Consider the following 137,420-nt stretch of genomic DNA (forward strand, 5'->3'; position numbering starts at 1 on the left):
GGAAAGAAAAGTGAAAAGAGATACTCTCAAATTCAAAAGCTGTTTGGAGATCTGTAGCTCGAAGCGAGGTAAGCTCACGTTTGTGTCACGTAGTCTGCCTGTCACCCAGTGGGGCTGCACCACGTGCCAGCGAGCTTTGAACTTGCAGCTTTTAAAGAATTTACCAACCTAACAAACAGAGCTGTTTGTCCCTATAATTTCGAATATATCAGTTTTGCTTTTTTCCCTCTGTTATTTTCTCTTCCTTCAGAAGACATTTAAAGGACGGGCAGACTACTTGTCTCTCTTCCAGACAAAGTCTGCTCTCTCATGGTATAAATAGTAGTTGTCTCTCCCACTGGGTGTTCCTGTTGCTATTCTCTCTTAGTTAATCCTTTTTCTTTTCTTTCTGTTTAATTATGTTAAGCTTCAAAACAAATAAGACTTTCTCTGACCTCCAGAGTTAGAGGTCACAGCACTGAAATGTTAAAATAAAATCTTTTCTAGAGCTTGGGCATTCAGAACTTCAGTAGAGTACCAGGAAGGCATGTCTAGCACAGCAGCAAGAGAGAACACAAAGTAAGGTGATTTGTTATTGCCTGCATGAAATACTACGCGTTTTGCACGACTGCCGCGTCCCTTTTTTAACATCCCAGCCCTTGCATTATCCCCCGTGTTTCTTAGCACAGACAAGAAAGGGTTGTTGAAGGAGCTGTCGGCCACAGTGCAGGCTGCAGGCATGGCATGTGGCACACCAATGGCTCTATTGTCCGTAGGCCCAAGGCCATGCAGCAAAGAAACCTTCCAACTTCAACTGAATAGTGGTCTTGGCTAATGAGAAGGAATGCAGTGTAATTTATTCTCTCTTCCTGGGGAGGTGGGGAGGGAAACAAACCACAAAACCCAAAGAACTATTACATATGCTTTTTTAACCGCTGCAGAATAAGAAAGAAAAATTGGCTGTTTGATATTGATTCTATAACATAAAGTAGAATAATACTCTAGAGTTTTTAGAGCCATAATGGTACAACTAATTTAGATTCTGGTTCTTTTTCATACAGTAAGAAAGATTAGGTGTCAGCTCAACTAGCATTTAAACTAACTGTTGTAGTCAATATAGCAGGATTAACTGCAAATTACAATCTTCAGTTCACTTTTTCGTTATAATTCGTCCATTGTGAGATTTTGCCCAGTCCAACAGATGTTTTGTTTAATACAAATAAGATCCTTTTCATCTAGAATACAGCTAAATTCTGCTGTAAGAGACATGGTTAGCTGGTAACAGCGAAATCCATGCTTGAATGTATATAACAGAGACTTAAAATACATTGGAGTGTATGCTTCAGCTGGAATAACTAGACATAATTCTAATAATGTTATTTTGACACACATCAGTTGTACTGCTTTAGTTTTTTAGAGCACTGTATTTCATTTTGTGATTTGTGTCTGGAAGACATTAAAAGTGTCCAGTGAAACGTGCTTAAATGCACTTACATGCTCTCCTAAATACAATTAAGAACAATAGAGGAAGAAGAGTCAACAATTATTGAACACTGCGTGAGGATCCTTCTTTTTTTTTTTTTAAAGAAAGTTAGATAGTCTTTGGTTTATAAAAGACTGAGAAACTATACTAAAACATATGACTGCAGCTGCTCTTTCCCATCACTAGGTCGAGCTGTTACCTCAAAATGAGAAACCACCACCCTGCTTCTATTGTTGGTATCGGAAATAGGGGTGTAGAACAACTACAACAAAGGTCTGCAATGAAATAACTAGACTGTCAAATGTAACACTTCGCAGTGCGGAAAATAAACAACTGCACTATCACATACACTAAGCCAATTATTTTCTGTAAAAGAAAAAAACTTAATAGTGAAAGTAATTTCCCCCCATTTTCTCACAGAAGCACACTCTAAAATACAGCTCACTTCACAGTATGTGCTGGCTTCTTACTAATTCTGTTAAATCAAGCAGTACTGAACACTTGAAACGATCACTTTGTTTCTTCATTATAGCTACTTACTCTGCTTTTTTCCTAGGAATTAATCTGGAATTCTGTACAGAGGTAAACTTTTGTTGTTACTGCTACCATATAAACAGTAAAATGGAATGTCTCTTCTCCTTATTCTTCCCTAGCTAGAAACTCTGACAATATACTTTGTAAAAATAGTTTTGTCCCTTTGCACATAAAGAGAAGAAAGATAATTCTAATTAGAAAAAGAGAAGAAAACCTAAAGAAAAGAAAAACAATTATAAAGGAACTCAAAATGCAGTATCAATTCAGAAGGATTGAAAGAATTAAACAATTAATGATTGCAAAGTAGAATAATAGTTCTGCATTCTAATCCTTACTGAACGACACCTCATCTTTTATCACAGATACTAGATAATAATGTAGGTATTTTCTACCAGTTAAACAGGATAATTACTAATATTAATTCCAACATTTTTTATGAAGTTTTTTGGAGTGTTTGTTTTGGTGTTTGTTTGTTTGTTTGTTTTTTCCCCAAAGAAAAGTAAAGAAATATGAGCCAACTAAAATCTTCTATCAACTCTCATAGAAATAAAATTATACAGGAATGATACTTTATAGCAGCATTACTCTGAATCTCAGTTTAGCTGACAACAATCCCCTGAACCTCTCTGCTTTTGCCAGGAACAGGTATAAGACAGGCAAACAAAGAATGTATCCACAAGTGTTGGCTACACCTCAAGCTGTTCTGAAATGAATATCTTTTATTAGATATTTTATTATTAGAGAACTTGTTATTTTATTATTATTGTAGGATTTGACAGAGAAAATATTTGCACTTGCCCTGGCTAACTTTTAAGCTGCATGTATGTGTAAAATAAACGGAAATATACTTATCTATACAGAAATATATCAGCAACAAGAATAAAGAGAGAGATGTATTTTTCTTAAGTGCTTAAAGTAGGTTTTGTGATGCCATTTCTATAAATAAATAAGGGCCAGAAGTAAATTCAAGTACGGGAGGCTGACTAATTATTAGTGCACTCGTCGGTGTGGTTTATGTCCGTGCCAAGTAGCATTCCTTGAGAAAATCTCTGGGCAAGGTTTACAGAGCAACACTTGCCAAGAGCAATATCTAAAGAGCAATATGGAGAAGACTGAGGTTTCAGTCCATCCACAGTGCAGCCCTCCAAGGGGATCACAGCAGAATTCCTAACCCTCTGGTGCTCCTGCATGCCTTCCCACCCTGTTCCACAGCACTGGAAATGAGTGTCAACATCTCAGTTTCATGATACAAAAATCTCATTTTGGTGGGTTGCAGCACAGCCCTCTACTTACTTTGAACTGAAAAATAGTAAAATAATTATGCCAAAGAATGGTCCCTGGCACTGTTTCATCCGTGGGAATATGGATGTAGCCCTGAGCATTCTGCAGTAGGCTTTTGGGCAGGTCTGTAAGCAGGATAGAAACCTTGTGAGAAGGGCTTTTCTTGCAGAATTTCCAGAATGAGAGCTTCTTACATTTGGTCTGATATTTCCAATCAAAATACAAAGACATTTAATATTCTTTGATTTTGATAATGAACAAACCCTTTTTACTTCCAACTATTTTGAAGTGTTCTTTAAAGTTTCACATTTTTAACAAGATCCAGTGATTAATTCCTTATTCTGCCACTCAAAATGCATTGCTCAAGTTTTTGGCATGCGCTGAATTCTAATCTGTAAATTCACAATGGCTTGTCAGGTCTGGTTAACACGAATAACAGTGTAGAGATTGTACATTGTTTAAATGCAGAGAGTATTTCTAACTTCACAGATCGCTAATGTGTATTATTACATGGCGATTCCACTATTGTTTGCGCAAGAAATACAGTGAGTAAAGTTCCGCATCATAACAGGATGTCAGACTTTCAGCCAGCTCGTGTTCTTACAGGTAAAAGGAAGGTGGAGTGATAAGCTTCAGCATGGAGAACACTCTTACTTCTTTGTTGTAATCTGCTTCATCTCACACAGTAATCAGATTACAGTAAATAAGATGAATTAGTTTTACAGCTCCTATATGGTTCCAACTGTTCCAGGATACCACAGCACCAAATTAGCGTGTCCCGTCCCAAGTCAAGTGGGCAAAGGTGTGGCAGTAAATTGAAACTCTGTTCACTTTCCTAAAAGCCTTTGTTCTGCTCTAGGAATTAGGGTAGGCATGGGTAATACTCGTACTGGATCTGGTCCAGTGTGCCTCCAACTACAATTTGTGGGTTCACAAGTTGACAGTTAATGGGTAATAGGTTCTTTAGAGAAGAACAGCCTCACTGAATCTGAATGGTCAAGTTAGTGGAATTTTTTTATAAATAATGTTAAGCAAATAAGGCGTTACATTTAATCTGGTTGTCCGTTTGACCAAATAGGAGTGAACAAAGAATTCAATAGTAGCTTTCAGTCAAAATACATGGAAATTACTCATTAATATACATTTTCATGGTCTTGCTGATGATCCATAAAAGCAATGGCATAAACAGAGTCAAGATAAGACTATTTATAATTGAACAAACTGTTAAGAAAGCAAAATGGTTATGAATGGAAGTATGCAGAATTTGATCTGGTAAAGCTGGTTCCTTGTCAGCCATTAGCATGTAGAAAGCTGCTTACAGAAGGAAATCACCGTTTCACCGCAGATATTTATTATATATCTAGTTAAATATTTAGATGATGTGTGTAGTCAACGACTTGCCAAATCACACAGCCTCACAACAGCTGCAGCATTTTGCCTTCCACCTTAACTTTATGTCAGCTTTCCTATTTAGGAACCTGTATTCTCAGACTCCTGCGTATGGAAACGAAGAGAGTTGAGCAGTAGCTGATCTGAGTGGGCTTTTATGGTAGGTACGTACTCCGGAGTGCTCTCCAGAGGGCTTAGGAGTGAAGATGCCCAGCCGGGTAGCTCAAGAAGACCTACCTAGTGATGAGTAATGGGATTAGGGACCTGCTACCCTGCTTTGGCCCTGCACCTTTTGGAAGCATGCAGGAAACAGTCTTTATGTTGAATATGGCTAGCCCCCCTAGGTAGGGAAAGAGCTCATTCTTTTGTATATACTGACATGAAGACCAAAGTGATTTATTTCCCTTTGAATTAAATTACTAAAAATTTAATTTCCCTCTCATTTGTTCCCAGCCACGCATGCCAGAAGGTAAGTGATGTGAATCTCATTGCCATATTACCATGATACCAGTGTGTTCCCCATTGCTGCTGAGCTTTCTCAGTAGCAGAGAAGAGTGTCCCATAGAAGTGGCACATTTATATAAGAAAGCGACTGTGGTCAAGATCTGCAGGCCCTGCATGCAAAAGAGCACCAGGCCTGCTCCCCCTTTCCGACCCAGAGCAAGAGAATGGCTTTTCCCTCTACTTAGCCACTGAGAGACAGTTTGTCATCCAAAGCAGTGCTGCACAGCAGAAGGTGCAGAAGGGTGTTTGCTAGCACAGCACACACAGGGCAGCCCCTTCAAGGGGCACGTTCCCTTACTCTGCACTTGCTCACCTATCCCTGAGTAAAAAAAACACCTGCTTGTATATGTGGTATGTAAATCTCTCCATAAAATGTTTAACAGCCATTACATGGCCAAACCAGTCACATTTGTTAAACTTTATGTACACCAATATTAATATGCACACAGTGATTGACTTCTGTTAAAGTACAGTACCTTCCACCTTCTCTTTGAAATTGTCCTTTCAGGCTAGCCTAACAAAGAGTGAAATGTCTCAATGAACATGTCGGTAGGAAGTGTAGCACTTCATGCGTACATAAGACACAGACACGTATGTAACATACATGGGCCACAATCCTTGACAGTAGAATTCCCATGATGCAAGTGCAGGCTTTAGAATTTGCCAAGCAAAACAAAGTCTTACATTCAACTCAATCATACTGCAATATCTGTAATACGAGACGTTTTGAAAACCTCACTTAGTCTACTTCAGAATTTTAAGGCATGCTCTGGACATGGGTATAGACAGCACTCCTATCAAAATTTGGGGGGGGAAATTTGGGAAAGGAAATGAAAAAACAGACACCTCTATTTTTTCAGCAGCCTTTGCAGTTTCCATTGTCTTTGTTATTGCTTAGAGTTGAATTTTTTAATGCCAAACACTCAAATTTTCCCCCTGCAAGTGTGCTCACCTCACTTCTGCCCTTTCTTCTATGGTGAAACTAGCTCAAGGAGACACCGTTCACCACATTGCTTGTAATTTCTATTTTAAGGAGGCTGCAAACTGTGGAACAGAGCAGGAATGAGAAACTATGACCTGAAGCCATGTGGGACCTGGGAGCTTCTTAAACCAGTAGAAAAGCCAGCATCTCCTGAATGATCAGTCGTTCAGAGACAAATAACTAAAAACAGAGGAGGAAAGCGCACACCCCCAAGACAAATAACTAAAAACAGAGGAGGAAAGGGCACACCCCCAAGGGGGTAATTGCGTTGGAGAGAGAGGAGGCAGAAAGCAAACACACAGCTCTATAGCCATGAAGAGGCAAAGCTATGGTTTGGACTGAACCTCTGGACAGGCTGGAGGAAGGACTGAGAGAACCATGGGGAGGGAGGAGATACGGTGAGATGTCAGGAGCAGTGCGTGCAGTGACTTCCATTTACAGAGACACTAGCGGCCCTCAGCATGCACCAGTTCTTGTTTTCACATACCTGCACCCAGCCCTTTTTTTTTTTTTAAAAAAAAAAAAAAAAAAACAAACCAAAAAACGTCTACCTACTAACTGCAGAGCTCCATTAACTACTCACTGTTTGCAAAATGCTGTCCTTCGGTTACATTTTAACGTAAATCACCTTTTAAATCTATAATCCCTCTTCATATTTAACAGATTTTTCCTAAGGAAAGATACCAAGAAAGAAACATGACAGATGTTAAAAAGGTAAGCAACATTAGCACAGGGAGATAAGGAATGATTTCAGAGGGTTCAGTTACCTAGCAACGTCCCTTGCAGTTGCCTAATGGTATTTTGGAAGTGCAGAGGCTCCAGACCGGCTGAAGTGAAGGGAATGAGGGACTGGAAAGCAGCGGAGCTCCGCGGCCCAGCCTGAGCACACGGCACAGCCGCTTCCAGGCAAGATCAGGCAGCCAGGAGCAAGGTAACGAGATACCGGGGTGGGGGGACACCCTGCCCGGGGCATTTCTTTCCTAAGCGTGTCTGAAGAGGCAGAGAAGGAGGCACTACCGCCAAAGGACCCCACCGCTTACGAGCCTTTAAGCGGTCAAGGGGAGGCGATGCTCTTCGCTCTCCCTTGCTCTCCCCTTTCCGCCCTGTGCCATTTTTTCACCCAAAAGCCCCGGCCCAGCGACCAAGCCCGGCAGGCGGGCGGGCCCCCGCCCTCCCGCCGCAGCTCCGACCCGCCTTCTCCTGCCGCCGCAGCGCCGGCAGCCTCCCCGCGCGGGAGCCACGGGCTTCACTCGCCGCCCGGCCCGCGGACGTGGCCGCGCTCCTGGGAGGCACACGGAGGGGGAAGGGACGGGCGGATTCCCGTCCCCCCGCACGATTCCCGCGCCGGGGACAGAGCGGTCAGGGGAAGCCGCGAGCCCTCCGCGCTCCCCGGCGGCGGCCGTGCGCGCGCAACAACGCGCAGACACGAGCGACCTGCCATGCGGCGCAGCCCGCGCGGCGGGCAAGGGTTAAATGCGCATGCCGGGACCAGCCCCGCCCCCTGGCCCTCGCCACCCAATCAGCAGGCGGCGGGGTGGTGCCGCTGCCCCTCCGCTCCGGGGTGCGCAGCGCGCGGCGGCGGGATGGTGCCGGCGGTACCGGGCGGCGGGTTTGGCCGCGGCCTCCCCTGCGCGTGGCCAGCGGCTGCCTACGGGCCGCGCGGCTGAGCGCGCGCCAGGCCCCCGCCGGCCGGCGAGGTAAGGGGGGGGGCGGTGGCGGCGGGGAGCAGGCGGGCCGGCGGCGCCGAGGGAGATCGGCGGCAGCGGGCCCCGCGCTGGGCCGTCGCTGGGGGGAGGCCGGCGGGCAGGTCCCCGGAGGCAGCGCGCCGCCTGGGGCGGCGGCGGGAAGGAAGGCACGGAGGGTGCCTCCCTGCGGTGGCGGGACGGGAGGAGGTGGCCGCGGCGATGCGTGCCACCGCGGCGAGAAGAGTGCCCGCAGGATCCGCGGTTGCGGGAGCAGCAGGTGCCTGGCTGCCCGCCCGGGAAGGAGCGGGTCCGAAGGAGCGGTCTGCGGGGAAGAGAGCGAGTCTCTCGGAGCCCCGGCGGAGGGAGCGGGGTGCCGTCGGGGCGGTGGTGGGGAAATTGCCCGCCGCTCCACACTCATCCGCCCTCTGCTCCTCGTAACGGGGACTTCCTGGACTGGCGTCGCAGTTCCCTTTAGGAGAGCTGGGTTACTGGAGGTCTGGAAAGCCACGCGTTGGGCACGGTCACTTGTTGCTGAAAGAGGGTGGCAGCGTTTGGAATGAGGAAGGAGATTACCGGGTTCTTTCCTCCCTCTCGTCTGTGCTGTGGATTGTTACACGTCTCGTTTCAGTGCTGTTGTTGTCCACCTGTACCAAAGTACCTCGCTCTTCTCGTCCGTGTTTTCGGATAGAGCAACCAAGAGCCTTTGATGGAAAAAGTTCCTCTCCAAAGAAATGCTTGTAAAATTAGATTTTTTTGAAACAAAACCAAAATGATTTTGAAAGTGAAAATATAATCTGTGCTTGGTTGATAGGAAACTGCAGCAGTTCACGGTACTCCTTGGCGCAGGCACCATTAGCGGATACACAACTGTTTCGCATGTAGCTTCATTTTAGAAGCGCATGAATATGCATCTATAAAGCTTCTAGAAATAATGGGACTCGGCGAGCAGAAGACCTTTCTTGGACATTGGACAGCTAACTGCGTTTTCTACATTTTGACTTATAATTATTCTGATGTGTTGCTCAACACTTAAGGACATGGTAGTGGAGATCAATTTCGTTGCTAATTATGCAGCCTGCAACGGATGTTTACATTCCGTTTTGTGCTGGGGCTTCAGAGCTTCCCCCTCACTTCGTAAGCAAGGGATACATGGAAGAGCCAGCTGTGCGTGTAGGCTAGCCATATTTTCATTGTCTTAAAGTGATTATGGTGGGATGAAACGTGCAAAAATATCTAGAGTTATGTCCTGCATTCTGCAGATTTCAAAATCCCAGATTTTTTTTTTTGTTGTTGAATGTGTTTCCTCTTGAAACAAGTTCAAAAAGTTATATGGCTTGAGTTTGCTTAAAAGTATTAATTTTAAAGGTAGTTGGGTTGGGTTTTTTTGAGAAACGAGGCAAGCTTCAGTATCAGGTATTCCTATTGCATGATGATTCCCTAAATTTGCTTTGGATTAGAAAGGTTAACCCTTGATTGGAACAGATAGCAGAGGGAGAACAGTGTTTTAGGTTAATGCGTTAAAAGGCTTATCACTAGGACCACACAGGTGCAGTGGGGGTGGGGACCCCATTAATCTCGTCAGAGAAGCAGCCCCATGTTCCGCCACTGGAGAGCCATCAGCCCTCTTACGCAGGCGTGACACGCATCAGGATAAGTCAACTGGAAGGCTCCATGGGACAGCTTGCAAGATTGAGGCGGGTAACTGCCTGCAGAATGTGGGACGTATTATAGGATGCAGGAGGAGAGCATCTTGTGACTGTACAAAACTTATTATGGGATGCTTAGGGGAGTGACTAAAGGGAGGGAACAGGGTGGTTTTAGGAGGAACAAGTATGCGAAAATAGAAGGCTAAGAGGATAAAGGGCCTGGTCGGTTGTAAACAAGTGGCTGGTCGGTGTGTTTGACCATGCCCTGTGCCAGATTACCACAGCCTGTCCTCTTTTCTCATTAAGCTCCATTTCTGTTTTCCTGGATGAGAGGACTCAGTGCTATATTCATTGCACACACTGAGATGTCTATGTGCCAACAACTGAAGTGGTACCATAAGTTATAGGCATCTCTGTGTCTGGTGTGCCAGCAACTGGAGAAAAACGCAGGGGACGTCTTTAGGTAGATCAGGTTGCTCAAAACTCCGTCCAGCCTGACCTTGAACACTTAAATGCTTTGCGTGTCTTGCCCCTGAATGAATCTCTGTATAGAAAAGAATGTCAAGGAAGAGTCTGAGTGGGGATGCTTATCACGATAAGAACTGACCTTCCTTTTAGACATTTTCTGGTTCCAGTCTAATGCTGTAGCATTCAGTTGTTTTTGCTGGGAAGTTAAAAGACTCTACTTACATCAAAAAAATATTAAAAAAATGAAGATTTCTGTCCCATTTACTGATGGCGTTTATTATAAACATATGGATACAGATACATGTATATAGTGGTCCAGTCTGTTGGTATAAAATTGATAGAACAATGAGCAGATAATTTTAGATTGAAAACTGTAACTAGAGGCATTTCATGTCAAATACGAAGTACAGCTTCAGCATCTGTCCCTACGTGTTCCCGGAAATCCTCTTTGCTTGTGGAATACTGCCAAATCAACTTCTGATTTCTAAATGTGTTGAGTGCACTTTTTTTAACATTTCCAATACACTTAAACTTTTTTCCTAAAGAGTCTAATTTAGCATAATTCCATAGTTTAATAAGCAGCAGTTATTTTCAAGTGATTTTTTTTTTCGTCTCTGAGCAAGAGTAATTTTAACAGCTGTTAGAGCAGATAACTGAAATTATATGGCAAAGAGACACCTAATATTGAAAAGTGGAACAATGAGGACTTTTTCTTCTAGAATGTGCTGGAGCTATGCTGTGTGCATGCATGGATTTTTGTATTTTTCCACTTTTAATATATTGAAGGAAGACATTGTTTTTATCCTGACCCTCTCGTTTTGTGTATTACAAATTTTGAGGGGACTTTGTGGTGATAGATGGGAAAAGTGAAAACAAAAAAATAGTAATTTCAGTACAGTGGATACTTTTCAGTGTCATAGGCTGCTTGTTCATATCGGCTTTTCTTAAATGTTTTGTTTTTTTCTTTTTGGAAGGCATCTAATCTGAGTCCTCATCTTTGCTTCCCAGGTTAGTGGCATGTGAGACGATAGAAATAAAGCTGGAAGCAAAGTAGTTTTTTTCAAGGCCTGGGTCAGAAATGATAGTACAGTCAATTTTATACTTTAAGATGTGATGTCTAAAGGCAATTGTTAGTCTCCACCAAGACATAGTACTGAGTTGAGGGAAAACAATATATGAATTCTATAATGTGCTTTTTCATATTAAAGAACTACAGCTTGTTATCAGCCACAGTTAGAATTACGTGGATTTGATAAAACCTTTAAGTTTCTTGGTTTTTATTTTGTGCTTCAAGTTGTGTTTCCAGTTTTCTTTCCTCTTTCTATCAGTGTGGAAAGAAAAGCATATCACAAGTTAGAGCTGCTTTGCTCTCCAATGATCTAGATCTGTACGTATGCAGTAAATCTGGTGACTTCTGAAGGTGCCAAGCGAACAATATGCACACCTGCTTTCTGTCCTCTCCGCTTCCCGTTCGGGAGAGTGCTCAGGCAGACAGAAAGATGACATTTGAAGTGCATGTTGCTGCAAAGTGATTCATGCAGCTTGCTCAGGGACAGGCTTTTTCCAATAAACTCTGCACAGCCAGTGGGAGAAGTGGGTGCAGGCTAAATGAGTTGTTTCAGTGGCTGCAGCTCTTTTCTGATCGATGGTTTTCATCGATGCTCTGTACATGGCGTAATTTTCTTTCTTTGGCTCCCTAAGTAACTAAATTGGGTTCTGCCCGTTGACGTTAAGAATGATCCTAACGGAGAGAACATCATCAACTTGTTTGTAAGGCTCTGGCTTGAATCCAGTATATATTTAACAGTCAATGTTTTTGTACTTTAGTCATGAATTATTAGAAAACATCTCAACTCTTTGCAAAGATGGAAAGGCCTCAGGCCTCAACAGCTTGAAATTGGTTTGCAAGTGTTTAATATCTAAAAATTCACACTTGTTTTGGATGTATAAAGCTTGCTTTACGCAGGTGTAGGTGCCTGTTTTGTATAATTTTGTATATACGGTCAGCCAAGTCCTTTAGTTTTTGAGGAGCAGGGGTGTGGCTGAAATGAAAGCTTTTTTTATTACTGGAATACCAGGTTTTTGATTTGTAGAAGAGGCCTTGAGGCTGACGTGTTTTCTTCTCCTCTTCCTCCAAATGCCTTTTAAAAATGGGTGCTTCTTTGTGAAAATTCAGATGTTGTCTTACTCTTTCTTCTGAAAGTCTATCCTCAGTACTTCCTACAAGTGGAAGGAAAATTGCCCTACTTTGAGAGTAGATTTGCTTTTATAACTCTTTAAAATCTGTTTGTGTTTGACATGTGTTAAAGAATTCCTGTAACATACTTACTGCTGGAGTTTAAGTACATCTCATGGCCATATTGTATCTTGACCTGTAGATTGCCTTTGAGCATAATCTTTTAGCTTCATAACAGACTTATGTGTTACATATTAAAGTGCGGATTTCTTCGGACGAAGAAAACAAAGAAGTGAACATATATTACAATTTTATAATTAAGATATTGAACTATAAATGTATACATTCTTGTATAAATATAATGAATGTTTTTTGTATGTACAGTCAGTATTGTGATTTATGACTGTCCTTTATAATTTTAAGCTAAAGAATATGTGGTAGGCCTTTTGCACTGAATTTATCAGTAGTTGTACAATACAAATATTTGCATTGCTCCTGTACTTAAAACTTCCATGCAAGCCCAGGGGAGCTGAATCTGAGCTGGAACAGAGATCACCGCTTCCAGATATTTAGTCCTTGGTTTCTTTCTGTAGTTTTAGATTTGATTTCTGTGTTAAGCGGCTTTAAACGTAATGTAGGTTTTATTTGTTTTTTACAGTGTACTACCTTCAGGAGATGGCCTCTTCTAAGTCTTTGATGAACCTTCTAACCTTCATCTTTGGATCAGCAATAGGGTTTTTCGTATGCTATCTTCTGTTTAGCATTATACTAGAAGAACAGGTTAAGATCCAACCTCATATCCTTCACAATGATCCACATGGTCAACACTCAGCAGATACTGATAACAATCAGCTGCAAGGACAAATGAATTTCAATGCAGACTCTGGACAGCATAAAGGTATTTTGTTATGCCTGAATAATTATATAATATGCTCCTTTTTCATGTGTTGCAAAATGTTGCTTTCTTCACTGCCAAGAATTTGTATGAATCCTTTTCTGTCACTTTCCCCATGTTCAGGTTACATCTAAATAACTTTGTTCTCCTTAGGTCTACTGAATGAGGCTTTTCTTTGTTTATGTTTTTATTGCAGGAGTGATTTTTTTTTTTTTTCCTTAGAGCCCAGCTGTTTGTCCGCCTTTCATATCCAGACTTGTTTGAAGCAGGAACTTCTCAAATGAACTATTGACATCAAATGGTGGTTTTGCTAAGCAGATATATTTCCTCGCATTGTCGATGTGACTGAATTGCTTTTTAGCTTTAAGAAGCTAATTTTAGACCACTTCTAACTTTTGATCTAGCCTCTTAATAAAGCTAAAAAAAAATTTCGCTTTTTGACACAATTAGTAAAACTTGGAATTGGGGTAGGGGGACAGAGGACTCCCACTGTGGGTGTTGTTTGCCAAACTGATCATGCAGTAGTCCAAACACAGATTGCTGTTTGGAGTCAAAACCAGAGAAAATCTGTTGCATTCTGATTTTTTTTTTTGTGCATGTGTGTTTTTTTGTTTTTTTTTTTTAAACGCGATAGACCTTTCTAATATTTCAGGTGTACTTTTACATTTGACACATCTCGTTAAATGAGTTCATTCTAAATCCTAAATACAGATAGTGTCCAAGTTGGGACAGTTTGGATGAGAAAAAAATGCACCATAATGCATTTGCTGAAGATGTAAATAAATAATTTGCTATTAAAACACACTGCAAACTTTGTAAAAGAGGTTTGTGAGTGTTTCACATGTGATTTAGAACCTTGTTACAAAGAAATCTCATTTGTTGTGGCATAAAGTTTAAGCAGGAATGTTTTAGGACCGGTTATGCAGATCTTACTCTCCATGGAATGTTCTTTTACATGAGTTAAAATCACTATGTATCAAGTGAAAATGTTTCTTTGAGGGAAATGAATGCTTTGACAGCTTGGAAAACTTTATATTAGACACCTCAGATAACTGTGTCTATTTATTCTCTTGGATTGTCTGCAAATAAAAACATTTTAGCACAACAATAATACTAGTTTCATCATATCCTAACTTTTTAAATCTGATTTTTCCCAAATAAGATTTAACTTGATTTGATGGTAAATTCTTTCTTTCTGGCTTACCATCTGCTTTTTCTGTCAAAAACATGTTGCTGTTTTAGAAATATTTATTAGGTTTTGTTACTTAACATGAATATATATAACAGAGCTTTTTAGCTTTTTGACCTTTCTGTGTTGTAATCGTTAGGTTGTGTTCATTGTGAATGGCAAACATTTTCAGCTTTTGAATTTTCGTTAGTCCGCTGACACCATAAAGAGGTTGCCTCTGAACGGTTTTTATGTACAAATCAAGGTTTCCTAAAGCTGCAGTTCCGTGAACAGATACCAGTTTTGATATGGCTCTTATGCTGTCCTTTATTCTGTGAAATTGAAGTAGTTTTAAGAATTTTAATTTCTTGGCTTTGGGAGTCTTTGTTTTCTTCCTAAATCAAACATTAATTTCATTAACCAGTACATTTGGAAGCAAACACCTCTCTCTGCATGTCTTTTCTGGTCTAGAAACAGAATGTCTAGGGGGAGGTTGTTCTTAGTTTGCTTTGAAATCAAGTCTAATATTGTTTTGGAACTTTCCTTTTTTTTTCAGATGAGAATAAAAATGTTGCAGAGGGACTGTATCAGAAGGTGAAAATACTGTGTTGGGTCATGACTGGACCTCAAAATCTAGAAAAGAAAGCCAAACATGTTAAGGCCACTTGGGCCCAACGTTGTAATAAAATACTTTTTATGAGCTCTGAGGAAAATAAAGACTTCCCAACTGTGGGCCTAGAAACCAAAGAAGGCAGGGACCAACTGTACTGGAAGACTATTAAAGCTTTTCAATATGTGTATGAGCATTACTTTGATGATGCTGATTGGTTTATGAAAGCAGATGATGACACATATGTTATATTGGACAATTTGAGATGGCTTCTTTCAAAGTACAGTCCTGAACAACCAATATACTTTGGAAGAAGGTTTAAGCCTTATGTGAAACAGGGCTACATGAGTGGAGGAGCAGGATATGTTCTAAGCAAAGAAGCGCTGAAGAGATTTGTTACTGCGTTTAAAACGAACAAATGCTCTCACAGTTCCTCTATTGAAGACCTAGCACTAGGAAAATGCATGGAAATCATTAATGTGGAAGCAGGAGATTCAAGGGATACAAGTGGTAGAGAAACCTTTCATCCCTTTGTTCCAGAACATCACTTAATCAGAGGATACTTACCAAAAACATTCTGGTACTGGAATTACAATTATTATCCTACTGTAGAGGTAAGTCCTTAGGAACCTGGTGCCCATTTTATGAAGTACATCTTGTGATGTGTGAATTAGCAGTTTAATAGTAGCCCAATATATTTTAGAAAAGATTTTGTTGTGATCCTGTGATACACCTGTGTGTAGATGTGTTAAATACACTAGTCATGAACTAAAAATTGTTGCTAGGAATGTAACCTTCCAGAAGAGCTAGTGAATCTTAAATTATTGCTATTTCACTGTGCTTTGTGGACAGCAAAAAATGATGAAACCTTTCTGACACGTTCGTCTAGTGTCACCGCTACTACCTTCCTTGCAAAGTTACTGTTCTGTTTTGTTCCCTCATATCTCACACGTAGCATCCCTAGCTTCTCCTCCAGCCACCCAACTCCCAGTGTGCAGTGAGAAGCGAGGCCTGTGTGGCTCAGTCCAAGCTCTGTGTGCTGCCTGCACAGAGCCAGCTCAAACAGTACGGCTTAGTTACATTAAAGCCTACTGAAAGGGAAGGTGGCACTGATACACCTTTATCTTCTACCCAACAGAAAACTTGGCATAAAACCTGTAGAAACAGAAGTAATTTTGAGACTTGCTCATGATTGTAGTGGGTTGAGGTTGGCTAAGAGGTTGCCAAGTTACTGGAGGGGCTGGTGGGTAATGGTATATGTGTGCCTGCACTGCCTGCTAGTCGCCTTCCTTTCAAATGGAGATGTGCTGCAGTACACTTCTGTCAGGGATAACTGTGTGCAGTGTTACCGGTCTTGAATGCTCATAGCTGCCCTGCCCTCATTTTTTTATTGAAGGTTGTTAAAATGTCCGTGTAAGTGAATTCCCTTGAAAAGATTTCAGAAGAATGAACGTTGCCTAGAAGTGAAATAAAAGCATGACTCAAACAAGAAAAGATTATTAGATTTCCTTGTGTAGTTTTATTGGACTCTTGTCTACCTTTTGTGGGAGTGGAGGCAAGCGTGAAAGCTGGCAAAGCTATTTTTTTTTTTAAATTCTTTTGTTGTAGCAACAAAAGTAGCGTTTACAAGTGGAAAGCGGAAACATTCTTACTGCAGGAACTTCAGATTGTCTTTTGTGTTCCACATTTGAAATCTCCAGGTTGGAAAAAAAAAAAAAGAGCAGGATGCTACTTGAAATTAAAGCACTCTGAAAGTATTCTGCATTGCAGACTTCTATGATGATGTAATCTGTGATGTGGCTTCTTTTTTAGGATTATAATCTTACTTTTAAAGATATTATTTTTCAGCAAGCCTTGAGGTCATCATAAGTGGCCAAAATCAAGGATGGGATGTGGGATTTTTTTTTTTTACACAGTAAAGCTGGGAAAAAAAGAGTCTAGTTCTTCAGTATACTCTTGTCATTGTAAAGCATCTGTTTTTATACTTGAATTCAGCAGGTGGAGCGTTTCTGTAGCTTGAGACAGTTACGATACTGTATTTAGAGTGTCAGGATGCAGCAGCTTTAGCTGTGGCTGCAGTTCTAGGGTGGCTCAGCTGCAGACAGTTACATCTGTAAACGATGCAGTGGTGGTGGGGGTCCATAATGGAAATCCCATGTTTGATCCTGTCTTATCATACTTGTGTTTGCATAGAGACTACTTCAGCTGGTATCAAAACCAAGCTATACTGATCAAATTTAGTAAGTATTGAAAGAATAACAATTATATAACAATCGTTCTCTCCATGTCTTTAAATATTTAATCTTAATTCCAATTAGAGTTGTAATATTAGCAGCTCTGCAATCAAATCTGATGAAAAAAACCCCTCAGAAAACTATCTTCCAGAAAAGCATTCTCAAAGCTGAATTTGAGCTAGAAAATACAGGTTGTAACAAATGCGATAACAATGATCTTTTAGCTCTTAAAAATGCTCATGAAATTGTCAATGAAATTAATAAACCTTAAAAACAAGTTCCAAAATGATGTTACAGCTTTCTATATGCAGGAAGTTAGATATTGACCATTTTGCCAAACTATATAATGTGTGAACACACACACGCAGGTGTGTGTGCACACACATTTGGCCTATGTACTCTGGATGGATGCTGTCATGAATAACAGGAATGAATTGCTTCATATATAAATACAATGCATTTAGACTTGCTTGCTGCTTCTTGGTTTTGTTTAAACACCAACATAAAAAAAGAGGTATGGAAAAGCAAAAATCCCTGACATTAATGAAGACAGGTAGTTTTTTCACTGGCTTGATTACAGAAGCAAAAGACTTTGTCCAATTTCCTTTTGGAAAGATGCTTTGGCAGATATGTCTGATACATTTTCCTTGCCTAATATTAAGTTTTGAAGTATATTAATGACTGATGATTGTGAATTTCTCACCATGAAGTCGAGTATGCATTTGAATTCTTCCTGGATCTTTAATCCAGGGCATGCTTTGCAATTCTTGCTGATTATTTTGACTTGTTTTGTATTTTAGGGTCCTGGATGTTGCTCCGATCTAGCAGTTTCATTCCACTACGTTGATTCTGTGACTATGTATCATTTGGAATATTTGATTTATCATCTCCGACCATATGGGTATTTGTATCGGTACAATCCTGATTCAGCAAAGAATCCAGAAGAGCAGAGCAAAAATGAAGCACTGGAGGACAATCAAAAGCTAAAGCAAAAAATTTCTGAGAATTAATTGGACTTTAAAGAAAACTAAAATAAGACAGTACAATGAATAAGAGTCTCCTCAAACTCCTGCATGAAGCTTGTGGATTGAAATTACTCATGGTGATTCTTATTTCAAAAATCACATTGACAGTACTTCCTGTAGCTGTCTGTGTGCAACAGAGACCAGTGCTGACTCTGACTGTTTGGGATAGTGTGACCTTGCAGCCCTCCTCATGAAAATTTGGGGCCCTAAAGCTGTGAAATAGGAGTTTTTTCTGGTATACTGATATCTGGAAGAGTTTGTATAAAAACATAGTGGATGAGTTCAAAGATAATCATACGGTATTTCTGTTCCTTTTACTGTTCTCCTCTGCTTCCTTTCAGATGTTCTGTTAGGTCAGTTCTAATATTAGAAACTGGATGCTGCACAGTCAAATGCTTCATAATGGCTTTCTCTAGTATTCTCAATATCTCGAAGTTACTTTGTGTACCTTGCCCTAAAAGGAAAGGAAAGGTGTGAAAATAGAGTCTCAAGTCTGCTTTGCCTTAATGACAGACTGGTTATTATGAATAGGCAGAAATCCACCCAAAAGATTAATCTGAATTGTTTCAGAAATAGAATTCACTGCTCTAAATTATTTTTAAAATTTTTACGTGTCTATTGTACAAAACAATGTAAGTTGGATCACTACTGTTTTAGGTAGAAACTCAGAAATAGTTATTATTGTTTAAATTGCTGAGGTGATGCAAGCTGCTTACGGATTTGCCTGTGGCTTTTTTTTTTTTTTAGTTATCCTATTGGTTGAATGGATATAAAAATTCATCTCAGAATTTCTCAGCATAAAATAAGGTAGATGGTTTTTGAAACAGAAGTCTCTTGTTCATCACACCTTCCATGCAAACCAGAAAGGCTAGTATCTTAGCGAAGTTACAGTGGCATTCTAACAACTTGGTTTCAGCCAGTATAATAATTAGTTTGTTTCCATTTTATTTTCAGATCACTATACTTTGAGATTGTGGAGTTATCTTATTAATTAAAATTTTACGGATACAAACAAGTCCTATTTTAAAACTGCAGCAAAGCTGATTTGACTGCTTCCCTACACCTCAAGTTTATTTGGCTTAATTTCACTTTTCTGAACATGTTTTTTTTCCTCCACTTTTAAAATTTCCTTCTGTATCTGCTTCTTGTTACCTTTTTTAGAACAAAGTGTTAAATGATCCTTATTTCACTCTTTTTGAAGCTGGAGTATGTAGTTGTTCAGGTAAGCCAGCCTGAAGGCAGTAATCTTTCAAAGTGCATTAATTCTCTTCGCTACTTTGAGTATCTCTGCCTCTTAACTGAAAACACTTTCTTGTGTGGGACAAAATAGGTGTTTTAATTACTGAAAAATTTTCAGAGGCGAAGCCTATGTTTTATGTAGTTAACATAAAACTTTCTGTTTTTCTCTTTTTCAAATTGAGTGAATAGTAGTATGGGGGATGGGATTGAGCTTGACATGTAGCGTGTCTTTATTCCACACTTGAACAAAAGTTTCTTCATCTTTTTATCACTTTTCACCTTCATCATATTGATGAATTTGGACATAACCTGATTACCTCCAGTCATTGTGTTGGAAAGGGCACATACTGGTAGCAGACAGCCTTATTTACTACTGCTGTCCTTCAGGATGTTCCTGAAAGAGAATGTTACCGTGAAGTACTGGAATCTTTTTTCCAAAGATAGTTCTTGTGCAGATTGGGGTTCTGTTGTCCGACAGTAGAGAGTTATGACTTCCTTTCTGACCATTGCTCTGCGGCATGATGAGGATTACTGAAATATCTCATGGAGTTGAAATACTACATACATCTTCTCTGCCTGGATATAGGCTGGGTTCATATATCAAGTAATAGTTTAAATGAATAGTTCCTGCAGAGTTAAATCTGTTGGTCTTTTATGAGCAAGACTGCCTCTGAAGTACTGAAAGGGTCACAAGCTTTATTTTATCTTAAGTGGCTTAAGCAGAAAATTATAACTGCATTTGTTCAAAAAAGGAAAAAGTCTCTAGTTTGCTTTAATCAGAGGGATGCTTGTCCAGAGGAGAACGGATGGTGCCATGCTGAGAGGTGCTTCCTTCTGTGAGTTAAACGTTTATCCCATGTGCAGCACAAACGAATAATATTGTGAAATCCATATGGTATTGATAACTCCCGTGGCATGATTGAAAGATGAAATTAAAATTTTTGGAAATACTTAAGGAAGTTATAAAATGAAATCAAGATCTCAACTTAATCTCTTTGTAAATTCAGCCCATGTAGAAGATCTACTGAGCAACTGTACTGTTCCTTTATTACTGCTTTCTTCCTCAGTTCATCCATGAGGATTTAAAGATTTTATACCACAACAGGCAGAACTAATCTTGTGTATTTTCTGCAGATTTGGGTCTGATGTTTGACCTGTGCTGCTTTGTGAAGTATCATAATTTTCTTTTCATGTTCCTTACTGTCCTGACTATCCTGTCTTTGGATTTTCAGTTTCATCACACGTAAGCCTCGAGTGGACAAGAGGAGGCAGGTAGAGAGATGTTTGAGCTCCGCACAGGTTGGTTGCCGAGACGGCAAGTTAAACCAGCTGCTGCTGAGCTCATGAGGAAGCCTTTTCTCAGCAGCAGTTCTAATTCTTGCCTGCTGCCCAGTCAGGGCTTGTGGGTTTAGCAGAGTGAGGTTGGAATATCCCCTTCCACACAACATGCAGGACCTTGGAGTGGAGAAATGAAGAAGTTCCATTTCTTGAGGGAATAAGGCTAAGGACATACTACCTTGTGATAAATAGGTGGCCTGTCTGGAGAAGTAAGAGTAGCCTTTTCCTCAAATGTCCGTTCTTGCTTTGGTTTAAAGTGTCCTTGTGCTTAGGCCTCTGAATCTCTTTCTTTTGCCTTTCTAACAGCATTGCAAAGAATTATTTTTTTTTCCTTCCAGACAAGTGAGAAAAGTATCAGTTTTTACATTCTGTGATTGTAACAGAGGACTGTTGTTCTCTGTTGAATTGTATTGCCGTAACAATGAGCTGATACCTCTGAAAGAATTGTTTTGTATCTCACTACCTTCAGAAACTTCAGTAGACAAGGCTGGAATGTGAACCATTAGTATAATTTCCATGTACAATATTACACTACTGTTAGTAGTTTGTTGTTTCACTCTCAGGTCTTTGTGCTTTGAGAAAGTATTTATTGAGTTTGAGTATTTCTGCAGCCCAAGGAGGCTACTGTATTTCAGGTAGATAGCCCTTTCTGAAGCACAGCAACATAGGCTGTCTTAAGCTATACAGATTATTGCTCTGTGGTTTTGTTTCGTTTCTAAAAGACGTTTCTTAATTTTGTAAAACCTAAAAGCTTCCATTGGCACTGTGGTGATTTAAATGACCTGTTAGAATCTTTTTAACTAGTCTTCTTGAAATTACTGGGCAGCAGTTGTTTGCACTTGGATGTGGGAATGTCACTCAGTGTAACAGAGTAACATTTTAACCTTGTGTTAAGTGTTTTTTAGTTCAGAAAGAATGAGAATGCCAAGAACTTACCTTCTGATCACTGTTCTTAATCAGAGAATGGTATTAATCTTTGCAGAAAAAGACCAATTTTAATCTTCTTTCACTCCCAATTCATTTTTGCAGTCTATGCTCATCTTATTTAAGAGGTTGAACGCTGGTGATGTTAGCACCATCTCTCATTTTGGGGAAGCTAATTTCCCAGTACCTTTTGCCTTTAAGGATACTTTCTTTGTTTTGCTTTGGTGAGGGTATATATTAAAAATCACTTTCTCTTCATATGTTGCCATTTGTTCTGTTACGTTTCTAGAAGTATAAATTTAGTAAGTAGCAGATAGACCTCGTATAAACAGTTTGTTATCTGAGCAGGGTGTTTTGTCTTTGTACGACAGAAAAGTGCGGGTTGTTTCTCTGATATACCTGCTACTGATGTTGAGAGTGCACGCACAGATGAAAATAGACCCCTCAATACAGGACCACTTGGAAAGGCAATTTTGTCTTTTTTTCTGTCAAGAAAAGCTTCTGTGGAACTCCAAAAGTGTAATTTGCTTTGTTTTGCCATATTGTATTTAAAATACTCCACAAATGTTATTAATGCTCCAAAAGGATTGAATATTGCTGCTGGACAGTATGCTCCACTTAAAACCTGTGAATGTTTCACTTTGCAATTGTAGGTAGTTGTGTCCCTAATGGCAGATTTAAGTTGGTGAGTTGTCTGGAATGATCACCATAAGGATTTGTTTCTTAAATACCTTTTTTGAAGTGCCTTTGACCAATTTTTAGCATCGAAATTAAGTTGAGAATTGAATAAATAAAGTAAGTTATCTCATACACAGTTCATGTCTGTCTTCATTTACCCCTCCTGTATGCTAGTAGTGTAGCACAGCAGCACAATTTAGTCTAATAAAAACATTCTTACTTTTTTCCTTGGGTGGGTACAGGAAAGCCAAAAAGCTTCTCACACTAGCTATATTTTCTGTTATGGTACTTATGCTATTAACAAATAGCCAGCTACTTGACAGAAAAGATGGTATTTTCTTTAAGTGTAAAATTAATCATAAGTGCTTGTACTATATTGACATAAGCTGGCTGTTGTTTCTGTGTTGTCCTGATTTTTTCAGTGTCTCCACGTTGTTAGAGTCCTGAGTGAAATGACTATAGCTGATACCTCAAAGATAAAGCAAACCTGTTCAAAATTTACCACCTTTTTTAAAAAGGATTTATTCTTTCAGTGAACCTCTTACTTCTACAAAAAATACTGTTAAGGTTTAAATGTGCTTTCTAACCTAGCTTTCTGCTATTCATGCAGAATAATATTCAGGAGTAAAGAATATTCCACTTACACAGAGGGGAGGTGTCTTTACGTGTGAAATGTTGGTTGTTGAATTTGGTAGGCACAAGCACAGTACAGCTTTGTTTCATTACCTTAAGTACTGTAATAGACCCTAGTACTATTAACCTGGATTAATTAACTATTTGATTTCAAAGAACAGGAAATGTGTGACAACCAATTTAACTGTGCTCAAAAGCTAGAATATTTTAGCTAAGGAACAGCAGTGTGAGTTTGCTTTGCTCACTGTTTTTTAATATGTAACAGACTGTGTATTTGATTACCAGAAGCTGTAGACACAAGTGAAATATCTTTAAATGACGGTAAGCTCTCGTAACCTGCTCACTTACAGAAAGCTTCACTGGCTCAAGGGAATTTTCCTAGAGGAGTTCTCTCTGCAGTAGTGAGAACTAAAAAGAAATTTCAGTAAATATCTTACACCCAGGGGCTGCTGAGTTTGGTCTAAGCTGTGGGGAAGAAAAGCTGGTTCCAGCTCTCGCTGCAAAACTTGTAGTAGTCTTTCCTCTTTTTGACGATATTTCACCTTAATGAGGCCCTTCTATGGGTTCCAGAAATTTGGTAGTGAGGGACTTTTTCTGACAACTATATGAGGAATAAGTGAGAAAATCAGAGCCCTGCAGTGAAAGTTTTTATTATTCCACATGTAAAGTAATTTAACATAGACTTGGGAAAACAGCTGGATCTCACTTCTAGGCGTTAGAGGGTGTTTGGTGGTTATAAAGGAAAAGTTGTTATTTCAGAAATGTAGCCTGAGCTCTCCATTTTTTCAGCTTTCTAATATATATTCCTGCAAGACTGCTTGAAATTCCAATAAAATAAATTGTAGAGATGCTCTCTACTTATAAGTGCAATTTTGTGAACACTGGAATTCAGATCTGATGTGGTTTTGAGCTGTGACTCACGTGCTTTCCTTTTAACTCTTAACTCAGCCCCCTGTTCCATTGTATGTAACACTCCTCTTTCGTGGTGAAACTACGAGCCATGAAGTACAGTCTCTTCTTGCTTTCCTCTCCCCAAACACTTTTCAGTAAACTTTGTTTTATTTAGGGAGGTTGAAGCCTCGGGTGCTGGAGTCTGCATTGGTACTGACCAAAACTGCATACACCAGTGTCCCAGTTCTACCTGGGGCTTCTCTGATGTGTTGGACAGCTGTGGGAATGAGAAAGTGTCAATTCTCTTGCAAATTCAAAGTGTTACCTTCTTTGGAGGTGTGATTTGTCTTTTGAATGCATTCCCATCTCCAACCGCCCCCCCCCCCCCCTCCCCCCCCGCCACTTTTTTCCTTTCCTTTTCCTGTCAATAGTTTCAGCTTCTGCTCTGCAAAGTGATACCAGATGGATCGCTGTCGTTTTCACATTCCCAAGTGGCTGCGGCTCCCTTCAGGTCTGTATGTGAAATCGTACGCTGCCTGCTGTAAAGTTACTAACTTACAACGTATTTTAAAATCGGCCTAAATGAGTCACTACCAGAGCAAGAGTTGGAACCATATTTTATCATTTGGTGCTTAAGATACTTCTCAGTTTGCTAGGGTGGACGACTGGAAAGGCTCCAAACTCTAGCAGCCAGTTGTGCTAAAGAACCATGAAAAATGTATTACTTAAAGAAGAGAGAATACTTTGTACCAATGTTCTAAAAGGAACATGAATTCTCCAGCTGTCCCCTAAGTGTTGCTACAGTCACCATCTTATTTTTCACTTTCACACAAAGAGCTGAGCAGTCTTTTGCAGAGCTGAGTTGCAATAGAGTTTCAAATTTAGATCTGAATAGAGATGGGAGTTTCTCAGGAATGTTTGTTAAATAAAAAGTTGAAGTGAGCAGCTTGCTTATTCCCTTCCATTTAAACTCTGAAATGTTGCTTGAGCAGGTACATAAATTTGCAGTACCGTTCTTCAGTTGTACAAAACCAAACTATGGTGCGTGTGAACCCATCACTTTGTCAGCTTGAAGTCAAAAAGGCTGGTTTTTTTTGGGAGTCAGATGTGGATTTCATGCACTTTGGTTTTCAGTAGTGCTTTTTAAAAGATGCATATGTACTAGTGGCAGGCCTCCACTCTGAATGTTCCATCCTCATGAGCCTCAAGAAATGGAAAGAGCGTGAGTTACTCTTACATGTAGCATCTGGGACTTTTACTTATGGCATGACTAAAAAGAGGAAACTGTTACAAATGTTTAACAGCGTGAAAAAACATGAAAGCATGTTTGGAAAAAGGACACATTTGCTGTGCCCTGTTAGCTGAATATATTTGTGGGCTAGATGTCTAGGCACAGGAGAGAGTGACAAAACTATTGCAGCATATAAATGAACCAAAAATGTTGGCTAGTCCTATGGCTTTTACAGTTAAATGAAGGTTAATTACCTACAGTCAGCTGGACCACCCACTATTTTGACTTCTAAACGTGTAATTGTGTACTGTAGAAGTAGCATCTAAGATGAGCGTAAGGAAAGAAAATGTTAGTATGAGGAATGTGGATGTCCCATAGTAATCTATCAATCAGTAGTAGTAGAGACATTCTAACATGACTGAAGAGAGGACAAACCCTTTTGATTTGACACTTTTGTATTGTGCTGCTGCCTGGATCACTGAGCTGCAACATCTGTTTCAGCTGGAGCATCTCATCAAGGGAACACTTTCAGGATGGGTTTTCTGTGTACAGCTGCAACGCTTCGTACGTCCTTCTGCTGGCTGGTGCGTTGCCTGTTTAATACCTGCCTGAACCTTTCTGTCTGACTGCCCTCAGGACCTTTAAGCTGTTCAAGATGGTCAGGTTTGAGGATGAGGCTCACTTTCATAAAATATTTGCCTGTATGTAGGAGTGTAGAGGCTTCAGTAACCCAACCTGACCTTGTAGTTGACCCTTCTTTGAGCTGGAATCCTGGATGGACTAGATAACTTCTGTGGTCTTTTCCTATCTGAGTTATCCTACAATCCTAAAATGTTTTGTCAGCTTTGCAGGGAGCTGTTTTGGCACCTGCATGTTTTTCCTTCGGCTCCTCCAGGTCCTGTTGGTCCCTGCTGCTGGTTTGCAGTCAGCTCGCTTCCGCAGTCCGGAGAGCCCCTGCCTGACCATGGGCAGGGCTGTGTTGTGCCCGTCTCATCTTTCATGTGTTTTCAGTTTCTCCCTTTCCTTTCAGAGGAACAGCAGTATTGTGAAAGTTCTGCCTATCGTTCTGAATAGTACTACACAAAACTTCTCCTTTATACTCCATTTTATAGAAGGGTAGTTAGATTATTCCATCTTGTCTCAATGCTAACGTGTGCTGTTTCCGTCACGTGGGGAAGGGACTGTTCTGCTGCTTTGTATAAGTGGATAACTCTAGGTTGAGTTTGCTCTCCTTCCAATGTTGTAGCCTGCTTAACACACACTGGGTTTTGTGGGTGTAAAGGTTCCCTTCTCTCTCCGTTCCTGTACAACAGTTGTGCCTATTGCTTGCTGAGCTTGGAGATCACGTTTCCTTGGTATGCAGAGTTAGAAGGTTAACTCTGGTATTGGCACAGTTCCTTTCTCTGTTACAAAAGCTTCTAATCTCCGATAGCCAGCAGGTAGCTGCTATTAAAAACACCATAAAAAAATGATTATAAGCAATGTGAGAACAAGATCCAAAATGGATTTTCCCCACGTGGAAGTAATAAAGGGTGGCTTGCGCTGCCTGCAGCACCTGTGCCTAACTTAAGCCCAGTGCATGAGAATTACTTGTAATTCTTAAAAAGCAAATACATAAAGAACAGGAAACAAATGCAACAAGGCAGGAAACACTTTCCCTTGATGTTCAGTTCAGCATTATGCTGATATTTAGTGTTTCACTGCTGTTTCACAAATACATCTGTTCCGTGTTAGAGGAGGAAGCAAGCTGGTTAAAGAAAGTGCAGTTAAAGAAACACAGCCAGTATCTAAAAACTTTATACTGAGACACAGAGGAGGAAATGTCCAAACAAACACTTCCTACCCTATGATAACCAGCTGGCAAGTAGAGCATCTGAGAACAGGGGGAGATGGAGACCAAGGTGTGCTACTAGCATGTCATGTGAAAGGTCAACATACACCTGAGAGTGATAATGATCCGGATGTGATGATTGGAATGAGTTTTATATCACAGATGACTTGGCCCCTCAGTTCAAGAAGGACAAGGAACTGCTTGAGAGAGTCCAGCACAGGGCCACAAAGATGATTAAGGGAGTGGAGCATCTCCCTTATGAGGAAAGGCTGAGGGAGCTGGGTCTCTTTAGCTTGGAGAAGAGGAGACTGAGGGGGGACCTCATTAATGTTTGTAAATATGTAAAGGGTGACTGTCATGAGGATGGAGTCAGGCTCTTCTCAGTGGCATTCAATGATAGGACAAGGGGAAATGGATATAAGCTGGAACATAGGAGGTTCCGTTTAAACATGAGGAAGAACTTCTTCCCAGTAAGGGTAACAGAACACTGGAACAGGCTGCCCAGAGAGGTTGTAGAGTCTCCTTCTCTGGAGATGTTCAAAACCCGCCTGGATGCGTTCTTGTGTGATCTGATCTAGGTGGTCCTGCTCTGGCAGGGGGATTGGACTAGATGATCCTTTGAGGTCCCTTCCAATCCCTAACGTTCTGTGACTTCTAGATCTGATGTTAATGCTGCCCTCTCCCATTGCTGCTCTTTCATTAATAGACGCTGCTCTTTTGAAAGCTGGAAGGGGTTTTTGTTACAGCACAGGATGCTACAGAAAACAGCGTAAGATATATAAAAGTAAAAATATTTCCCTGTGTAAAGTATGCTAATTAAAAAAAAAAGGGGAATTTTGTGCAATGATGTTCCCAGAATAAGCCTTGTTCTCCGGGCTGTAACATGAAAAAGCTTTACAGAGAATGGGTGTGTTGGTGCATTGCTAGTTTGAGCTGACTGGAGGGGTATGGAGGCAGCTGAGCTTGTCTCCCAGGGGTCATGCTGGGCGCATTGAGGCACCATCTGAAAGCAGAGGCCAGAGTCTTTGTTCCTGTCTCAGATCTCTTGCACCTCCCTGCACTCAGCTCATGAGCTCTGGAGCCCTTAACCTCAGATCACCAGGATAAGTAATTTGGCTCAGTGTAAAGGCCACTTCTGTGTAATGGCTTCATTTCCAGCATGACATGCTCTCCACCTGGCATTGTACTGGAGATACAGCTTGGGGCCAGAGACTCATTTACTGCCGCTGCTGTTACGCTGAGCCCTGCCTTCCCTGGGTGCTTGGGTTTCCAGAAAGTGCTCCTGGGCCTGCCCTTTATTGCTGGATGTAAATTTGCTAGATTCAGCAGTATTGCAATGGCTATAGATGAAGTGGGGTGCTGCAAGGGGATCCATGATGTGATTATGGGATATGTTGCTTTCGTACTATGGTATAGTGCATAAGGGCCTTTTTTATAGCTATGTTCCTGCTTCAGTGTAAATACCTGGGAAGACTTGTCCCAGCAATGCTCAACATCTGGTTTGCTGAACCATTGTTTACACAATGTCCAGTTCAAATGTCAGCTGTAAGACAACTTATAAATTGTTAATAAAAATTGTTAAATTTATAAATTATAAATCAAAGAGTCTGAGGAGCGTGAAGTAGCTATGGTGGACAGCAGAAAATGTAATTTTGTGAGATGAATCAAGAGGTGATTTAAGTGTCCTCAACCATCTACTGCTGCTGAGCTGAGTTTCGGAAGTTGTTACTTCAATATGATTTGTAAAAACCTGTTGATGTCTTCATTTGTTTTATAGAGGTGTTTTGTTGTTTTCCTCCTGGTGGCACTGTCAGATAAAGCTGTGGTCACTGGGGCCCTGTACTGCAGCTGCATCATTTAAGATGCTGGGATTTCTTTTCACTGACATGAGAAGTTCTGAAAAGCTTGATGTGAGGACCAGAACAACATCCTTACTCCATGTTAACCTGAATTACTGATGTGAACTTCAACTTATTTAAGGGAACTTTTCTTGGTGATTTTCTTCTTTTAAAAAGCAAAGTTTCAACCAGCTTATGAACTTTAAACAAATCCAATGCATCACTGAGCATGTCAAAAAATCTAAAAAAAGCCTGACGTATGACTACTAAATTCTCAATCATCCTGCTCAAAGAATGGTTTTCATTCACACAAGTTCACCTGTATGCTCTAAAACACCCAGTGAGTACGGTGACTTTTAGTTGACTGTATTGCACAGTTCATCCAGAACAAAAACTGAAGGTTTCTATTTGCAAATGCAATATTGCCTTCGGGCAGAGCACAGTTCTGCCTCCAGAACCACCCTCCTCAGTACGCTTCCCGCTTATTACAGCGGCTTGTGTATTTTGGCAGCCTGTGCCTCAAGTAACTTATGATCCGCACAGTTACGCAGCGTGCAGCCTGCTGGAGCCCCAGTCGTAGTTCTCTGAGGGTCATTGTAATGAAAATATTAATTTTCAAAGCCAGATTTTACATGTGAATCTCATTATGCTGGAATTAATTAGAAAATACAGCCTTTCTGGTCAGCACAAGTATATTTTACCTATTAATTTATGATGTAGTTAAAACTGATAGAAGATATCCTTTGAGAAAACATGATGCACTAGGGAGTTGCCCTGAATGAAATAAGTAGATGAAATTGCCAATTATGTCATGATGGTAATTCAAAAGAATTACTAGCTATGGAAAAATGGAATCATCCAACCATCCCCAGCCTGCCTCCCCTGCCCTGTTCTCCACACCCATGTCTGTGCTCAGCGGGCCCAGGGCACCCCTGGGACACAAAATCCCTGAAACCCTTCTCCAGATTGATGCTTTCTGTGCACTGACCGTCTCTCCCCTGCAGCCCTCCTTTCCCAGCCCAGCTATTGAAGGGAAGTACCCAGGCACATCCTGGGCCTGGGGGCTTTTTTGAGTTGTTGCTCATTTATTTACTGCTCTGGCAGGTATTTTTTAAGCCTCCTGAAAGCTTTAAGCTGCTGAGAGAGGAGAACCAGCCCAAACACTGCCAGCAGCACCTGGAATTAGCTGTGTTTGTGACAATTTTAAAGCTAATCCAAAACTCTCTTGAGGGGTTTACTCACGTGTTGAGCGTTGTGGTTGCCAGATTTATTCTTGTCAAAACTCTTATCTACTGTTATTTTTACAATAAGAAATGGTTTTCTTTGTGTCTCAGGGTCAACAGTAGCAGATATTGGAGAGACCCCTTTTGCCATGCCAATAAAATTAAAAAATCTCCCTTCTCCCTCTCTGTCCACACATGAGGAGGTTACAGCAGGAAAACCTAAGTGTTCTTCCTTTGATCTTAGAAATTGCTCTAAAATAGCTCTTATGTACTGTTAGAAAGCCAAAATAGAAAGTCTTTCTGGATCATATTTTACAGTCTTACCTATTTGGCTGAAATTCTACATATTCCTGGTTAGGAAAACAAAAAAAAAAAGAAAAGAAAAGCAAAGCCAAGCCTAAGTAGAATTTGGCTCAAAATCTGAGTTTTGTTTATCCCTGAAGCTTAGACCTGATTCTGTCCCTACTAAAAGACTGATAATGCTTCTGAAGATAAAGACACTTATATTTAAGGCCATCTCAAGTAAAAATCTAGTAACTAAATATCCTTTATATTTCTTTGTCTAGCTACCAAGTATGATAGCTGAGATGTCTGCTTACGCTTGCTTGTGCGATTTTAAAACGTTAATCTGCTGCAGATTCAGCTTCAACTGGGCAAGTAAAAAGTAAGTCTGAGGAGACTGAAATGATTATAAAGATGATTGAGAAGAAGCTGTAGGAGGACTAACAGTAGATAATGGAGATGTCAAAGATCCCAGTGCTGGACCTACAGTATCTCATGTGTCAGGAGACCTCAAAAAAGTCTCAATACTCGCAGGTAGAGCTGAGATGTCCCAATCCACACACCTGCCCATGATGACTTTGGCTCTTTAACTGAGAGGTGGGGGAAGTGGGGTTATTTTTGTTTATAGTAAAAGACCTTTTTAAAAAAATTCTTAAGTGACTCATGACAATGTGCTTTAAACTATGTGCTGTGAGCTGGATGCCTTTGCAAGCTTTGAGAAGGGTGTGCTGTATGTACGGATGGCACCAAAAGAACTAAGAAAGCAGCTAAGCAAGAAAAATGCAGGAATGCTGTGATAAATCTATACTGTCCATAAAGCTTTCTTTAAAAAAAGCGAATGCTGGTGTCAGCCATGCTATTGGTAAAGACTTTTTTTTCTTTTTCTCTGCTCCTCCTCCCAAGGGATGCCTTTGACAGCAACTTCCAAACGAGGAAACATGGTAATCAGTTTTCCGAGGATGTTCGAAACTGCAGTGCAGGAAATGTTGCATATCTTCAGTCAATTTAGGGTAACAGAGAGGAAATTTGAAGATGTAGAAGAAATGGAGGAGTGCAGACAGCAGGACGGTCAATGAACAGGCAGCGTTATTAAACAGTCTGAATAGGCCCTAGGGACAGACAACGACTGGACTGGGTTAAGGCAAAAGATGAATTCAACTGGATAAGTTAGCAAGAGGCTAGTAGAGTTTCTCAAAGTGAAAAGCTGCTGCTGTTCTGTGGTGAGCAGACAGGGTACTGTTTTCTTGTTAATTTTCCGAGTTTTTTTCTGAATTGTCAGAAGCAAGGATGTCAGAAAAAGAATTCACCTTATAATGATCAGTTCTATAGAAAAGAAAAGCCTCTGTTATTCTTGACCATTTTTAGCTTTTATGGTTTGTAGCATTTGGCCTGGTCTAGTAGAAGACTTAAGGATTCCACGATTAAACTATTCCTGCTTTTAAAATTTGCCTGTGATGGAAAGAAAGGGTTGGTTTGTTTATCAGTGGAAACCGCAATAGTAATAGTGTTTTACAGTTTTATACAACTCGAGAATAGAGCAGCGGACGTTCGGCAAGAGGTGCCCTCTCCTGGTTTACTGACCCATGGCACCCTCGAGGGTGCAGAGCCAGGTAAGGAGACCCGGGAGCCAACACTGCCAGTCAGTGCTGATCCAGATTTAGAGAAGAGTTGTTCTTTCAGCAGGGTCTTACGTGCTTTTTCATGGTTTACTAAATATCAGAGCGTACATTCAAAGTTTGCAGTCTGGGGATTCACAGAAAGACCTGAATAGAAAAGGATGCTTCTTTCAGGATAATCTGATTTGAACAGCATACAACTTTAAAGAAACCTTTATAGCCTTCACTTTTGTTTCTTTGCTATAAAAGGTTTAGTCAACTCTACAGGAAAGTGGAAAAGAAAGCAGTGACCTTCTGGATCAAATTGGTTTAACTGCATTCAGGACATTCCTTGTATGCATGTTAAAGAGTAACTGCCGCTTTTTTTTTTTTTTTTTAGCATTGTTACATAGCAAACGGTGCCACTATTCGTACTTAATAAAGCTTGTCAGCTTTATCAGAAAGGGATGCACTAAATGTTATAGAAGATATTATTGCAATCCTGTTAACTTACATCTTCGCATTTATTCCCAAATTCCCTGAAGCAAGTGCCCCGGCATAGGGGATTAAAACAGATCTGAAAGTTCCTGCAAGTTCCTAGACTTCCTTGCAATTCCAGTGGGCTTTGCTGCTGTGGCTTTCCAGGAGCAGCTAAACCTAAAATATTCCTGACAGATGTGAAATGAAGTGGATCTTGAAACCTGTTACACTCAGAGGTATGCTCTCCATAAGGTACTCTACAGTAGAGCTTAATTGTGCAAATTTTTCATCTTTTCTGGATGAAAAGATCTTTTCTGTATATCTTCATCTGGATATGTATCTCTATGTATCCATCTACCTATCGATCTCTCTAGTTATCTATAGCTGTCTGTGTCTCCAACTTAAGTAACTTGCTTGCCTCTATCAGTGCAATGAATCATTCCTGCTGAATTGTAGGATGTCGCACTCACTGTGACCGACTCCAGGCTGCTGTGGGGTGAGGGCCCTTTTGCGATGGAGGGGATGCTGGTGATTTTTTTTTTTTCTTTTGAAGGTCATATTTTGTGCTAATATTTTTCTTTAAAATGTTTGCACTGCCTCCTTGTTTTAATATTTCTTACATTGCCTTTGTCATTTAACTGAAATAAATTCTGAACACTGGATTTGAGACCTAGCCTAGAAATAAAGTATCTCAATATATCTTTCAAGTTTGACAGCATGTTAACATTATGTTTTAAGTTTTGAATCCACTGTTTCCAGCCGATTTGAAAGCATCATTGTGTCTATCCTCTTGCTCTTCTTTTTCCCTAAACTTTGTGTATATTCCTGTCCTGTTTTGGAGGTCTCCAGCGCATTGATATTCTTGGTATGATGGCACTGGCTTTACTACTGAACAGTAGTTTGACTCTTTCCATGATCTTTTTACACCACTAATAGGCAGGTTTTTTTGCTTGAGACCTTTTATTTGACCTTTTATTTGCTGCTTATGTCCAGCTTTACATGCAACTGATTTTATTTATCACAAGAGTCCATCTATGTAATTTGTTGTATACTTTGAAGCAATTTATTTTTCTGATTGAAAAAACCCCTAACAGACTTATTGAAAGTTGTGTCAAATTGTACTTTCTGATTTTTCTTTCTATGAAAGGAAACTAGTTCTTGATTTCAATAGCTTGACTTTTGTTCAACACCATTCAGTCCCTTCATTTTCAGGATATCACAGGATACATAGTACAAGGTAATGCCCTTGAGTTTTACTTTTCCATGTCACACAGAAATTAATTGTGCCCTGAGGTTTTTCTTGACTGATCATTGTATTAGTATAACAAGAGCAGGATGTGTTTTTGGGGCTGCTGTCAGTTTTTTCTTTTCTACTTTGACACTCACTAACAAGGCTGGGCTTTTGGAAAAAAAAAAAAATAAAACTTTTAAACTGTACTTCAAGAACATCACTCCACAGAATTAGGTTTGCATCCTATCTGCTGCAAACAAGTTCATTTTGTGTGGTACATGGTACCATTTGGTTGCATGGAGGGGAAAAATTGTGCAAGAGATTGTTGAAACATATCAAGAATTGTCCATACTGCATGTGTAGACACTAGTCTTTTGTTTGCAAAGAAATAACAATGCATGACTCTTTATCAGGTTTGCCTTCCATTTTAATCACATGATCATTATTTTCAGTTTTGACAATAAGTTCATATGGGATTATGGATAAAAGTAGAAAGAATATATGTAAACATTTATATATATCTTTTGGTGCTTTTCCCAGTTTTAATTTAACAGAATATATTAGCTTGAAATAACTTTTTTTTTTTTTAAACACAGAGGCCCTGAGAAATTGAAATGTACTGACTAGCCTAAAGGACATGAGGAATCCTGTTTTTAATGAAATTCTGAATGAAAGTCCTACCTTTATAATTGAAAAAAATACATGTATGTTAATCTGAATGTGCTTTGATAAGGGGTAAAAAAACACCTCTAATTACCTATAGCTGTGGTATTTACATTCCAAAGAGGTACTCTAATTAATGGAAATCTAAATTTATGTCTCTAAGTGCTCTATTAAGAGTGCTAATTTGTTTAAAACTAGAGCATATTTTATTTTTCCACTAGACCGAGATGTCTGTCGTTAAACGCTAAGTGTAAACACTTTTGACATTTTAATCCTAAAAATAGAATCTCATCATTCATGTAGTGGTAACAAGTTAATATAAATTTAGAGGGAAAAGGTATGTTTGTGTGTGTATGTGTGATTGTAAGTTATTGCTATGGTGTTGCAGATAACATATGTTATACAGGAATCTATTTAATGTGAATACCATAGTGGGGATAGCAGTAGAGTAGAGCAAGGTAGTAATATATTCATGTTAACGCATCATTTTGGATTCTTCTCAGTCAGTTCTTCCTCAATATACATGAACTTCCAGCTTTAAAAACTCCAAACGGCAGTCATTTCTAGAAGAAGTAAGAAATTGTTTAATTCTCCTCAAACGTTTAAAAAAACATGCACTGCAGTTCAGTAGGATTCTCCTGTACTGAGAGAGGAAATAAGAGTATTTAATACAATTTATCGTGGATGAGCTATATGGCTTTTGTAAAGGAAGTTACGCACTACTGATAAGCAAGCTCTTTGAAGTCCATGCCTCACTTACTAAGCATATGGACCTAAGGCAGTTAGTATATTCTGCTTGGATTTTCAAAATGTAAGGTCCCTCCCCAAAGGAAAGTTATACTGGTTTGAGAGGGACAGTCTTCTAATTTGTAAGTCGTGAAAAGAATAAAACAAAGGAAAGGGGAAGAATAGTCAGTGGAGAGAAGTCACTGGAGGGTGTATGCTATGGTCTATCCTACTCAATATAGTTCTAAGTGATTGAGAGAAGGGAGTAAAAAGCGAGATGACGAAGTTGGTGACAATACTGTGTTAACTCTGAAGTGGTAAAAAAAGGTGACTGCAAGAAATTGGAGAAGGACCTTGTGATATTCACTGCATAGGCTGTGAGTGGAAAAGGAAAACTGAGTTTCGATAAATGAAGTAATACGCAAGGGGAAAATGATCATAAATTCACATATAATATGATGAGTTCTCAGCTTATCCTATAGATGAAGTCTTGGAATTCTGAACTATGAAAATATCACCTCCAATCTCAGTAATGTTCAAAAAATCAAATACAATGTTAGAAATTCTAAGATAAGCAATAGAGAACAAAGTAGAAAACCTCACTGTGTTATTGTATAAATCCATGACTGTCAAGTGAACTTTCAGTCCCACTGTTTCAAAAAGGTTCAGACAAACATATCAAGGTTGACCAAAGGTATAAAACATGATATAATATGTATGTATAGTCTGGGAGACATTTAAATAGACTAAATCTTTTTAGCCTGGAAAAGAGGTGACTGAAGGAGAACCTGATGGAGACAAGTTACTTACTCATCGATCAATGCAGGTTTCTCGACATTCTTTTTCTGTTTCAAATCTGTTGTTGGTACCATCACAGCCTCCGTACCAGAACTGGCCACAAGAATTGCCATTCTTGTCATAATACCATTTCACCACGTAGTCCCGACAATCCCCTGGTTTCAAAGGTTCCAAGCACCTTGGATCTGAAAGCGTATCAGTAAAAGTTAGCTTGGATTCTGGAGATAAGTTACATTATCCCAGAAGTGTCTCCTTCAGTAAGAGCAGCACCCTTTTTTTTTCTTTCTTGTAGTGCCTGTGAGTCTATATGCCTCTCTCAAATTGGTAGCCAAATTCCATTTCTATTAATGAGTTACCTGAACAGGCCTAAACAAATACAGGATCAGTTTGAAACGAGACTGCCTAAATCCTGATGCAAGAACCAAGCTGCTAGTTAATACCTAAGCGCTCAGTTGGTACGTAAGGATTGTTTGTCATCTATGTCTGAAAACATGGCTCTCGCTGTGTGTGATGTCTGCAGCCAGAGCACCCAGAAAAAAAAAGTGATAAAATCTAGTAACTGTACTGGGGGAGGGAGTGAGTTTTGCTTGGTTTTTTTTTGGTACAGACTTGCTACCTGATATCTGAGGACAGTATTTAGTACTTACCTTTTTGGGTTGTTGCTACCTGTGTTTGCCATACAGTTAGGTGGTGATTTTCAGTGGCAGTTACATTGAACAAAGGGTTGACAACTGGACTCTGAGGTCTGATTTCAGCTATGTCATAAAGCGGGGGAAATCTTGATTCTCTGTGAGCAGAGGTGGTTGCAGTGTGATCCTGAGCAGATGGCAGCGGCTCAGTATCTCTGGTCCGTGGTGGACTAAGCTGAAAAACGAGTCAAAATCTTATAACTTAAGATTCTGTCTGGGCTCAGATGCTAAGAGAAAAAATTGAATTACGTAGGAAACTTTTGCTAAATAACGTGTGAAAAACCACCATTAACAGCAGGTGGATTTGGACCTCCTTGGAATGACTATTCAGTATGTGACCATAATTTTCTGACACTGAGAACTGAAAGAAAAGTAATGCCTTCAATTTAGTCACTAGGCTGAATTTGTTCAACTGAAACAAAATTTCAGTCACCACTTAGACTTTCATTAAATAAAACAAAAAATGGAAGGAATTCTGGGGTAAATCAGTGCTTCTTAATATTTAGTACACTCACTGGGAATGATCTGACAACTTTAATCTGTCAAGAAATGGAAAGTGGCAGGCAAGAGGAACAGGGTACTCATTATTGACAGAAAAACACATGTATGTTATGCTCCTCCAAAGATCTTTTTAGATATGAAAGTACAGCAAAAATTTCCAAAATTTGTGTTACGGGAACCACATCATATTAATAAGATTGTCTCATAGATGTGTCCTTGCCTGTATAAAGCCAAGTGATAAATCACCCATTTTCCTGTTTCTAGCTAACTGCCAGTTGCTCATCATTAGAGTTTACCTTGATAGAAACATTAAGAAGCCAACCCTGCTCTCTAAATTAAGACTGTTACATAAAAAATCGCCTCTCTAGTGTTTTCATAGAATCATAGAATGGTTAGGGTTGGAAGGGACCTCAAAGATCATCTAGTTCCAACCCCCCTGCCATGGGCAGGGAAATCCTCCACTACACCAGGTTGCCCAAAGCCTCATCCAACCTGGCCTTGAACACCTCCAGGGATGGGGCATCCACAACTTCTCTGGGCAACCTGTTCCAGTACCTCACCACCCTCAATGCAAAGAATTTCTTTCTTATATCTAACCTAAATCTGCCCTCTTTCAGTTTAAATCCATTGCCTCTTGTCCTATCACTACACGCCCTTGTAAAAAGTCCCTCTCCAGCTTTCCTGTAGGCCCCCTTGAGGTACTGGTAATTTTAGTATATTCAAGAAGATTTGCAAGGATCTTGGTACTGTGTAGTACAAATGACTGCATTAGTCCCACACGTTGATTACTTACTGAGAACAGGGAGGAGTTTGATACTATTCAGTATCTTCCATTTACAGGCCACTACTGACACACTCAGTCAGTTTAAGAAAATTCTTCGGAGTCGTTGGGACTCTGAAAATTGAAGTCTAGGTGAAATGTAAATGTGCAGACAATTCATCTAATCTTTTCCATATTGCATTTCTTCTCCAAGTCTATAAAAGGGCTGTGTTTATTTCTGATAGTAATTCAACAGTTTTGAAGATTTAACTATAACCATGGCCAGCCAGAACCAAGTGTGTGAGCATCTAATCACTTAGAGCTAATCCTATCATCTGCGATCCTTATCACACTCTTTATAAAATCAGCTTCTATAAAGCCAGGTTTATATTTATTTTTCTTAATGATACAAAATGTCAGAATTGACCCTCAGTGTCACAAAGATCTGTCTGGTGGTATTACAGGCTCCAAACCTAAATCAATTACACCTACTGAGGGAGCACTTATTCAAAGAAATTACACTGAATTTTGAAAATGAACTATTTAATTGTGAATGATACTGCATAAACAATAATCCAAAGGATTAATATTGGCTAATCCACTGACTCCTCCACAGTGAGACAGTAATATTTAATTAGCTTCAATTTGTATTCAAGTCACTTAATATTTAAATACCAGTATCGTGGTACCCTATATCCATTCCATGCAGCTATAGAGGTTTATGCATCAAATATTTCAATAGTTTATTCAACAGGTTATAGGGGCAAGCAATGCTCAATTTTTATCATTGGCTATTTTTAGGTAAAGCAATAAAAACACCCTAGAGAGTTAGTGCTGATGTACTGTAAAGGTGACCAGTATCCTACTCTGATACTAAGACAGTGGCTAAAAAATACCAAAGACTTTATAAGGGAACTAAGGTGATAACACACCTGCAGAAATTATTTATCTATTGCATTAAAACTCCACCTGTCCTGTCTATCTGTGCAGCAGCACGGTGTTGGAGGGCAGAACCCCAATGCAGGGCAGGAAGAATTTAAAGCTGGAGAATGAAGAATAACATGAACGAGGAGTCCTAGAAGTACAGCCCAATGTGGAAGGCAAAACAATACTGAAGGCTTAATAACACCTGGAAAGTGCATGACTGCTACAAGAAGTATTGTACTAACAATCAGCTTGCACATAAATAAATGCCTCCATACTCAGTATCTGCCTCAGTGGAGGTGTATTGGTAAGATTTCTGACTCCTAAGATGAATAAGAACTACAAAAAATATGAGGACTGTTGGCATTTATTGCAACTAAGAAACAGTATCACATTTTTTATTCTGTAAGCTTCTGTTCTCAACAAATATGTTCACTAACTTTAAAAGTTTAGTTCAAATATTTTGGTCTAGCCAAATGACACATTATTTACATATTAAAAGATTGGTGAACAATGAAATAAAGAGTATTTGAATTCAAATAAAGACATACATTTTTAAAAAACATTTGATAACTTACTTCTTTACTTACTGGGTAACCAATTCCTTCTGTAGGGACCTTACGAATCTCTGAAGTAGTGATTTTAGGTAACTGGCTATTAGTACCTTCACCAGCAATTTCAGTTTCTGGACTTTGAGGCTGAGATACAAAATTATCTTTTCTGCTGTAGACTTCAGATACGTTCTCACAGATTTTTGTGATCAGTTTATTTTCAAGAACTGAAAAGATTAACAAAATGATGAGATTTATTAAGGGTAATCAAGAAAAATCATATTGATTCACCACAAGCTTTTAGTGCAGTATTAACCCTAAATGCTTAATGATAGTGACTTGTGAAAGACCATCTTCTAAAGTTATATCAAAATGCAAACGAGAAGTAATAAAGTAGTACACTCTGAATTATTTGATTTTAAGGCCCTTTGTTCTTCTAAGAAGAAACACATAGAAATACCAAGTCCACTTTTAAAGCAGAAGTCATAGCTCAACAGTGAAGGAATAAAAGAAAACAAAGTGAAGGAAAGAAAGTGTTTATGTTTAAGAATGAAAAATTAAAACTGGGTGACACATTCTACTTATTTGCACAAAAAAAATCAGTATCTGGGAATACTTTTATGTTGAATGCTGGAACCTGAGTCAAAGCCCTAAATTTAATCCCAGCTGGGACCAGAACCTTAGTTTGGACTCTTCTCACTGTTAAAGCCTGAAATCCAGACTTAACTCCATCCATAGGCTCAGCATAGCAAAATAAGTTTATGCTCAGGGAAAATGTACTTTATAGGGCTTATCTGCAGTCAGTCTAGATCAGTGTACTTTTATTTTTTCATGGGTCATTATAGGTTTCCTCTGGATTTTCGCCTGATTTCAGCTGTTGCCACAGGATTTTTTCAAGCCACAGTATGAAATATACAACATACTGCCAGACCCCATTCCCTTGTGTGTTGCTCCACCACTTTTCCCCAAGAATCAGGACAAAAGCGTAGGTATCCCTATCGCTTTCAGAAAAAAAAAAATCAAACAAGAGAGTGCTTGCAAGAGATGGTGGAGGGACTCCCAAGACTGACAAGAGCCATATGAAATAGGAAGAAAGAGATGTTGCATTCAAGGTGGAAAGAAATCTGTACCTCTCTGGAATGAAACCATGGCCAAGCAAAAAAGGACTGTGAGGGAAGGCTAAGGCAAGCTCTCACAAAAGAGGAGTGCCCCAAAGAAGGCCTTGGCTCAGAAAACTGATATTCATTGTGCTTTATTGTTTCTGCAAGAGGTAAAAATTTGGCAAAGGTTTCATTTGGCCAAAGAAGAAGAGAAACAGAAGAAAGAGCTGCACCCGAAAGAGAAATATAAGTGCCATTCAGGCCAAACTGCCTTATATGCATATTTCAAGTTTCCTCTTACTAAAATAGTTTCTTTTACCTGAAAGCGTCATGAAGTCATCTATCTGGTAAACATGTTCTTCATCGGGGTCTGTTGCAATGAGCTGCGTTTCTTTCAGAAAATCATTATAATGAAGATCAGTCCTTTGAAAAATCCCAATGACAAATATCTCAATATTCATAGCATGGGCCTCTCTTACTACGGTATCCAGTTGTACTTTATCACGATCATCCGCTTGTCCATCTGTTATTACAACAGCCACTTTTCTGACTGCCGGGCGTGCTGCCTGAAATAGCTTAATGGCTGCTTGGATAGCAGAGGCCGTGTACGTGCCTTCTCCTAAGTAGGGCATTTTATCAACATCTGATTTCAGGTTTTCTTTGGTTGTGTATTGCTTCAGAGAAGACACCAACTCCACTTCACGGCTGAAGTTGATAACGCCAAAGCGGGTTGTAGCATGGTTGGCTGCTACCTTGTCAATGACTGTTTTCATAAAAGTTTTGATGATTTTGAAGTTTTCCGGTCCAACGCTTTCTGAACTGTCAATGACAAATACTAGTTCCAGTGGTGTTACTCTACATCTGATACCACAACCTAGAAGAAAAACCGTTTAAGACATTTTATGAGAAACCGCCTCCATAAAAACAAAGTGAACTCATATATCAGATTTACAGCCAGTTAAAGCTCAATTAATGAATTAATTTATAGTTACTGATACTGATAAACAGAAACAGAACTGGATCAAATTGCTTCCACTATAGCTCTGGCAACATAGTGAGCATCATTTTCGCATCAATGGTATCCTTACACACGAACATGCACAGGGCAAATCCATTCAGTCAATATAAATTCACTGTGTTTTAATAGAACTATTTTTTTTTCCATACTGGAATGCTTACCACATATTTCATTGATAAGTCTGATAACTTCTTCTCTCTGAAAAAGAGTATTAATTAATTTTCTGTGTGTTGTAGTTTTAGAAATGCTGAAATCTAATTATTTATTTGCAAAAATGAAGGCAATGCAACACCTCATAAACAACCTTGTGTAACATCACATAACCTCTAAATATTTTCCCAAAATAAACTCTTATCTTTTAAATTAATTCATGTATATACTTACTGAAAGACCAGGTTCTCCTTTTTTTCCCCAACTTCCCTGAAAATGTGTAGAGTGAGATAATTAACAAAAGCCAAATTTATCTAATTTCTGTTGTGTAAAATTAAGTAATATGAAAATGTGTTTTACCTTTGGTCCTGGAGGTCCTGGATCTCCAATCTCTCCTTTGGCACCTTTGCTCCCTGGATCACCTTTATCTCCATAGTCTCCCTAATTTAAAACAACTATATTAAACACAGTCAGTAAATCCAGTTTTGTTGATAGTCAGAGCTGGAGTTATGGTTCAATGAGCTTTTAAGTTAAATTTTCTGACTTTTTGTGTGTGTGTGTGTGTGGCTAGTTTATCTTGTATGTATTATGAAGAGAACATCTGAAAGCAAACTTTCAGAGAAAGCAAGATGGGCAGTAAAAACATCTTTAAGAAATGTCTATGAAAAATTACCTTAATTCAGGAGTGAGGGGTAAAGACATCTTTATGCAAATGTCAAGAATATGTAATTTTCTACTCTTTGATTTTCGTGAACTCTAAAACAATGTTCATACTGAATCTATGTTAATTCAGACCTATGGAGAGACATAACTGCCTCTGATCAGTCAACGTACTGAAACTCACACCAGCTTTGTACAGAACCCACAGAAAAACTGGCAGCTTGTGAAGTACAGAGGAAAAGGCATGCTTGGGCTGTTATATCCATTGGAAAATACGTAGTTTCACATTTAGAAGTAATTCTGCACTTTTTTCCTCAAGTGACTAGGCATTTTGATATCCAAAACGAGAAAGGGTTCAACACTGTGGTATTTCAAGAGACAGTTTTCATATAATGCAGGTATGAACATACTATCAAAAGATTCAGGTTCTAAATTAGATGTTGCTTCAAGAAGAGACTGTGCAGGACAGTTTTTTACTTCTCTCTGGTAGTTACTGGCCACCTTACATTTCACTTGAAACTTCAAAGCTTAGAAATTTATCTAGATTACTGTCTATTTTAGTATTATTCCTTATTATTACCCAGCCAATGGAATCACATAGATACCACCTGTGTTACAGTGTTTGCCATGATCATTGTTATCAATTTTAAGAAACCCTTTTGACTCTCTCAGTCTAATTCTGATCTTATTCAAACTGGTATATTATATAAAATATATATTCAACCTGAAAATTGTACAGCTGGCCCAGGTATATGCTGTGAATTAAAGGTGGTGTACTGCATCATGCATTTACATCAACGCTCACTCTGCCTGGGCACACTGTTCTCACTTGTGTATGCACATAGTTGGTCTGCACATCCACATTGACTATCAGCCCTGGTTTCCTTCGGCTAGCCTGCTCCCATCAGAAGCTGCACATCTGAGAATCACTAAGAAATAGCCAAAGTATTTAAATTCTCTTTGCGCAAAATTTGCTAAATGAAATAAGTATGTGTAAAAAATTCTTAGAATTTTTATACCAACCAGGAAAGTGTTCAGTAAGGACAGATTCAAGCTTGGGCTCCAATCATTGTAAAAAAAAAAAATGAGTCAAATAAAATAAAGCTGTTAAAAGACATTAGTTAAAAAGAAATTTTTTTTCAAAGTCTGGTAAATAAAAGGATGTTTTATAATATCTGAAAAATATCTAAGATAACTGAATACATAATTCGACTAATATTATTCTCCTGCTAACGGGTATGACCTCATTCTAGATCCTACTTCAGAGCCCAGTCTCCAATGACAATTAGGATTTTCACAGACTCCAAAGCTGACGATAAGTAATAAACACTTACTTACCTTGTTAGCAATATGAGGCAATGTCTTTGCCTTTTATTTATCTTCAAAGACCTATCACACCAAATAATCATTAAAGGAAGAAAAAATTACCTTTTTTTCCTTATTGCAAACCTAGGGTTTACCTTTGGTCCAGGAAGGCCAATTCCTATTGATCCCTTTGGTCCAACAAAACCTTGATTTCCTTTTTCTCCCTGAATAGAATATGGAAAGTAAGTTTAACAGAAAATTAAAGTAAAATCTGTGCTTTATAACATTCCACATCATAGAGAAAGACAAATATTTGTATTATGCAATGAAGCACATAATTTGCAACACCAAAGTGGTCTGAAGCTGGAGAAATAAGCAATTGGGTATGATGCAGAACACACACAAAGCCTTTATAAAGTATATAATGAAGAAGTTATTCCTGAATAATTAAATGAAATATTGTCATTTCACTGAAACAGATGAAAGACAAAAGTAACCTCATGGAGGCTCAGTTATTCTTCAAGTCTACAAGCAGTAAAACGAGGTCCAACACAAGGTTTTTCTAGAAATACACATCCAGAATCTCTGCAAGGTTGACTTAGTTTTTCTGAACTTAAATAAATAAAAAGACATCTCTGCTTTCCCACAATGTGGAAAGCAGAACACCTTTCTGCTGATACTTCAAAAGCCAGTAGCAGTCCAGCTACAAAATTGAAATTTGTTTATAATGACTGTTATAAATGCCCTGCTGCATGCACACAGCATATATACAGCATGCACACACACTTGAAAGTATGTTCCTGCTAGCAGTGCGGGCTTACAACAAGTTATAAAACACAGCTGTTACCAAATACGTACAGAAAATCCTTCACAGCGTCTGGCTTCCAAAAACTTTCCTGCTTTACTTAACAGGGTAACAGAAATATTTTTTTTTCAGATCAACTGCTGTATACATTTTAAACACAGCTAGAGGTGATTATATTCCCCGGTACATAAATTTATTTTCTGGAAAAGAAACAGTGATGCACCAAATTACATAGTTGTTTCACTAGGAAGAAAAACAAAAGGAATTTCCTGCAAATAGGAAACATTCCTAAGGCAATGGGATGCAAAAGGCAATTTATTATGCACTGTTGTAGGAATGCACAGCGACTATTTAATCTAATTTACTTTAAGTCACTTTTTAGCAGGATTGTGCTTCCTGGGTCTTTCATGTAGGTTATTAATCCAAATGGCTTTTAAACATAGTGAAACAGTATGCCAGCTTGTTTCCGTGCTTGCTGTCCAGCACTGGGACTGACTATCCGTCCTGCCTAGGTCATCACGTAGCTTCCTGATTAACACCTTTGCAGATCTGCAGAGCATGTACATATGAATCACAATCAGGATATGCTGTGTATTCCAGTGATCCTTCACTAATAATAAATGTCAGATCCGACAAAACTATAGATTCATTGCTGCCATTTGTTACAGCCCATCTGACATTTTTAGGATAGTGTTCAGGCAATGAAAACTGAATGAAATCTACTGTTCTAAAAAAAATTCATACCTGTACAGCTGACATTTCTCACAGGCAGACATGCAAGTTTTATTCTTTAAAATGTCAACTGCAGAACGAAATCCTGCTTTCTCTACTTGTGCAATCAACCAACATTAAGAAGGATTTATCATAGATACCATAACTGAACATTTAGTAAAACCCAAGTATGCTGTAGTAATTTAAAAATATTTATTGCTTTGCCAGTTCAATCCATGTACATAATTAAATTCAAACTCGACCATCAGTCTTACCCTAAAAAACAAAGTGGCATGCATGTAAAATGCAGACCCTCGGATCCTTAACCCTAATATCTTGCTAGATTACAGATCAATAAGCAGAATTCTATGTAAAAATGTCATTCTATGAAGTGAGTGCAGATCTGAGAATGTCTAGACTGTGGTTTTGAAAGGAAACCAAGCATAAAAAAAGAAGACCTGTGAATATAGCTATCAACATAAAGTTACTCGAAAACCATCTAATTTTTGACATTCCGTTCTTACCATACACAGACTGAGCTCTATGTATATATATATAAAAATACTTGGAGTGATATTGATAGTTCAAATGCAGGAGTATCGTAGATTTAAGCTGATGAAGAGTGCCCAAAGAGAATGAAGCTTGGTATAGCTGTGAAAAGAAGGACAAGAGAGACAGATAGAAGCTCAACAAGCATCAATGTATGGAGGAAACAGGTACTATAAGAGCAAGACGGTTGCCAAAGTTGTTCATAAAAAAGTCATTCCTAAGAATTATATAAAAATAATTTTAAAAAGCGATTGTTAAGGGAAAAAAATTTAAACGACAAGACTGTACCTACACAACTCGTAGAATGCTATACAAACAATACCAGCTGAGTTTGATCCACTACATTGTTACAGTTTTGATTTCAAACCCAAAGACAAAGATCTTGCACAGCCAGAGCACATTTTACTTTCCCACATCCCTAAATTCCACATCCTTACATTACAAATATGCCTTTGTCGGACAGTGTGTGTCAGTGGACCATGTTTCATAGATTCATAGATTTCTAGGTTGGAAAAGACCTTAGAGATCATCCAGTCCAACCATCCCTAATCCCCATTAAACCATATCCCTAAGTAGTTCATCCACCCTATTCTTAAACACATCCAGGGATGGGGACTCAACCACCTCCCTGGGCAGCCTATTCCAGTGGCTGACAACCCTTTCAGAGAAAAAATACTTTCTAACATCCAACCTGAATTACCCCTGACTAAGCTTATATCCATTTCCTCTTGTTCTATCACCCATCACTAATGTAAAGAGCCCTTTCCCTACCTCCACCCCATCCCTTCTCAAGTATTTGTAGGCCGTAATCAGGTCTCCCCTCAGCCTCCTCTTCTCCAGGCTAAACAGCCCCAACTCCCTCAGCCGCTCCCCATAAGTTTTATTTTCCAGCCCCTTGACCAGTTTAGTCGCCCTTCTTTGGACTCGCTCCAGGAGCTCAATATCTCTCTTAAAGCGAGGGGCCCAAAACTGGACGCAATATTCCAGGTGCAGCCTCACCAGTGCCGAGTACAGGGGCAGGATCACTTCCCTGTTCCTGCTGGTTACACTATTCTTGATATATGCCAGTATCCCATTGGCCTGGGCAAAATGTTCTTCCAATGGAATTCCAATGTTCTTCCATTGGACACCTTCTGTGATGAAACTGAGTTCTCCACATTTTTAAAATATGCTTTAGATATTTATTCATAGCAGTGCCAACAGAACATCCAAAACTCGTATCTATATAGAGATAGATAGATAGATAGATAGATAGATAGATAGATAGATAGATAGATAGATAGATGGATGGATATCATAGAATCGTAGAATCATAGAATGGCATAGGCTGGAAGGGACCTCAGAGATCATCTAATCCAACCTCCCTGTCATGGGCAGGGACGCCTCTCAACTAGACCAGGCTACTCAAGGCTCTGTCCAACCTGGCCTTGAACATCTCCAGGGAGGGGGCATCCACAACTTCTCTGGGCAATTTATTCCAAAGTCTTACCACCCTCGGACTGAAGAATTTCTTCCTAAGATCTAATCTATATCTGTTCTCCTTCAACTTAAACCCATTTCCCCTTGTCCTATCAGTGGACACTCTTGTAAAAAGTCCCTCCCCAGCCTTCCTGTAAGTTCCCTTCAGGTATTGGAAGGCAGCTATTAGGTCCCTCCAAAGTCGTCTCTTTTCAGGGCTGAACAACCCCAGCTCCTGTAACTTGTCCTCATAGCAGAGGTGCTCCAGCCCCTGGATCATCTTTGTGGCCCTCCTCTGAACACGCTCCAACAAATCTATGTCTCTCTTATGGTGGGGACACCAGAACTGGACACAGTATTCGAGGTGGGGTCTCACAAGAGCAGAGTAGAGGGGGAGAATCACCTTTCTCGACCTGCTGACCATGCTTCTCTTGATACATCCCAGGATGCGGTTGGCCTTCTGGGCTGCATGAGTGCACTGCCGGCTCATGTTGAGCTTCTCATCTATAAACACCCCCACCCAAATGTGTATATGTACACATTGAGCATATTTTGACTAACCTTTATCTTTTTTTCATGAACAGAAACAAATATTAAATAATCTGTATATTTTTTCATGTATCTTCAGATGCATTTGATTGCTGAAACATTTCTGTTCAGAATGGCGATCGCACTTTTGTAAAAAAACCTCACATATCCATAGAGTTAACAAAGATATATACCAAGTATTAGATTCTGGAAACACATTAGAAATGCCTATTAAAGCCAGGCAGGAAATAGGTTTTCTGTACCATAAAGCTGCACAGGGATGGCAGAAATTCTTCCATTTTCCACAAGAATAGAGCAAAGAGCCTTCATAGATTCAGCAAATAGAGGAAGAAGAGAAAAGAATTTCCTTATGCCCTCACTTAAAAATACATAATAGCTTTGTGGTTACTGATAACAATATAGAAGAAAAGGCAAACAGATTGAGATCAAAGGTCTAGACAGTCATGACTAACTGTGTAGAGATCTCTGCCTAGGAAAAATCTGAGATGAGATAAACCAGAATCTCTTAAAGAAAGTTATACAATAAGGAGAAAAGAACAAACACAGTAAAGTATGTTTTTATGCTATAAAACATCTCACAGTGAAAAAGGAAGGGCTCTCTGCAGTATAAAACAAGGAAATGATTGAACATGAATGTAAAAATAGAACACATTGAAGCTGGAATCAGAGCAAGTACTGATCAAAACAAATTCAGAAGGAATCAGTGCTTTTCTGCTAAAGCTTGTATGAAGTAACTCCACGCTGAACCAAAGAAAGGTTCTCCTCTGAAATGTTTTGCCAACAGGGTACATTTTAATGATTTTGTTTGTTTCTTTCAACATGTCACTGTTTTCCAGTGAAAACCTATTTTGTCAATTAATTCCCTGGTGGTTTTAGCGTCTACAGCCAAACACAGTATAGAGAGGCATCTTTCCTAATGCAACTAAAACAGTGCCTCTCTTACTGAATCACTGGTGGTTTGATAACCTAGAGTTGGAGAGCTGAGCATAATCCTCCTGATCCAGGAAAATATTCAATCATATGCTCAACTTTAAGCACAATGATTTAAGAGAAATAGGAGAAACTTGGGTTGTTCTCCACTAGAGCCTCCAGTTTTATTAATTTTCTTCCAGACGTGTACAAGACAATTTATTAACTTTGAATATTCAGAATATGTTACTATGTTTGTGTTTCTTCTTATAAGGAGAGAAATCATTATGGTTGGAACTGAGTGAACAAAAACCTGATGAGTATGTGGGAGACTGGCTAATTTCTTTTATATTCTTATATGTAACGTTTGACTGACTTTGACATGATAGATCTCTGTTACTGTCTTTTACAAGGGCATCCAGAGAAAGCCCTGGATGTTTTCTTTGGAGTGTCCTTTAAATCTAAGTAAATCAGTAAGATGTGGCAGATGTCAGACTTTTTTTTCAGGTTAAAAATATTTGTAATGACAAGAATAATAGGAGAGCAATCGGGTGCCACCAATATTGAAAACTCAACAGTAAAGTAAATACGACATACCTTAGGAACAAGAAACTTAAATATACAATTAATATTTGCAGGAGTTCACTGACTCAGTGGCAGAGGAAAAACAGATAATGGATCTCTTTAAGAGACAGTTTTGAGAAGAAACTGGACAGATACCGCATTAAACTGGATTACCTTGCTTCCTTGTATGCTGTCGCCTTGGGGGCCACGTAGACCAGGCAAGCCTCTCTGTCCCATAATACCCTATAACAGTCAGTGGGGCAAAAAAAGAAGAATTTGGAGGTAAACTCTTATTCCTGGCAACAGGAAGTAATCTCAAATTCACTGCAAGCAAAAAGTAAAACCATGTCAAAGACTCTACTTCTGATTCTTCTTTGGTTTATGGCGTCTCACTGTGGGCCTTAGTAATTATCCTTGGCAAATTCCCAGGAAAGCAAAGGAACAATTAAGCTGAAAATAATTAAAGAATAAAATTTGCCCACGACACAGTGTGATACTTTCCCTGTTTTTTCCTACGTAGAAACCAACAGAAACCATCTTTACAGAACAGCTTTGCGCAATGGTTGCACACAAGGGAGGCACAGCAGTAGAGGCACAAAGGACTGGAGCAATAAAACCCAGCGTGAGTAAATCTGCCAGGCGTGTTAGCTAGTTCTTGTGCACCATGTCTGTATGCCAAGCCCCTGCGGTGCCACAGGCTTTGGGAGCACCAGTCATTCAGAAAATCATACGTGGGAGGGGAAGAGAGAAAAGCCAAAGTAGCACCTGCTGATTTGTGTCCATACAGTCAAAGCCAGGTAAAACTCTTGTGCTTCAGAGGCAGGCTAATCCAACATTTCAAAGTGACAAAGCGAAGCATATTCCTTTGATTGCATCGAAATTGAATGTTTGGTGTTTGGTTTTCCTTTTTTTTTTAGAAAAAAAAAAGCTTTTGAAATTTGACCAAGCTTCACAAAACTTTCTGTAGAGTTCAGGTTGGATTTTTGATTACTGTCTTACCATAAACAATCATCGTGCTCCAATACAGTGAATGGAATTCATTCAGTGGTATGTAAATTACCTACATTCTGCATATGTTGACTGTTTAGGCAGAAATACGTCGAAACTCGATCATCATTAAATAGAAATATATAGTTCTAAATATTTAACTTGCAGATGTTAGTGATGTTTGAAAAGTCATTATTCTCATCTGTGTAGACAGAAAACTTGCCATAAACTTTGACATAATCTCTTGTGAAAAATACTGTTACTCTAAACATTTATAATCAGGGATTCACACAAAATGTTATGCTAAATAGCTTAGCTTAGGAACTAGAGGCTACAAGCAGGTCCTCACCTTTGAAAACAAAATATTCTTTCCCACAGAGAACACATTTTTCATTCTCAAAGGCTTTGTAGAAGCAGCACATGGTGTCACACATTTGTAGGATTCTGACACTCAGTCCAAACTTAATTTTTAAACAGACTGCATCTGGATGATTTACCAAGGTATTGAAATTGCTGCAGCTTTCAGAAAGCAAGGCAAAGTCAGACATACATTGTGAGAAAATATTAATACACTGTCGCTCGTTGCATTTGTGTAACAGGTTGGTAATAGCAAAGTTTCTCCATTCAAATACTAGTTTATTCAAAATGTCAGTGGAGACTTCTGTTAAGGAAATCACAGAAAAAGTTACAAAGGCATATCTATTTTAAGTTAAAGTGGAGAAATATACACAATGTTTCTCCTCATTGCCTTTGTAAAAATAATTGATGGATGCATCTATAAAAAACAACAACAGGCATGCATTGAATTTCTTATCAGTTGCAATTGCAAATGCAATTTTCATCCAGTTAGTATTCCTTCCTAATCTGGTTGGTAGAAGTGCATGGTCAGTGCCCATGTTTTTATGCTTAATTTCTCCTGCAGTTGTGCCAATGTAAATCAAGAACTGATGAAGATATTTTGGTGTCTGAGAGATCAGAGTCTGGCAGCCAGCATCACAAAAGAGCACAAAAGCTTCACCATGGCATCACACCAACCTTGGGACCAATGATTCCAATTCCGCGTGGCCCTGGGGGCCCAGGATAGCCTCTTATTCCACGGTCTCCCTGAAATTAGTCACAGAAATGTCAGTAATTTATCACCTATTAACTGTTACATCTTTCATCCACTTATGAAGCAGTCAATCAAACTACTGAGTTTAAAACCCAAAACAAACGTTACACATATAAACAGTTGCTTTATAGATATATATAAAAAATGCTTCCACATTATTTAAGCTCTAGGTGAAGAACATTATTCCCCAGGCAAAGGTCCACGTGATCGAAATCACCTACAGAATTAGGACTCTACTTTGCAAACTCATCAGCTACAGAAGAAAAAGAAAAAAGCAAACTTATCTGAAACGCCACTAGTTTTCCATCGCATTCTGCAGGGGCTTACCAAGATGGACAGGGACCTTACAAGTGGGACACAACAGTGATCATGCCCTTTACTGATACTATGCTTCTGAAACTAGAGCCATTTAATTTCCAGAACTGTCAAACTAATGTGTTTATGAAAACTAAATTAATTTTAACAGCATTGACATAGAAGAACAAAAAGAACAGCCCTTTCTTTGTGTGCTTAAAAAGCCTAAATGCATATATGTTTAGCTTGATTTCTTAAGAAAATGAGGCTTAAGTGACACACTGCCTGCATTTCTGCTTGTCTGTGTTAGTCCTCTTTTTTTCTCCCACTACATTTTGAATTCATCAGTTGATTTCAGCCAAATTCATCAGAAATGTAGAGGCCTTGAGCATATTCGTTTTCATCAGTTTTGGTGATAACTGGATGCTGGGTAAAGGACAGAGATTCATTTTATGCTTTTATTGGGGAAAAAAACAGCAGAGGGGGCTCAGCCCTTAACCAGGAGGCAGACAGAAGGCAGCAGCCAGCTGGCCAGGGGGAACGAGGGGAATGCTGAGCCTGGTGCTGCCCCTCGTGCTGCAGACGAGCCCAGCGAAGGAGATGGGGGTCAGGGGACATTACTGGTAAGAGAAGGCATGGGGATATAAAAGGCAGTTTTGTTTTCCTCAGTCCATAATTGTACAAATGAGGGAATAGGCACACATTCAGCACATGATCACTAGAAAACTCCTATCAGTTTGAAAAGAAAAAAGAAATCTATAACTGATAAGTTATAGATGCAGAAAATTAAGAATCAGGTTTAGCAAATGTTCCTAAACCTATGCCTGTGCAGGCAGTGCAAAGAAAGAAATATTCTGATCAGCTATTGATCATCCAATATATTAACAACAGAGACAAGAATAAACTGTATTTCTTTACAAAATAAAAAAAAAAATAATTGCAAGAACTCTTCATTGTACTTATTTTTGCACTTGTACAAGCTGTAGAAACGGCTGTGCCTGCAGAGGGAGCATTCCAACTAGGAGAGGGGTGCAAACATGAATCACACAAATGACAGATGACACTTGAGTTGTGGTAGGTGAAAAGAAACAACGTATCAAACTGCTTAAAAAGGAAGGGAATGAAAGTACAGAATCTTTACTAACTTCTTTACTCCCTGGGAGGAATGTGTGCAGTTATTACGCCGACTGCTTTTAGGTAAAATAAATACTTGAGGTTCAATCTCTAGCGAGAGATCATTCTAATTTTTATATGTGGCTATGATACTCTCATGCTAAGTCACAACATATGTGCTATTTATGTAAATACATTAAGGCCCAAACTATGCTCAGGTCTGATGGATTTGGAGAGGTGAGAACTCTGAATCCAAAGGCTAAGGCTTAGATTGAATTCATAATGCTTTCCCTCTTGATGCAACATTTGGCTTCTGGATTTATTTTCAATTCCTCTTCCTTCCAAAGCACTGGAGATGGGCCGATTAGAGTCAGCACACAGGCATGGTACAAGGATGCTCTTAGCTTTAAGCTAGTGTGTCAAGCTGATTGGGTTAAACTAATTGCTATGTTCAGTCAGAAGAAAATTTCTCCCTCAGATTTGATCAGAGAGGGGAGTTTGTTGTCTTCATCTAGTCTGGTTTGGAAAAGGGAACTAAAGAGAGAGCTACTTTCTTTCGTAGTGGTGTTCTTCAGATGACCTGAGGCTTTTATATCACATCTTCCCTGCTAATGCAAAAAGCCAAGATATTGGCAATGCCCTTGAACTTTTTGCCCCTTTTTTTTTTTATAATTATAGCTATAAACTCTTTAAGATTAGAATCATAAGTACTTAAAGATTGCAGCACTTGGGTCTCGTACATTGTGCTAGGAAATGCCCCTCTTCAGTGGGATGAATGGTAGATATTCCTTTTAAAACATGCCTGGTTTCTCAGTTCCTCCTACAATGCATCTTCCTACAATTAGCTTGAGATCGTCATGTTACTAGGAAATACTGAGAGTCTAGGCAAACGTAGTCATCTTCCTGTTAGTACCATCTGTTATCAAAGGAACAATTATTGGTCCTCAATGTCCCCACAAAGCATAATACAACCTTAAGCTGTTTGTAAGAGAGCTCTTCATGAGCAAAAGCTGTGCTGAGCAGCCAAAGCTTTCCGTGGCCAAGCCTCCCTCTGAAACCTGCCAGAGCCAAGAGGTGGATGTACGGATAAGACTTTGCATGATAAATTTTTTTTAGGAGATCCTGGGCTGCTGTGGCCTGTGAAACAGCCTGTAAGTCACTGTGATGGAAGCTGAATGGGAGGTTATCAAACATGTAAATGATTCCTTATGGTCCAGTATCCAATATACCTACAACCTGCTCTTAGACCAGTCCTGACCAAAAAGAGCGTAAGGGTGACTTGAAGCCATTCGCCTCTTCCTCCCATGGGTAACACGTTCTTACACAGGGTCGTTGCAGGTGAAGGCCTGAATTTTAGTCCCACATGCTTAGTTAATACTAGATGTCTCACTGAAAAGCTCTTTTGTAGAGCTTCAGATAATCCTCAAAGTTTCTGTATTTCTTGGCTTAGAGAAAAAGACTTTTATTTCGCTTACGAACTGCGAAGTGGAGCAGTTATTTTTTCTAAGGTGTGACACTAAACTGTCCTCCAGGGAATTTATTTCAAGAAGGATTAGTACTGTTCTTTGATGAGGTCTAATTTATTTCCTGTATTGTGTTTGTAGACAAGTTTGTCACCATCAGCACAACAGTGAACTAGAAAAACACCACTGAAACAAGGAATAAAGAGCTGAGTCAAAATAGTGTAAAGTATGGGATTCCAATGTCTATTCCGTACCATTTGTTCAAGAAAATTCATTAAATGACCTAATGGTCACCCGAAAAACAAATCTTGGCTTCCAAATATATACACCTCATTTACTGTGACACATGCGTATCCGATACTGAAATATAACAACAGACACCACAATTCTGTCTTTAGCAAGAGCTAGTGGATGTAACAGTATTTGTAAGAAGAATATATTGAAAAAAAAAAAGACATTGCATCTCTACTTTCCACATTTTAGTGCAAACAGACAGGGCTCAAACTGCAAAAGTTATTTATATTGCAACTGGATCCAGCGCAAATGTCCATGCACGAGGGACTAGGCTAGGGGTTTTAATAATCCTTCTGCTACCCAGTTACTGAGAATGAAGCTTGCTTTATTTCTAGCGCTGGGCTCTGTAACCCATCTCCTAGTTGGCAACAGCGCTTTTAAATCAATTTTTTATTATATTCTGACATTATGTGCTTCTGTTTTAATGCTACAGAAAACAGGGTGCTGCCAGGATTGAATGCATTCCACATGTTCCAATTTTGTTTTCATGTGAATTTGACCTCTGATACATAAAATTCCTATCTAGCAGTGTGCACATATGTGAGCCATTTCTGAAAGTGGGGAGAACAGAGCTCTGATTCAGCTTAGTGGAACATTCCTATATAATGATACTCAAAGGAATTTCAAATTAACAAGTGTGTAAATTTATGAGTATCTTTTATCAAATAAATGTTCTTTTTTATATGCAGAGGTTGTTGCTGTTCTTCTTACATGTATTTTTTTTTTTATGTGGAAGGGATGAGAGGTAGCCAGTGCACTTACATTTTATTTGAAAAAACAGAAGATTGTCCATTTTATGACCTAAGTTCTGGAGGATTTCTTGCAATTCAAGTAAATTGTTTTTCCTTGTGGCACCTTTCCTACCAGGAAGTTATGTAGAGACTTCAAAACTTTACATAAGCAAACAGGAGCAAAAAATTAGAGAGGGAAAAGAGATGTTTATATACTTTGTTTTTTTTTCCAGTGTACTTCACAACATGTCTAGTGCAGATGCACAGAACTAAATCACAGATGTGACTATCTATGCAAATAATGCATGCATGCTTTGGTGCAGCACTGACACACTGCAAAAGCTGCAGCTGCTCGCCGTTGATAGAAGCAATATGCATTTTCCCCATAGGATTAATGCACCTATCTAGGTGCATCATAAAAAAGAAACTTACCTACTTTAAAGTAAAAAATACAAACTTGATTTTTATCAGATGTTTTTAACTCTTGACTTTTTTAAAATTTTCTGATACACTGTTAGATAAGCACTACTCTGAGCAGTCAGATTTGATGGGCAATTATCACACTGCAACACAATCAAACCTGTAGATTCACGCAAAACCTTTCATACAAAAATTGATGTGAGCATGATTTGCCCTAATTGTGTTGTGTTACTTGCAAAGATAGCTGCTTTATAGGGTTCTTTGTAACACAAGTCCTACTGGAACAAGATGCCACTGCTCCATAGCCCATGGATATGCTGCATTCTGAATCTACCCCATGACTGGCTACTATAAGTAGAACCCTCTGCTTGATAGGCAGTTTCTAACTCTACGTGTCTATCAACAAATAGTGCCACAGGCCCAACAGGAGTGGATTTGCAGCATGATGTTTACACTGTACGCAATGGGAGGAGACGTGCCTGATCTGCTCCTGTGGACTGATCACCCGCTGTGGGCAGAAGTACATTAGGAGCACTTCCAGATCAGATCATCTAGTTCAGCTTCATCTGAAGGAAATCCATCTCCTAGGTCGTGGGACAGCTCAGACCTCTTTTTGGTCCGGAACCCAAAGCACAGTAAATGGGTCCGCTGGGAGATTCACTTCAACAGCACATTTCCAATCCAGCCTAAAACATCCATGCGGATCACCCGAGAAGACCCTGAGTCTGTATGTGTGGCTGACTGCACACGCTGAGGTCCCGCTCTTCACGCTGTATCACACACAGCTCCCACAACCACAGCAGGCTCTGTTCTATTAACTTGAAAACACAGCTTCCTTGCAACCATGTTTTTCAACAATTTGGTTATTGGAATCAAGCTACCTAATTCTGACAATTTTTGTGACAATGGAGATGACTTGATGGAAATGAGGAAGATACTTTTAATTTACATAACAATGCTGATCTGATCTGAAATTGTCAGAAAATACATGAGAATAGTGATAACAATTTATTAAGTTTGCCTTAGCCTAATCTTTTGCTGACTTCTTTACAGATAATGAGCTAGGATAAGAGTTTATATTACTAGATATTTCATTATACTATTGCCTGTTTTAATTAAATACTATTAAATTCTAAGAGCCTCACCTCTTGGTCACAGCTGTTTCACTTTGCTCAGTCAAATTCAGGTTGAAATAATGGGCCTATTGCCAAATTTATTATTAATTGGTAATGTTCAACTAAGACAACACAGGTCATATTCCTCCACAAAAAATACTACCAATAAACCTCCTTTACTCATACCATGAATGTACTTTAGCCCACAGATCTGGAGGGATGGTAATACTTCTTATGGTGTTAATGGGTGGAGAAGAGACTAACAAGTAAGGATTTGATGTCTTTATAAAGGAATATGAACAACTCACTTCAACTGGTAATGATTTACACCACTTAGAGCTAAAAGTGAAAACTGCTAAATACTATAATAGCTAATCTATGATTTCATTAAATATATGTTATTATATCACAAGATTTACAGTGGTGTAAGAATAACTGTGATAAAAAGACTAGTTGTCCACTGCAAAAAATGGATAGATTTTCTTTTACTTTACAGCTTTTGTCTCCTCTCCTCTAATGCATTTTATGACACCATATTGTGCTTCCACCATTCATGATGTGGGTTGGAACTTTTTTAATAATTATACAGCTGAAGAATTGCTTGTCCCAGCGATTACATGAACTTGTGATTATAAGAACAAAAGGGACTTGTGACTCACTTTTTCATCTCTCATATAAGCCAGGCACTATGATTTTCCTAAGCACATTTATGTATACCTTGTATATTTCTGATATTTTTCAGAAACACCACCACAAATGCTGATTTTAAAAATTCCAGTTGTGAGAAATTTCACTGCAATTATTCTAATGGTCTCCTTTCACTTAAAAAAAACCAACAATCCTTTATTTCCATTTTGGATTTAACTCAAATTTCTTTATATTAAAACCCTATATTCCCACTAAAATGCTGATTTATATCTCTAGGGTTTGTATAATCTTTCAACCAGGGCATCACAGTGGGAGATCATCTTATTTGATTATGTGCCACGACCTTCCAACTCCTTTTCTTTGGGAAACATTACTTTCCAGAATTATGCATTTAGGAAGCGAGGAAGAATTCCAGACATAATGATGTTCCTAGACACTGTAGTCATATGTTATATTTTTACCAATATCTGCCTTAGTAATTTCATACAAGATTGTAGGATTTTAATGAAATGTTCTTCTGTAGACACTGTAGTCATATGTTATATTTTTACCAATATCTGCCTTAGTAATTTCATACAAGATTGTAGGATTTTAATGAAATGTTCTTCTGTAGTACCAAGAAAAATGTCTTAGAAGACTGTATTACATCAAGTCTGATCTCTCTATTTGGAAAATATACAATCTCATATAAAAAAAAATTAATTAGTTTAGCCGTATGTATTTTCTGTAAGTCTATATTGAATAACATAATTGAAATTATTTTTAGTTCTTTAGGAGTTTGTGTCATGGGCCAGACCTCGCATACTGTTATGCGAAATGTCTTGAATTGATAAGTGGTAATTTAGAACAGGAGCACAAAGCCAGGTTTCCCAGATCCTGTTGTCAGGCCATTCTGTGGTCATTCTAAGGATGAAGGTCCTTCAGTTTTTCCTTTATTGTGGATATTTTTTAAGAGGTTATTGTTGCTGTTTATTTTAAATGGGAATTCTCATGTTCTGGGAACCGAAGTTGAAAGTTCCTTCTGTTTGGGAATAAAACTTTTTTGGGCGATATTTATTTTGCTTTCTCCTGCAACAGGCGTCCTGTTTCCTATTTCACATATGTAACAAGGAAATAATTAATAAAACCACTCTGTGGGATATTTTAAGCAATTTCTTGTATGATTTTAGTCTTAAGTCTCTTTTTTCCAACTTTTTATAATATAGTAGTTACAATGTGAGTTTTCAGGTGAATTACCTACTGCTTAGAACTTTGTAACACCTTAGCTATTCTGTGTTTTATGAAAAAACTTGGAAGTGATTTAGTATTGTATTTCTAATCCCTCTACTAGTTTTGTTTTGTTTTCTGCTGAGTTTTGTCTCTAAACTAGTATTAATTTTAGACGAAGGCTTATAGTCTTCTCTTACGAATCCATTTCTAGGAACTTAAAAAATATCTCATTAGTTCCACATAACCAACGTTTCCCCTGACTCCTTTGGAGCCTCATCTCTTGCAATTCGTGGGAGAAAGTAAGTGAGTAATTATTAGGCAATACTCTGCTTGTGTTGGATTCTGACTTCCACATGGAAACTCCAGCATCTAGAAACATCCTGGGTGTTTGGATGTCTTTAAAACCTGCAGATTTGCATCAAATCTAGGGACAAAGCAAGAACTTGTTTGTATCTACCTTGGCAGAAAAGTCTATTGCAAGCTTTTCGTCTAACTGAAATGGAAAGTGGGAAATGAGATTGCAGCATTTTGTCATATATATGCCATTCTAATGTAATGCATTTTACGGAAGACGTTTGTCTACCTTGTCTACTAATCAGATGCATGTACTACCATTGTACAAGTACCTTTTGTCCAGCATCTCCCACGCCTTTTGGGCCTGCTGGTCCTGGGGGGCCTGCTGGTCCTGGAGGTCCCTGGTACAGCAGAGGAATAAAGCATGTCAGAAGTTGTCCTAAAGGAAGTGTACTTGTCTTCTTCAATAAAGAAGAGAAATTCAGTAACAGTTACTAATCTATTTGGTTTTGCTGTATTTTGTAAAATTCTTCCCATTTCTGAGGTGTACTGAGCAACAGTCATCCTCAGTCCCATGTGGAAACCTGAAAAGACTACCAGAGTGGTGGAAAAAAGTCCAGCTCTTGACTTAAAAACATTGGAGTTGTTCTCAGCTCAGAGAAACCAGTGAGAAAGCAGACTTTGCTCCATGATTCCTACACTGCAGACGTTATATATCTGGAATACCAGAGCTAACCCATCTAAATTTGGGGGCTGGACAACCCTAACCTACTTTGGTGTACTTGTGTTCAATAGTCTGTTCTCCTGAACTCCTCACTCAACCTGTCACAGCCCCTTCTGCTGCCTTTCCTACTGCTGGAGGCATCCCCAGCCTCACTATCCTCAGCATTCACAGGGCAGATGTCTTTGCCCCACCATGCTACAGAGACTTAGCTACATAAATCTTGTTCACGTCTGCCAGCAGTTTACGAAGTTGCTCTTTCCAGATCATGGGGCATGGAAAGGTGGCCCGAGAAGGGGAAAGATGCATGCTACAGCACAACACAACCTTCACACATTTCAAGGATGTGTACTCATGTGGCAGGGAGAAACACAACCAGCTTTTACTGAAGCCTGAGATTGAGTTGCAGACAACCATGACTCTTACAGCAGTTGCAGATCGGAATCCTAAAATAGACATGATTTTAGGAATACTACTACAGAGCAAAGCACTTTTTTTATTATCTAGTCGGAAATAGAAATGCAGGAAGCGCATACATGTAAGTTTGTCATCCTGTGACTGGGCAGATTACAACCAGCATTTGTATGTTTTTTTAATCAATGGTTACTAAACCAAGTTAATGAGAAATTAAAAGTTTTCAGCTTCTCACTGACCTCTTTGATTCTGTATCTACCAATACTTCTTTTTCATATAGTTTAAATAGATATCTTAACTTGTAAAGCTTAAAACTTCAGTTCCTATGAGGCATTTTAAGGCCTACTAAAAGTTTGTCAGTCATCTATTTGCATCACTGCCTTCTTCATGATTACCTTTGGATTTGCTTTTCATTTTTATTTGAGATGACAGTGGAATTTTTTCATGTTTGCATGTCCTCTTTTTAATGGGTCTGGGTCCGTTACTCGCACTCCTTGACCTTCCAAGGAGTCTGGAGATGGTCTAGTGTCCCTCTATGCTGTGAAATGTGTCAGGTACATGGCATTACACCAGGAATTCTGAGTGAATACCCTCTGAACTAATTCTGATCCCAAAGGATTTTCCCAGGATCAGTGTGAATGATAGGAAATAGAAGGTGAGTCGTGACTTACTTAGAAGTACTCAGGTCACACCTCAGTGTATTTGGGATTGCCTTTGTCGTCGTAGTTTGAAATAAAGTTGGATTACAGACATAAAGAAAATAGTGCTAATGGAAGTTTGACATGTGGTGGTTGAAGGATGGCAACAGTATTTTCACTTCCTAGTGAAAGGTTGGTCAAACATGTCTATGTGGCTTTGGATGACTGAAATTTAGGATGATACACACTTGTAACAGAATGTGCCAGCTGGAGTACTCAGGCATTAACCCCTCTGGAGCTAACCATCAGAAAAGCAAGAGAGCAGGGAGAGGGTCGGGAAATCTTCAAAAAAGAGGATTTAATGCCCTGTTATGAAAAGCAGCTGAAAAACCAAGGAATTAAAGGCTGCAAGATTTGGCCAAGCAGATGTTATAAGAGATCTTCAAAAAAGAATAGTACAGGAAAGGAAGAGAGAGAAGAAGGGAAGCAAAAGAATTCAAAGCAGTGATTATATTAAACATGTATGTGCAGCCATGAAGATTTTTATGGAATTACAAGGTACCCCTTTCATGATGCTGAAATGAGAACAGCTTATATCCGTTTCAGACTGCCTGTGGAAGAGGCACTGTATCTATGACTGGAAAGGACTTCAAAATATGTATGAAATATTTAAGTTAGCTGAAGGGTGAAAGAGATTACTTGCACTTAGTTAAATAACTAAATATTGAGTCATCATACAACATTTTTTTTTTTGTAGAACACAAAGTACAGAATTAAAATTGTACTTACAACTTCACCTTTGTGGCTATCGCCTTTTGCTCCAGGGGGTCCAGGAGGTCCAGGTAGTCCTCGGTTACCCTAAATACAAAATAGGAAATCAGGCATCGTGTCAGTAACTGAATCATCACGATGTAACAAATATTACAAAATACATAAGGAAACTATTTAATGGCCTTTTGGAAATATAGACGTTACCAGCTCTTGCAATTTGTTCACAAATTTCAGAAATTTTTGTGCTTTTTTTATTGTTGTTTCAGTTGATCAAATTAAGATTTCAGAAGAATAGGAGTTCTCATTAGGAAATTATTAATTTCTAGATTTGTAGTTCCAGAGAGAAATCTTCAGAACACTGACTTTATCTTCAGCCAATACAAAGTTAAATTTATTTTTAAAAAGGTAAACTTCTATGACTTTGGGGGTAAGACATTTGAACAGTGAATTTAACAATACTGAAACATAATATGCCAGCCTTAAGTTATCATACGTTGCACGTTTTGCACTTCCAGGTAATCACATTGGTTCTTTCATACAGTAAAGCAAAACTGCATTCTACAAGGGAAAGAGGTAAAAGAACGAAATACAACCAGTTACAAGAAATACATAATTTCTCTTAGTTTAGCCTAAAATGCTCTGTATCAGGAGACAACCACTCCTCTGTTGTATCTTCCACTGACTCCCACTAAAGATTGGTGCATTTACAAAACCTCAGTGCTTCCTTTCACGACAAGAAGAGAAGCAAACAGCAATCTTTTCCTCTTCTCTTGTTCCAGTGATTGTTTTCCTGACGTTTAATGAGAAAATTAAGTGAGCTTGCAACAGATTGTTCTTCACAGAACCAACCAAGATTTGAGGTATCCCTCAAAATACGCTGGCAGTCTGTACTGTAGATATCCACGACAGCATCACCAACTGGAAATCCTTATTGATACTTGTAGGTCACATATCCACCCCACTCCTAAACATGGTATGTATATGGCCATACAATGAGAAGTGTACACTCTTCATTCAGCCCCACAGAACCAAGAAATGTAAGTAGACTCTCCTGTAGAGTTTTGGAGGGTCAGTTGTTAATATACATATAGATCACACATCCTAAAGAATAATTACATACATATAGCAAATATTTCCCTATCTATTTCAGTAAAAACAAATAACTAGAAAAAAAAGAAACAACAAATGACTGAAAACTGCTGGTTTATCAGTGCATTGTGCCTGGAAATTTCTGCAATAACATAATGCTTCAAGAAGCCATGAATGGAGTCCTGATAGCAGCTCAGATCTCAGCAGCTGGTCTGTCTGAATACAGTGCCCATGACTAGGGAACAAACTGACTCAGATTCCAGTTAGATATCCAACAAAACCAGATTTTGGGTCCAAACTTCCTGTCCCATGAACATCTCTACCATAGACACAAGCAATCAGATCTTCTTAAACAATTTAGGTCTGTCAAGTTAAAATGAAAGAGCTGCTTTGGATCTCCTAAAGATATACATCACAGGTTTAGGTTAGGAGGTAAGTGAATGAATAAAGACAAGGCAGACTCAATGTTCTGATCAAGATGAAACCCTGAAACCCCTTTAAGATGGAATTTGGGATAGGGACGCAAGCATGCCTTATGCTTAAAGAAAATTGTACATGGTAGGTTACTCCTGTATGAATCTCTCCTATTCTCCAGTCCAAATGGATAGTTTCACTGGAAGACTTCAAACACAACCTGACCACCAGATTCAAACCGCATCAGCCCTAGAAGATGTTTCATGTTTCCTAATTTCCAAATGATGGAATTCTGATCCAGTTCTGTGAAAATTTAACCAACGAGCTTTATAATGGAAAGCCAATTTTACCTTTACCTCACTCTTAATATCCATAGTTCTTAAATTGTGGATAAAATGAGAAATGTTTTAGAAATATTTAATAACTTTTTTTTTTTTTAGCAAGAAAGGAAACGATGGATCATGAGTTCATCTCTATTTTTACTTCTAATTCCACTACAGTAAAAACCAGCCAAACAGATGTTTTCATTTAACCTCAACGGACCACTGTAAATACCAAATAGACATTAACATATTCTCTTCTGTAAGAACTGAGATTTTGTCAAGTGGCTGGTTTTGCCATTAGCAACACAGCTATAAATCTACTTAAGTCAAATTTATAACAAAATTTGCTATAAGAAACAATTCTCTAGTCCAGATTATGTAATTTTTTTTTTTTTTTTAATAGCTGCATGAAAAATACACAAGAGATGGCCCAGGTGCAATTCTGTGATTACTGCATCCCACAGTTTTGTGGGGGTCTGGAAAAAAATTACCACAGTGACTCACTCTAAGTCAGTGCACTGGCAACAAGGCAAGTGCCGTTGATGTCACAGATGGCATGCTGAATTAATTCATCTCCTTTGCCAACCTTTTCAGAGCAGGTTTTAATGGCATTTTCTGAAGCAGTAATATAGAGATAGTTGCTTCTACACCCTTTCAAAGGGAGGAGAAAAAAAAACATAAACATAATATAAACAAAAGTCTTGTGTCTATGGTCATTCATTGTTAAGCAAAAAAATAACTGCCATCATCAAAACCTAAATGATTTAAGTATATGTCTGGACAATTAAGTCATGTTCATCACTTCTATTTATAAGAAAAACAGAGTGAAGTAACATTCTAGATTAGAGACAAAGTAAATAAATTTAGTTTTTGAAAATTCAAAAATATAAGCTAACAAATGCATGTGGATCAATGTGTTATCCAGCATCTTCTGGTACATGTACTGACAGAAGTCTGTCAAGCCAGGATTAAGGCATTATTGGTATTCCTAAGATGTTATCACACAAAAGTTTTCGCATTAAGTTGTTTTATTTTGAACTACATTGTATTAGGTACACATAAACTAATTGGTTTCTGAATTTGGGTCTATCAATCAACTGTATTCTCAAGAAAAGGAACAGCAGAACTGAGTGGAACATTTTATGTGCAGACATGGTAAATGTTAAAAAAAAAGAGGTTTACTAAGAAAATTCTTGATTTCAGTCTGGGAAGGAGATCACAAGAATGGTACCCTTCTCAAACACTGAAGGAAGCCTTCCTGAACTATTAAGTGGCAGAAGGCTTATAAAAAGTTTCAACCCAGATCATGACTGATAGTCTTCCTTTTATCACTGACATACCTATAGAAGCTTTTGTTATTGCCCTTGATGTCCCTGGCCAGATTTAATTCTATCAGGACTTTAGCTTTCCTAACCTGATCTCTGGCTGCTCGGACAATTTCTCTGTATTCCTCCCAGGCAACCTGTCTTTGCTTCCACCCTCTGTAGGCTTCCTTTTTGTGCCTGAGTTTGTCCAGGAGCTCCTTGTTTCATCCATGCAGGCCTCCTGGCATTTTTGCCCAACTTGCTCTTTGTTGGGATGCATTGCTCCTGAGCTTGGAAGAGGTGATCCTTGAATATTAACCAGCTTTCTTGGGCCCCTCTTCCCTCTGGGGCTTTATCCCTTGGTACTCTACCAAGCAGATCCCTGAAGAGACCAAAGTCTGCTCTCCTGAAGTTCCGATTACTGAGCTTGCTGTGCGCCCTGCTCACCGCCCTAAGTATCTTGAACTCCACCATTTCATGGTCACTGCAGTCAAGGCTGCCCTTGAGCTTCACGTTCCCCCACCAGCCCATCCTTGTTGGTGAGAACAAGGCCCAGTACAGCACCTCTCCTCATTGGTTCCTCTATCGCTCGGAGACAGAAGTTGTCATCAACACATTCCATGATCTCCTGGATTGCCTATGCCCTGCTGTATTGTCCCTCCAGCAGATATCAGGATGGTTGAAGTCCCCCATGAAGACCAGGGTTCATGAATGTGAGGCTGCTCCTATTTGTCTATAGAGGGCCTCAACCGCTCGGTCTTCCTGGTCAGGTGGCCTGCAGCAGACCCACACTATAATGTCATCTTTTCCTACCCTCCCTTTAATCCAGACCCATAAGCTCTCTCCTCATCCATCTGAAGCTCCATGCACTTCAGCTGGTCTTTGACATAGAGGGTAACACCTCCTTGTTGTCTTCCCTGCCCCCTTCCCAAATTGCTTCCCAGCCAGGCAGATCCCAGCATGTGCTGCACTCCTTGATTATGTTTTCACATGTGTATGACCTTACACTTGTCCTTGTTGAACTTCAGAAGGTTCTTGTTAGCCCACTTTTCCAGCTTATCCAGGTCTTCCTGCAGGATGGCTCTCCCTTCTGAAGTGTCCACTCCCCGCTCGGTTTGCTATCATCAATAAACTTCACCAGGGTACCCTTGATCCCATCATCCAGGTCACTTATGAAGATATTAAACAGCGTTGGGCCCAATATTGGTCCTTGGGGGACCTCACTTGTGACAGGTTGCCCGTTTGAAAAGGAGCTATTTACTCCTCTGGGAGTATTTACCCTCTGGGTGCGGCCAGTCAGTTACTTTCCTGAAAAAGTTGTTCAAGTGGATTCTACATTTTCACAAGAGTTTTCCATATGTCTCAAGTTTCTTTATTTTCCATCTTTTGTCTAAGAACTCTTACCGTTGGTCCCATTATTGAATTTCCAGGAATTCCATCATCTCCTGGTGGCCCCTTGGGTCCTGGATCCCCCTATCAAAAAAGAAAAAAATCCCAAAACATATTCATTATTTTCAGTTTTAATTTCTGAAGTTTTACAGAAAAGAACAAGTACACAATTCTTTCTGACAGTGACAATTATTGAGCTAGGTAATATGAAATCAATATTTCTAGATGAAGCTTTTACTACCTTGATTCTGTCCTCTCTTGTATTTTTTGCCTCTCCACGACTGTGTCAAAGAGTTTGTTCTGCCTTGACAAATAACTTGATGGCTTTAGTTTTCAACTGAAGGTTGAATATCATAATTCCTGTGGCTTCCACCTGCCTTTGCCCACACAAGAAAGGCTGCATAATCTTGTTTCTGCCAGAGCATATAGAGAACAGCGAAGAAATTCAGAGACAAGTGCTGTCACAGAGTATGTTTAGAAAGGCTACAGATGCAATGGCACAGCACTTCAAAACTGCAAACTCCACAGTCTGAAGACCCAGGAAGAAACTTGAGTTTTTCCTCAAATAATACCCAGTACAACTCTTCGGTAACTGTAGCTCTGTCAGTGGCTTTCCTTGAAAGCAATCAGTCTGAGAATTCAAGTTCCTCAGGTTATTCCTTCACAGAGCAAAATATGGCTCCTTCTAGTGTTTGATCTACAGCAACAGCTGTTTTATGTTACACTACGGATCTTAAAAAGAAAATTTCAATTTTCAGCGAAACTTTTGCAATTTTTAACACTAGTGAGAAGGACAGGCAGTATTTCAGGAAACATTCACTAGGGAATGCAGATCAAATGTTCTATCAAAACCACCGACCACCTGTAATCATGAGAAAGGAATATGAAAAAAAACAGCTACCTAATATTACTATCTCCATATTAGTAACAGCATAATGGTTGTCAAGGGAAATAAAACTCTAGTCCCCAAATGTGGTTGTAGTCTAAAATAAATAAATTTCCAGTGGACACAAACATGACTGTCCAGGAGTTAAGACCTCTAGCAATCACCCACTACTACATCAAATACTTAGAGATGTACTAAAAAGACCTCAGACCATGGTAACTTCCAGCTTTGAAAAACATGCAGATTCCCTGCATCAGAAATTTATAATGCCTGGCTTCACTATTGCGGATACCAGGATGTTCCAAGAACACAATTACTAGTAATCATTGTACTTTCCGCAGTGGAGAGATAAAATGGACCTGTGTAGCCTGATATGCTATTGAGCAATTGTCAGAAACATAACAGATATTTGTTTAAACAAAGAAGTTGTTATGGAGCTAAAGAGACAAAGTTTTGTACATTTTCTAAAAACCAAGTTGCACTTTAAAATTACCCAAAATACTTGTTTTCTCGCATCAGCCACTGCATGTAAAAGCTCTGACCTAAAATTTAGTAAAGAGTTTGGAAAAACTCCTATAGATTCCAGCACATTTTGGATCATGGCCAGTCTGCTATGAAAGTGATATGAACTGTACTGAACAGAATGAAATCAGAATGAAAAAGGCAGTGAAGTATACAAAGTTCTTATTTTTCAGCATGAATTTTATCAGTAAACAATCTTGACTCACTTACTGATCTATTAAAAAATGTTACAGTAACCAGGAAAATGTGAAGAAGTGAGACCGCTGTAGTGAAACCTGTCTTCATACAAGTAGCACGCCACTTACATCTTCCTGACGTAACGTGTGGCACATTATTATGGTTTTAAACCAATATAAGAGATATGAGCACCCCATAATCCTCTCCTTTCTTTCTTCTCTGTGGTTGCATTTTTACTCCAGGTGTACCCTTGAGCTTCTTGCATTCCCTTCTTCCTTCCTCCTCCATGCACAAACAAGTCCAAACCACATGCTAGCCCTCTGTGATGTCGTGTTGCCAGGCTGATGAGTACATTGTATGTACAACACCTACATGTGCTTGTATGCGGGGTACATATGTTTTTAAGGAAGTAGAAAAAGGGAATGAAATTACTTCAGAGCAATAGGATATACATTAGTGATTTCTGTACCCTAAAAGCTATCACCAAAGCTGAAAAGCATCAACTAAAGTTGAAGGTAACTGAGATATTATAAAAACAGCAACTATTTTATTCTTAAAATAAAAATAGGGTGGTAGTGAATTTTCATATGTTTTTAAAACCTTCAACATTAGCTTTACTGTTGCTGAGACCGCTCATTTAACGCAGCAGGACAAGTCCCACTGATTTCAGGTACCTTTTCCTCAAAGAGAAAACGAGGCGGATGTAGCTCTAGCTATCTCATATATGACATTTCATTTAAAGTAGTATCTACAGGCCAGTTGTTCACTTGGAAGTGACATACAAACTCTCATCTCCAAAAAATCTAGTACAGCATTTAACTCCCTAGAACTATACATAGACACATTCCTGCCGGGATTTACTGACACATTCAGGAAACCTTTAATCTAAGAAACAAAATGCACAGTAATTTTTTTTTTTTTAAAAAAAAGACCTCAAAGTGATTATTTTCACAGGAGAGGACAAAACATAACAGAAATGTAATAAGGATTTTTTTAACAAACAGCTTCAGGAAGCAATAACACTAAGTTCAGCATCCTGTTAAAGGGCCCCCAAACACTCTCTATTAATTTTTAGTACTTTTCAGTCCTTATTTTTAAAATTCAGTCATCTTTGTTAGTAGAAAGAAGAATTTTAACTTCGTTAACATATATTCTTTTAATTTTGATAGAAATGTGCGTTAGAAATTTTCCAGTCTCTGGTCTCCAGCAAACACATATCAGATAATCACCTTTGGTCCAGCAGGTCCTTGAATAGATGATCCAGCAATACCAGGTGGTCCTCTCTCTCCCGGTTCACCCTGTTACAAAATGGTATCATCCACATTTAAACAGACAGCTTCATTTCTTGCACAAATAGCAAAAAGTTTTTTCAACTCTTTATATTATTAAAATATTTACAATATAGATCTACCTACAAAATAGACAATATTTGGGAAAAAACATAAATCAGCTTATTACGCTTGTGAAAGCTGATCCAAGTTTAATGTTTTAAATAACTACTGGTTTAACTGTGTATTTGATTTTTTAACTTTAATTCATTTTTGTGTCCAGCTTACAAAGCCAATGGAATAACCAGAACACTTGTATTATTTTAATTTCCTTATAATTCAGAGTGACACTTACTCACAAAATATTATAATAGAAAGTTAATGTTTCGAAGCAAAAATTTGCAAAACTCTCATGGTTAGAATCACTTGGACAACTTTAATTTAGCTTCTCAGTGCTCATGCATAACTGTAAGGTCTGTAGCTATACGTCTACCTATTCTTTTTCTCCTTGTGACTTTTGTGTCACTCAGGACAGAGGATGCAAATATTTCTGCTTTTTCTTTGTTTTGTTAAGTCTCCAAGCATCAGATGCTTGAGAAATTTGCACGTTACATAAATTCCATAGATTCTTTTATAAAATACAAAGAGAAGGGTTACCCTGGAGGAGCAACCTTACTTTCGGTCCAGCTGGGCCTTGTACTCCTTTATAACCAATCAGACCTTGGGATCCTTTTTCTCCGGGGTCACCCTGACAAAAACAAACCTTTTTTTTCAATCACAGTAAAGATTCACACAACTGAGAGATACACAAATAACCAAAACCACAACGATAATGATGCCCATAATTAGAAAGGTACTTAGATGCTCCACTCCAGCAGAAAACCCACTGAGTTCTAGAACATGCCCCAAATGTCCTAAATTTAAGCAGGTGGGAGATAGAAGCTATCTGTCTACTAATACATCTTTCCAGGCTTTTAATTTCATATTTAGATATCTAACTAGTCACCTAATTTCTCTTAGCTGCTTCTCTCTCCCTGTCAGCAAACTGAGACAATTTGCCTTTTTCTAACTTTAATGAAAACTCTGTACTCAATCTTGAGGAAATCTCTACTGCCTAACTAACTTTAGCGTTTATGGTTACAGTCTGATTTTGCTGCACTTGTTCAGGCTAAGGAACACATTGCTCTCTCTGAAATTCTTTTAAATCATCCCTTAAACTGTAATTGCTACTTAAGATACAATGAATGAAAAAAACAGGCCAGAATCTGAACTCTTATAAAAGAGGTCCTTCTGAAGTTTGCAATATTTCTCCAGTGTGTCAAGCCATACCTTTTGGCCTACATGTCCTTTGCCAGGGGGTCCTTCTGGGCCTCTTGGACCTTGATCTCCCTTTTCCCCCTAACAGAGATTAGATGGTTAATTAATTTTCATGTAGCTAATTTTATTGAATCAACAGACTTATGAGAAACAATGCTTGCATAAACACTTTTCCCCAAAATGTCAGTAAATATCTGATTTTTTTTTCTGAAAAAAATATTCTGTCTTCTTAAACCCCTTCCACCCTCCTGCATTCATATTCTTTATTTTCACAGACATTTGTAATAGTGCCATTTGCAATTGCATCAATGTTTTTTAAGAAGGATTGTACTCATGTACTCATATGAGGAAGAGAAATGCTTGCCAAGTTATCAGAAAAGGTATCGGTTGACCAGTTCTAAGAAAAACAACTTTAAAGAAGCAGTAATTTTAGGTAACTCCATGGCCAAAGGCCAGTCCAGGCTGCAAATATTTGTATATCGGCATGCCTGTAGATAATTCAGAACGTGAAAAGTAAATTAAAATGAAGTCTAAAAATCCATTTCTGATTTGAACTGTTGACGGAAATGGCATTATAAAGCCTGCTATGGATAGGCATCAGTCTGGATCCCACTTCTGTGAGACAGCTTCATACCTGCAAGTAACTGCTGTAACATCACTGTGCTACTCACTGCAGGCATCAAGTTGTTCTTTGCACTGTCCTGAATATCCAAGGTAGCTGCTCAGTACTAGTATTTTCACCCGACAGTGGAGGTGACAGCATCAAGTTGATCATCAGAATAAAGGCAAAATGCAAGAGAAAAAAATCCCAGCATTCCCAAATACAAAAGTTGGGTAACTTTAACCCAACATTTACTCTTAATTCTGATGTTTCACTTCTGACACATTGGGATCTTCATTTCTGAACACTTACCTAGTGGGCGATTTTAGAATTTTAAAAAATAATTAAGCAGCAACAGAAATGCTACATATTTTTCCACAGTGGAAGGCGTACTGCCTCAGGCCGCTGCTTATCCAACTGGTATTTGCATTGCTCTTGTAGATTAAAAAAAGGTGAAGCTGCATATTTAATAGATGTTTATTACAGCTATTCAGATATTTTCTGATTAAAGACCTGCAGTCAAAAAATGCTGATTTGCTTACTCTGAATCATGTTCAGCTCATCAATTCTACACATTGGCCAGCTGCTACCCTCATTTAAGAGCTGCACACTAGCAAAGTTTGGAGGTGCCTGGATTCTCAGTAGCAATTCAACAATCAGCCAAAGCACTGAGTTTTGCTCACTCAGCAGCTCACTGTATTCAGAAAGAGTAAAATTAAAACCCTCCATTTAACTAACTCTAAATTGACTGTTCTGGGCACTCTGCCTTGCATCCCTCTAAATTCCTTTCCATCATCTTGAATTTATGCTTCTTTTTCCCAGCGTGGTGGAGTTTCTCTTAACATCTCAGAATTACCCTTGGATACAAGCAGCCCTGGTTTCAGCTGTTCCTGATGGTTTCTGTACCAGGCTGACAGGTTTCAGCCACTACTCACCACTCTGCTAGATGCCCTAAGTCACATCAATTTGATCATGACTTCTTGCTGTCAGGAAAAACCTGAACAGGCTGTAAGGAACAGGCTAAAGACACAGGTTATTTGTTCTTCAAAAAGACCGTTAAATTTAACAGTAGTCAATAGCCCACAAAAGGCAGGGCAGCTAAATCAGATGCAGATTCAGACAGTAGCCACTGCTAATAAGGTTTGTTGGAAAAAACTCAACTAGCCTAGTCCCTTTTCCCTGGCAGGAATATTGGCACATGCCCTCCTCCAGGATGACCTCCTTGCCATTGCATACCTGCTAATAATAGTTTGTTCTTCTCTCATCTGCACCTTTTGCATGCCGTAAAATATATTTCCTTACCTTTTTCCCTGAATTCCCAGGATCTCCTTTCACTCCTCTCTCTCCTGGGAGTCCCGATGGACCTATATCTCCCTTAAAGATGAAAAATAATTCTACCTGTATATTTTAATAAGTTCTTTATTCTGTAAAATGGATCTAACAGTGTTAAAATATTAATAAATGATATACAGTATTTTTGCTCAAATAAAAGTACTTATTCCCAGTAAGTTAAATACTCTATAGAGTCAGTAATTCTTTCTACTCATACAATCTAAAATAAGTATTTTAAATTTCTTTCCAAGCTCCCCACCTATTTCTTAAATCTTGGTTGTGTATTAAATAAGTTTATATTTATTCAGTGAGTAAAAACATGATTAAATGCTGTTTGTTATTATGTGCACAAGAAAAATATGATATGAATGTAATTTACTTGCAAAGTCAAACATCTGGGTCTTAAGGAATGGTCAGCCAAAAACGCCCTAAATGGAGTTGTTGACTGGAGACTAACACCTTGCTGGCTGTACAAACTGGTCTAGGCAGTACTTTTAAGACTTGCCACAAAAAGTTGAAACTATCCATAGGAACTAGTCCTGCCAAGCACTTAGTCCATGATCGTGGGAAAAATCACCCAAAACAAGATGTCTATGTCATCTTACCCAAGATTTTGGAAGCCCTACTTAAATCATTAAGGACATGGTATATACAGTCTTGAAAATGGAAGCTGAAGTCAAAGCTTTAAGTGTTCAACAAGTCTCCTAACATGTGGGCAGCATGACTACCACTGTCACACAGACTGTTTTATTTTTTTTTCAAATCATTGCGGAGGAACAGAGGTAGTAATGTTTCTATCAGGCCTTGGAAATACCTCACTAGCTTAGAAAAGATGGAGGAAAACTCTGTTCCAGTTATGGCTGCAGTAACGATTTTAGGAGCAAGGGTGGGAGCTCCAGCACAGCATGTTGACTTTAAAAGTTAAAACTGTGAAGTTAACTGAATGCCTGTCACTGAAATTCCTTCTTATTTTGATCATACTCAATTTATACTAAAAAATCTTCTACTTAGTTTATCAGCAACTAGTGAAAGAATTAGAAGACTCTGTAAGGAGCAGTTAAAAATAAAAAACAGGCTCACTTTAAGTCCTCGTACGCCAATTCCTGGAAGTCCCAGTTCTCCTTTTTGTCCAGGTTCACCTGGTTGACCCTAGTAACAAAAAGTCTTTTGCTTAACAGAGGAACACAATTTACCATCATTCATTACTTGCACTACTTCACTAACTTCACTAACTCCTTTACACATAGAAGTGGACTTGATGATCCTTATGGGTCTCTTCCAACTTGAGATATTCTATGATTCTAAGACGTCAAGTTTTCAGCCAAGCAGTTTTCAACTGGAAAATTCTGTTCTTTAAAAACCCAGGAACTTGTAGGACTGCATCTATTTTATTTAAGCTTGCAGTGGGCAGAAAGTTTAAGTGAATAATTCCAACTTTCTCCTTTTTGTTTTAATACATTTTATTTTTCACTTTATACCACTGTACCAAAACCTCTTTGGTCACTGAATGAAAAGTGAGTCCAAATAAAGAAAAATCAGAACTTCTGTTTAAGAGGAAGTTTTACTCTCATGATTCTTCCTTCCAGTAGTTCTAAAACAGTTAAAGAAAAAGGAATTCCATTTTTCAATTTTGATTTTCAAAATACTTTTTCACAATAGGAAAATTGTCCTCATACATAACTTGTTTCACAACTGCTTATTTTTCCCTACATTAATATTAAACATGGCTGCTGTAACTGTTGCTTACACACCAAAGTAATGGCAAGAAGAAAATGATTGCACTTCTCTCTGCTTTTGCTACAGTGACTAATGTTTTCTAATCCACATCCAGAAAGATTAAGGGCTGGATACTAAGCAGAAGCCATATGATCCATTTGGGGAACACCTTGATAGCATGGGTAGTTTCCCCCAAAGATTCAAAAGTGAATTGTTATCTCCAGTGAAGAGTTACGTTTTCATCTCATCAAACACACTCTTGAAAAGTCTGGTAAAGATATGTTCCTTCTTGTTTCTTGCTGGTGCTATTTTTTAAAAATAATGTCTGAATCATTACCTTTGGACCTGGCAGACCAAGACCTTTAGATCCTTTTGCCCCAGGATTTCCTTGTGGACCCTGTATACCCTACAAAGCAAAATAAATGAGTTAGTGCATTACATTAATCTGAAATTCACCACGTGTCCATCTTTCAGTTAATAATGATTTTATCTTATTTTTGAAAGAAAACAATTTGCTTGCCTGTCCTCAGGCTTAGTTTCAAGATCTTTATTTTATTTTTCCTTTATCGCTATCCTGTGGATTTCACTGATGTATGCAAGTGTAATGACAGTTACTGTTTAAGGAGAAAACCAATGGGAAGCATCTCAGCATCTGCATCCAAGCCCTGAGTCATTGGGACAGCATGGTGGAAGCATGAACTCTTCTTTCAAAAAAAAACCCAAGACCAAAAGATCTTTTGGGATGTTTCAGTTTTTCTGTATCCAGCTATTAAAGGCTGTGTTCAAGCTTCAAAGGCCTTGAAATTCAGAAGTGGTGGATTCTTACCTTGTGAAACTCTTATCTATATTATGTCATCATCCAAGCAATGCATCTGATTTATCTCCTATGCAAATTATTATGGAGATTAGATCAATTTTCTGTTTGCTTGATTCTAAGACCATTCAGATCAGTTGGAATCACTTACATTTACAAGTTTTGCCTAAAAACTAGTTGGATACTTTTTAAAATGAAAAATCACTGTAAGATTTTTAATGTCTTCACATCAAAATTAGAGCTTTGTTAAAGTATAAAATGAAAAGTACATGCAAATGCTCATTACATGTCCAAAATGTAGACTTACCTGGCTTCCTGGATTGCCTATTCCTGGTGGTCCTGCTGGGCCCCGTGGTCCTACTTGGCCTTGTTCACCCTATACAAAAAATTTTCCTAAGAGCTAAATTGCAATAGTCCATGCTAGCTGATTAACATATTTAAACTAAACACAGAGCAACAGTCCCCAATCTGTGTTTTCTTGGTTTGCTGCTTCTGTTTGAGTTAAATATGTCTGAAGTACCTAAAAGTCTGCCTATGGCAATTGGTCTAATAAAAATAATACCCCTTCCTACCTACAAACTCTATCTCATGTATAATGTTAGATGATCACAACTACAATTCTATTATTAGAAGGATTCATAGCTTATCTTTACATACTGGGACTAATTTTAAAGATTTCCTTGTATGGAAATATACACAGTTTCTTGCATAACACTCAGAATTAAAACTTGCAAGTGTAAACAGAGTGGCTAGAGAGTATTTTTGAAAAATCTTTGTCATATGGTATTCTAATAGTATTGTACAGCACTTGGAGAAGGAACAGAGGAATTATGGCAGAGGGAATTATGGAAATAGAGGAATATGGAGAGGTCATGTGGCTATTGGAAGTGGCACAGATCCATGAAGGTGCCAAGGATGTGTGACACCAGTCCCTAGAAAACAAAAATAATTAGTTTCATTTATGCCAGAAACACTTATTTACTGAAATGGTTCCAAATGCTTACTGTCCTGTCCATCGCTGTGTTTTTCCTATACAGAAATGGGAATAAGATGGCTCATTCCTGTACACATAACAATCTTCCTCTAAGGCCTCGAGTAAGATGGTCTGGCAGGTGCTCACTGAGCACATATCTCACAGACAGGCCAAATCAGACCACATCACACCACCTAAGTTGCTCTGAAGATCTTGGAGAGCTATTTGACTGGACAGTGAGATGAGCAAGTGCAAATTAAATTTCCCACATCCGTGGAGCACTCCCTGCTGACTAAGCTGTCCACAACTTTGGATGTGGGTGCTGTCCTCTCCTCTCACTGCAGCTGAGTGTGGGGCAACGAGGACAGCAGGAGTCGTAGGGACAGGAGGGAAGGAAAACAATGGGGAGTAGGAGGGCGGCTACGGCACTAAATCATGAGAAGGAAGATCTGGAATCACTGTCACTGCTCTGTAGGACTTCTAGGCATGTTTCATCAGCCACTCTCTGGGGATGTGCAAGATGCAGGCTGGAATCTCATCAGGCCAAGGGATTTAAAATTGTTCTGGATCCCTCTTGGGGATACAGGGCATCAAAAAGGCAACAAATTTCAAAAGCCAGAGTGTTCCTTTACCTGTCCCAGGTCCATTAGTTTAGATGACTCAAAGGGTTTTCTATATTTTTTTAAACACTTAAATAAAATTTAAAATATTTTAAATACAGTATTTCTGAAATAAATTTAGAAGGAAAAAAGTCTATTTCTTCCCTCATACTCCCAGCTGCATAGAATTCAGTTGACATTAACAGGCTCAGCTACTTGTATAGATGAGTGCAGCCTAGAGAGCTGCATGGAACAGTGTAGCACAGTTCCTCAAACATACCTTTGTGATATTGTGTGAATAATTCATCATTAATTTAACTGTAAATATGACTAACTATAGACATAATTAGAAAGATGCTTTGTTCCTTACCTTGTCACCTTTGATTTGTTGACCTGGTGGTCCAGGAGGACCAACTACACCTTCAGAGCCTTTTTCACCCTAGAAATACGTTACAGTTTTGTAACTATATTTGGAAATTTATAAAGGACATCATCCTAGACAAACTGGTCATAACCATGTGGATAATGAGGAAAAAAGTAGCCCTTCACAAACAAACAAGAAAGATAATCAATGGACCTATCAGTATTAGAGGAAAGCAATTCAGTTACAATTCATGACATGCTTCACCTGCATTCATTGTGTTGCTGAACACAGGAATTCAAAAGGAGAAAATGAAACACTAGGAAGAAGGAAGCTACATTTTGAAAATGCGATAACGTGTTCATTAGTCAGAGAGAGCACTTCAGAACCTCGTGCAAGGACATGACTGAAATCTTGTCCATAAAAGGAGCAAAAAAAATCTTCTTTGCTTAGTAGTTCAAGGCTCTAGAGAATCTTGAAGCCACTAAAAAAGAGGGATACATTTTGATGGGAAACTCAGTTGTGATTTAATCATAAATGTTTGCTTGTTTGTACTTGTTTTTAAAAACAGGAAGGTTCACATATATTAACCTAGCAACTGCCCTTAATGAGGTAACTGTCCATAGAGACTCATACAACCCATCTTTTAGTTTCCCAAAACGGTAAGACAGAATGGAAACAGTTCCTGAATGTTTTCTTCCAATACAGAAAATAAATAGCTAAGTAGTCTTTCAGAAGACAATTTATCTCATTAGTGCTACCAAAATAAGGTATCTCATCAAGCACATAAATAAGAGAATAATTAACTTAATACTGTTAGAGGGACGGCACAACATTTTTTTTGTATTTATCTTGACAGAGTTTCTGAACTCAGAGGGATATTCAGAGAGCATAGTGATTCAGAAGACCACAATCTTATCAGCTGACATTTTACACCAGTGGAATGACTAGTGATCTTAAACAACTTAGACACTACTGCAAATTTGGCCCACAATGTTAAAAAAATTAATTTCCATAAAACTACCTTTTGGCCTTGAATGCCCTCTCCTGGCAGACCTTGCTCACCTGGTAGACCATCAGGGCCACGTGGTCCCTATACGAAAAGAAAAACATATTCAGACTATATCATCAATTCCATTTTTATTGACATTTTGTCTAACTTGCTAGTATAGGTTCTTGCAACTCTTAGGACACTGGTAAGTAAAAATGCTTCTGTAACAGCTGGCTGAGCCCAGGCAATTAAAACAAGGTGTAGCAATCTGTAAGTGAAGGATTTAGATAAGAATGATGCTAATGCTGAAATGATGGAAATTACACAATTAATTTCTAAAGATTGTACCTTGAAAACCCAAATGAATCTGTAGATTAATTTATAATAAATACATGTATGACTGAGAAATTTGTTCCCTATAATTTCATATAATTTCATTACTTTTGTAATTAATTAATTTGAACATATTTTTTAATACAAAATAGCAGGTTAAACATACAAAATCAGAGAATGCCTTTTTTTTAAACAAGTACAGAAATGATTATTTTTTTAATACTTTCTGTTCTTCAAAAAAATTCAGCTGTCTTTCATTATTTAAAGCTAATAAAAGAGTTTTTAAGAATGATCTTGACTAAGCAAAAAGTTTCTACATTTTTTGTGAGAAAAACAGTCTTTTACAACCACAAAGTAACTTTCAAAAATACTATCAGAATGAATTTAATACCCATCCACATATGTGGCTTCCTAATTAATAATCTCTTCAAGATTTTTTACAAAATACACAAGAAAACCATGTATTTTATGCATTTCAGGAAGAAAAATTAGTCAGTGAGCACGACCTCAACAATACAAAAAGCTTGCTGAAGTGTCCTGGTTTTGGCTGGGACAGAGACAGTTCTTCTTTTTAGCAGTTAGAAGAGCTCCGTGTTTTTCTTTTTCTCTGGAATTTGTTATGAGAAGAATCTTGACAGTGCACTGATGTTTATAGTTGGCACTGAGGCCTCAAGGACTTTTCAGCTTCTCACGTTTTTCAAGTGTGCAGGAGCAGAACAGCTTGGGGGGAGCATGGCTGGGACAGAGAGTCCACAACTGCCCTTATGGCTTGAACTTAGATTTAGGATTGAGGGCTAAATTGGCCAATAGACTATTCCATATAATGTAGCATCATGCCCAGTATATAGATGCGGGTTGATTGGAAAGAAGGGCTTTTGCTATTCCGACAGGTCTCACTCTTTTATCTCTTGGAGTGCTATCTCTCTCTCGTTCTCTTTTTGTCCAGAATTGTGGTGTCAGGACTTAACTATTCTGGGATCGTTAGCTGGGACAGGACAGGCCTTGGTCACTGAGTGGTGAGCAATTATACTATGCATCACTTGTTTGTATATATTATTATAATTATAAATATATTATTATTACTATTATTATCATCATTAAATTGTTCTTATCTCAACCCATAGGTCTCTTCCCTCTTTCCTTTTTTCCCTTTAATTCTCTTCCCCATCCCCTGGGGGTGGGGGAGGGTGAGCAAGTGGCTGTGTGGTGTTTAGTTGCTGGCCGGGCTAAACCACAACAAGAAGTTAAAGTTATAATTAAAAGCATGTAATTCGGGTCTTCGTTTTTCATGCAATCCAAATTACACACAGGAGTTGAATAATGTCTCAGCTCTTGGATTTTCACCTTCTCTCAATCCTGCTCACATAGACCAAGCAATTTTTTATTTCCTCACAACTTGTTTGGACATGGCTTTATTATCCTACTTGAGCAAGCCACATGCAATTACTGCCACAATACTGAGCTGGCATAGCCAAACACACTTCTGCTGCTCCAGACTAGGTACAGGATGGTTTACGGAATCAGTAGCCAATGTAGCTGCAGTCAATCAATTACATTCACAACGACTTATTTTATCTTATTTTATTTTACTTTCACTTCCAATGCATATATCACTGACTTACAGGTAATCCTGGCTCACCAATTCCAGGAAGTCCTGGCGATCCAATTTTACCTTCTTGACCTTGAGCGCCCTTGTGAAAAAGAATATTGGAAAGTTTAGTCCTAATTCAACTTGATGCTTTTGAAAAGCATAACATTTACACAAAGACAACTTAATGATGTCACCAGAAAGGTCTGAAATCAAACATATAACTTCTCCTGATATAAAAAAAGCATAAACAACAATTTAGAAACATTCAAAAGTACCTTCCGATTAATACTTGGAGGACTAGATTGCATTCCAGCCCTCATGCCAACAGCAAAGGGGTGTTATCACTTTGCATAGGGGTAACTCCTAAAAGTGCAGGACCTGAGAGATGACAGGGATGAGGGAGCAAAGTCAGACTAAATTTACTTGCAGTACAACTCAACCATAGAATGGTTAGGGTTGGAAGGGACCTCAAAGATCATCTGGTTCCAATCCCCCTGCCATGCAGGAATGCTCAGGTGTGAGAGACCCTCACTGTAGTCTCTATCTAGGCACTTGAATTGAAGCCTGCTTCAGTGGAATATGAGATTGCATGGGAACCCCGGGAACTGCAGTTTCTGTATCTTCTATTTACAAGATGTCATAATCTTCACAATTTCTCCAGTTTACTGAAGACTATGTGCTTCTGTCATAAGAGTACAGAGGATTTTTATCTCTCCTCAGAGTAGTGCAGAGACTGGGAGTGACATTCTTTCTCCATAAACTATTTTCCTTTCTGGAATGACACAGTGTTGCTTCTTTTACATGGCAAATTACTAGTTTCTGAGCTATATAACCCCCCTCTATGTTCCGAGGTCTGCCTCACTGCACAGAAAATATGCAGGAGTTCAATGAATATATGGATTTGCAGTAAAAGCAAAAAAGTGCAGGTATTTTAGACACTGGCACTTGGCTCCAAAAAATAGGGAAAAAAAAAAAACAGCATAAGGCAACACCAAAGACTTAGCAGCCAGAAGAACTAGTGTGAGATGTAGATCTGCCCAATCTAGATTTCTTGTTTGAGTCTGAGCTGTGGGTCTCTGACAAGACTCTTATAAACTAAGTATTCATGTTTCCTATGTAGATGCTTTTGCAGTTTTCCAAAACAAGATTTGGCTGGCCAGTGTAGGCAGACATGACTTCTAAATCAGCAAGACTGGATCACATCTTCTAGTCTTTTGCAATAAAATGAGATGAAGGAATTAAATGCTGCATGAGAGAGAGAATTTCATAACCTATAAGATTATCTGCTCCCTAGTGAAGAAATAAGAAGGCAAACCTGTCACTTGGCTGTGTATCACAGTGACTGAGATGTATTTCTATGCCTCGAAGCATGGTTTCTATGCCTCGAAGCATCAGTGCAAACATCTGCGAGTGCTTGAAAACGATCTCACAATAATTAACCCCCATTTAAATGGCATTATTTCTGTCTTCTATTATACCAATAGGATCATAACAAAAAGTTAAGAGTTGCTGGAAAGGCGAGTCTGTTACCTCTATCCTATGCAAATACAAAAATCTGTCAATATTGTATCAGTTTTACGTTTAGATGATAAGAGTTTTGAGTTTGATAAAATAACAGGAGAGAACTTTCATCCAAAAAAACGACTGCCCACAGTTAACACTTCAACAGACACATTACTGAGAGCTACCTTGGGTCCTGGCTCTCCAATGCCAGGGGGTCCTGGAGGACCATAGGGTCCTGAAAGGCCTTGCTCTCCCTAAAGGAAAAAAAAATAGAAAGAAATTATTAATGCAAATGGAACCTTAATCAAATCCCCCCAGAATGTCTTTCCATAGTCTCATTTAGGGCTATAGAAATTTGTTTTCAAAGTAAAAAAAGCCCAACAAACAAAACTGTCTTAAAGCTAAATGTTTATATTAGAAGCAGGGTCAATATCCTGGCCATTCAAGTTGCTGAGATAATAAGGTTATAAAGCCACTCTTTCACATGCATCAGGAAAAATAAAAAAGGTATTTGTTTTTTGTCATATCTTTGGTCCTGACTTTATCGAATAATTTGGTGCTTCCTCAGCCTTTTTCTTGCTAGAAAGATGGGCATTTGGAAATTAAGAAGTGTTTATGCTTTAAACATTGCACTCAAAGTTTTTCCCCCAGAAACAACTGCATATCATGACTGTTCCTACCACTGACTTAGACTGCAGCTATCAATTCTCTTGTATGTTTAATATGTTTCTAACAAAGCCAACGCAGCCACACAATTATTAAAACGGCTTTTTATCAAAATGTGTTTTTTTTCAGGGGAAGTATTTGTATTTGGGGGGTTGAAATTTTGTATATACTGAGAAATTTTATATGCCGAGTTCTGCAACCTTTCAATGAGATTTTTACACTTGAGAGGTTAATGGAAATGTAAAAAACTATTTCAAAGCCAGATATTTATGCAGAAATCTACCAGCTTGTAACATACAGTGAAAGTAAATAAACAGATGATCCTCTTAGATTAATTTCTGATAACTATGCACTTGGAGTGCTACTACTGCAGCTTTCAACCTAGAATAAGGTGGGACTTGATGTCCAGTCCTAAATTCATTCCATTACAGGACAATATGATAATTTGAAGAGCAGCTATGAAATGTAATGCTTATTCACAATACAAGACTTCATAGCACACCTTCATAATCTAATAAATTAACACAGCATCAATAGGAGATAAGTCTTAAAAGGCAGAGAAAGCTGGTATAACGCAGCAGAATAGCACATGTATCTCCACATAGCACACTGATAGGATATTAGTAACACTGACGTTGCTTCAATGTGAATTCTGTGCATGTAGCTGTTGCCAAAATACAGAATATAGCAAAGAAGTTTACTGTATTCCTAGGCAGATCTTATTGACTGGGTTTCCTAATAATATTTTCATGAAGCCTTTGGACCAGGGTCACGTATTGGTTGACGATCATCGTAAATGATGCAATTTTAACTGATATAAAGCCAATAGAATTTGACACTAGCTTTTTCCTTCTGTGTTTGTTTTGAAACTTATCAAACAACAACAAAAATTCCTCGAATGGCCCATCTTCTAAACTTCCAGTTCCCCCATGGGATTAATTTGGTGTTGAACAAACTGTCCTTTTAAAATCAGCTGACCAAACTCCATTTTTATTAAGTGTTTCCCATCAGCAGGAAATTTAGGGAAGGCCAAGAATAATACAACCAAAGCTTGTACTCATCTTCTCTTTAACTACTGTTGTCCTTTAAGCCAACAGTTAGCACCAAAAGCCATGAAGTCCAGCTGATTCTGTTTAGACAAGAAGTAGGGGAAATACATAAGGAAAAGAGATGGAATTCTCACTGGATAATGTTTCTGGACACTACTGCTTACGATAGAATATATTACATTTCTAGAGCAAGTAAATCTTTTGTTTCTATTAATAGAGAACACTGACTTCATGTCCTGTGTCGCCTTTTGAAATCCTGTGGCTTCCTGTCATAACTTCGATGCGATCTTTTAGAGCAAACCACCTATTAACCAGCCATCCAGCCAATTCCTGGCCATCTAGGCAGGAATGTGGGATATTACTGGAGCAGAACCAAGTGTGGCATGGCTTTTCTCTTCACTGACTTTGTTTCTGGTACTTTTAGTCTTTCTCTAAGTGAGATAGTGTCTTTCGTTTTTTTGGAAATGGTCACATCAGCCAGCAAAATCATATTGTGGGCCATCCTTGCATTCTTAGTGAGACAAGGAACAAAATCTGAGTTCCCTGCTCCTACAAACTGCAGTTTGACAAGAGCTGAGTGTCTCTATCTTAGACCTAGGGTTATAAACTGATGTCCTGCAAATTCAATTAACTCATTGTGTGTGATAACTTGAAAGAACTACAAAGTTTTTTCCTATGCGATTTTCGTAATTTACATGCTTTATAGCTGAATGAGGTATATGGTACACTTTGATTTAAGTTTTTATTTTATGTTACAATACAGATAATATGTGGTGACTGACGAAGTTGAAGGATGCCTTAAAGTGAAGCAAACATGTAAGGAAATATAAAGCACAGCTGTGAAAGGTATATTTTCTCGGTATTTTAAGTTAGTGAGAGAGAGAAAATAATGCAGACTTTGGCTTTAACAATATAATTTTTCTTTTGTAAATTTAACGTCTTTCTGTTGAAACATTGCCAATAGGCAATAGAAAATCAGTGAAACAGAAAACAAACAGAATAATCCTGGTCCTTTGCTCAGGCCATGCTTGGGAAACGACCAAGATGATTGCTTCAGAAGGCAGCACGTACATAGTGAAAATGGCCAGTTCCACACTCCTAACTGTGTTTGAGTGAAATGTACTGTCACTCTCTAACATTTTTTCTTTTGAAGTTACTATGTTTTATACTGTGTTGTAGGTTTGCTGTTAACATGCAAGTTCAGCATTTGGTTAAATGGATATACATTTAGTCAGGTAAATTAATAATAATATAAAATGAGTTAACATGTATTTGTATTTTTATAGAAGTGGAGTTCAAATTTGTCATTTTAAATGCCGCATCTTTATGGAGAAGGTCTGTATATTTGGTAATAAAACTATTTAAATGTTTTTGAGATGTTATAACTTTGCAGAAATGCAAACAGAAAATTTTTTTGAAGTCTGATTAATAGCAAAACCTGGTTTTAGTTAATACCATGCTGAGCTGCATTCTGTGCAGAATATAGGTTGTTCGACCTACTCATATATGATTTGAAAAGAGGGTGAAAGTAAAGTGACAAAGTTTGCTTGTATATTAAAGAAGTTATTAAGGATATAGTCTGATTGTGAAGTGCATCAGAAAGACTTTAGGAGGTTAAGGATGTGATTCAGCTCCATATGATCTCTCCTGAACTTAGGTGTCTACATGGAAACAGGTTGGCTGAGTTGCTGTTGTAGTCAGTGGAAAGCTGATCAACACAGGCAGTAGGACTTTTGAGAGAGAATCAACTCACTACTGGCAATAAGATAAGGCAGTATCTTAAAAACGGATGGAAGTATTGTGCAGCCAGTAAGACTTCACACTGATAGATTAGCCAGCAGCTTAAGAGAGAATAAGAAAATGCACATGAATAACAGAAGTCAGGTATAAAAAGTTCTTTTAAGTAATGTCTTGAACAATTTTTCTGGACTCCATGCTACCTTGCTTCAGACAAGTCAAATTAAATTAGTTGAAGCTGCAATGCCACCAAACCTCTCCTGCTGGTGGCTGCCAGAGCCAGCAGCATCCAGACAGCACACGGACAAACACTGTCCCCAGCTGTGTCTGCTGCCCAGCACTGCAAAGCAAAAGAATGAGGACGGCGCCATGTTACGGAGCTGTGGGACAGACTGAACTGGCCAGATATATGACTGAACTGCAGACTTCACAAATGGGACCCAAAACGTCTGTTGGCTGAGCTTGATCTGGAGTTTATATTTTGAGGAACTGAATCTCCTCTTTCAAACCTCAACATGGCCAGCTAGCAATGAATAAAAGTGTTCAGCAGTGGTGTTCTGTGTTATGTCACGTTGATACTAATGCCATGAAAATGCCTTTAGCTCTGCTAAGCCAGGGTGAAGTCACTACTTCAGCTCAAAAAGCAGGAAGTGTTGGCATGGAAAGGCTGTGGGTATAAGGAACTGCACTAAGAATAGACTTATTTATTTTATCCAAGGCAGTTAAAAATAATTGCCACTTTTCAGAGATATTGTATTATGTGTCATGAAAACTAATTTTAAAAGAGCAATTTAATAATCCTTCTATAAGGACAAAAGATATTGGAAAGATTGCTATGTATCCGAACCAAAAAAGGCCTTGACCTTTACTAGCTGAAAGGGTGTTTATTAAGCTGTAAACAACCACTGACTATCTGTATTGATGATTAAAAAATTTTCCACTCATCTCAAATAAGCTCCAAAATGCGAAAGGTTAGCTTTGACATGAGGTATGGCCAAGAGATAACCTCTAAACATATGTATGTTTCTTCCATACTCTTATTAAGTATAACTAAGTGTAAGTGTATTAATTAAACTTGTCTGGCAGTATTTTTATTATGATAGATGTCTGAGGCTGGAAAAATCTCAACTATAGACAGCAGGTTGCAGAGTTGGAAGCTGAAAAAAGAGGGAACTTACTTTCTTATAAATACTGAAAAACTGCAGCAAAAGTATAACGAAAGACCATAAATATTATATCCAGGTAGATGAATTCTAGAGAGAGATGCATGTATTTTACAAACATGAAACAAATGTGGTTTAGTGTATAATAAAACTATCTGATAGCACTATCTTGGACTCATCAGTGTGAAATGGCAGACAAAAAAATTACTGTAATTTGCTATGCTGAAGTTAGAGAGGCATAACTTTTCCACTACATGTATGAATAGCTTCTTTCAGAGCCATCATCCTCTTTCTTTCCCCACTTCTGAAATATTCTGCAGCAGCTTTCCTAATCAAGCATTTTCCTGAGAAGATGAAGAAATAAGAGCTATGAAAAACCATTTGTAAGGAAGAGGAAAATCATGATGAATGCCAGCATTCCAAATACCATAAACATTTCCCATATCTAAATTTATTTCTGTGAATCCCCAAATGAAATCGTTGCCTAAGAAACAAAACATGAGTGTTTAAATATTCCATCTTTGGAAAATTGCTTTGTGTGAATTTAGTTGCCTTGTATAACTTAGATATGGCCTTGTATTAACCAGGCTATCAATAATCCTGTAGCAGAAAGCTTTTGTCATTAGACCCTACATTTTCAAACCAATAAAGGAAAGATCTTTCTGTACCAAACAATGATGTTAATAGCTGTCCCATGGGCAAGACAACTGCATTCATATAAAGCAATTTCCCAAAGGTTTGCAAACCAGAAGACTGCCTAAATTAATCAGGTACTTTATCCAACTGATTTTGCTTGACAAGCTGTAGTCATTAACTCTAAATGATCTATTTTAAATATAACTAAGGCATTAATCACCATCAAATCTTACACCTCTACCAATTTCAAACTTGTCTTGACTTTTTACAGTATACAAGCAATTAAAAATTACTTTACAAACTCAATCTAAAGATGTATAACCATAATCTAGAATTACTTGAAATCTTTAAACATAAGGCATTTTAATCAAAAACATGATAGAAAAAACTTCCCAAGTGACGGCAGAAGTCAAGACACATATTCAGGTGATTTAAATTCCAACTTAAGTGCTGTGGCTCTAGGCAGGTCCTTGGTATCACCCTACTGTGGCCCTACAGAATGTTCTCCCAAGCTCTGATGGCTGGGCTGGGCAACCTATACAGAAAACCAGCTGTATGTGTCAACGATACAAAGCCTTCATAACATGACCACACTATGGTGCACCAAGCAGGTGATGTACATTATTGCTGTGCAAAGGACACAGCTAACAAAAAACTACTAAGGAAAAAGGACATTGGAGCACAAAGATTCTACACAGAGTTTCAGCATCCTCTCTCCCTATATAAATAACATCTACACATACACATGCATATACTACATGCTACACATATATATACACTAATAATACACATATACAAACTACATCTTACCTTGCTTCCTTGAATGCCTTTTGGGCCTGGCTCACCTGGAGGTCCACTGATACCCTAAACAAAAGTCAAAGTATAGAATGAGTTTCCTTTGAAGATGCATGTAAAGTTTCTTTTGGATTTGGCCTGAACAGGGTACAGTAAAATGTAGCACAATGCTAAGCTCTAAAGGACAAGAGTTTTCTGCGTCACATCCTGTGAAGTGCCCAACACATTGAATATCGTTAATATTCAGTAACCAATGCTGGCAGAAAGGATATCTTACTACTTCATGTGAATTGTATCTTTTTTAACTGAAGCTTTCTGTTCCTTTCTTCTCCTGCTCCTGACTTTGCCATATTTTCATATTCCCTCTTCTGCCCAAGCAAACAAACTAAGCTGTCATGTCCTATTTAGCTTCATCTGTAAGAAATCACTTCCCCTACATCCCTCTCTGATGATGAGCTGAGATTAACTTTAATTCTCTAACATTATTACAACTGTTGTGTCCTCTCACAGAAGGAAATAATTAATGACTCTTTGGAAGAAACACAGAAGGTGAGGTACTCTGTCTGGAGTGATGACATTCAAGGAGGTCCCTTCACCAATACAGTGGCTGCTACAAGAGCTAGAAAAAAGTAAGTCTCATAATTACGAAGAGCAGTAAGATTACAAGATGTATAGATTATACCCAAGTCCAGCATTACAGCATTAACTCTTACTGGAACCCTTCAGTTTACCGACTTGTGAGTTAGTGAACATCCCACTGGTATCTGCTGGGCTGCCCAGTTGGGTCAGATTGGTCAATGTGGTTGCAACTACCACTAACGCAGCTGATAATCAAAATGAACTGGAAGCCTCAAAGTTTTTTAAGTGACTGGAGAAAAAAAATAAATCATGAGCTATTGAAGAATAATACCACAAAATTACAGTTTATGTAGTAAAACTGCTGGGACAAATATGGATAATTTTGTGCTTATAAAAAGACACAAACTGGTCCAAATCTAAATATATTAGTTTCATTGCTGACACAAAAATTTGCTCGGAGTGTGTTCATTCCCTTTCTTAAATATGATAAACTACAGGAAACACATGACTATAAAAAAAGAAACAAAAATAATCCCTTTCAGCTACTATCATTGATAGCTATAGCAAAACAGCCATACAGCAAATCATCCAAAATACTGCATTTTGGCTCACGAACAGATATGAAAATTTTCGAATACCTGAGATTTTGTATCTCCCATGGATTTCCAGTCAGCAGAAAATTACTGCTTATTCTCTCCTTTCCTTTTGCAGCTTTTGCACAAAGCTAATCACATACAGTTACACAACCACAAATCAAATATGAGTGGGAAAACAGTGAATGAAATTAATATAGTTACTGTTCCAAATTATGCCCAAATCATAACTTTACAAACTAGGGAATAACTGTGTCATAAGAGTACAGTGATGTCCTAAGTGCTATAATGTGCACAGACTCACAGTTATATGGCCTTACTCCTTGGTTTATGCACTTTAGAGTACTATTTACTAAAAGGAATCTTGCAGTTTTGTTTGTTTGAGAAGAAGCGAACTCCACTTTATTCCCTTAGTATCTTGGTATCATATAAAGAAACAAAATATTTCTTTAAAATCTCTTAGCACTTGAAAAGCACTTCCAAAAGAGACTTTGAAAAATCACATTTTCAGAAGCTATTCTTCTGGAGAAAAAGATTATGATCATGATGTGAGACAGACGAATGTCCCAGCAGTAAAATGGCAATGTGCTTGACGCAGGGTGCACTAATAGAAATATATGGTATAATCTGTTAATATAAATACATAAGGTAAGATAAATCATTCTCAAGCTCACTGCATGCTATCCTCCTTTTAGTCATTAAGCTGGTTGTAGTTCCCATTGTTACTACTTAGTTCTTACAGTTCAGAATTAGCGTAAATCCTTGTAACCATTGATTAGTCCTCTTGTTTAGTGGCACATTCATCTGTTTCTGCTCTCCAGCAGTTCAGATTTTTCTTTTTTTTTAATGAGCCTTTCAAACTTGAACTGAATGTAGACCATTGTATTATACGACCATATGTAAGATTAAGATCAAAACTAGGATAACGTAGGAGTAATTGCAGTGATGTTGTATATGAAAAGAAAAAAAATGAATTGATTTTGCCTTAAAATAATAAAGTTACACCATTGTATGAATTTAGAGATGGCTTAACTTGAAACATCTTGCATTTTATGGAGTGTGCAAAACTGAACATATACTGCATGGTGAGTTGAATTTATGTAGGGAAGTGCTGGTGCTCTGATTTGTCTCATTAATTCCTGTCAAATTGGCCAAAAATCTTCTTAGAATCCAAGTGTTTCCATTTTTTAATAAACAAATGCCATCTTTTGAGGCCCAGATCACATCTTTACTAATGCTTACCAGACAGAATTACTGGCACGCAAAATAATAAATTAATATATTTGTAGCGTTATTGCATGTCCATTGCCAAACAAAAGGAAAACAGAAAAATCTAATTTGAAAACATTGAAAATTGCATTTAGGACGAAATGTTCACATCTTAATACCATGCAAGAAATTTCTGTTACCCTATTATGCCTATTATGTTTTCTTTCATATAACCCAGAAACAGGCTCAGTAGAGAAGTGAGTGGGCAAGTGCTGGCTGTCATCATTCCACATCACCAATGGATCTACTAGGAGACTGGTATAACTTCTTGAGATCTCTACTCCATACAGCAGCTCTTTTTACATACCTAGTACCAATTTTTAAATGGAAGTTACACAGGCTGTAAGAAACATGAAGATAGCAATAACCCTTTTCAGCAACTGCAAAGAGCGAAGAGGACAATCTGGACTTTTACACAGATAACAAATAAATTATGACTGATCTGAGAGTGGTAACAATCTGCTCCTAACACCATTGAGGCTCTCTCTGACTAATTTCTCAGTTTTTCAAATAATTACTGCAGATTTTAGTGTCTCCAAGAACTTTCAGTCTCTCTGGCTGCCTTAAATTTCAGGAGGACCGTGTACAGCTTTCCAAGATACAGGTGGATGCTGCCATGTAATATAGGAGGAATTTAGCAAGTAGGGGTATGACAGGGCATGATCATACTCTAAGGGTAAAGACGAGAGCTCTGCAGTTGGAAAGCACAAACGGGCCACACATCTCTCTGCAGCTTTCTGAAGCAGCAGCCGACAAAATTTTTTATTTGAAAATTATTTCCAAAAGACAAAGATTTGCCAGACTCCGCTGTCCTGGTGCCTAAATGTGTTGTTCTGCAGAAGCTGGCTGCCAATGGCTTGGACGGGTGTACACTTTGCTGGATCAAAAATTGGCTGGACGGCCGGACCCAGAGAGTGGTGGTGAATGGAGTTAAATCCAGCTGGTGGCCGGTCACCAGTGGTGTTCCGCAGGGCTCAGTGTTGGGGCCTGTTCTCTTTAACATTTTGATCAACGATCTGGATGAGGGGATCGAGTGCACCCTCAGCAAGTTTGCAGATGACACTAAACTGGGAGGTAGTGTTGATCTGCCTGAGGGTTGGGAGGCTCTACAGAGGGACCTGGACAGACTGGATTGATGGGCTGAGGCTAACTGTATGAAATTCAACAAGACCAAGTGCCGGGTCCTGCACTTGGGCCCCAACAACCCCCTGCAGCGTTACAGGCTGGGGGAAGTGTGGCTGGAAAGCTGCACAGCAGAGAAGGACCTGGGGGTGCTGGTCGACAGCCGATTGAACATGAGCCAGCAGTGTGCCCAAGCAGCCAAGAAAGCCAATGGAATCCTGGCTTGTATCAGAAACAGTGTGGCCAGCAGGAGCAGGGAAGTGATTGTCCCCCTATACTCAGCACTGGTGAGGCCACACCTTGAGTACTGTGTCCAGTTTTGGGCCCCTCACTTCCAGAAGGACGTTGAGGTGCTGGAGCGAGTTCAGAGAAGGGCAACAAAACTAGTGAAGGGTTTAGAGAACTTTTCCTATGAGGAGCGGCTGAGGGAGCTGGGACTGTTTAGTCTGGAGAAGAGGAGGCTCAGAGGGGACCTTATCGCTCTCTACAATTACCTGAAAGGAAGTTGTAGGGAGATGGGGGTCAGTCTCTTCTCCCACGTCATGAATGACAGGACGAGAGGGAATGGCCTCAAGTTACGCCAGGGGAGATTTAGGTTAGATATCAGGAAGAATTTCTTTACAGAGAGGGTTGTGAAGTATTGGAACAGGCTGCCCAGGGAGGTGGTGGAGTCCCCATCCCTGGAGGTGTTTAAAAACCATGTAGATTTGGTGTTGAGCAACATGGTTTAGGGACCCTGACAGTGCCGGGTGAATGGTTGGACTCAATGATCTTGAAGGTCTCTTCCAACCAGACGATTCTATGATTCTACACCAAGTTGATATGTTGTACGTAGAAGAAACTTAGAGAATATAATGCATTTCTTTTTAGTTGGTAGCCTTTAGTTCCCTTACCTGAGGTCCCCGAAGCCCCCTAGGACCAAAAGGACCTTCCAAACCCTGAGGAAAAATAAAATTCAATTACCAGATTAACAGGAAATTGCAATTATCTGCTTTAAAGTACTGAAACCCACAATGTACATGTAATGATTCATATCTCTGTTCACGCATATTCTAGGGGGCTTATTCTCTCTCCAGAGTACTGCTGTTCTCATTTTATATTCAGTAATTGCCCATTACATTCCATCCTCGATATCTGGTTAAAATACTTTTCATATATAGCAAACATCGTGGATGGCTACTAAACATCTTAGCTATTTGATTAACTAGCTGTTATTTTCTACAGGTCTTTAAATTCAATTTCTAGAAGTATATTAGATACAGAATTCTCAAAAAAGTGCTGCAGTTGTTATACCAGAATAACTCCAAGTAACTTTGTCTCACTAACTCAAACTGCTGATGGCAGAATCAAATTCTGCATGGCAGAATCAAACTAATAGTTTGCAAAAAACATTAAAAAACACATTCAAAAAAGTAAAATGCCACATTTTTTTATTCCATTAGCTGTCATTTCTCCATTTAATGAGTTCTTACCAGTTACTGTCACTGTAGATTTTTCACAATCTTTCTGCTGCACTGTTTTTTCTTCAGTCATCAGAATGAGTGTTCTATGATATTTCACTTCCAGTTGACTCAATACTGTTATAATTTATTTCTAAAGCAAAAATAGCTTTCAGAAAATAGTTTACTAGTAATTTCTTTCTCTTTCTTCTCCAAATACAGAGCCACCAGCAGGCTGCTGCATTTTTCAAGGCATGTGTTACATTTTGAACCTCTAGAAGTTTGACAAATTTAGCAGTGATACCAATGCAACCCATCGACTGTCTTCCCCTACAGATTCAGAACTTTTAAACAATTCTTTACTCCCTGGCATTTGCTCCCAGGCCAAGTATCAGTCACCAGAGAGAGCAGATAACCCACTCAGTTCTAGCCCATTTACAAAACTTCACAAGCAATGGATGGCACAAACAACAGTATGTTGATGCAATGATAGCTACTTTTGGTAGAATACACACATACAATTGAAGTCAGTTTTGATTTCAAAGACAAACAGAAACTGTCTGAATTTCAAGCTTGAAAAGCTTTTGAAGAAACTCAGATTGACTTTCTTCTGTAGTTGAAGAAACAGCATCAAAACCTCTGCTGGACTCCTGATGAGTCAGATTGGAAGGTGGTGGGGGAAAAAATGCAACATTTTCAAATCAGACAACATTACTGCCAATTATGCTTCAATATCAATCACTGCAGTTGAAGATCCACCTTGGAATATTGAATTTACTTCTCATACATTTGGCCATGTATGTTCTGTTTCTGATTATTTTGTCCAGCATAGACCACTCTCACAAAAAAAAAAAAACACATATTTTGCTCTATCTTCTGCATTTGTAAATGTGAAGCTGGGAATTCTAAAAGTGACTGTAATCCTCAGGTTCACTAAGTTCTTGAAGTCCATAATCCATTATCATCTCTGATCCTCTGCAGATGTCAAATCAAAATGAAGTCCTCAACAGAAACAAAACAAGCAATTCCTGGCAGCCCTGGCATATGTTTTCTACATCCAGATTTCTTGGCTGATTTGATTATGTTCTTTGCCAGCTTCTGAACAGCTTTTTTTTAATCTTAGTAAACATTTTACATAACCTCATGCTATTTCTCCCGTATTGCCTGGATAAAGAAGTTATGATCTTTCTTTATTCCTCAGAAATGCAACTTTCTCCTTTTTCATTGATATTTCAGCCTTTTCTGACTCACTTGCTGCCATTTTGAACTCCAGCATCCCACAAGATATTCTCAGTTGTTGAATTTGTATTATAGTATAACACCCTGTTTTCTTTGCTACAAATACTGCTGCTTTGAGTATTTCATAATTCCTACTTGAAGTTCATCATCAAATAACAGTTTCCAGGAATCACAAACTTTTCAAGTTGGTCTTTGATAAAGGCAAGCATAATATGGATGTTAAAACTGAAGAAATGTGCTTTAATAGAATGATCAATTGCAACCTAGTTGGTAGCACTTAACAACTCTGACTATAAATCAGTGGTTTGTAGTACTCATACAAACCTGCTTACATGAACTCAAGATATATGATTATGTCACTCAGGAGTATTTTATTCTTCCATCTTTCAGAGTGTAAAAACCAGGTAAAAATCTATATTCATTTGTATCACTTTTGCATTTTAGGTTAAAAGCAGGAGTAGATACAAGTGTGAATGCATATCAGCACAGATGGGCTGGTAGACCTGAAAGTTCTTCAAGTTGTGTAACAATCTGCTTCTACTGTAGCACAACTTTATACACTTGAATTAAAATTAACATTTTAAGGAAAAAAATCTGGTGAACTCTGTAACATGCTCCCAGCCCTTTGTAATCAGGACTTGGCATTGGTCAGGACAAACAGCTTTTGTTTTAGGTAAGTGACTACATTTCTTTTGCAAAATGGAAAAAAAGAATATGGTCAACTGTGTGTTCAGTTTCTATGAATCGTATTTCTACTACGTACGTATCTCTACTACCAGGGAATTAGAAGATGTTCCAAATTTACAATAATCTTTACAAGTTATGTTTATGAATATGTTGCACGCCTTTCTAGTATCTTCAATGTGAAACAGTTAAAATAAAAATTATACTTACTCTTTCCCCTTTTATTCCTGGGGACCCGCATTCTCCTCTTTCACCCTATATAAGAAATCAAAAGGTTAACAGCTAAGCAAGATGTTTTGATCACACCACATGCATTAAAGACTGTGCAGCAGTTCAGTAGCACAAGAGATTTAGTAGATTCTGAAGACCTGAAAGTGGCATCATTAGACATGGTCTGTAGAAGATATGGTATGCTCTACTCAAGATAGATACTTTTTCTCTCTGAGAATGCCAACAAAATTTCAACCTACACTGTAAGAAGATAATACATTTAATATCTGTATTTTTCCATCTTGCTGTGCTGCCTCCAGAGATCCTCTCTATATTCTGATTTCATTACTAGGATGTCTGAGATTTTCCTGAATAACAGTTGTGACGTTGTACAAATGGAATGAAGAAAGAGAACTACTAATGTGTTCCACTGATGATTTAACATATGAATAGACATATGAAAAGCAGACATAAAAGTCTACTTTTCCCATTTCCATGAAATGTTTCCATAAAACTGACAGAAGCAGTTTTCTAATGAATACAAACATTCAGAGAGGCACTGCTTTTATTAACAGTCCTTGTAGGCAGATAAATGTCCAAACCAAGCGAAGTCAAAATGCGATTATCTCTGTTTCTGTTCTGGTTATGATGGTCCAGTTTGCAATGCAAATTTCAGCTCTAGAATCTTGCAAGTCATTGAAGTGTATAATTTTTTTAGCTTCTTGGAGAGCCTATCTTGAGATTTTTTTTGATCAAGCATTAGCCCTTGCACCTCCTAATCAGCTTAAAAGTAAACTTCTTTGTGGTAATGATTGCCACATCTATTTGTGTTTGTAGTAAACAATTTCTCATTCTTTCTACTTAACCTCTTATTCAACCCACAACTTTCTTTTTCCTTCCAGCAGGTTTACTTCTGGTCTTTGACTTTTTTTTTTTTTTATATTTAGATTACATTTTCTCTTTTATTTTTTCTGAATTCCAACAAGACAGTCTGCAAGCATTTACATAAATGATGAGTTTACTTCTAGGGATTGCATTAGGAGTTCTCATGACAAAAAGACGAGAGAGGCTCTTCTTTCCATTCTTTCACATTGTCAGTAAGTGGCAATTTATGTTCAGACTACTTCTATTCTATAAAAATCTTACCTTGTCTCCCTTGTAGCCAGGAGCTCCCTATTCAAAAATTAAAAAAAAAAAGAAAAGGAGAAAATCATAAAAGAGAAAGCAAAGATGTAACACAGTGCTAATTTAAGTAGTGAAAAAACCCCCACCAAACAGTAAAGAATTACATTTCAGAAGTTTAACTATTCACAACAATAAAATATCTCTCTGGAATAATTTAACATATAATTCTTTGCAAATTTACACGTGTATTTTTCCCTCATAACACTGGCCATAAATATGCCACTCAATTTGCCAGCCTCTTAGCAGATATATGCTACTATTTACATGAGACTTTTAAACTGAATTGATCCTGTGCATGGAGTAGTGTTAATCTTTCTACTGTGAATCAACAAGAATTCAGACTGAGAACTATCAGATGCCAGAAGCCATTGGAGAACTATCTAGATGTTTTAAGTAATGACATTTTGGGATAAGTCTAATGCAAGTCAACATAAAAGCACATATCTTTAAAGGCTCCTTTCAGTGCAGTGGAACTAAGCTGTGAATCAAGATCTGGAAGATAATCTGAAAAGATCAAATGCAAGGCAGTACTGTAGTAGTCACATACCTCTTCACCTTTTTCTCCACTATCTCCTTTTTGACCATCACCCTGTTGGAAGCAAAGGAATACAACTGAAATATTTATATGGCTCTTTTATTTATCACTATTACAGTAAAACCAAGTACAGTGTTTAAGGAGCAGAAGTTGCTTTTCCTATTTACAAACATCCACACTTCTTCCTCCCACAATCAAGGACACACAATTCCTGAACATTAACATAGAAAACACAACTACTGTTGTTAGATGACTGAAATCTTAGTCATCAGAGCAAGCCACTCTGCTCAAGAGATTTGTCTACTTTTAGAAAGCTCTGTGGAGCTTAGAGAGCCTTCAGCTACATTCAGAGTCCTCTTCCATCAGAGGAAAACTGCAATGATAGGCAGTGTTAATTGGCTAGCAGTTTAGTTTCCAGTTTTTCTCTCTCACTCCTAAAGCAGCTGACTATAAACCTCTCACAGCAAAAGTCAATCTTTCAAATCATATTTTAACATACTTTTCCTTTGCTATATTAACTTCTATGGTTTGAACAAAACTAGATAGAAATTTGCTTTATTGTTTTAAATTCACTTTACCTTGTTTCCTTTTGGTCCTGGCTCACCTTTTTCCCCTCTGTTACCAGCACTGCCCTGAAACAAAGCAGGAAAATATTATTACCATTGTGAGGATAAAATTCTCCAGTTTCTCTAAGACTATATCTCATGGGCAGGCCAAAATAATTTTGGAATAAGCTTAGGTAGAAACCCACACTGATTCAGGCACGGCACATGTGACACTGCTTTCACTTAGCTAAAAAAAAAAAAAAGGTATTATAATGTATCTGATTTTTTAAATCAATATTCAACGATAAATACATTTTCTACAGAGCATTTGAAAATCTAACAAGGAAAGTGTCACAGAAAACATATACAGTTCCTCCTCCCCATTTTTCAGAGTTACCCGCCACTATCTGATCTTCTCTGCTTAAAAAAAAAACCCTGTGCACAGAATAGCTTAGTGTCAATACTCAGCAGCCCCAAAATAAAAAATTACTACACCATTATTCCTGTTTGGAGGATCACAAAAGTGAGAACTAGAAAGCTTTGTACATATATTAAAAATACATATATAATAGGTTACATCTAATAATTTTGGATAAAATAACTTAAAATTCTTGGATCTTAAATTTTAAATTGGAAACAGGGGTTTTAGTTCCAGATGCACATTATCCAGAGCCAAGAGATGGGATGATAGGCTCTGCTGTCATAACTTGCTACACATATGGTTGACCAGTTGCTTAGCATCTAGGGGGAATAGCAAAAACCTCTGTATGTACCTTGGTTGTCTCTGGGGAGTCTATTAATGATATAAAAGGAATCAGAGAAGTCACATACTGTCTGAACTCCCGCTTCTCTCTTCCTTACTGGAGTCAAGAAACAGTTGTGTGTTGAAGCATCACAAGAAAAAAGACAGTGTTGGAGGCAGAGTTTTAGACCTTTCTTCATACATGCCTCAATCTTTGGAACCTTTACCCCTTACACAAATAGAAGCTGCTGGTGGAAGTAAAGCTTTGTCTAACGGACCTTTCCTTCCCTGTTGCAAGACTGAAGAATAACTTGATCCGAAAAAGTTCAAAATCAAAGGCTTCAAAATCATGTACCTATTTATCCATAATGTTTCATTACCCAATAATATAAATATATTTACAAGATAGTATGTGATTATGGATAGATTTTTTTTCTGAGCTCTTGTAACAGTGGCCTTTCACAATAATATGCTATGACACATCACTTTTTTTGCAGTACATGCACAGCTCATGTGTTGCTTTTTACAGACATAGTAACCAACTAAAATACTATGCAAATATTGATCTCAATGATTAAAATCAAAATTCTGGAGGCTTTTCAAATGAATGTATACTTACAGAATCACCTTTGTCTCCTTTTACTCCCTTTTCACACTCACAGGTCTTCCGCATACACTAAAAGGTTAATAGAAACATTAAGGAGAACATTTTTCAAAAGTATTATTTCAAATTTCTAAAGCAAATAATCTGGTTTTGCCCAGCCACAGACTAGAGAACATAAAATGGAATAACAGGAAATAAATGATCTTCTAATATATATATTTCTTATATAATCAACATTATGCTTCTGTATAACCCAATCAAAATCAGCTGTTTGATTTATTTATAACAAAATAAAAAAAAATTTATGACTACCAACATTTAAAGTAGTATATACATAGTATATAGTACTGTGAAATCTTACATATTTTTTGAACAATTTTGACATTGATATTGTTTTTTAATGAGACCACTAATGAACTTGCAGGTGTTGTACTTGTCCTATTCCACTCTAGTAGGAAGAATTCTTTATGTCTTACTGTTGATACTAACCTCTAATGAACAGAAGTCATAGCTTTCTCAGAAGGGTTGGAAGCAGTGGATGAAAGTTAAAATAAAAGCAACCATGGTTGGAAACTTTAGTCAGGGAAGGAAGGTTTATTAATCCTGGAGTATGGCTGCATTACAGAAGAAGCAGACATCAAGTGATCTAATATGAATAAGAGTAATCAAAATACACAAGACTCAAAAAACCCACCTGCTTCTGAAGCAAGGCTTCCTGAAAAGAAAAGAAAAATATTACTTTCATATAGATTTAATTTAACAGAGTACTAATTTAACCATTTTTCTTCTCTAGTTTACAGAATTTCCAACTGAATGGTAAAGAATGTGAATATATTCATCCTTCATCCCTTCCTCACAGTGGTAAGAACCAGTCTGCAGAACCACTTGTACGAAAAACAGTTCTCCGGTATGAATAGGGGCTTGCTCCATGTGACCAATAATGATTAGAAAACAAATGAGGTGTAATGGGACAGCTAAATAGGTAACATTAAGGAACAATGCTATCAAGGGGAATATGAAAAGGCTTCCTAATGGAAGGTCTTACTAACATATTATATAGGGGAAGGACCCAGTGATTTTTATCAGCCTTACCCATGAAAACAAGTTACCTTCTGAAGTATTATCATATGCTCAAAGACACACTCTGTATGCTGGAAAATACCCTGTCCCTCCATCAGTGATCAGTGCAGCTGAGCTATTATTGTCCAGGCACACAACTCCTTGGAGAGCAGCTGGAAGGAGGAAGCTCCCTCTGTCCTGACTGTTCATGTAGCAGAGACATGCACCACAAACACATTCCTCATGACAGTACCACTAAGTGAGATCTCGGGGAAGAATTTTTCTTTTGTAAATAAATACATTCACAGGTACAAAACACAGACTTTTAACAACATGGATTATTTCAGAAATGCCTTTCACCTACTGTCTCTGTGAGATATCTAGCCACGTGCTTAGCTGCACAGCAGAATCATTTAGTTTTACAGGTATCAACTATCATTAAAGCTATTGCGTCTTCTAAGAATTATTTTCCTCCAAATTGTCTTAATTTATTATTTGCAAAGTCTTCTCTTACTCAAAAATATTTTCCAGGATTTTAAACCTCATACACTTCCTAGGCTGCCCCAACACTTTGCACATTATTGCTCAGAAATGAGAAAGGTCAAGTCCAGCTGACATTGCTCTCACAGCAACACTTTCGTTGACTCTAAACTAAGAAATTAATTAAGCAGTATTCTCTACCTTTTATTATGAGTGCCTTATGCTGCGCTAAAAGAGCAGAGCTAAGTGCCCTTAATTCATAATTACAGATTTACAGTACTTTGGAAACCTGATCCCACTCAAGTCAATTAGAAAAGTTTTATTGGCTTCAGCAGACTTTCTTGAAGTTAATTCCTAAGCCCACAGTTACTGACCTTCTCTGCTACCTATGCTGGAGCCCAGCTCTTGCAGATGTTCCATGTGGTCTTCATAACCTTCCTGAACTTCCAAACCTGAGGCCAGCTCTAGCCATGGTTCACCCGCAAACCTCTGCACTATCTTCAGGACTTATCTGTCAAAGTTAAATGAAATCTGCCATGGATAGACAAGTGACGAGATTAACATCAGCACTACTTACCAGTTCGAATGCTGTATCAACTATCAGGTTCTGATCATCCAGGCTTAACACGTGTTTAAAGGATGAATCACCAGATATCATACGCAATTTTTCTTCTTGGACCTTTGTCTTAGAAAGTCCCATGGTAAAAAAATGTAGTCCAAGATTCCTAGCTGCTGTGGCTATACTCTGGACATTAGGGCTGTTTGGATGATCTGCACCATCAGTCATCAAAAAAGCCACTTTCACACTTTTCTTGCGACCTTCAGTTTTGAACAGCTGAGTGGCATTGGAAATTGCATAATAGGAGTAGGTGCCATGGCCAATAAAGCCCAGAGACTCGACTTTCTGTTTAAAAGTCTGCACATTTTTCCAGGCTGTAAAGGGATGATCAATGCTGACTGTGCTGCTGAACTGCATACTTGCTAGTTTGACATTATACTTGTGAGACTTAACTGGCTTCATCTGGAAAATAATGTCAGTTAAGTTTTGAACAAAATTCTTCTGCATATTAAACAATTGATTTTTGGCACTTTCTGAACTGTCCAAGATAAAGACTATATCAACGAGACATGTATCACCTGTAATGGAAATAGAAAGTTAAATCTATGAATGATGGGCACACCTGCACAACAGATATCAGATAATTCTCTGCAACAATCCCAATCCTCAAATCATTTCCCCAAGGATTACTCTGTCTTCTCAGTAAAAATTCTAAGGATAAATTTCACTGTAAATGCCAATAAATTCTACTGAAGTCAAATAACCAAATTTAAGTTACTTTAATTCATACCAGTATTATTAAACACAGTCTACAGACAAAAAGCTTCAAAGTAAGGTCTTGATGGGATTGTTTTAGCATTTTAGATGGGATTGTTTCAGCATTTTAGTTGATTTTCTATACAAATTTTTCTGCATGCAATTTCAAACTAAAAATTAGGCTCCTTATCATTTATGCATATCAATGAAAATCATAGACCAAACTGGAGTCCATGACCAAGTAAATGTCACCACAGCATTTTCCAGGTCTGATACTCAAAATAAATCACATTTTATAAATGCATACATAAGTTGTCAATTACTAGCTAATTATCCTGAAATATGCAGAGACATACAACATGGTCAACCAGAAATTTTCAGAAAATGGCTTTACCTTCATCTTTTTGTATGAGAGAGTAAGGATTCTTTCCTTTCTTTCTGTCTTGCCCATGCACTATCTGGTTTGTTGTCACAGCCAGAAATATAAAGCAAAAGAAAAAATGTTTTTTCCACATAGTGACTTTGATCCCAAATTAGACAATTTTCCTTCCTGTTTAAAAGTAAAAAAACCCCTGTGAATACTTCACTAATAGATGCAAATGAATAAATACAGATACTTTACATACAGAATACACATTTGTGGGAAGCACAATTCTAGAGACAAGATATAAAAAACAATTATAAAAGTCACTAAGTAGGTGACACGCATAGCAGCCATTACAATCCCAACAGTAGCTCACATATATTAGAACCTGTTTTATTAGAGAAGAAATATGGGAAGAATAAACACAATGCTCCCTTTTTTTTCTTAAAAAAAGCCAGTGCTATCTTTAGTTTTCATTGGAACATCTAACAAAGACGAGTAAAAGAAATTGTTATTAATGCATATTGCTATTAACATCCTTTGCTATTAAACTAATTATATTAAATTGGCAGATATATTATAGAAAACATAGAATATAGTTTGTTTCTAGAAATCCCTAATTGTTAGGGATCTGGGTGTTTTGGGATGCAGATATATTACCTAGGTCCGGAGCACCAGCATGGACAATTTAATTCTTCTAAGAAACAATGGCTTAGTAATGAAATTCAAAACACAAATGTATTATTAATGTTACCTGGCTGTAACAGAATGTTTGCAATATTTTCCATAAAGACAATATTCTATTATAATGACAATATACACGAATAAAATGAACATTACAATATTTAAGTCAGTGATTCAACATCTCTCTAGAGAAAACTGAACTCCATTAAAACTGATTTACAAAAAAATGCCTGTAATTTACAATAATTCATTTTAAGTATCACTAATAACAAAGATAATATATTAAATTTAAATATCCTTCCTAAATCCTCTTTTCAAGTCCATCAACCAGTTACATACACAGAAACCATCAGTGCAGTCCTCTAAAAATAGAAAGGAAATAACTAAGTCTCTTACCTTTGAAGGCATTCAAAAAGCAAATTGTGAATTGAATAAGCTGTCAGGGTAGAAAATATGCCCAGCAGGTCATATTGGAAAATATGGTCTGTTTACAAAAATAAAGCAACCTGTAAATAAACAGCCTATGCACTTGTAAATGGCTCCACCTTGCATCTAGATCCTTTATGGTCTGTTATTGCTGTTTAGTTGGCCAAAATTTAAACGAAAATAGTCAGGCACTTAGCCAGGACTAAGGCATGTCCCATATTAAAGGGACAGTGTCAGAATGAGAGCACAATTTTTTCCCATTTTAAGTAACTTAACTTTTACATTAAAAACCTCACTTTTAGACAAACCGTATCTTTACCCATCACTTTGCCAGCTACACCTCTTCAGCTTGTCCACGTTGATGTTGCAGCACTGGCTAGATCAGAGATGTGAGATTAGTACACTATCATTTGTAGGCTAGAACTGAATTCTGATTCAGGGATTTGTGAGACTGCCAGGACCACAGGCATGTCTCAAGGGTGGTAATTTTATTAGCAATTACAAGAGTAAAAGACAACTTAAAAAAAAAAAAATAACCTGAGCTGTTTTTTTCAGAAATTCTTTCTGTCTTTAAATCCTCTGAAGGGCCAGACACAGACAGGATATGTAAAAGGGGGCTGTCATTTAAGTAGCTCTCAGCATGCTGCATGAAAATTTTATTTGTTCTATCTAATGGCAGGCTGCAGAGTAAAATTGTAATGTTACAGTGTTAAGTAAAATATCAGGATGAGTATGTCAATGGTAAGTCTCAAGGAATCATGACATGTCTTGAGGGAATTTTGTGCAGATGCCCAGCAAAAAGCCAGTGCCCAGCCTCCAGACGGCTAAGACGTCCCTTGGCACGTTGGTGGCAAGACAGAGTGGTGAGCTCCTTCATACGGTGCTGCAGAAGGGAGGACTCAGGCTTCATCACTCTAACTTGTAGCAAGACATATTTTCTTGAGACCACCTTGGTAGCTTATGTTTCAGACATCATTTTTAAACATATACACCAAAACCAGACTCAGTACCTAATTCTATAGGACAGTAATGTTGTCTATTCATTGCTTTTTTGTACTTAGAAATCCAAAGACTGTGTTTGTTCTTTTTGTTCCAGCACCTGATGGAAGTTTCATAGGGAAATGAATACCTCTCCTTACCCAGAAGACACTTTCAGCATGGCAAGGAGTGGGCAAAGCTTACAAATAGCTGTCTTACCAAAAAAATATGAATGTTGAGGCTTTGCATTCTCTGTAAGTAATTTGTGCTTCTTCAGTTTTGTAGGAAAAGCACATCTGAAAGCTGAAAAGGAAAGGCAAAGAATATAGAAGTTTTAAACTTTGATTTTGATATTGCAGATTTAATCAGGTTATTTAATAGAAACAGAGTGAACATCGCATTTATCAATTGCCATTGTTTATTCTGCTTCAAGTATAGCTCTTTCACAGCATGCCCCTTAGAAAGCTATAAGAGTACATGGTAGAGCGCAAACACTTGCACTCACAGAATTCCCAGTCTCCTGGTCAAAAGATGTCATTAACTAGGCTGATTATTTGCTATGACCCAGATTTTCTTCTGCATAAAACAGAGAAACAGAAAAAGAGAGTTAACTATAAATCAAAAGATTAACTGCAATGTTGCTTCATACAATAAATTAAAAATGCAAAATGGAAAATATTAAAGCCATTTAGTGATTCCTAAAGCCTACGGCAACAAGAAGGGTTTCTGTAAGTACACAAGTGGCAAAGACTGGCCTTCTGTGATTATAAATTCATAGAACTACACCTGCAGCAGTCTATCTTCGACATCCATATAAACCCAAACTTGTTAAAATTAATGGGGGATATTTTCCCTATGGCAAACTGAAAAATGTGGGGAAAACTCTTTTTCCCTCCTGCAGAATCCTGAGAGCCTCTTTTCTAACATAAGTGGATTTCATTCAGTCAGCCTTTGAGTTCTCTGGCTACTTTCTACCCGATTTAAAACAGAGATACTAAGACTGTGCACCTTTAATAGGAAACAGGAGCCACGTAGTGAATGCAGGACTTGGTGGTATCTACCACCACCACCTTCTGACACACACACGCATCGCAAAGAGAGGTCAGCCCTTACTAGAATTCTCTCCTAGACTGAGCTGCTCAGTCCAGATGAACTCATGAGCTTGGCCATCAGAGCCAAAGGCTGCAAACCAGACGCATCATTTGCTAACCCTTCCTGGAACAGAGGGAAGAAACATGGGTGGCTGGTAGGGGTGGGGGGAGCAGTGAGGACAGGGAAGGGGAAATGAAGACAAGGAACTTCAGTAATATGGGAAGGGAGAAAAAGTACTACAAGAGAGGACTTCAAGCACTGGAGGAGTACCTGGGTACACTGCAATAAACAGGACTACTGGGAAATCTGAGGTTACTGTTTTGTGGCTGGGAGCGTAGGGGATGTAGGACTCAAACCAGTGTTAGTTTCACTGTTTAGCAAACCATTTTCTGTACTACAAGGCACATTTCATGGATCTGGATACAAATGTTCTTCTTGAAGTTAAAACAGTTACGAGCAGGGAGGGAAAGAAGCAATCCACTCAGAAGAGTAACATTCTAAAACTCAGATTACCTTCAAATTCTGCAATATTAAAAACTACAAGAAAAAAAGAATTAATTACTTAAACTTCACTAAAGAAATCCTCATTTTTTTAGTTTTTGTACAGTTACAGATCCTAATAGTGACATATTTGTATGTCTTAGAGGCAAGGTTTTCTCCTAAACATTCAACAGTTATTGCAGTATTTGATCTCGTTGGCCACAGACACTGAAGCAAGTGGAGTGTGACAAAACACCGCCATTATAAAATGGTGTAGATAATCACACTTTCCCATCTCTTTTCGGTTCCCTTGCAGAAAACTGTAGAGAAACCATGTCTGCTTTGCTCTTCATTTGGTGTTTAAACAACAGCAATGGAATATATTAACTAGGAGCTTTTAAGCAAGCAAAGCATCTTTCCTGCTGATATCATCAAAACTTTGGAGAAGGGAAAAGAAAGGAGGAAACAAACAGGGCATCACTTACCAGTAAGCATAAGTCTCTGCCTTAATTCAGGCTAGTAGAAGCACCCTTCATCTAGCCTGCAAGCAAAATCTCCTCTACTGCTAGAGTATATGCTCTCTGAAGTACCCACTTTCTGCTTCTCCAACTGTAGATCTCTTTTTTAAGACACTCAGCTAGAAATTACATCTTGGCAAACACCAATAATCTTTTCATGTGTGCTGCAAGCCACAAGTATGAGAGCAGATGTAACTTTAACTCATTTAAAGGATAAGCCAACACATGCTAAGTAACATGGTGAGGTCTTAGCTCTTAGCAAAAATGGAGATAACCCTAATCTGGTTGCATGGGAGAGCTGTACATCTGCCAGATGACTGCACATAGTTCCATTCCTATAGAGAGCTGTCAGTCTGTGCATGCTCTATTAACATGAAATGTGCTAGAGGAACATGATGCTACCAGAAAAAAATCATACGTGCAGCACAGCTTACACTCTTTCCCCAGTGCAACCAAGGAAGGATGAGCTTCTGCTGTCCCAGCAGCTGCAGTCTGCCCCTGAAAGGCCTCCTTCCTAGAAACCTCTACATCATCTCCTCTCAGATGACAGATGAGCATGTGTCACTTCAATTGAGGTTCACTGTCTTCATTAAATAAATGTTGCCTTCATTACACAAACTGAGACTAAAGAGTTTCAATGTAATACAATCTTTTACACTAAATATCTATTAATGCTACATATAAATGATAATTACTGGCAGCATCCAGCATCTGTTGGATCAGACACAATGGTGATGATTAAGCATTTCATCAGTAACAAATTTGTCACATGGATCACTCATACTGTTTACATGCTTACTCTTAGCTTTATGCATGCTTAGATCAAGACTTGTAAACAGCCTATCCATCCAGAAACAGATTGTCAGCTATAGAAAAATGCTTTTTCCAGTAGTCGTCAAGGTTTTTCTGCACTATGTGCCAAAACACAATTGAGTGAATGGATTTCCAGCTGTGTTCAAAATTTCTCACTTTTTTGGACCTGTAAAAATGACTCTCATCTGGCAGAGATTAGAAAATGTTAACATTTATGATGTTTAGATGTAACAATCCCTGACTGGTCAAATACATATATAACCTGGTAGTTTTCACAAATGTCCAGTATTCAGATAGCAATTAAGGTCAAGTTTGGTTGTATTTCTCTGGCTAGAAAATCTGTAGATCTGTTACATGTGCGTGTAATTGGTCTCTGGAAATAGTCTAAGCTCTTCTTCACTACTTAAGGTGCTTTGGAAGTACAATAAAGATCTTGACAGCTCTGTTACAGGATTTAGATTTACAATTTGAAGCTTTATTTTTCACTAGTCTTGCCAGCTTTGTAGCTTTATATTCACTTAGAAATCAAATCTGATGGAAGTAATGCCTCCAGATTGACAGCATTGTTTTTAACACTACTAGTACTCCTTGCTAAGCTGTTTAGTACAGCAGTGTTTTCAACGGCTCCTCTGAATCACATGCTCCGACCAGATGCTCGTACATCTAGCTCCCAGCACTACTGAGTCTGTCTAAATGCACTTATATAATGACCATACTAAAGCTCTGGTCTGCAATACAAAGTTTTATTCCGTAAAACTCATGTTGCTATTGAATTTCAAGTTATAAAGCCTTAGTTCCTGCATTCACACTAAGTCACCTCTTCCATTGGAAAAAATCCTGTATCAGCTTTCTTTCCTGGTACAATACCTATCCTCCTTGAATACTTACTGCTATTCTTGTTACTGCAGCTCAGAAACAGTAAAGATGAAATAAAAAGAAACGGAGAGAGCTGACGAAGATAAGAGATAGCTTCTGTATCAATTAGCAACCTAGTAGACTTATTACAAAAAGAAAAACACCTTGGATACTTCTCCATGAATGCTTGAGTTATTTTGACTAATGTCTCTTAACCAAAAGTTTCAAGGAATTTTCTTCATTTCAGGGGATATGCTTTGTATTTTTAAGGAGAATATAACAACTGTAAAACTTTATATGCTTTCTGTCTTCCATGTCTCAAACTCCAAATCCTTTAAGGAAACAGAAATGCCCTTTTTAATTCCTGAAATTTCCTTTAAAAATAAGAGTGATTTCATAATTTCGTCATTGAAGGATTGTACTTTAGCATTTATTTCATTCTCCCCAGGTCCTGAAGACCACACAAATGCCCAAGGGCCACACAAGCAGAGAACACCATGTAATGTAAACACTCTGCTCCAGGCAAGTGTTTCCCAGGAACCGCAGCCAGGGAGTTCTACATTCAGCCAGGCTGAGGAGAACCAAGCTGAATTAATCCCCCTAATCTTTCAGACCCTTCTTAGTTTATTTTGCCAGCATCCACGTTACTTTTCTGCTGGACTGTTCTCTCTGATAGCCTTCGCAGTGGGCACGGCAGCCTGCGCAGACAGCTTGCACAAGACATCCCTTCACAGGTACATCGTGGAGTTGCTGTCACTTGGCTCTCCAGCTGCAAGTCTTTCAGTTAATCATAGAATCATAGAATGGTTAGGGCTGGAAGGGACCTTCAAAGGTCATCTAGTCCAACCCCCCTGCAAGGAACAGGGGTATCTCCAACTAGATCAGGTTGCTCAGGGCCTCATCCAACCTGGCCTTGAACGTCTCCAGGGATGGTGCATCCACCACCTCTCTGGGCAACCTGTTCCAGTGTTCTACAACTCTCATGGTAAAAAATTTTTTCCTAATATCCAACCTGAATCTACCTCCCTCTATTTTAAAACCATTACCCCTTGTCCTATCACAACAGGCCCTCCTGAACAGCCTCTCCCCATCTTTCTTGTAGGCCCCCTTGAGGTACTGGAAGACCACTATAAGGTCACCCCGGAGCCTCCTCTTCTCCAGGCTGAACAGCCCCAACTCTTTCAGCCTGTCCTCATAGGAAAGGTGCTCCAGCCCTCTTATCATCCTCGTGGCCCTCCTCTGGACCCTCTCCAACTGGTCTATGTCCTCCTTATGTTGGGGGCTCCAGAACTGGACGCAGTACTCCAGGTGAGGTCTCACAAGGGCAGAGTAGAGGGGGAGAATCACCTCTCTCGACCTGCTGGCCACGCTCCTCTTGATGCAGCCCAGGATGCGGTTGGTCTTCTGGGCCGCAAGAGCACATTGCTGGCTCATACTGAGCTTCTTGTCCACCAGTACTCCCAAGTCCTTCTCCTCAGGGCTGCTCTCGATCCATTCACCACCCAGTCTGTATTTGTGCCTGGGATTGCCATGACCCAGATGTAGGACCTTGCACTTGGCCTGGTTGAACTTCATGAGGTTGGCACGGGCCCACCTCTCCAGCCTGTTGAGGTCCCTCTGGATGGCATCCCTCCCTTCCAGCGTGTCGACGGCACCACACAGCTTGGTGTCATCGGCGAACTTGCTGAGGGTGCACTCCATGCCACTGTCCACGTCACCGACAAAGATGTTGAAGAGGGCCAGGCCCAACACGGACCCCTGAGGGACGCCACTCGTGACCGGTCTCCACTTGGACATCGAGCCATTGACCACTACTCTCTGAGTGCGGCCATTGAGCCAATTCCTTATCCACCGAGTGGTCCATCCATCAAACCCATGCCTCTCTAGTTTAGAGAGAAGAATGTCGTGCGGGACAGTGTCAAAAGCTTTGCACAAGTCCAGGTAGATGATATCCTTTGGTCAACCCTTGTCCACCGATGCTGTCACCCCATCATAAAAGGCCACCAAGTTGGTCAGGCACGATCTGCCTTTGGTGAAGCCATGTTGGCTGTCACCCACCACCTCCTTGCTCTCCATGTGCCTTAGCATGGTTCCCAGGAGAATCTGCTCCATGACCTTGCCAGGCACAGAGGTGAGGCTGACCGGCCTGTAGTTGCCCGGGTCCTCCTTGTTCCCCTTTTTAAATATGGGGGTTATGTTCCCTCTCTTCCAGTCATCAGGGACCTTGCCAGACCGCCATGACTTCTCAAATACAATGGCCAGTGGCTTGGCAACTTCATCCGCCAGTTCCTTCAGGACCCGCGGATGGATCTCATCAGGTCCCATGGACTTGTGCACCTTCAAGTTCCTCAGATGTTCCCGAACCTGCTCTTCAAGTACAGTGGGCGGTGGTTCATCCTCACAGTCCCTGCTAGTTCTTTCCACAGCTTGGATGGTAAGACAAGAGGCTTTATCAGTGAAGACTGAGGCAAAAAAGTCATTGAGTAACTCAGCCTTCTCTATGTCCCGGGTAACCAGAGCACCAGTATCCTTCCGGAGGGGGCCTACATTCTCCTTGGACTTCCTTTTGTCCCCTACATACCTATAGAAGCTTTTCTTATCGCTTTTTATATCCCTTGCCAAATTCAATTCCTTCAGGGCTTTAGCCTTCCTCACCTGATCCCTGGTCACTCGTACAGCTTCTCTGTATTCCTCCCAGGCTGTCTGTCTCCGCTTCCACCCTCTGTAGGCTAACCTCTTCATTTTCAGTTGGTCCAGGAGCTCCTTGCTCATCCACGCGGGCTTCCTGGTCTTTTTGCCCGACTTGTTCTTCATCAGGATGCACCTCTGCTGAGCTTGGAGGAGGTGCTCCTTGAATGTGGACCAACTTTCCTGGGCCCCTCGTCCCTCCAGGGCCGCCTCCCACAGCACTTTGCCCATCAGGTCCTTGAAGAGGCCGAAGTCCACCTTCTTGAAGTCTAGGGCACAGAGCTTGCTGTATAGTTTCCTTGCTGCCCCGTGGATCTTGAACTCCACCGTGTTGTGGTCACTGCAGCCAAGGCTGTCCTTAAGTTTCACATCGCCCACCAGTCCCTCCCTGTTGGTGAGCACAAGGTCAAGCATGGCACCCCTCCTTGTCGGCTCCTCTATCACCTGCAGGAGGTAGTTGTCGTCCACGCATTCCAGGAACTTCCTGGACTGCCTGTGCCCTGCCGTATTGTCTCTCCAACAGATGTCAGGGTGTTTGAAGTCCCCAAGAGGACCAGGGCTTGTGACTGCGAGGCTGCTCCTATCTGGCTATAAAGCGCCTCATCTGCTCTGTCCTCCTGGCCAGGTGGCCTGTAACAGACCCCTACTGTAACATCGCCTATCCGTCCCCGTCCTCTAATCTTGACCCATAAGCTCTCTGTCAGCCCCTCCTCCGACCCCAGGCGAAGCTCCACGCACTCCAGCCGGTTGCTGACGTAGAGAGCGACACCCCCTCCTCGTCTCCCCTTCCTGTCCTTTCTAAAAAGCTTATACCCCTCCATGTTGACACTCCAGTCACAGGAGTTGTCCCACCACGTCTCCGCGATGCCAATAAGGTCATAGCCCTGCTCACGTGCACGCATCTCCAGCTCATCCTGTTTATTTCCCATGCTGCGTGCTTTGGTGTACATGCACTTCAGCTGGGCCTCTGACAAAGCCGACTCGCTGGCTGGAGTGACAGGGCTTCTCTTGGACGGCAGTGTAAGTTCGTTTGAACATACCTGCGATCCTTCCTCAGCCTCTGGACCCTCGGTGCTGGCACTGGTGCCATGCTGACAGCGGTATGAATCTGACTTCTTGGCTGGAGCGGCTGGAATTCCCTTCTTCTGTTCTACAGGTACTTCCAGCATATCTTTACCATTCTTGATATTCCCCCGTCCCCCTTTCTGTATGCAGAAAGACGAAGTAGATCACGATTCTGTAGCTTGGAAAGCCACAATCAAACGTGAATGTGATACAGATCTATAAAAGTATGAAAGAAGGTGACTATTCTATAGTACATGAATGTAACATGTCAAAGGACTTACACTTTGGATGAGTTTGGTTGATTATATTAACCAAAATTGACTGCCCTGAATAGGTATTTTTTTCCCCAGTATGTTCTTCACTCAACAAGAATGACAACAGTTACTATAAAGAATGGCAGATTTTTTTTCTAGCTAGGAGACATAGCTAATGGGTGCAATTTGAAGCACATATTTTATACAGTTTTTAAAAATCACTGTTTCTAATACCAGATGTATCTTAATTCAGTGTAATAGTTATTCATACATTATGAAAGTAAAGGCATGATTCTATGCCTTTTAAAAATCAGATTGCAATAAACGTATCAAAAGGATCATCTAACTGCTGAATTCAATTTATGTAAGCTATAAAGATATTTATGTTATCTAAATCCTGCCCTCTGGTGTATCTACATGATAACACATAACAATAGTATTTCATACTGGGTGACTCATTTAGTATGAGGACACAGCTAGTAAATGTGGCTACTGTCTGGGCAAAACATCTGTCCCCTTGTACCAGAAGATGGAAGCTGAAGACTAAGGTATTAAAAGACTAAGATACAATGCTTCAAGGAGAAAAGATATCTCCTGGAAGAACTGGTTTTACTCCTTAGTCCCTATCTGATCCTGAGAAATTAAACACTCATTTCATACATTCCTCTCTTTTAGACACCCAGATTGGGAGTGTCAGTACCTGATATATGGATCTTCTGAGGACTACAAAGTCAATGAAAGCGGAAAGTGTATCAGCAAGACAGTATGATCTGCTTCCCAGCAGTCAGGTTCCTGAAATTCCACAATCCTCTTTTGGACCAGGCTCACCTTGTTGTCCCTAAATAAAAAATTCCAAAAAATTGAATTAGAATCATTTTAATAAAATGTTTTACTTCACTGACAGCTTAAAGCAAAGATGACCAAAGTTTTATGGGTGGCAATCACATCATCTGTTGTGTGGCCACTTGGTGGCTACAGAAAATTATTAGTTTGAAAAACTGCTTTGGTCAGGCTCAGCAATGAGGAACCTGGTTACAGCACAGCATATTTCACCTTAAAATCCTTTAAATAGCCCTTTGTAAAGCCTGTACACTTCAATTTATTTTTCTAATCACTTGGTGACCAAGGATGCTTATCATAACATACGATATACTCCAGGAGCAGCTCTCTCTATAACAGTCAACTACTCATAGTGATCCAAACCTTTTCTTTCATGAGTTTCCCTAGAAGAACAGGAGCTTTGAACGTATAAAAAGGTTTGTCCTCAGTCACATATATCCCTTGCTCTGTCCTTTTAAAATCAGGCTTTTTGTTCACAGGTTACCTTTGGACCTTCAACATCCTAACCCTGGGATCCCTTTTGTGCAGGTATTCCTTCAGGACCCCAGATACCCGAAAAAGATAAGGTAGGATATTAATTTCAAAACTTTCACAGATTTGTTTTGCAATTAATCAAATGATGCAATTACCTTCAAAAGGAAACAAATGTGTCTGTGAAAGTCTTGCCATCTTTATTTCAGTTCCCCTTGCTCACATTTCTATGCATCTCAATGAATAACATGGACAGCAACAACAACTGATACTAATCGAACAAGTGAAGTTGAGAGGTTCTTTCACTCTTATCCAACTCTATGCAGTGGCATAGGATGCTCTGCCATCTAAAACCAGTCTCCTTCCTCACTCAAAAGGCTTATTATTTTGAATGCCTCAGCTAATGAATGCCCAATGAAAGACCTGGCGGGCCAATTGGACCCTCAGAATCTTCTTTACCCTGAAAATACATGGCATTTGAATATAGTAATTTGCATTAGGATTTCATTATGAAATCATACAAAATTAAGTGATAATCACAGCATATACAAAGAATGAAAAGTATAATCTGTACAGACAAAAGAATTTTCAGAAGAAATACTAAAACATAGAGGAAACAGTCTTGCAATCTGTACCTATGACTTTTGCAACCACACTGCTGAATCTGGGTAATTTGGCATATTTTTAAAAGGACATACATTTTGCATAGACAGAGAGGACTTTGAACCCCAGCTTCAAACTCCATATGTAATTAATACTTTCTCTTATCTAAAATCAAATAAGCCAGCATGCAGCATATAAGTGTACACATCATGGCATGGAGGAGAACAGCACATCTAAAACAGTCTGCTAGGGTCCATCAAGCAACAACTTTTGCAAGCTTAAGTAATTGTAATCCAACACAGAAGTGTTGTGAATGACAGCAATGTCAGACTACATATTTTTTTCTCTTTCTATAAAGAGAAAAGCAGCAGTAGACTTACATAACTTAATCAGAAATTGCCATGTCTTTTAAAAGTTAGTGTTTACATCACGTTGCAATATGCAAAACTTCAGTAGCATTTAGGTGTTCTGTTTCCTTATTCCTGAAAAGATTTGGCTAGTTTGGCTAATCCCTCTTGGCCAGACTTGACACAAATACAATAGATCTCAGAGATGGACATAAACCAAAAGAAAAGCCAGCCTTCCAGGAATCAAATACAGAAAAGCATAACAAAGTCGTGGGGAAAAAAACTGTTTCCAATTAATACATGAAAAATCATTAACTCACCTTGGTATACCTTGATCTCTTATGAATTTTAAGATATCTGTAAAGAAGAAAAGAAGCTCGAAATGGAGCTTCCACTGTACAAAGTTCCTTCATGATTAAAATTTCTTAAAGAACTCATAGCGTTGTACATAGGGCAAACTTGGAATATTTTGCAGTCAGGGCTACAAAAAAAAAAGTATATTTATATTTCATCCATGAGGAGAAATTGATGAAAATAGCTTGAGATACAACTGCATGAAAGCAATTCTTACATATGGTATTAGAAACGAGAAGATCTTACAAGGAATACAAAAAGGACTGATCAGAACTGTAAGCAATGTCTGTAAAATATAAAATAAAAAAAAAAACTGTTATCTGTAAAATAGAAGAAAATGTATGATTAAAATGAGACTTGCCAAAAGTCAAGCTGAATTAGATCCTTAATAATTTATTTATTTTTATGTGTAAGTTTATTTAGCCATATGAATTACAAGGAATAGGGAAATATAAAAAGCTGCTATTATACAAAGGTAATGATATTAATAATTGTCCAGGTACAGCCTCAAAACTAAACAAATATTCTGCATTATTTATAAATAAAGATTCTGCTATTGGACAAAGGTGCAAATGTAGAGATAGCTACAGGAAAACTGAAAGTAGAAAATCACAGTGTGAAAAACAGAAGCAAAGATCCATGAGTTTAAAAGGCTAAGAAACTTTTGAGAAATTCGCAGCATCACTAACCAAATACTGTTCCACCATTTATTTTGAAATCAACGTAGGAATTATAATTTTTGAGTATGGTAGAATATCAATTATAAAACATGTATGTTCCAATAGTTCATGTGATCTAGTAACTGTGACACAGTGCTCTCTGAAAAGGTGAAATTCTTTTGCATTCTTACACACTGAATAGCTCTGGTGTTTCCACTAAACGTGCTTGGTACCTGTACTTAGAGTAGCAGCATTTACTGGTTCAACATACAATTTTTAATTTAACTTTTAAATTTCTCTGAATCGCTCTTCTGCCAGAGACACAGGAAACGCCTCCTCTGTAGTTTGTGCTTATGTTAGTAGCGTATTCGAACCATTATTCAGACTCAAGAAACGAATAAGATTTCAGATATTTAAGCTGCTGATTACCTAGTACCTAAAGAACTTCCTCTTAAAATCAAACTTAGATAAAGTGATTATTCCAAGTATTAACTAAACTCATGTCCCATACCTTCCTTTGGAAAAATGTTAGGAACACACGAACTGAAGTTCATGTTTGTTATAAAAGAACCAGTAGGCGATTATTGGAAACAGATGTGAAAAAGTCACTATGACCCACTTCAACAGTAGCAGAGGAATTGGAATGATGAAAAATGAAACAGATAAGCAAGGAAATACAGGCTGCAGATTTTGCTTTTCATATATGAGAGACTACTCTATTTGAATTACTCAATCTTTCCACACATTTTGGCCTACTTTATTTATCAAAACAATTGCTGAGCTCCTAAAGATCATTATTATTAAGGAAATGCTGGTTTTATGAGGAAAAATGCTTTTAAAATGGAAGGAATATTAGAATGAAACCTAAGCCAATTAATTGCCATACCATTAGACCAATTCATGGCTTAAATTAATAAACCCTGTGAATATATAAGACATGAAGTGTAGTTTCTTGGATAATATAAATTCTCCACTACATTTAGGGACAAGAAGAAACAGCCAACAAACATTAACACAAATTATGGAAAAAGCCAGTCCATCCACATGTTTTTAAACTAAAGGCACTGAACACAGGAAGTAATATTACTGGAAGGATGGAAGAACAATGGTTTATCATATGTTTTCTTTTAAAAGTTTTGCAAAGCTATAAAAACATTTGAAAGACCATTAGAAATTATTTACTGTAATTCAAAAGAGAAAGTAGGAAAATATTTAATAAGGAAGCCAAAGACTATGTGTTTCCTTTGTTTTCTGAGAAAAGAAATACAAGAGGCAGCTAACACGAGATTCTAAGATCCTGACTCTAATAGTCAAAGAAACCATGAAAAATGTGACAAAAATGTAACATTTAAATATTTCCAGGCCAACTGTCAGCCTTCATATCTGAAGAAGGAAGTTATTTAGAGAGAACCTGAAATTGTCTAATTAGTATTTCAACTTATAATTTCTATTTTAGACAATTGGGTTGGAAGAGACCTTGAAGATCATCTAGTTTCAACCCCCCTGCCATGGGCAGGGAAACCCTCCACTACACCAGGTTGCTCAAAGCCTCATCCAACCTGGCCTTGAACACCTTCAGGGATGAGGCATCTACTATTTCTCCGGGCAACCTCTTCCAGTGCCTCACCACCTTCAATGTAAAAATTTCTTCCTTAGATCTAATCTAAACCTAACCTCTTTCAGTTTAAAGCCATCGCCCCTTGTCCTATCACCACATACTCTTGTAAAAAGTCCCTCTCCAGCTTTCCTGTAGGCCTCCTTTAAGTACTGGAAGGCTGCAATAAGATCACCCCGGAGCCTTCTCTTCTCCAGACTGAACAGCCCCAGCTCTCTCAGCCTGTCTTCATAGCAGAGGTGCTCCAGCCCTCTGATCATCTTTGTGGCCCTCCTCCGGACCTGCTCCAGCAGCTCCATGTCCTTCTTGTGTTGGGGACTCCAGAGCTGAACACAGTATTCCAGGTGGGGTCTCATGAGAGCAGAGTAGAGGGGCAGAATCACCTCCCTCGACCTGCTGCCCACGCTGCTTTGGATGCAGCCCAGGATGCGGTTGGCTTTCTGGGCTGCCAACGCACATTGCCGGCTCATGTTGAGCTTCTCATCCACCAGCACTCCCAAGTCCTTCTCCTCCGTGCTGCTCTCGATCCATTCTCTGCTCATCCTGTACTTGTGCTTGGGATTGCCCTGACCCACGTGCAGGACCTTGCACTTGGCCTTTTTGAACTTCATGAGGTTCTCAAAGGCCCATCTCTCCAGCCTGTCAAGGTCCCTCCAGCGTGTCCACAACACCACACAGCTTGGTGTCATCTGCAAACTTGGTGAGGGTGCACTCGATCCCACCGTCCATGTCGCCAGCAAAGATGTTAAATAGCACTGGCCCTAATACTGACCCCTGAGGAACACCACTGGTCACTGGCCTCCACTGGGACATTGAACTGTTGACTTGATGTGAGTCCTGACTCCTTTGTTTCTCTTGTTAATCCCTTTCATGGCAGATGTTAGATTTTCCAAATTCTTAAGGTTCTTCTTTTGTAATTAGTAAGAACAAAACATTTTTTCTTAGACAGAAAAAATTTGGTTTTGATAAAATACTAATTTTGCATAGCATCATAGAAATGACACTGTCCACTATGGGAAAAACTGAGTTATATTGCTTTAAGCTATGCAGAATGGAATTCAGGACTAAAGGTTCACGTTCTGACCTGAGTAAATTCTCCTTAACTCCCTGCTCTCTCTCCCAACCTCAACCATCCTGTGAATCTGTGATATTCTGCATTGGCTGTACTGTTCCATCCACTCCAGAGATGCTCATGTCCAGGCAGTTGCACTGATGTGGAGTAGGAAAATTCTGTCCTCAGTTTGTCAACATAGAGAGCAAGCAACATAGACAATGCTCATGAGATCGCCCTCACAGTATGCAACTCTCTGCAGATTCCTGTCTTCCCGCCAAAAAGACTACATAAGTTAAAGTATCCAACAGCTGCTATAACTCCTTCCAGCAAATGCCAAGATAGAACGAATGAGGAACCTACCACTGACAACAGCTAATGAAAAAAAGTGTTGTGCAATTGCTACCAAGGGGACTCTGTTTCGATTTTTCTCTGATTCAGCACAGATATTTAACAATCACAGCATTTTTAGGACTGCTTGATTGGTTTCAGTCTCTTCAGCTGTTGCAGTTACTTTGCCAGTCATTCTGGGACGCTGTGGAAGCTGACACTTCGGCTACTTCAGTAGCTTGCCAGAAAGTCCAGCAGCAGGGAAAATGAACTGGCAGGTCCTCAGTGAAAGGAAAAAAAAAAAAATCACAGCATATACGGAGGGCCTAGCTGAACAGCTGAGTGCACCAATGCAGCTATGTGACCTGTGTCAGGTGTGCAGCAAATTCTTGGAACTACCAGAATGCATTATTTTTGCCCCTAACTGTGTACCAGTTAGTAACAAAATTAGATTGCGTATGAAATACAAAATGAACTCTCATAAAACTATGTAAGAATACTTTGAAATCTTATTTTTCGCTTACCTGAGGTCTCCAAGTTCCTTTAGGGCCAAATGGACTTTCCAGTTCTCACATATAAAAAAAAGGAAATTCAAAATTAAAATATTTTTCTTTATTAATATGTCTTAATAATTCCTAATAATTTGGTTGGACTATCAAAATTTTAAAATAAATTTTAAATAAAACATATTCAGTATTAATTCTTAAACATTAGCTTAATAAAGAATTCCATTTTAAACAATATGCCAATATTCTGCATTGAAATACCCTGAACCGTCCTCCTTCGTACCAAATCAAGTCTTTGGTTGTCCTTTATAACCCTTCTTACTTCACTATAGTGTCTGATACTTTATAGATGGCAACTACTTGTTTCATCATTATCTTTTACAGGTTACCTAAAAAAGATTTATAATCCTCCCCAACAGATTCGATGTAAAGTTTTCTTGGCCGTTTTTTTTAGATTCAGGCAGCCTTCAAAACATGCCCTGAATAACTTCCTCTTATCTGACAAAACACCTTGTCTGGCCTCCTAATAGCTTCTTAAAGTTTAAGACATTTGATGCCTTTTCCATATGAGATATGAAATATTTCTTCTCTTGAAGGATGTTTGAACTTTTTTTTTCTATAATTCCCTTATTCCTGAAGAGACATTATAAACCTCAGGGCAGACACAACGTTTCTTGTGCCTTCAGAGTATTACCATGATGTAGACCTATTTTTCCTTTCTTTTGACAAGACTTCTTACTTGCCTTTGAGCTCTTCACTGAAATACTTTGCTTAATGACTGCTCTTCAGGAATTTACAAAGGCTTCCATTTTATCTTTGATATAATACATAGAATGTAAGGAAAAACACCCAGAATTACCATTGACAGGACTTAGTTATGATCCACATGTTAAATCTGAGCAATGACAGTAATATCTGTTTTTCAGTATTTTTTTACTTATGTAAGTCAGACAATTTTGAGCTTATCCCACATGTCTAGGCCTCAATTGTTCTTCCCCTGGACATGTTTCTGAGTCTAGCAAAGATTCCTGTTTGGCATCTGTAGGGCCTGGATTAGACTCCATATCCACTGCTGATTCCCATCACAGCGCACATTCGAAAACTGAGATGAAGCAAAGGACACGTCCAGAGTGCGTGCATAGAACCCATCGGTATAATTACTGACGGGCTGGGCACCACACCCTTTCATTAAGGTTGCCCAATATTTCCTATTTAAGACTCTATTAAAAAAACCCTATTTTTTGTTGTTTAGAGCTTTATGCAACTCTAAAGACATAAACTGAAACTATTTATGCCAGATGTCTTTCTGCCTAAGTTTTAGCCAAAGCAATGCAGTCATTTCCAAGAATGAAGCTAATGAAAAACAGTTGCTTTTCCTTGGTTAAATAAGTTCTGCATCCTTAACGTTTTAGAGCAGTAAGGTAAACTTTGGAAAGCACAGGGCTTAGGGAGGAGAAAGAAGGTGAAAGAGGAATGTACATACTATAGTTATTATGCAAATCTATCAAACTTTGACCAAATGACAAGCCTTCGAAAAAGGTAATCTGCACCCACTCATTAAACACTTGGATTGCAACAGGGAAAAGGACTTGGAAAAAGTCTAGAGGGACTAAATGCAAAAAGGGCTGAACATGAAGGTGATAGCAGGGTCTGTCCTTGGTGCACCATACTCCTCTGTAGAGCTTGGAATCAGACGACATTTTTCCCAACCTTTCTCATCCCTCTCTAGGGATAGTCCACGTAAATGATAACGATTTTGTCTTGCTGTCTTTTACTACACCAGCTCAAGAGATGAAGTCTGGGCGGAAGATTTCAAATCTTACCTAAAGATAAAATCTGATCGTAATGAAGTCAGTGTTTTCTATGGTGAGTATAGCTCTAGTTCAGACATTCCTTCTAAAATACAACCTTTTTTTTCTTCTGAAGGAGATATATTGCTAAGACTTGCAGGGTGAATACCTCCTGTACTCCTTGACAAAATTTCAGCAAGTGATTCCCACACTATATCAATAAAATATGCAAATACATCCCTGGAGACGTTCAAGGCCAGGATGGACGAGGCCCTGAGCAACCTGATCTAGTTGGAGATGTCCCTGTTCCTTGCAGGGGGGCTGCACTAGATGACCTTTGAAGGTCCCTTCCAGCCCTAACCATTCTATGATTCTATGAAATGCAAGAAAACATTTCCTTCAGTTGGTTTAAAGAGCTTGAGTGTGGAGAATGCTACTACATCTCTGTTATCTGTTACAGTGATTATTCTTTCTTCTAAATGTGTCCTCGTTATTCTGCCATAAAACATTGAGTTTCCATTTCCAGCCACAGGCCCTTATAATGTCTTTATCTAAAGATTAGAATGCCCTCCAGTATCAGGCTATGAACTATCGCTCATAGATAACAGCTGAAACATCCAAAATTTTTTAGGTTTGTTTTACTTGTTTTCTGAAGAATTCCAACTTCAATTAACAAGCCACTGCTAATATTTCAGAGGAATTTTATGTCAGTTGTGACCTGCACTCTTCTGACTACAGGATTGGACCTCCAGCAGGCTCACACATCCCGTTACGCAGCACTCTCTACTCCACACCGGCAAGAAATTTCTTGAACAACCTGCTTTGCAGATGACGACTGATACAAAACACACCTCAGTGGCGTCACCACTTGGAACAGAAATATTCTTTCAATAGCACTAATCTCTCACAGAAAGCAAAACCACTCCGTATAAAACTGTATTTAGGAAAATGCCCGACTTTCCCACCATAAAGAAGTTTTGACACAGTTTCTTTAAGGTCCACGTACCAGTCAGAGCCAACTCATTTTTTAATAAGCACTGGGTTTATTGCACATGCACGTGAGAACGACCTGTATTTACTACAGTGCCGTTAACGAGACTCTCGGTAAAACCAGAAGCGAGGAGAGGTGCTGCCACCACAAAACTCGTGCGCCGTGCCCCACTCCTGTGCGGGAGGGGCTCTGGAGAGCCGTCTGGGAGACAAGCAGGCAACAGCGGGCTCCAAACTGAATGAGATTCTCCTTAGTTCGGGTTGTCATCGCTCACACCTGTTCATTTTCCTGCGTAAATACCACCGCTCGGACACCCCTGCTGACTCATTACTGCCACTCGTGTGCAAAAACTGGGCACCCTCACCAGAGAGCCCTTCTTCCACCCGTGTCCTCGGCATGCTCATCAACGGCCACCTCTCAGTGACAACGGACACTGAGCTACGTAACATACAGCCGTATTTCCAGAAACAGAACAGCGCGGGAGTCAAGCGATCCTGCCCCTGCTCTGATCCTGGTTCGCGGAGTGACCTCTTCTCATTCCGCTGTACGAATTCCTGTACCTTTGACAGAAGAACGCAGCTTTCCAACCCCAACCCAGCCTCCCCAACCCAGCCGGGGGGTTCCGCCGCCCAAACCAGCCCATCCAGCCCAGCCCAGCCCAGCCCTGCGCTGCGCTGCACTTCGCGCGGGCGCGACGCCACGGGGACGGGCGCGACGACCGCCGCACAAGGGACGGCCAGGACACACTGAACGAAGCGCGACCCCAGCTAGAAATGAGCGTGCACTCCGTCCGTCCGCCGGTCGGGCGGAAGGCGCTCTGCGTGCGCGGCCGTTCACCGGAACTGCCGCCCCGTGCGCCGGAAGTGCAGGAACTTTTCTTTCCCCGCGCGCCGGAAGTTCTCCAGTTTTTCCTTCGCCGCTGCCTCCGCGACCGGAAGCCCTCCTGCGCCTCCCGTTCTTCCTTCTCGGGCTGGCCGGTGGCTGGTCGCCGCTCCGCCGGCGGCGGTGTCGGAGGGCCCCACGGGGTGGGTGAGCAGCTGCCGCGCCCAGGGGCGGAGGGGTGGGAGGGGGGCGGTGTGGCGGTCGTCTGCGCTCCGTTCCGTTCCCGCCGCCGCCGCGGTGTCCCCGCAGGCCTCGGCAGCCTCTTCGTCCCGCGGCTCTAGCGGGGCGCTCCCCGTGCCCCTGCCCCTGGGCGGGAGCGGCGAGGCACGCCGGGCTGCGGTCAGGGCGCTGCGCCCCCTCGGACCGCGTAGGGGCCGGGCTGGGGGCAGCCAGCAGACACACAAACGAGGCCTGGGAGAAGTAAATATCGCTCCCCTTTCGTGCTTCCCGATCGAGTATGGCGCTTCCTCTTACAGAGGAAGTTACAGGGTCTGCAGGTTCTTCTCCTTTGTGTGTAGGCACGTGTAATGGTTCTGGGCATACAGCTGCTGGAAACGTAACAGAATTTAACAGTAGTGTATGTTTGTGAGTGCTGCTAGGCCAAATGTGAACAAAGACGAGGTACTGTTGGGGCAGAAGGTGGGATTAGGAACAGAAGAATATGATGAAGAACAGGAAGTTCTATTTCTGTACGTATCTTAAAAGAGGGCAGGCCTTTCTAGGCTATGGAAGAGACTTCAGACAAAACAGGCTCTAATTTTTGTCAGTTGGTGCACTTCAATTAGGCAGAGAAACTTTTTACATGTTTTAGGGAGTGGCTCTTCACCAGCAGCACACCCACGTATCGTGCCACATCATGCCTCAGTTAATCCCTTTTTTCGTGATACTAGTGTGGAGTTTGTAAACGCAGGAAGTCCTGTTGTCAGTTTGTGGGTGGCTATGTTGGTTCTGTCTCAGTAGGTACATCACAGCAAAAACAAAGCGTGCTGCGGGGAAAGTGATGTAATGCAGCGAATGCTTAAGGTGCTGTCCTGAAACATATACGTGTTAAACACTTGGGCTTAACGTCATTCAGAACCATACTTTTGTTTGTTTAAAGATGATCTCAGATTACACAGGGATTTGAGTTTTGATAATGTTCCTACAAATTATTTTCTCAACAGTTACCATATGCATGGATATCACCTGAACTTCTTACAAGAGCTTAAATTGTGTGTCAGCTTACCCTAAACATGAGCGGCTCCAAACCCGATATTCTGTGGGCCCCGCACCACGTTGACAGATTTGTCGTGTGCGATTCGGAGTTGAGCCTTTATCACATTGACTCTGCGGTGAGTTCAGAACTCAAGGCAGGGTCCTTGCGCTTATCAGAAGAAACTACAGCTACGCTGCTGTCAATAAATTCAGACACGCCGTATATGAAATGCGTGGCTTGGTATCCGAAGTACGATCCTGAATGTCTCCTTGCTGTTGGACAGGCCAATGGTCGAGTGGTACTTACGAGCCTCGGTCAAGATCACAACTCAAAATCTAAAGATTTAATAGGCAAAGAGTTTGTTCCCAAACACGCACGGCAATGCAATACCCTAGCGTGGAACCCGCTGGATAGCAATTGGCTTGCTGCCGGCTTGGATAAACATCGGGCTGACTTTTCAGTATTGATCTGGGATATCAGTAGCAAATATGCCCCAGAGACTGCGGTTGCTACAGAGAAAGTGAGACTTTCAACAGGAGATCCAGAAGTGGGACTGGTAGTAACAAAGCCACTGTATGAATTAGGACAGAACGATGCGTGTCTCTCTCTTTGTTGGCTTCCACGGGATCAGAAGCTTCTTTTAGCTGGAATGCATCGAAATCTGGCTATCTTTGATCTGAGGAACACAAGCCAAAAAATATTTGTAAACACCAAGGCTGTCCAAGGAGTGACTGTAGATCCCTATTTCCATGATCGTGTAGCTTCCTTCTATGAAGGTCAGGTTGCCATATGGGATTTAAGAAAGTTTGAAAAGCCGGTTTTGACGTTGACAGAGCAACCAAAACCCTTAACAAAAGTCGCATGGTGTCCAACAAGAACTGGACTGTTGGCTACTTTAACAAGAGACAGTAATATCATTAGACTGTATGACATGCAGCATACTCCCACTCCCATCGGAGATGAAACCGAGCCAACAATAATTGAAAGAAGTGTCCAACCATGTGAAAACTACATTGCTTCATTTGCCTGGCATCCCACAAGTCAAAATCGAATGGTAGTAGTGACTCCCAACAGGACTATGTCTGACTTCACAGTTTTTGAAAGAATTTCTCTTGCATGGAGTCCAGTGACATCCTTAATGTGGGCTTGTGGACGGCATTTATATGAATGTACAGAAGAAGGAAAAGCTAGTTCCTTGGAAAAAGACATAGCAACCAAAATGCGTCTCAGAGCTCTGTCAAGGTACGGTCTTGATACTGAACAAGTTTGGAGGAATCACCTCCTAGCTGGAAATGAAGATCCTCAGCTGAAATCGCTTTGGTACACTCTGCATTATATCCTTTATTTTACTGTAGTTTATATACTAAGGAAGTAATACACCTTTATGTGTAAAACAGTTATATGAAATGCATGAAAATCTTTAAATATAATGCAACATCCTGTAAATACTTTGCATATGTTACTAAGATGTGACTTTTAAATTAGAAAAAAAAAAAGTTTTTTCAAACACTTGGTAAAAATTGAGCTTCCTATACATGAAAATACTTATGAAGCAGTATACTGAAGATATGGATCAAAAACTTACAGGAAACAAAGGTCCCTTAGTGTATGCTGGCATTAAATCAATTGTGAAGTCATCTCTGGGTAAGGATGTTCCGAGTTTGATAAGCTCTATTGTAGTACGTTTACAGAATGATGCACTCACGGGTTTGTCTTTAAAAATTATTGAAATAAGCTTTTAAAAAATATAGAAACAAAGTATTTCTGTTTGTGTTTCAATATATGTAAGTTAACAGTTTATATTACAGTAATTTCCAGAATTTTCAGTGTTCTTGGAAAGTCAGTAATCATTAAAATGAAATATCCTCAGAGGTAAATCTTCAGCTGAACTATTTCAAATGTTTAGGGTTTGACTATGGCACTGAAAATTCTTGCTCCCCATGTAACTCTTACATTTTCCGAAGTTCCGCACAGGAGTGTAGTTCTAGGAAGCTGACTTTTCGGTAGTAAGTGTACTAAGTACATTTATATAATTAAGTTTAAATAAGCTGTCTTGTTCTGAGGTGGTAATCACCCCAGCGCATCTCATTATGCCTCTCATGCTTAGTGAAGTTTTTATTAGTATAATGTATCATCTGAATCTTTCCTTCTCTGTTCATTATGTATCTTATTAATATTTATGCTTCTTGGAGCTAAATATAACTCTTCAGTGGTGGGAAAGCTTCTAGCACATTGATGCTTGCTAAGATGACATCTGGTAGAGCAGGTGCTTGACTGTGCGTTACGTATTTTCAAATTGAACATACTGTTCACTCCCATCAACGGTAACAAGAACCTCCAAAACCTTAGGAGGTAAAGAAAAAAGGCTTAGTGCAGAATAGGTGTCAAATATAGATGCATGATTTTTAGCAGATCAAAATAGCGTTGCTCCTTAGCATGGAATTTTTAGTGATGTTAATTTAAAGTACTAAAATATGATACTCAGCTTTTGTACTCTGCTTTATGATAGAAATCAAAGCATTCTGTTTGCAATTAGAACTGTGATTTAAGCATAATTTAACTTATTTCCCATTTCTAGGAACAACAGAGAACCTCAGACACAGCAGAAGTGGATGTGATAGACAGGCAGATATTATTCAGTATCTGAGTGAGGAGAGATCCTTGGCCTTGCAGCTCTGTGGGTGGATAAAGAAGGGAACTGACTTAGATGTGGAACCTTTTTTAAATTCGTTGGAACAGGAAGGAGACTGGGAGAGAGCTGCTGCTGTGGCACTTTTCAACTTGGACATACGGCGAGCAATACAAATTCTAAATAAAGGGGCTTCCTCGGGAAAAGGTGTGTATTGTGTTTAGTATCTTTTATTTTGGTTTTATATCACCTTAGTAGATTTTTTTCTGTAACACAATTATGGAAGATAGTATGGAAAAGGTGCCTGTTGTTTTATAAAATAGTTACTTTAAGTGGGTAATATTGAAGCCTGAGAATCTGACAAATCCTGATCTTTCACTTCTCAGGCTATCATATGCCTTACTGTGTAGTTAATATGGATTGTATGTTTCAGAATTTCCTATTGATACGTACCCCAGAAAGAGTTACACTCAGAACTAGTGGGATTCTTTTAGTTTAACGGAATTCTGTCTTCACTAGATGTCAGGTACATCTGCTTCCGTCGGGCTGTACGCAGCTCTCTGCCAGTGTCATGGCTGCAGAATGGCTGAAATGTGATATTTAGAGTCTGCAGAAAACATTTGTTTTGGAGTAATATTTGGTAAGATTTGCAATGTATGAGGGAAAAGTTGAGATACTGGAGGCAGGAGATGGAGGGATTTTTGTTCTATTCTCTTGTCAGTATTCCTCCTATAACTCTGCTTTGCATCTGTGTTCTCTTATTAAATTTAAAAGACTGTCCGGCCACTAAAGTGAGTAGGTAAGACATGAAGGGAGCTGTTAAGATTCTTTCATATTAACTATTGCCCCTTTAGTGAGGGAAAGTGTGTGTGTGCTTTCCATAGAAAAGGTTGAGAGCAGAGACACACTGTCTTCAAATTAAAAAATAAAATTGAACTTTCTGACTGAATGAATATTTAGATTAAATAGATTTAATGCTTTTAGGAAACTTGTTAACTTGAAGCTGCAATGTGCAATTGTCATCCTCGAGCTAGGTCTGTCAAGTGATGGTTGTATAGACAATCCTGTCTTTTCACTTCTTGTGGATATGAATGAGGGTAATGACAATCTTTTATGGTAGTGATAGGTACACATTTAGCAGTTCAAAACTATTTCAAAATACCAGAACCAGCGTGATGCTGAAAGTATAACTGAGGCTGTCATGCATGGGAGCTTGTGACTTTGAGAGCTGTTGACTCACTTGAACAGAGGCCTATCAGGCAGAAACCGAAAAAGGCTGGTGTGTGCACGTTTATTTTAGCTAGTGTTAATTCTACTGCATTTTGTCTTGCATCCCGACAAAACGTTCTGTTTGAAACTGATGCTTTGAATTATAGTTTTCATTGGATTTATTTTAAGTCCTTTACTTGAATATTGTTTCACTGATTGTTTTTAACAAATCAGGTGATCTGAACCTTAATGTGGTAGCAATGGCTCTGTCAGGCTATACAGATGAGAAGAACTCACTTTGGAGGGAAATGTGCAGTACTCTAAGGCTGCAATTGAACAATCCCTACTTGTGTGCTATGTTTGCTTTCCTGACAAGTGAGTCTGGTTCATATGATGGTGTTTTGGTGAGTAAATTTCTCTTACTGTAAAATTCTTTCAAGTAATAGATGCATATATATATACACACACACACACACGTGTAGGAGAAGTGCTGTATACTCCATTAATTAATCAGAGTAGAATGTATTATTTTCTCCTGATGCTGATAGGTAATTTTTTTTTAAACAGATATCTTATATTAGTGAATGTTGCGTTAGTGAACAATGTACAAAAACATGCATAAGCAGCCAAAATATCTGATATAGTTCACACGTGTTTTTTTAGAGGTATTTTTTCTTTATCATGAATTTAGTAAACCATTAAAATACATTATGCAAATAATTTCAGCAGAGGATAAAAAGGAGAGAGAGGTTAATAATGGAAACGCACAAAACAGAATAAGTGCAGGGGAGTTTGCAGAACTTTCATCAAGCTGTATTTACATTGAATTGTGTTTTATTTTTTCCTTGTTTACTTGTTAAAATAATTTTGCTGTGTTGAAACAGTAAACAGAATCTTTTCACACCTTCTGAAATTGATATAAAATTGCCATGTGAAGAGCAAACTACGTCTTTAATTATGAGATACTTTGGGCCTTTAGAGGAGTAACATAATCATTGGTTAAACAACAACAGAAATACTTGATTCAGTAGGAATTATTTAGCCCGAGGGAGGACTCCTGTAATGCAACAGAGTAATTGGCCTAAACCTGTTGCAGACAAGAGTAGTCACAAGGTGATGCTTTTATGTTATTAAAAAAGAACATAAGAATATTGGAGGAGAGAAACCTGAGTCTTTTTTTCTCTCCTAGACAGAGGATGTTCTTGTTCTATGGATGTTAGGTAATAATTTAGTAGTTGTTTTTTATTGATGAATTGGAAACAGATGGATCCTAAGGTTTTTTTTTTTTATTATTTTTATATTTACTTCTGTGAGACCTGTTGAAGTTTGTGTGAAAAAGATTTTCCCAAGCATATCTCCTTGTTTTGGCAGTGTCAATCACAATGTCTATTCTGAGAATAACAGGAGGGAAAAATATGGGCACAGCTAAGTACCAGAATTAAACTAGTCAAGGATTTTTTTTTTCTTCAGTGTCGCATCTAGTAAAAGGATTAAAAAGCAGAAAGTAAATATTACTGCATTGTGGCACTTTAAGTGCCAATATACTTGTGAGAAATCCATGTTCTGGATGTTCAGAGTTAGTTTTTGAGGGGAGTTGTTTGTTTTGTTTGTTAACTTTTAGTTGTGATTTTAGGAAGTAATTGAGTGGTTAGGCTAGTTATTTTGTAAATACGGTAAATGAAAGTTTGTTTATTTTTTTTGCCTATGTAACTGGGTGAGGCTCTTGCCTATATGTGCTAGAAGCACTAAGCCCAGTTCTACATGACTTGCAAAGTTTATTTTTCTACTGTTTCACCACGCAGGATATGTTGTACCAGGCTTTCCTGCGGTTTGAGTAGATGGTTCCAGTAGCCGCAGTCTTGCTCTGATACTTGTATCTGAGTATAAACAATTAATCTGCTATTTAGTGTTAGCATTCTTCAGATGTGATGTTTTCTTTGTACATAATCAATTTTGTAGTATTAGTGATACAGTAGTGCAGATGTGCTGATTTTTACAAACCATTGTTTTCCATTGAAAAAGTGGAAACTTGTATGTGATGGCAGTATTCCCATTTTTTCTCTCTGAAGTATGAAAATAACGTAGCTGTACGAGACCGAGTGGCATTTGCTTGCAAGTTCCTCAATGATGCTCAGGTAAGTTTGTGGTTGCACATTTAAGCATGTTAAGCTGGGCTTTATTTAGAAGTGGAAGAAACTGGGGTGGAGGGATGAATAGTGGAAGCAGTGTGTCATGAGTGATTTTTTTTTTTTTAACACAGTAGTATATAAGGTATGGTATAGTCTAGTCTTCAGTTTGTATCTTCAGCTTGATTTTTATCTTTTTTTTTTTTCTTTTTTTGCCATGACATGCTATTTTGTTAAATGCTATTGAATTAACTGTATGTCTGTTTTACTGGAGAGTATTTGAACATACTCAGTATTTATTTTCAGCTGTTTACCTTCTCTTGAATTAAGACTTGGTTTTACAGCAGGAATGTTTTCTTTTAAATTCGCTGAAGTATTGAAAGAATACGTAACGTCCCTCTTTGCACTTCCTATCAGGAGGCTTAAACTTTGTTGATAAATACTTGACTTCTTGCAATATAGTGGATATAGCCATATAACTTCTTCTGCATAACATCCATCAAGCAGCATATCCTGTTCAGCAACAGACAGTCTTAAAGAAAGCTATTCAAATTGTGAAAAGTTTTGTCATATGCCACCATAAATCAGTTGAGAAGGAATGAACAGATGGCAAAAGTTAAGTCATTATTATTATTTTTTTTATAGCTAAACAGGTTTATTGAAAAGCTGACAAATGAAATGAAGGAGGCTGGGAATTTGGAGGGAATACTATTAACGGGACTGACAAAAGATGGAGTGGACTTGATGGAAAGTTATGTTGACAGAACTGGAGATGTCCAGACAGCAAGCTATTGTATGCTACAGGTTAGTGTTTCACTCAAAAATAAATCTTTATAGAAGAGAGCTAAACATAATTTCTTTTAGCAGTATAGTACTGGATCTTGTGAACTAAAAAATATTTTCTATAATAAATTGCTGTGATATGTGTTATGCCTGGTATGCGGAATAATCTGAAATGCTCCGTGTTAACTGTAAACGCATATCTTCACTCTCTCTCGTTGAGATAGCTTGGGGACATAGTAGGGGAAAGTGGCAAAAAGAAAACATAGTCCTTTTCACTAGCCAAACTGGGAATACTCATTCCCCTGCTTATTGCTGGTGTGTTTCATGACAAGCTCATGATTTTTTTTCCTTCCAGGATTTTGATAGAGAACTGAGGTGAGGTTTTTTGTTTGTAAGTATTAGGTTCAGGTTTTTTTATGATGGACTTGTCTTGGCCCTTGCACAGTTGCAGCTGTTGCCAGCACTGTGTTTAACTCCTTATGTAATCATAACAATGATATAGACTGTGATATATGACAGAATTTTATAATCTTTCATCTGATGGACATCAGTTTTCAGGAGGACATGGCAGCACGAGTATTTTTGACTGGAGAGGCAGAATGAAGAAAATTTTTGTCAAACTCGCATTACAGTGTAACAGAAAATTAATCATTTTCTAAACAAATTACACTGTATTATTTCTCCTATCTTGTAGTATGCTTTGTAAAGCCTTTTGAAAAAGTGAATTATATGTATTGTTTATCTTCAGTGTCTGACATTTTTCCCTGCCTGCTTTAGGGTTCTCCATCGGATGTACTTAAGGATGAGAGGGTTCAGTACTGGATTGAGAACTACAGGAACCTTTTAGATGCTTGGAGGTTTTGGCATAAACGTGCAGAATTTGATATCCATAGGAGTAAGCTGGACCCCAGTTCAAAGCCTTTAGCCCAGGTAAATGTAATTCTTGTATGAAGTATGACCAAACCAGAAAGGAAGGCAGCATGGTAATTCTATAGAAAAAATGTTGCTAGCTGCACCTTGGCTTTCATGAGGATTCATGTGCAAAAGAAAGATTTCAACTAAGATTCCCCTAAAAAAGTATCTGTGTTTTTTAAAAAATATTTTTTTAGAAAGTACTTAATAACTGTTTTGATAGAGAGTACAGAAATATGGTAAACAAAGCTACATTTCTTCATATCTAATCTAGGAAATCAGTTCCCTACCATTTTATTTGTGTTCTTTTTTTTTTTTCCCCCTTTTCTTAAACCTTTTTCTTTCAAATAACAGGTCGTCTTTCAGAAACTGTAACTTTTCAACACTCTGTCTGGGGGAAACTGGTTTTTTTTTTTTTCCTCCCGTGTTGAAAAACAAAGTCAGAGATATATCATTCATCTGAATTCTGCATCATGGTGAGGATGATGCTGACACCAGGGAATTGAACCAAGAGCCAGTTCAAATTGTCTCTGTTTCAGTTGAGGTGAACCTCAAAGCTATTTTGAAGCCCTTGATCCTAAACTAAAAGCGAACAGCAGCAACTTTCGTTATCAGTTCTGAACATGAGCTAATCCAAAAACTGACACCCTGTCCAAATGCTATCTGCTCAACATCTGCTAGCATTCTTAGCCAACGTGGTTTTACCACAGCACCTTCCACTCTCTCATGTCTGCTAAGTATGTGCGTTACAAACCTTAGGGCCAAGGGGTTTCTAAGGAAGACGATTTTGGAATTGATGTGTCTGTCACAGCTGTTTAAGGAAAGCTGCATCCGTACTGCTCCAAGTGGGAAGGAGTTGAGTTTACTGCTCCCTCCTTATGTGATCAACATAAATAACCCCGAAAGAGTTTTAAGTATGTGCTTCTTGGTATCAAGTCACAACTTGTGGCATAAGGTATGCAGATAAAGATTATTAGGAAAATTCTCATGTTCAAGACTCTAGAGTGAGTCACATAAAGAGGAAGAGACCAGATTTAATTAACACTAAGTACAGTAAACTTCATTTCTTCCATTACTGCATGTATAGCTTTTTATCATCTTAAATAATACCTTCTGAGTTTTAGCAATTGTGCATGTTTTGTGTGCTTTTGAGGTAAGTGGGCATCATTAAGGCCTACCTGTCAGGACTGTGTGCTGCATCTATAAGCCAAGATGTTAGGAACTCCTTCACAAGTAGCCTTGGCTTCCCAGGGCACTCTCTAGAATATCTGGTAAATAAGTGTTTGCTAGCTTGAAGAAATTCACTTATAGTTGTACCAAAAGTGGAACCGAATCAAAAAATTAATGGACTTTGTTCTCTTTAGGTGTTCGTAAGTTGCAATTTCTGTGGAAAATCCATCTCTTACAGCTGTTCAGCTATTCCTCATCAGGGGCGAGGTTTTAGCCAATATGGAGTTAGCGGTTCACCAACTAAGTCGAAAGTTACAAGCTGTCCTGGTTGCCGTAAACCCCTTCCTCGCTGTGCACTTTGTTTGATAAATATGGGAACACCCGTTTCCAGCTGTCCAGGTATGACACAGTGGGTTTTAGTTAATTCAACTAGCAGTTCCTGTTGGAAGATCTTCTGTTGCACCTTTTTCTTTCTATTTGTGCTCATACTATAGATACTTGTATTATACATGTAATTTTGAGGGAGGAAGACCATGATTGAAAACTTGCTAACATCCCATCTGATTTTATGGTGAAACCCATGTCTCAGGTCTTTGGTGTCGAACAGTATGAATGGTTACTCGATTCTGAGAGTTTTCCCAGTAAGATTGTCGGTCAAATTCTGTGGTTAGACAGATGAAAAGATTCAAGAGTTGTGGTGGTCAGTATTGTGAGCTTCAAAACTGTAAGAAATGGGAAGTGTGTTTCCTTGAGGTGAATTGTAGGGATGCTACAGAAATCTTGGAATGTTAAATTAATTGATTTTTAGCTAGAAGAGGAAGAGAGAATAAATTTTATATGGTATCCTTTATATGGTATCCTATCATTAAGTATGAAAGAATGTATGGGTCATGCTGTCACAGCAAAGAAGTACTGTGACTAAAATCTTTCGGGTCTAAATGTCTTGGGCTCAGTGTTTATACAAGGTCTAAATGAAACTGATTTTGTCCATATTTTTAGGTCAGTCTTGTTATAGAGCTGTGAGCAGCTGTGCAGTTGTCATCTATTCATATGTCTCTTCTCATTCTGTCACTGATCTGTGTCATGACTTCTATATTGTAATTGTTCCACTTCATAACTTAGATTTTGCTGATTTTTCTAAAGCGGAACGTTTCAATGTGCAGTAAAACAGGCCTGTGACTCACTGGAACATAAACCAGTCACTGAAACAGAAATTACCGTTGAAAGACGTTATGTCTGTAAAATATGTTTAAGAGTCAAGTTCGGCATGTCCATAAGATGTGAAACAACAGCTCAGCAATATAATTCTTGTTTTGACATTCTACTAGTTCTTAATAATTTTACTAACTTGTCTTTTAAAATCAGGCCACTTCTTCACGTAATGTTCCTAATTTCAGATTTATTCTAATAGTGGTGCTGAGACTGAAATATAAATGAAGCGTAATGATTCACAAGCGTGTTTGTGGGGGTGGGTTTGCTCTGCACAGGAGGATCCAAGTCAGATGAAAAAGTGGATCTTAGCAAAGACAAGAAGCTAGCCCAGTTCAACAACTGGTTTACTTGGTGTCACAACTGTAGGCATGGTGGACATGCTGGGCATATGCTTAGCTGGTTCAGGTGAGTTGATGTTCAAATCTTTCTTGCTTCACTCGTGTGTGCTGCGCTGAGTAGGACATGCCTCCTTCGCGCTGTCTGTTATTAGAATGTTTTGTCGCTTCGGAACATGTGCAGAACTTAAGTATGATGCTGAGTTTTTCTGAGATACTATGTCCCTGCACATACTTAAATGTATAGATTACAAATTCTTTGGTTTATTTTACCTGTTTTTTTTTTCTGCTATTGCTATCTAGGGACCATACTGAGTGCCCGGTTTCTGCCTGCTCTTGTAAGTGTATGCAGCTGGATACAACAGGGAATCTTATTCCAGCAGAGACTGTCCAGGCATAAATATTGTTGGAAAATGTGGGGCTCTCTAATGGATGTCCATCATAGTCCAAGCATATATTTTAGACAATGGTCATTTGTGACTTACTGACTGTGAAAAAATAAATTGCTGTCAGATTAGTAAAATGATGTGTGTATGACTGTGCTTGGTAGAAACAAGTATTCCTGAAGAGAGCCTGTGGGTATAGGATGTGGTCCTTGTTCAAAGTATTGAAGCAGTTCAGTTTAAAAGCACTCCTGGAATTGTGGACTCTTTGGATTTGTTAAAATCCAAATAACTTTTAATAAAGTTTTTAAGGTAATGCTGATGGGCCCTTTTATTTGTTTTCCAAACAAAGCAGTGTTTGTATGCTGTGAAAGTGGCCTTCAAAATAAACACCTGAAAAGTGTTCTCCAGAAGATTACACAGTGATGCTGTGGGTTCCACTGTTCATTGTTTGATCACACTTTCCTGTGTGCAAATGATCATTTCCTTGAAAGTTCATCATTCGAAGTGCCACTGTTCATTATGTTCTAAAGATTTTTATTTAAAGAAAAACCCTTTTCTTTCTGTTGCCAAGTTCTGTTAATAGTAAAGCAATATTTTTGCAATTCAAGGTCTTATTTAATTTACCTACACACCTAGCTGATGAAATCTTAATGCTGAAGAGTTTGGGGGTTTTGTCTCCTAGTGACCTCTATGTCCTAGAGAAGAATTCCCTGAAAAGTCATGTTTGTTTCAGTGCAGAGTGGTGGTAAACTATAGGGGATTTCATTTGATTGATTAATTTTTAAGGTAGTACTGTGAAGATCTGCAATCTCAAGGACTGGAGCCTTGTAAATATTTAAGTTTTAAACTACATGCTGGCTTTTGACTACGAAAATACCTGAAGATTTTTGGATAATCAGTATTTTTGTGTATTTCTGAAATATGCTGGGAGATGTGACATCAACCTATACAAATCCTGCTTCTGGTCACTAGTGGACACCAGTCTGCTCCCAAAAGGCTGCACAATTTTAGGTCATTGACCAGAAGTAGTTTTAGATATGTTACCAGCTGGAATTCAGATTATTTATTAACTTGAGAGAGAGTCGATGATTTTTGTTAATACTGTGCTAGGAGCTAATTGGTATTGTTGTCCTTGATTTTGTAGGCAACAAAATTCACACATATTAGGGAAAAAAACCTGTTTTAAGGTATGTGATAATAACATCAGTTTACTTGGTGTGTGTTTATTTACAAGTAGAAACAGTATATGAGTTACTTAACACTTGGCGTGCTATGAAATACTACATGGAATGCTAGCAATAAACTGGCACCATATTGCCAGGACTGTGAAAACTGGTGTTTTAAGAGAGAATATATTGTAATATGCCACTAGCTCGAAGTGCTGTAGTGTAGTTGCAAGAAAATAGAATGTGGAAATGTTTCCTGTAAGTGTACATGATTACATTCAGGACTTCTGGTTGTACTTTCTGATTTAGCATTAATGTTGTAATACATCTACATTTATTCTGCTCTAAAATTCTTGGCTAATTGACAAAGATCTTTTAAGTGAAAAATCGAAGAGGTACTTGATATTTGTAGGCATGGGAAAGCAGTTACTTTTTTTTCTTGTTAGAATATTTATTTCTCTTTCCAGTATTTTTGCACACTTTGTGTTGCTGTTGAAGAGCTCTTCAAAATGTTCTCTGTTTATGAATGTAAGCTAGGGTTTAATGTATGACACCCTATTTATATAAATGCAGGCAATAAAAACTTTTGCTTTTTGGAAATGAGTATCTGTAAGTGTCAAGGATGTTTTTATTCCTCGGTAGTAACAATGTTTAGCAATTTTTCCTGATAAATTCCATGTGCAGGTGAATGCAACTATTAACTTGCAATGTCTCATTTTCTCATGTAAAGAAAACTCATAACATTTTCAACTTGACTATACCTGTTTGTGTCAAATTCTATCGTTTCATTAAATTAGATGCTTACTTTGATACTCAGCATGTCTTTGAAATGTTTTGGATTATGAACGTGTGCATATTCCAGCACGGTATAACTATCAGTTTTGGCTGCTGTAATTGGTAAGCAGGCTTTCAGGCCAGTAATTACACTTATTTGCAAGATTTACAGAGAGGTGTATGTTTTTTAATGATCAGACTTTTTTCCTTCTTTTGCTTTTAAATTAATAAAGCTGTGATTTAGGGGGTGATTTGTCATCTTCTAACAAAAAATATAGCTACAGACATTTTATTAGCTGCAGTTACTGTTTTCTGATATCTGCTCGACTGTGATAGAGTAAACTAGATGAGGTGGCCTTTGCATGCTAAAATGTTTTGATGTCATGGTTCATGCTGATTGCATTTCATTATTTTCATTTTATGCTCCATCCTTGCCTCCCTTCCCCAATTAAGCACAAGCACTTTCTCATCGTATGCACAGGCTGCTTGCACACAAGCACGAGTTGTGCGTGTGTCCACGCCCAGCAGAGCAGGTCTGGTGATGGTGACCAGGCTCAGAGTCCAGCAATGGCCAGAGAAGTCTGCAGTGACACCGCTGACAAGGCTTCTCCCGGCCCTGCATGTTTAGCCCTAGGTCCTGCACGGTACTGCACTGCACAGCTGCATTCTGGTGGCCTCCCTCGGGATTCCCTCTAGACCTGAGTTTCCCCAAAAGAATTTGCCAGATTTTAGCCTGTTCCTCCATTTCAGACTCATGGACTGCTTGCTGTATCTTAACCAACTGGGATGTAAACTCATTCCCCCTCTGGGCTGTCACAGCAGAGAGAAGTCACAGTAGCTTGCTGGCCCACAAGGAGCACTGCTCCCAGCTTTCTTACCTGGGAGTTCTTCTGCCTCACTGCTATGGGACTTTCAGCAGGAGTGACTCTTAAACACCGAGTGATGATTTTCATGTCCACCAGCCTCGCCAAGGAGAGGTTTGGCTGGAGAAAGCGGGGGCAACTGGGTTGCAGCATGGCCCTTGTTACAGGGTCAATCTCGTGACTCCATACAAAGGCCTGAGATTCTTTCAGAGATTCCTTCATCCGTGTGTAGGTTCCCTAAATAAAACCCTCAGTCACCTCTGTTCAGTAATTTTTATTTGAAGCTTAGGCAGCTGGACAGCTGAAACAGTGATGGTTTAAGCATTGTTCCTAAAACATAGCTTTCCAACTTCAAAACAGAATTGAAATAGTAAAGACGAGACCACCTAGCAGCCCCTGCAACAAGGCAGGCAGCCTGAAGCTGCCTCTTGTTTTTGGAGTGCTTAGTGACCAGCTTCTGCTAAAGCCTAACCTCCACTGCAGCCAAGGGAGCCCGGTTTGGGACCTGCTCAATCCCCTCTCGACCTTTCCAACAGCTATTTGCCCAATCCATGCCTCCCCGTGCCTCTGGCAGATGCCCCTTTGTCCTGTCACACTCAGTGGGTAAGGAAAGGTGAGATTTTTCGATTTTTCGATTCTCCGCGCGGTATCCAGCAGTCATGACAACGACCCAGGAGGTTCGACTGAAAACGAAGCTTTATTTGGGATTCAACAAAATTACAAAAGACTGTAACGCTGAATGACTTTACTTTCAACTCAGTGGGGTTACAACGGATATTGACTTGGCAAAACTTAGGACGATGTAATGCCTGATGTCACAAAATTACAAAACAGCAGATTGACAGACTTACAACAACATTACCCTTATGTGCCTATCAATCAACTCAGAGAGAGAAATGAGAAGAAAAGGAGATAAAGGATATCACCACCCTTGGATCCAGCAGCAGCCTCGGTGGGTAGTCGAGGTCCTCTGGTGGTGGGTGTGCAGTGAGATACTTGCTCATTCCCCTTTTGTATCCTTTGGGATATATATGTCGTCCCTCCTCAGAGCGAAAACCCCTCCACCTTGTTAGTGCAGTCCTACCTGATGGTTAGCAGTCCCCTGGTTATTCCTTTCCCTGGAGCATCTGGAATGGCTGGCAGTTTCGACATTGCTATCCTGGTAAACGCATCTGTGACCTGAGTGTTACTTTAGCATCAAGAATATTTTACAGTTCCTTGCGTTCAGGGCAGGCCATTTTTTCACAAAACTTGATACAGTCTAGAGGAACGGACAAATGAGAATCACATTAGCAGAAACTTTCAGTTGTATTCTGCTCACCACGTACCATCGCTGTGGGACTGGATGAACGAGAGGTGCCCTGATTTACCAAGGGGAACTGCCACATTTACCGCTCAGATGGCGTTTGGATATTTCACGCAGGACCATGTACCCAAGGGTGGTCTCTGTATGGGGTGAAGTGCTATAGCCACCTGGTGGCAGACTGTTTTATCGGGCCCAGATAGTCTTGGTAACCAAGAACTATTTGCATGTAACGTTTTACATAAATTGCCTTTAAAGCAAAGAAACTCCTTGACTGAAAACAGAGACGTCTATAAATAAGCACAAAGCTAGCAATCTCAACAAGGCACCAGACCTAGCCCTTGAACCTGGCACCCCTTTGCATGAAGGGCTGCTGAACACAAATGTAACCAGGGTTTATTTAAAACGCTTCGAAATATTTTATTTATTCACAGAGAATATTTTCAAAGTTAGATTTTCCTTTAAT

The 137,420-nt window shown here is 38.9% G+C and overlaps 3 protein-coding genes across 3 annotated transcripts; 2 read left to right on the plus strand and 1 right to left on the minus strand.

Moving 5' to 3' along the window:
* The first annotated feature begins 12,789 nt into the window (after positions 1–12,789).
* Positions 12,790–22,363, plus strand: C1GALT1 (core 1 synthase, glycoprotein-N-acetylgalactosamine 3-beta-galactosyltransferase 1). Its single transcript, XM_009988861.2, has 3 exons — positions 12,790–13,025; positions 14,747–15,414; positions 17,835–22,363. The coding sequence occupies exons 1-3, from the start codon at positions 12,803–12,805 to the stop codon at positions 18,042–18,044; spliced, it is 1,101 nt and encodes a 366-aa protein (XP_009987163.2). The 5' UTR covers positions 12,790–12,802; the 3' UTR covers positions 18,045–22,363.
* A 13,309-nt stretch (positions 22,364–35,672) lies between these two features.
* Positions 35,673–100,750, minus strand: COL28A1 (collagen type XXVIII alpha 1 chain). The gene is made up of 34 exons (XM_086614899.1): positions 100,630–100,750; positions 99,498–100,057; positions 98,076–98,096; positions 97,397–97,453; positions 96,069–96,122; positions 95,503–95,544; positions 94,917–94,943; positions 93,771–93,815; positions 91,092–91,136; positions 86,651–86,704; positions 80,775–80,843; positions 79,118–79,186; positions 77,196–77,264; positions 76,181–76,249; positions 74,546–74,614; positions 73,762–73,830; positions 72,789–72,857; positions 71,679–71,750; positions 69,788–69,856; positions 69,135–69,206; positions 68,420–68,488; positions 65,621–65,689; positions 61,105–61,173; positions 58,875–58,943; positions 50,886–50,954; positions 49,038–49,106; positions 43,474–43,542; positions 41,714–41,794; positions 41,588–41,623; positions 41,365–41,401; positions 40,505–41,059; positions 39,125–39,312; positions 36,308–36,524; positions 35,673–35,845 (listed from the first exon to the last, which is right to left on the minus strand). Exons 1-34 carry the CDS (start codon positions 100,748–100,750, stop codon positions 35,673–35,675), a joined length of 3,492 nt encoding a protein of 1,163 aa, XP_086471025.1.
* Positions 100,751–120,950: 20,200 nt separating this feature from the next.
* On the plus strand, positions 120,951–134,957 carry MIOS (meiosis regulator for oocyte development). The gene is made up of 11 exons (XM_086614576.1): positions 120,951–121,034; positions 122,055–123,420; positions 123,632–123,730; positions 124,665–124,922; positions 126,159–126,328; positions 127,994–128,059; positions 128,696–128,854; positions 129,611–129,763; positions 131,110–131,314; positions 132,403–132,532; positions 132,766–134,957. The coding sequence occupies exons 2-11, from the start codon at positions 122,124–122,126 to the stop codon at positions 132,860–132,862; spliced, it is 2,634 nt and encodes an 877-aa protein (XP_086470702.1). The 5' UTR covers positions 120,951–121,034; positions 122,055–122,123; the 3' UTR covers positions 132,863–134,957.
* The last annotated feature ends 2,463 nt before the right edge of the window (positions 134,958–137,420 follow it).

Source organism: Tauraco erythrolophus, chromosome 7 (genome assembly GCF_009769465.1).
Source record: "Tauraco erythrolophus isolate bTauEry1 chromosome 7, bTauEry1.pri, whole genome shotgun sequence".
Lineage (NCBI taxonomy): Eukaryota > Metazoa > Chordata > Aves > Musophagiformes > Musophagidae > Tauraco > Tauraco erythrolophus.

Bases quoted from the DNA above. Each gene is read 5' to 3' on its own strand.
- C1GALT1 (XM_009988861.2), top strand. From the start codon at position 12,803: ATGGCCTCTTCTAAGTCTTTGATGAACCTTCTAACCTTCATCTTTGGA. The intron at 13,026-14,746 runs GTATTTTGTTAT...TTTTTTTTTCAG, and splicing joins AGACTCTGGACAGCATAAAG to ATGAGAATAAAAATGTTGCA. The intron at 15,415-17,834 runs GTAAGTCCTTAG...TTTGTATTTTAG, and splicing joins ATTATTATCCTACTGTAGAG to GGTCCTGGATGTTGCTCCGA.
- COL28A1 (XM_086614899.1), bottom strand. From the start codon at position 100,750: ATGTGGAAAAAACATTTTTTCTTTTGCTTTATATTTCTGGCTGTGACA. The intron at 94,944-95,502 runs GTATGTGACTAC...ATTTTTGAATAG, and splicing joins GTGGAGAAAAAGGTGAAGAG to GGAGCTCCTGGCTACAAGGG. The intron at 41,402-41,587 runs GTAAGTATATAC...ACTCTTTTTCAG, and splicing joins AAGGAGAACCTGGTCTTTCA to AGAGAAGAAGTTATCAGACT.
- MIOS (XM_086614576.1), top strand. From the start codon at position 122,124: ATGAGCGGCTCCAAACCCGATATTCTGTGGGCCCCGCACCACGTTGAC. The intron at 123,421-123,631 runs ATATCCTTTATT...ACATGAAAATAC, and splicing joins GCTTTGGTACACTCTGCATT to TTATGAAGCAGTATACTGAA. The intron at 131,315-132,402 runs GTATGACACAGT...TGCTCTGCACAG, and splicing joins ACCCGTTTCCAGCTGTCCAG to GAGGATCCAAGTCAGATGAA.